Source organism: Furipterus horrens, unplaced genomic scaffold (assembly GCF_987537825.1).
Source record: "Furipterus horrens unplaced genomic scaffold, mFurHor1.1.pri manual_scaffold_2, whole genome shotgun sequence".
Classification (NCBI taxonomy): Eukaryota; Metazoa; Chordata; class Mammalia; order Chiroptera; family Furipteridae; genus Furipterus; species Furipterus horrens.
This window is the reverse complement of record NW_028327172.1, coordinates 83,892,604-84,022,077: the sequence shown is the minus strand read 5'-3', so window position 1 is coordinate 84,022,077 and position 129,474 is coordinate 83,892,604. Positions and strand designations below refer to the sequence as shown.

Sequence of the window (129,474 nt, the reverse complement as noted above, 5' to 3'; positions counted from 1 at the left end):
ACATTTCAATTTTCCTGACAGGAGATATCTAAGTAAATAATGTAATATAAGAGGCGCCCTTAAGGAGAGGAAATTCCACATTAATATGATTTCCTTTACAGCCTTTACCTAAGGCAATGCTCTTGCTAACATTCAGGACACTAATTTCATTAATAATTGAGATCCAAATAGCTGTTCTAAATATGCAGTAACATCTTCAGCATTTCACAATGGTTATTGGACTTGAATTACACAAAGCAATTGGAAACCTGGTATTGCCTAACAAAGAATAACTTCTAACAACACAGGGGTTAAAGTGCTTTTTGTTTTTCCTAAGCCCTTTAATGAAAAGAAACATTGATTTTTTATAAACAGGAGTGCTTTTTAGATTTTCATTGCCCACAATTCAAAAAGTAACTATGTAAGAGAGGATGCTTCACACTTATTGAGCATGAGAACTACTAATGTTTAACATTATTCAATAATTTTTTTCACTTTTTGATTGAGTACCAATTCACTCTTCATTCTTTAAAAAAAGATGCATAATTTTATATAACTCCATCTTCCATTGGTAGACTCCTAAGTGCTCTAGAAACAAAAACTACATTTCATACCATTTCCAATAGCTGCCTTCTTTTAACTATAAACAGGATTATAGAGGCACAAGTGTGAGATAAGTTTTCACAAAGCAAATTGAGAGCGGAAGTATAGATCTGATTCTTGTTCTCCTATTTATCCAGTCCCTTTGTTTAGAATCCATGAAGTTCTCTTCTTAATTTTTACCTACCAATAAAGTAGAGCCAGATTGGTTTCCTACTCTTGGTGAAGAGTTACAAATATGGAAAATGAGAAAATGAAGATGACCCCTGTGGTGTTGAGTTGGTTTGTGGGATATCAGTGTTAACTCAGTGCTTTCAATACATGTAGCTCAATATAGAAATAAATACAAATGTAAATGTGTGCGTACACCTTTGTACACAGCCATATCCCTAGCTTTGTCTATCAGAGGGTCTGGGAGCAGGGACACCCAAATAACAATGAGTATATTTAGTACCCAGATCTTAGTTTCTAAATACTACACCACTTAAAAGGAAGAAATGATGGATGCCAGGGTTGAGATGAGGATGGCATCAGAGCCTAGAACACCTTGTTGTATCATAAAGTAAAGAAAGAGTAAAAGAATGATGAGGACATGATAAAAGGACATAGGAGCCAGCTTGAATGTGCTCCCAACTGTCAAATATGGAACAATTCGAGCATCAAGATAAAAAATGATTGTGAAAAATTATAACCCACTAAATAAGTCATAATTCAAAAGTCCATACTGATATAAATAAATAAATGAATGGGAAGAAAGGAAGGCTTTTCCTTAAATTAGAATACCAACTAGTAAGGGTAAAAGGACTGATAGAATCTTCATAGTAATAATTCACTCAAGAAACATCAATGGATGATAAAAACTAGCCAGTGAAAGTTTGATAAGGAACAGAACATTTAAACAAGATAGTAATTTAATTACAAAGATTGAAAAAAAACTTTCAGTGTAGAAATCTGGCAGACAGTACCTTAATCAAGTGATAAAAAAATAACATCGGGGACTTCCGGCCAAGATGGAGGTTTAGATGGACACGCTCGGTCTCCCTCTACAACTAGAGAGGAATACAACTACTTCAAAAGAAAAGATAACTAGAAATTCCAGAAAATAAAACTACACGGAAGCCCAACGTATGAAGTTATAAACCAGCGGCGCCCTTTGGGCAGGTAGGAAGAGTGAAAGTGGGTGGTGCTGTTTGCGGTCGCACCAGGGACAGCGGCAGGGAGAGCAGCCTCAGCTGCAGTCTAACCCCGGCAGCTCGCGACCCCAGCGCTGGGAGAAGCAGCCACCACATCGCCCCAAACAGTGAAGCCCAGAGGGCGGGAGGTCGGATCCCAGTCTCCTAGCGGAATAACTGTGTGAATCCATCTTGGACCTCCGCCCCCACACAAAGTGCCACAGCGCAGTGAGAACGGTTGCTGGACCACCGCCGATCGCTGGGTTGTGACGACAAAGGGCCACAGCGCGGCAAAAAAGGTTGTGGATGGCCGCTGGTCACTAGGTTGTGACGAGTACACAGGCACTGCCCCCTATAGCTGGCCCAAGAAAACAAAACGCATCTGTCAAAATGAGGCAGACAACTATAGAAATCCCAGTGGCGCAGCTCACCAGGCAACAGATGAAGAATCTGACAGATGAACAAATAAGAAACCTGTCAGAGGCTCAGTTCAGGGCCATTGTTATCAGGTGGCTTACAGAATTAACAAAAGATCTGGAAAAAGATGAGAAAGAATCGAAAAACACTCATAATGAAAGGAACAAAACCACATACGAGACACATGGTGAGGAAATAAAATCCAGAGTTCAAATCAACAAACCAGAACACAGAAAAGGAACAAACAGTCAACCAGTGCAGAGAGAAAAAACGGGAAGCAAGGAAAATGATGAGAGGATCAGAAACCTCTGGGACAGCTATAAAAGGCCCAACATAAGAATCATTGGTTTGCCAGAGGGCGAAGAAGATGAACTAGAAATTGAAAAATTAAGTGAAAATATAATAAAGCAGAACTTCCCAAACTTGGGGAAGGAAATAGATGTACAGGTCCAGGAAGCACAGAGAGTTCCAAAAATACTGGACCCAGGGAGAACCACTCCAAGACACATTATAATCAAAATATCAAAAGTTAAAGATAAAGAGAGAATCTTAAAAGGAGCAAGAGAGAAGAAAAGAATCATGTACAAAGGGGTCCCAATTAGACTATCAGCTGACTTCTCAAGGGAGACCCTGCAGGCAAGAAGGGACTGGCAAGAAATATTCAAAGTAATGAAAAGCAAAAACCTACAACCACGAATACTCTATCCAGCGAAATTGTCATTCAGAATAGAAGGGCAGAGAAAGTGTTTCCAGGACAAAACAAAACTGAAAGAGTTCATTAGATCCAAACCACTGTTATATGAGATGTTAAAGGGACTGGTTTAGAAAAAGGAGGATCAAAACTATGAAATCTGAAATGAAAACTGCATCACAAGAAACAACAACAGAAGCTAGGGAATTGAAACAAAGGCAAACTAAACAGGCAACGAGAGTGGAAAAGGAACTATAGGTATGGGGAACATATTGGGGGGAGGTCAGCAGGGAGGGGGAAGGGGGAGAGGGAGGGAGATGATATAGGAATTGAGGGTCATGGTAGGAGGGAATGGAATAGACAGAGAGAGGTTGAGAAGAACTATATGCACAACTAATGGACATGGTCTAAAAGGGGGGGCGACAACTGGAGGGAGGGGACAACTGGAGGGAGGGGTCCACCGGGTGGAGGGGAGAAGAGGGAAGGGAAATTGGGACAAATGTAACATTATAATCAATAAAACACATTAAAAAAAAATAACATCACCAGTCATGGGAATTGTGTGCTACGAGATAAGAGAAGACAGAGCATTACTTCTGTTATCCTGCCAAAAATTCACAACTTGAATCTACCCAGGAGGAACCACAAGACAACTCCATATTGCGGGACATTCTACAAAATAGCAGGTATATAATCTGCTAAAAGTTACCAAAGTCAAGGAAAGACTAAGAAACTACATCAGCCCTGGCTGGTGTGGCTCAACTGGTTGGCGCTTCATCCCATGCTAAAAGGTTGTGGGCTTGAGTCCCAGTCAGGGTGCATGCCTGGGTTGCAGGTTCAGGGCCCTGCCAGTGCTTGTGGGAGGTAACTGATCAGTGCTTCTCTCTCGCATCAATGTTTCTCTCTCTCTCCCTTGCTTTCTCTCTAAAAAGCAACGAAAAAATGTCCTCAGGTGAGGAAAGAAGGAAAGAAAGAAGGAAGGAAGAGGGAAAAAGGAGGAAAAAAGGAAGGAAAGAAAGAAAGTGCATCAAATAAAAGATTAAATATACATGACAAGTCAATACAATGTGTGATTCTGAATTGGATCCTTTCATTATAAAGAACATTTTGGGGAGAACTTGTGAAACTCAGATGAAGTCTGTGAATGAGAGAGTAGTAATGTAGTAATGTTGGTATTTTGATTTTGATTATATTGAGATTGTATAAAAGAATATTCTTGTTTGTAAGAATAAAACACAGGTAAAAAGGCATTGTGTTGGCAACTTACTCTTAAATGGTTGGCAGGGGGTGGGAAGGGGAGTTCCACTATTATTCCAATTTTGCTGTGCATTTGAAAATACTTTCAAAGGATAAGAAATGAAATGTTACCTGATGGAGGAATTTTGATACAAAGTTATAGAAAGTCTACTGGAGAAATATTCTTCAGAGATATTTATCTGTAGATCATATTTATCTGGTGATCAGAAAAATGTGGCTGCATCGAGAGATAAGGTCACCACAGATTGCTCTGGTCATCAAAGTACCAGCACTTCCCATCAGTTCTCTGCATTCCCAACATCTCACCTGTGAGATGAATCTGGACAAGAGGAAGGCAAGCTGCAGGCAGCATATCTACATAGGTAGCACTTTTTTATGGGAAAGGAACACGGAAGCTTGCCTTTTATGCAAAGGTTTAATTGAGACGATGATGGACATTAGATCCTGGCCACACATTTTGCAATAGCAAGCTGGGACTCTAAGTCAGACCTTCTGGGGCACGCTGCCCCTCCCTTTCCTCTCATTTTCCGATATGCCCATCTGTCACTGGGAGGCCTCTGCTAATGATGTGTAATACAGGTACATTATGACCTTCATTAGCTAATTTAACCACAGTCTAGTGATCCTGCCCATTACAGCTCTTTATTGGCTGAGGAATTCTGCCAAGACGGGAAAGGTTTGGTGTGAGCGACTTGTCTTCAAAGCAATTTATATACAGATGCTTCTTGATTGTTCCTTGACTACACTGCCCTGCACACCCGGGTAGCTTAGATCTTTCTTTTTCCACCTTCACTGTTTTGTCTGCATTTAGTTTGTTTACTCAGTGCCTTTCAATTTGCTGTCTCTCTTATGCTCAACCTGTAATTAAAAAAAAAAAAAAGTTTGCTTCTTACTTCTTAAATGCAGCACTTTTTACTCACATTGTTTCCTCTAATCCATTAGTCAAGGATTTCACCCCACTTACATATCTCCTGAGGAAGGATGAATATTGGGGGTGAGGGCACTTCAAGAAGATTAGGGTTTAAATAAAGTATCAGAATTGTCAGGGGTGAAGGATTCAGTTTTTCTAAATATCACCTAGGAGAAAGAAAGACAGTAAACTGAGGTTTGAATCTGCCATTCTCTGACAGCAGTTCAGGAAAGGCCTATCATTAAGAAAGTATGTAGACGGCCAAGATGGAAGCATAGGCAGACACGTTGTGTCTCTCTCCACAACTAAGAAGGAATACAACTACCTCAAAACTAGAAAAACCAAAAGATCCAGAAAATCAAACTACACGGAAGTCCAGCAAACAAAGATATAAAGAAGAAATACTCATCCAGACAGATAGGAGGGGCAGAGCCAGGGTGGAGAGGATGGGGTGTGGTGGCAGCAGCAGCAGCGGCAGCAGCACGCCAGCAGAAAGCACAGTCACACATTTTAAAAAGTCAGAAGGGACACCTGGAGAGCATTCCCAGCTCCTCAAGGGACCTTGCAGCCCATGGTCTCAGCACCAGGGAAAATCAAGCCTCATTGCCTCTGACTGTGCAGACCAGTGGGGGTTGGAGTGGAAGCAGAAACTGCTGGTCTCAGCAGAGTCCACTTGTTTAAAGGGCCCCCACAGTCCTAGAATGTCTGCAGACCCACCCACTCTGGGAATGACAGCAAGGGCAGCAGCTAGAGGGGTGCCAGTCTGGTGTGGAAGTGGGAGAGGTGCCTGCAAAAGGGGCGAGTGCTGGGCAGGCAGCATTGTTCCCTCTCGGACCCCTCCACCACATACAGCACCACAATGTGGTGAAAGAGGTCACCCTGTACTGATGAATCCCTAAGGTTCCACCCCTTACAACATAACAGGAGTGACAGCTCTACCTGGGATGCAGAGGCAAATGAACACAGGAGCCTGTCAGAATGAGGAGACAGAGAAGTGTGGCCCAAAAGGGGGAGCAGATTAAGGTTCCAGTGGGAGAACTAAGTGATAAGGAGATAGCCAACCTCTCAAATGAGGAGACAGACAACCTAACAGACACAGAATTCAAAACACTGGTGATAAAGATGCTCACAGGCTTGACAGATATGCTTCAGTATGGCAAATGCATAAGAGAAGAAGTGAAGGCTATGCTAAGTGAAATGAAGGAAAATCCACACAAAACCAATGGTGAAGGGAAGAAAACCAGGGTTCAAATCAATGATTTGGAACATAAAGAAGAAAAAGAAAAGTCAACCAGTGCAGAATGAGGAAGCAAGAATTGAAAAAAATGAGAAAAACTTCCCAAATTTTGCGAAGGAGATGGACATATAGGTCCGGGAAGCACGGAGGGTCCCGGGCGAGCTTGACCCAGATGGGACCACACCAGGATGCATCATAACTGAGATGCCAAAGGTGAAAGCTAAAGAAAGAATCCTCAGGGCAGCAAGAGAGAGGCAGAGAGTTGTCTACAGGGGGGTGCCTATAGGACTATCAGCTGATTTCTCATAGGACACTTTGCAGGCAGGAAGGGACTGGCAAGCAGTATTCAATGTGATGAAAGGTAGCCAGCAACCAGGATTACTCTATCCAGCAAAGCTATCATTTGGAATGGAAGGGAAGATGAAGTGCTTCCCAGACAAGGTGAAGCTAAAGGAGTTCATCATCACCACACCATTATTATATGAAATGCCAAAGGAACTTACTTAAGAAAAAGAAGATCAAAACTATGAACACTAAAATGACAACAAACTCACAACTATCAACAACCGAATCTAAAAAATAAAAACAAGATCCAACTAAGCAAAGCAGAATAGGAACAGAATTATAGGTATGGGGGTCATTTGGAGGGTTATCAGCTGGGAGGGGGGAGGGGAAGAAATGGGGAAATGGTGCAGGGACTAAGAAGCATAATTGGTTGGTACAAAATAGACAGGGAAAAGTTAAGAATAATATAGGAAAGGGTGAAGCCAAAGAACTTATATGTACGACCCATGGACATGAACTAAGGGGGGTGGTATTGCTGGAGGGAATGGGGGTTGTGGGCAGAGGGGAGCAAAGAGGAAAAAAGTTGAAACTATTGTAATAATATAATCAATAAAATATACCTTAAAAAAAAGAGGGTATGTAGAAATATGCTTTTTTCTGGACTCTTCTCTCCACATTCCCTTGAACCTGTGCACTTGTGTCTCCATTATTTCCAAATAAGATATGGCACCTTTAGATGGACCAGTTACTTTTGGAGAAAGCGGGGGGAGAGGGTTTATTATGCAAATATAACAAAGAAGTGTTTATTATGCAAACAGCAACTGAGTTATGTGTCCTTTAAGACTACTAAATAGTTTTTAATTACTGCTATATCAGTAAATCCCATAAATATGCAAATGCAATTAGTTCAAAAATAGGCCTTTAAATATCTTTATTCCTCTCCAACAAAGTTCTTTGAAGTTAATCACCAACTCTCTTTGTTCATTCCCTTGGCAGTCCTGCTAAAAGTGACAGGAATTTTGACAGATGTACATATTCAGAGGGAACCAAATTTTCTGAGCACATCTGGCCAGGCTAGAGGAGAAAAACAGAAATGGACACTCTAGCCAAACTCAGATATTTAATGAGGCAAGTCCCATGCGAAATTTCTTTTACTTTATAGCATTGTCCTCTGAAATAAATATCAAGGTAACCTCTGGGACACCACTTAAATCCAAAGCCACACTCAATATTTGATTTTCTTCTGGCTCAGAATTTCATTAATAATAATAATAATGCACATTTTTCTAGTCCCTAAAAAATAAAAATAAACAAAGAAATAGAGTGCCCATGACTCTGGCCCTCATGGTGTACATGGTATATTTTCTATGGGAAGTCATAGGACACAGGAGCTAAAGTTACAGGCTTTATAGTCAGACACACCTTATTTTGCCTCCCAGCTCATTGTTAGATGCTCATGACCTTGGACAAATTGCTTACTGTTTCAAAGCCTTAGTTTTCAGGTCTATTTAATTTTCTATGACTGCATAACAAATTACCACACACTTAGCAGTTTGAAACAAAACTCAAGTATGAGCTGACAGTTCTCTAGGTCAGAAGCTTGGAACAGCATAGGTGGATTCTCTGCACAGGGCCTCCCAAGGCAGAAACCATGGGGATGATCTGGCTCTAGCTCTTACTTCTGTACCAGGGCCAATTGTGTGCATCCCTTCCTGACTGTGTGCAGTGACATCAGGTGAGTAACATGGAATCAGCCGTGACAGAAGTATGTGCCACATGGAAATCATAAAACACTACAAATCAGGGCCTCTCCACCAACTGGTCACTAAACACCTACCACCGCACCACAGCCCACTCCCCTTAAAGTACAGGGTCTCATGGATACCCCCATTATCGCACTTATTCAAGTGTATTGTGACTATTTACTTTCCCACCTCTTTCACAATTTTGTGAATTCCTTGAAGATAGAGCACTGTATCTTTTTATTTTTATCCTCACCTGAGGATATGTTTATCGATTTTAGAGAGAGGGGAAGGGAGGGAGAGAGGGAGGGAAAGAAACATCAATGTGACAGAGAACCATCTATCAGTTGCCTCACACACACATCCCAACTAGGCAGTGAGGTCACATGTGCCCTGACTGGGAATCAAACCAGCAATCCTTTGGTTTACGGGACAGTGCTCCAACCAACCAAGCCACACCAGCTGGGGTAGAGCACTTCACCTTATTCATCTTTGTATCTGCAGCGCAGAGCTTGGTACCTAGTGAGAGCTCATTGAGGGTTTGAGAAGAATAGAAGGAAAAGAGGAATGGAATAATTGAATGGGCAGAAAAGAACTTTGGTTTATGCATAAAAGATGACAGCAAGAAGAGCCTAGCTTTTTCATAACCACATCCAATATGCATTTCCTTTCACCACCGGTCTCACGAAGGCTGAGTGAGAATGCAGCCTGGGTTCAGAGCAAGGTTGCTTCTGTTTGGGATATTGCAGAACCAGCTAACAAACAATGCGAAGGATAAACATGGGACCCAGATACAGGCAGTTCACACTTCTCTTTCATTTTCTCAGGGGGTGCCTAAAATTCAGTGATCTCAACTATCACGAGTGAGGTGTTCCCCGTAAAAGGCAGAGGAACATAGAACCATGGGCTTGCTGCTTCTGTTTATGTCCCCAGTTCCATCAGTTCCACCAAAGTGCTTAGGCTGCAACCTAAGGCAGGTGGTCTTACACAGTAAACCATGCTGCCCAGGCCTTTTGGATAGTTTATGGGCCTTGAAGTCTTGCTGTGCAAGCACTAGGGAATCCTCCCTTATCTGTGGCTCATTTCGAGGCCCAGGAATTTTCCATTAGGGCCAGTTTGGAGTTTTCTGTGGAGAGGCCTGGATGCTGTCAATCACAGCAGCCAATAAGATATTCTGGTTCGGGTCTAAAGTTCTGGATATTTCTCTCTCTACGGCAGTCTCAAGATGGGGCAAGGATCTAAGGATCTAAGGATCTTTTTGAGCTTGTTTTATGTGTTTATTCATTCATCCACTCACTATGTGGGGAATTGTGGTAGATACTGGGAATATATAAAGATAAGAAAGCTCAAGGAGCTTAGGGCAGAGGTGACAGATAGAAAACACACAATTCAATGGGATATATGCCAGCAGGTGAGTGAACTGGGGACAATGAAGGTAAAAGAAAAGGAGCCGAGACTTGGCGTGGCGTGAGGAGAAATTTTCATAAATGGCATTTGTGCCTGGTAAAGACAGTAAACTAGATGAGGAGAAGGAGAATGGAGCTCCCAGCAGAAGGACGAGCATGTGAAAAGGCAGGAAGGTGAGATGTGAGAACATAGCACCTTCCAAGAGGCTGGCAAGCCTCACTTCGTAAAAGGGAGTAGGGGTAAAGCTGACTCCAGAATAACATGAGTTTAGTGGATTAACAAATTCATGTTACAAAGTGTTGAGGAAAGTAACCTGAAAAAGTGAAATATTGTATAAGTTTGCGTAAGTGCTGCGATTATAAAGCAGTCTCCAAATGGCCTGCAGCAATTATTCCAAAATGCACAACAGCTGTATTTGTCCTCTTTATGCCATTGCTAGCGGAGTAAAGCAGGGCTGCGTCCTCGCGCCTACGCTGTTCGGAATCTTCTTCTCCATGCTCCTCCAATACGCCTTTAAGGACTGCAGCGAGGGTGTCTTCATTCACACCAGATCCGATGGCAAGCTCTACAACCTGGCCCGTCTACGAGCCAAGACCAAAGTCAAAGAGGTGCTCATCCGTGAGATGCTCTTCGCCGACGACGCAGCTTTGACATCACACTCCGAAGAGGGACTCCAGCAGCTAGTCACTTGCCTTTCCCACGCATGCAAGGAGTTCGGACTAGCCATCAGCCTGACGAAGATGAACGTTATGGCTCAAGGCACGGGGACTCCCCCATGCATCACCATCGACGGATACACCCTGGAGGTTGTTAACGACTTCACTTACCTGGGGTCCACCATCTCGAGCTCTCTGTCAGTCGACTTGGAGGTCAACCGGAGAATCGCCAGGGCAGCCACAGTTATGGCCAGACTGAACCGGCGAGCGTGGAACAATTCCAGCCTCACTGAGAAAACCAGACTGCGCATCTACCAAGCCTGCGTACTCAGCACTCTCCTCTATGGCAGCGAGACGTGGACCACCTACGCAAGGCACGAAAGGAAACTCAACAGCTTCCACATGAGGTGCCTGCGACGCGTCCTGCATGTCGCCTGGCAGCATAAGGTCCCCAACACCGAGGTGCTGAAGCGAGCCAATATGAGCAGTTTGCATGCAGTTCTTAGCGAGAGACGCCTCAGGTGGCTCGGCCATGTCAAAAGAATGGATGCAGGCCGTATCCCCAAAGACCTCCTCTACGGCGAGCTAGCAGAAGGCAAGAGGATGACAGGGCGCCCAAAACTGCGGTTCAAAGACATCTGCAAAAAGGACATGACACAATGCTCCATCAATCTCAACACATGGGAAGTTCAAGCAGACGACCGCCTAGCCTGGAGGCTCGCGGTCAGGCAAGGTACGTCACGTGCAGAGGCTGCGCGCAACGAGGAGGCGGTCCAGAAAAGATCGAGGCGGAAGCAGTGTCAACAGCAGCAACAACAGCCATCTGCCTTCACCTGTAACAAGTGTGGCAGGGATTGTCACTCCCGAGTCGGACTGCACAGCCATTCTCGGCGGTGCAGATAGACTCTCGGGAAGCTACGCCATCGTCTCTCGAGACGGACGGCTGCCGACGACGACGACGGATGCCATTGCTGAGATTTACACTGTCATTGCTTCAGGAGGAAGGCGTGGCACTAATAACAGGTTGGCTGACTGGCTGGAGTGTGACAGACCTCTAGTTAGAGACCTTAAAAGACTGCAAGCGGAAGAGTGGGGAAATGGAAAGCTCATTGGAAACAAAAGTGAATGAAGTCAGAGCGCCGCCTTGTGACAGCTGTCACACCTGCAGCCCCAGAAAACAACCTATTTTTCATTTTATTATAGCTGCGATTTTCAGAATTTTTAAAACATGCAATACCTGATTATCTAGTCAGGGGCACTGACCTCTTTTCCCTTATATTGTCAAATAAAAAAATGACAACAGCCAAGACAACAATAGTTGTCTGATATGAATGAATCAAAATTATACCTATTTTTTTTTGTCAGATTGGCAAAAAATATATTTTTTGGTATGCCGCAGTATTTTAGTAAGTAGTTTATGTGTTCCATGAGATGGAAAAGATTGAAAATTGCTATATTATATGGTGCACTTCTATATAACTTGAAAGTCATGTCATGCCTCCATTCATGCCACCACTCTTTCCTTTGCTCTAAATATCTCTCCTCAGGTTCCTCAACTCACACCAACCAGCCTAATTTACTTCTACTCTGCTTGCAGCTGTCCATAAGTTCCTCCCTGCTTATTTCCTTATTCTCATTCTTCCAAACTTTTGGTCCCTAGGAGCTTCCAAGTTTCCCAGTGACTGAGCGACTTCTCAGGGGCTACCTTCTCTACTCTCTTCCTAAGAGCAAGAATAAATACAGCCTTAGTTGTCCACCTCTGAAAAGTTATAAACAATATTATTAAAAGCCATATAGAATTTTTATATTAGTCAAAAATAAAATTCCAGAAAGTTGACTGTCTTAGACTGGGTTTTTCTCAACTATACCTGAGATAAGAATTTGTGATGGATTCAAAAAGGTGGTTTTTATCCTAACCCTCATGGGAATGTGACAGTGATGTTTACTAAGAGTTTGTTCATTAGTAAGGGAGCCTGGCTGTCATACTCTCACTCATACCTTTCAGGGGGCAGGGAGTGAACTCCCAGGCATTTTCTGCTCTTTTTCTGGCAGGCAAACATTTAGTAGCTCAGGAAAACAATTGTAGGTGTGGGCCTTTGGAAGCAATAGCACACAGAAGCCTTGAGAGGGAGCACAGAAACAGTAAAAGGGAATCTGAGAATATCCGGGAAGACCGCTGAAGGTTTCCACTGCAGAGACAGTGAAGAGTTATGAGAGGCACCAAGTTTCTTATTTCTCCAGAAGACAGTTACTTTTGAAGGAACCTAATGACCAGCTTTTTCAGAACCTAATCATACAGAAATATGTATAGATATGGCTATTTTAAATTAATACTATTCCTCCTGAAGGAAGCTCTTCTCTCTTCAAAATACTCAATGATGATTTTGCCATAAATTTTTGCAAAGGCACACAATTCCTAACTTGATCACATTTTTAAAGAATAAGATACGAAATCATAAAATTTGAAATTTCAAATTATACTGATATGAGGTCTTAAGAAATAGTTTGCAGTCCTGGCAGAACATTAGGATCATCTGGAATGTTCAAAAACTTAAAAATTACCCCGGTGCTGTTTCCACAGATTCTGATATTATAGTATAAAGTGGGCACCAGGCACTGGCATATTTCTGAAACTACACGGGTGACTCTGATGTGTAGCCAGGTCTGAAAACCACAAGTTTAAATCCATGCAAATAGACTGTCTTATAGATGAATGGAATACATTTCCTTTCTTTCAATTATTATTAAATTCTACTTTGATGCTTACAAAAGGAAACTGTTAGAATATCTGCCCAATCTATATTTCCCATCTTAGAGAATTGTCTTTTCTCCAGCTCCAGTAGCCACATGTGCACTATTATCTGACCCTCTCTGACCACAACCAGTAGGACAAAGGATGAACACTCAGTTCAAGTTAACCACTAGACTCCCTCCTAGAACTTAAACCCAGGACAATAAGACACTAGCCACACAGATCTAGAACAAATATTTCAAAAATTTATGTGGAACGAAAAATGACCCCAAATAGCCTCAATAATCTTGAGAAAGAAGAACAAAGTAGGAGGAATCACAATACCTGATATCAAACTATATTGCAAGGCCACGATAATCAAAACAGTCTGGTACTGGTACAAGAACAGACACACAGATCAATGTAACAGAATAGAGAGCCCAGAAATAACCCACGTCTCTATGGTCAATCAATATTTGACAGAAGGGGCAGAAGCATAAAATGAAGTAAAAATACCCTCTTCAACAAACAGTGATGGGAGAACTAGACAGGGACATGCAAAAAATAAAAGCAGACCATCAATTTACACCCTACATCAGAATAAACTCAGAATGGATAAAAAACTTCAATATAAGCTGTGACACCATAAAAGTCCTAGAGGAAAACAGAGGCAGTAAAATTTCAGATGTCCCACGCAACAATATTTTTGCCCGATATATCCTCCAGGGCAAGGGAAATAAAAGAAAGAATAAACAAATGGGACTACATCAAATTAAAGAGTTTCTGCACAGCGAAAGGAAACCTCATCAAAATGAAAAGGGAACCAATCATATGGGAAGATATATTTGCCAATGATACCTCAGACGGGGTTTAATCTCCAAAATATATAAAGAACTCATAGGACTCCACACCAGGAAGACAACCAATTCAATTTAAAAATGGGCAAAGGACCTGAATAGACACTCCTCCAAGGAGAACATACAGAGGATCCATAGGCATATGAAAGAATGCTCAACATCACTAGCCATCAGAGAGATGCAAATTAAAACCACAATGAAATACCATCTCACACCTGTCAGAATGGCCATCATTAACAAATCAACAAACAACAAGTGCTGGCGAGAATGTCGAGAAAAAAGAACCCTATTGCATTGTTGGTGGGAATGCAGACTGGTGCAGCTACTGTGGAAAACAGTATATAATTTCCTCAAAAAACTAAAAGTAGAACTGCTTTTTGATCCAGTGATTCCACTGGTGGGATTATACCCTAAGAATCCTGAAACACCAATTCAAAAGAACCTATGCAACCTCATGTTCATAGTAGCGCTATTTACAATAGCCAAACATTGGAAACAGCCTAAGTGCCCATCAGTAAATAAGTGGATCAAAAAACCGTGGTACATTTACACAGTGGAATACTACGCAGAAGAAAGAAAGAAGGAGCTCCTACCATTTACGACAGTATGGATGGAACTGGAGAATATTATGTTAAGTGAAGTAAGCCAGTTGGTGAAAGACAAATACCATGTGATCTCACCTATAAGAGGAACCTAATGAACAAAACAAACAAGCAAAATAGAACCAGAGACATGGAAAAAATGGGCAGACTGACAGTGACCAGAGGGGAGGGAGGAAGAGGATAAGGGTGGAAAAAGTGAAAGGATATAGTCAAGAACTTAATATGAATGATCCATGGATGTGGACAACAGGGTGGGGATTGACGGTGGGAGTGGGGTAGGCAGGGCAGTAGAGAGCAACAAGGAAAAATTGGGACAACTAAAAAAAAAATAACAGTTTAAAAAAGGCAAAAAAAAAAAAAAAAGTCACTAGCCAATGGATAAGTGCTACTGGGGCTTGGGAAGTGTTGGGAACCCAAGGTTGGAGTGATGTCAATTTCTACCATGTCCCTAGAGAAGCACAGAATGCTGAACTACAGAAAATAAGAAGAAAACAAACCTGCAGAGAGATTTAAAAAAAAAAAGAACTCACAGGGGGCAGCAAAGAGAAGAGTAATTTTGATTACTGATGATTCTTCAAGAACTGGTCTCAGAGCATTTGTGACCCAGCTGCAGTACCAGAAGATTGCTCTGTGACCTCCAAAAAAAAGCACCCTCCTTCCACTTTTACTTAGAGTGGCTTTGTGCTGATTTCTCTTACTTGTAACTAAAAGCCTTTGTTAAAACAATGATACTTTGGCCAGGTACTAAGTTTGTGCCAAAAATATCTTTCTGTTAGGAAAAATACATAGAGGAATGTAAGCAATAGTGCATATACATTTCTGAGCCTATGCAGAAATCATTCCTCAGCACCATGTTTGTCTGCCTTGCTAGAGGTCACTTAATCATCCGGCCATAACCTAGCACAGTACAGTGGTATAGTGGATGTTCAATAAACAATTGTTACCTTGGCCAGTGTGGTTCAGTTGGTTGGAGCATTGTCCCATAACTGAAAAGTTTCAAGTTCGATTCCCGGTCAGTGCACAAACCTAGGTTGTGGGTTTGATCCCCAGTCTGGGCATGTACGATCCCTGGTCAATCTGGGCTCATAGAGGAGGCAGCCAATCAATGTTTCTCTCTCACATTGGTGTTTCTCTCTCTCACTTCTTCTTTCCCTCTCTCTCTACAAGCAATGAAAAAAATGTCTGTGGGTGAGGATTTTAAAAATAAAAATAAAATAATAATTGTTGAATTTAATTACTAGGCTTGTCAAATAGAATATGTATATATTAGTTTGCTAGGGCTTCCATAACAAAGTACCACACACTGGGTGGCTTAAACAACAGGATTTTTTTTTCTTTTTCTAAGTAAAGGATATATTTTTTAAATTTTTAAAAAGATTTTATTTCTTTATTTTTAGAGAGAGGGGAAGGGAGGGAGAAAGAGAGGAAGAGAAACATCAATGTGTGGTTGCTTCTTGCACACTCCCAACTAGGGACCTGGCTCGAAACCCAGGCATGTGCACTGACCGGGAATCGAACTGGCAACCTTTTGATTTGCAAGCCAGTGCTCAATCCACTGAGCCACACCAGCAAGGACAGAGATTTGTCTGCGGGTTGGTTTCTTCTGCGGCCTTACTCTTTGGCCTCCAAATGGCCATCTTCTTTCTGGGTCTTCATTCGATCACCCCTTGATCTATGTGTTTCTTGTAAAGACTCCAGTCATATTGAACTAAGGACCTCCCTTAATGACTCCATTTTAACTTAATTGCCTCTTTAAAGAATTTTTTTGTAAATACAGTTTTATTCTGAGGTACTGGGGATTAGGACTTCAACATAAGAATTTGCAGCAGACACCATTAAGCCCATAGAAATCCATATTCATTCATTCATTCATTCACTTATTCCACATGCTTTTATTTTCTTATCCTCACCTGAGGACATGTTCATTGATTTTAGAGAGAGAGGGAGGGAGGGAGGGAGAGAGGGAGAGAGATAAACATCGATGCGAGAGAGAAACGCTGATCAGTTGCTTCTCCTATGAGCCCTGACCAGGAATCAAACCCACAACCCAGGCATGTGGCCAGACCAGGGACTGAACCCATGACCTTTCAGTTTATAGGACAATGCTCCAACCAAGTGAGCCACACCAGCTAGGGTTAATCCACACACTTTTATTAATTGCAATGAAACAAGCCTAGCGTAATCCTCCAAACTAAAGACTATGGGGTGTTCCATCATTGCTAAATGTGCCAACTCCTTCATATTCTTATTTTATAACTTTCAAAGAATCTTATGGATTAATTTACTCCAAATTGCATGATTAACACTTGGAGGAAATCTAAGGCTACAAACTTCAGAAAAATAGGTAAGTTCCCAACACACATTTTATTATCAAAACAAGCTTAATTTTTATTTATTTTCATTTTTTAAAATTGACTTTATTTTTTAGAGCAGTTTTGGGTTCACAGCAAAATTAAGGGAGAATACAAAAATTTCTCATATATACCCTGCTCCTACACATACAGAGCCTCCCCTACTATCAACATCCCCCACCAGAGTGGTACATTTGTTACAATTGATAAGCCATTATTGGTAAGTCACAATTACTCAAATCAATAGTTTACATTACAGTTCACTCTATGGTTTTAGAAAAATGTATAATGACAAGTGTGTATCATGATGGTATCATAAAGAGTATTTTTCATTGTCCTAAAAATCTTCTGCTCTGTCTTCCCCTTATAATCCCTAACAACCACAAATCTATTTACTGTCTCCATAGTTTTAGTTTTTCAGAATGTTATAGAGTTAAAATGAAACATTTTAAATTGACTTTTTTTTCACTTATTAATATTAAGTTTCCTCTGTGTCTTTTCATGACTCTATATATCATTTCTTTTTAGTGCTCAATAATATTCCATTGTTTGGATTTACCACAGTTTATTTATCCATTCACCTATTGAAGTACATCTTGGTTATTTCCAAGTTTTGGCAATTATGAATAAAGCTACTATAAACATTTGTTTTCAAGTTTTAGCATGAATATAAGTTTTCACCCTCTTTGGGCAAATACCAAGGAACATGATTGGGGGATCACATAGTAAGAGGATGTTTAGTTTTGTAAGAAACTGACAAACTGTGTTCCAAAGTGCTATACTATTTTTCATTCCCACCAGCAATAAATGAGAATTCCTGTTATCCACATCCTCACCAGAGTTAGTGCGTCAGTAGTCCTGATTTTGGCCATTCTGGTAGGTGTATACTGGTACCTGATTATTGTTTTAATTTGCATTTCCCTGTTGACAAATGATGTGAAACATCTTTTCATATGCTTATTTGCCATCTGTTGATCTTTTGTGGTAAGGGGGTCTGTTGAGATCTTTGGCTCATTTTTAATCAAGTTGTTTGTTTTCTTATTGTTGAGTTTTAAGAATTCTTTTTATATTTTGGATAAAGTCCTTTATCAGATATGTCTTTTAAAATATATTCTTCAAATCTATGACTTGTCTTCTCATCCTTTTGACATTGTCTTTCACAGAACAGAAGCTTTACCTTTAATGAAATCTAACTTATAAATTATTTCTTTCATGGATTGTGACTTTGGTTTTGTATCTAAAAAAAAAAAAATCAACATATCCAAAGTCATCTGGAATTTTATACTGTTGTGTTTTACATTTACATCTGTATTACATTTTGAGTTGATTTGAATGAAAGGTGTAAGGTATGTGTTAGAATTAATTTTTTCTGCATGTGGATGTTCAATTGTTTCAGCACCATTTATTGAAAGGATTATCTCTGCTCCATTGTATTACCTTTGTTTGTTTATCAAAGATCAGCTGATTATATATGTGGGTCTACTTCTGCATTTTTCTATTTGTCTATTCTTTTGCCAGTGCCACACTGTGTTGATTCCTGTTATTTTATAAAAAGTCTAAAGTTGAGCAGTGTCAGTCCTCCCACTTGTTTTTCAATATTGTGTTGGCTCTTCTGGGTCTTTTAACTCTCATATAAATTTTGGAATCAGTTTGTTAATATCCACAAAGTAACTTGCTGATATTTTGGTTGGAATTGCATTGAACCCATAGATCAAGTTGAGAATAACTGACATCTTGACAATTTTGAGCTTCCTATCCACAAACATGAATATCTCTTCATTAATTTATTTACTTATTTTTAGAATTTGATTTTTCAATTATAGATTACATTGAATGTTTTTTATTTTAGTTTCCATTTATTTACTTCTTTGATTTCATTCATTACAGTTTTATAGTTTTCCCCATATAGATTTTGTACACATTTTGTTAGGATAATACCTAAGTATTTCATTGGGGGGATAATATAAGTAGTTTTTTGTTTATGGTTTTAAATTCATCCTGTTCATTCTGGTATATAGGAATGTGATTGACTTTTGTATATTAACCTTGTGTCTTACACCCTTGCTATAAATGCTTATTAGTTCCAGGTTGGTTTTTTTTTTTTTTTTTTTTTGGTCAATTCTTTTGGCTTTTCAACACAGATGGTCATGTCATCTGTGAATAAAGACAGTTTTATTTCTACCTTCTCAATCTATATGCCTTTCATTTTCTTTTCTTGTCTTAATACATTAAGTAGAACTCCCACTATTGTGTTGAAAAAAATGGTGAGAGGGAACATCCTCGCCTTCTACCTGATTTCCGTGGGAAAGCTTTGAGTTTCTCATTATTAAGTATATTGTTAACTGCAAGATTTTGCTGATATTCCTTATCAAGTTGAGGGAGTTCCCCTCTATTCTTAATTTACTGACAATTTTTGTGATGAATGATTATTGGTTTTTATAAAATGCCTTTTTGGCATCTATTGATATGATCATGTGATTTTTGGAAACAGTTTTTTGAAGGCTTTTACTCTAGCTTTCATCCTAAGTTTGGTCAGCTCACCTTTAAATCTTTTACTTTAAAAAATTCTTTTCTTGATTTTTGTATGTTGTTGTGTTACTGTTCAAAGGAGGTAATAATTTTAAATGCACAGATCTTAAATGTACAGTTTGATGAGTTTTGAAACATGTATAAATCCATCCTTATCAAGCTATGGGACATTTCCAAAAAGTTCCTTCATGTTCTTTGCCTGTTTTAGAATTTCCTATAATTAGAATCATAAACACTATGTAACTTTTGTGTCAGACTTCTTGCTCTCAATCTAAGGTTTTGGAAATCCACATATGTTGTTATGTATAACAATAATTCTTTGACTTTGATTGCTGAATGATATTTTGTCATATGGATATTACATAATTTGTTTATCTAATCTATTGATGGACATTTGGGTCATTTTGAATCTGGGACTATTATAAAGATACTATGAACACTCTGGAGCAAGTCTTTCCATGGGTGCACACTTTCATTTTTCCTGGGAAAAAACTACGAATGGATTGCTGAATATTAAATGTGTATGGTTAACATTTAATGAACTAAAAGTTTGTACCATTTTACCCTCCTACTAGCAATGTATGTGAGTTTAGATTGCTGCATATCCTTTCTAGCACTTTATAAAGTCTTTTATATTTTAATCATTCGAATTGGTGTGTAGTAATATCACATTATAGTTTTAATTTGCATTTCCCTGATGATTAATGATGTACTAGTCATTTGTATATTACTTTGTAAAGTATATATTAAGATATTTTGCCCATTTTTAAATTGAGCTGTCTTTTTCATAATGATTTTTAGGAGTTCTTTATACATATTGTTAAGAATAATTTTCTTAGAATATGTATTATATTTTCTCCCAGTTTGCGGATTACCTTTCCATTTTATTAAAAGTCTTTTGGAGAGCATCACTTTTTATTTTGATTAAGCCAATATATCAATTTCTTATTTATATTTAGTGTACTTTATGTCCTGTTAAACTAACCTTTGCCTTGTATATCTAGGTAGAGAAGATAATCTCATGTTGTCTTCTCTAAAAGATTTGAAACTCTAGTTTTACATTTATATAGATGGCCTATCTTGAATTAGTTGTTATATATGATATAAGATTGAAGTCAAGTTTCATTTTTTCCATGCCAGTATCTCATTGTTTGTCACTATTTATTGAAAAGAATGTTCTTTCCCCTCTGAGTAACTTCAGCATCTTTTCTGAAAATCAGTCGAATCTATGAATTTATTTGGAGACTCTTTATTCTGTTGCATTGATATATTTGTCTACCATAAGGTCTCTCAACTTTAACACTATTGACATCTTGGGACAAATAATTCTTTGTTGTGGGGAGCATTCCTGAGCATTATAGGATATTTAGCAGCATCCCTGACCTCTAATCATTAGATATTTGTAGTATTCATCCCCTAAATGTGACAACCAAAAATGTCTCCACACACTGCCAAATGTCTCCTAGGGGACAAAATTTTCTCTGAGGGGAGAACCACCAGCATATCCTTTTGCCAACACCACCTAACTTGCAATGAGTGGAAAAGGCAAAAGATATATCTTAGCTTTTCTAGTATGGTTAAATATTGAGAATGAGAGTAAATAAACACTTTTTTTTACAACCTCTTTTCAAGCAACCTCCCTCAAGCAATCTCTAGAATCTGCTCTGAATGTGTAGGCTTATTTGATAATGTCCACAAAGTGATGGAAAAGAGGTTCTTTATCTTATTCAGTTTGATTAATGCATGTTTAGTTTTTGTAAAAATCAAAACTTATTCAGGTGTCACTGCAAAATGTTCAAAACATTATCACCATGTTCTTCAGATAATCCTATAACCAGATCAGACACTGAAAGACCTGCTTACCTTGATCAAGTCATAGCATTGCTTTTGCCTTCACCCTATTCTTTTTGTCTTGCCAATGAAACAATGAGGTTAGCATAAAACAACAGTTGTTCAGATCACTGCTCAGCTTTTCATAAAAGAGGAAAGGAAAGTTGAGAATCCTCTGCTTCAAATTTATATAGATAGACCTGGCCAGTGCAGGGAGTGCCAGCAGGGCAGAGGAGGGGCTGAGGGAACGCTGCAGGGAGGGGCAGCATTGAGTTGCCCGAGTTACCAAGCTAGCATGGCCTGTGACCAACAGATTCCCCACTCTCACCACCAGGCTTGGGGAAGTCATTGTGCTGACTACACAAAATGCTACTGAGGTATTTGTCTAAGAGAAAAGCGCCCCTTCTCCCTTCTGTCCCTGGGTGAGGGTGAGATGAGAGGACACAGACACAGGTGACTATAAAAAGTCAACATGGTGTCAGGGGGAGGTGCTTGTCCTGTCAGTTTAGCCTGGGGAAAGCATGGGATTGGCTGGCAGGAGCAGGACGCTCCTGAGTGCTGGGAAGTTTGGGCAGGGAGATTTAAACTGAGGGAAGGGAGAAACATGTGCTCCTTCTTCTGGATCCTCTTCACAGATGTGCAGGCTGGGGCTTGAGTGAGTCTGGCCCTGGAAGCCACATGGCCAATGGCAGCTCTGAAAAGGAGGGAGCCTGAGGCACAACTCTGGTGGGGAGAGAAGCTGAGCTGCTTGGAGAGTGACTTGGTGGCTGCCTGCAATTCCTGATGAGTGGTATTTTGAATGGGTGGAGGAATTCTGGGTCTGGCAGAGGGTGGTGGGGTTTTCCCCTGGGTTTTCCGGAGGGGATGAGCTTTGAGGCAGGAGTCTGCCATCCTCCCAGATTGTGCAGCTTTTGACTAAAAGACATTTTTCCTTTTCTCACCAAACCTCTGCCTCCAGAACTTGCCTATGGGTGACGGTAGGCAGCCAACCCCTTTTTTGTTTGGTAACAAAATAACATGACTAACAGTTTTAAGTGGAATATTTTCCTGAAGCTTTTTCTCCTTGGTACTAGAGCTCTTGATTTGCATAGAGCAGCTCTATGATCCGCTGGCCCCAGGAATTCAGTACTTCACCTGTACTCTTTAAAGCAACAGACATCCACTCTGTAGGGTTACAGCCCTTCACAAAAATGACTAAGGAGTCCAGACAGTCTCTTCAGTATCCATTTCTTTAATTTTAAATTTCTTGCTATAGATAATTTGAAGTGTAAGAGACAACAAATAGTACAAAAAATAATGGTTTCACAATGTCAGAGTTCATACCCTTGCCATTCCAAATATGAAATTCTAAACTTTCTTCTCCAATGGGGACAGAATGCTCCATTCACTTCTGGCTTTAGTTTTTACCCTTCTGACAGAGACCATCAACTATTTTCCCTCCTAACACCACAGGGTCTCCATCTCTTCAAGGATTGCTCTGAGGCACCTGGGCCTTAAATGACAATACATGGAAGTTGGCATAAAAAATGGAAAAAGCTGCATTTCTTAAAGGCATGGGACTCAAGGCAGTAATCTCACCCATGTTCAGTGGGGTTCTTTCTATTACCTCTGTCTGCGTTTTTTAGAAACAGATTAACCAATTTTGTTAATAATGCCTGCTTATCAGATTTGGCTGGGGATCTATATTTTAGCTGTATCTGAAAGAATTTGGGAAATTAGAACCCTTGTTAAATTCAAGATGAACTGCTTTATTAGTAGAGTAGATAATTTATTACCCAAATGTGGAAGTTTGAGAAGGAAGGAGCTACTAATAATCATGCTGGAAAATACAGGGATAAACAGGAATTGTTCCAGGCACACTGGGACCTGTGATTATCTCCAATACAACTAGTTCTCTTACCGAGTGCCAAGATTTCCACTGTCTTCCTCTCAGCTTCCCCTGTCTTTCTCAACTCAGCTCAAGTAGCATCTCAGAATAGTCATTACGGGTTCCTTCTCTGATTATTCATCTTTTCCAGTGAGAGTTTCTCTAAACCAGTATCTTCTTATCTTTTACCTCAGACTACAGTTAGAGCTAGACTGCTTGGTTTAGAAACCTGGCTCTGCCTTTAATAGTAGAAAGATCTTGAGCAAATTATTTAACCTGTCTGTGGTCCTTTACTCATTTGTAAAGCAGATATTTGTAGTAATAGCACTTTTGTTGATTATAAAATGGAATTGATTAGGTATTGCATTACAAAAAATATATATTTGGGAACTAGAAAAGATTGCAATTCAGTGTCCAAAGCCTGGGTGAGCCACTGTGGAATAAGGAAGCAGGAGGTACTTGATACAGGAGAAGAGGAGATTAATGGGAGGGGCTGCCACGACCATAGAATTCTACTGTAAACATAGACTTCTCCCTGTAGGACTTTTCCAGACACAGGGCATAAGAGATTCTTTTACAGCCCCTCTAATTGATTATGTTCAGATTAAGGTCTCAGCCATAGATTTTTATCACTGCCTAGTTTATTGTGATGATAAAATTAGTTCATACATGAAAAACACCCAGAACACTACTTAGACTCTAAGTGCTCAGTAAAGATAGCTATTACAATCTCTAAGAATGTTCTTTTTCTTTTCTAGATTCAAATATCAGAATCTATAAAACCTCAGTAAAAACATTTGCATTTTTAAAGGCAAGTTTGTATTAGCTTTTTTCCCCCTTCATTATCCTTTCAAATTTTGAGGAGGAAGATTTTTTATTTCAATGGTGTCCTGGGTGAAAAAATTAAGTCACCCAGTGTCCCAATTTATGTCCCAATACTTGCAGCATTATACAAAGTTTCTGTTTGCTTTTTCTGGGTAGCTTTCTGGTTTTCATCCAAAGCCGTGTTTTTGGTTTCTGTAGGGAGCTTCTGTAGAAGTCTTTCCCTAAATGCTGGGAGGTAAAAGAGAAATATTTTGCAAAGCAGAGTTCAAAAGCTCTTGGGACATCACCTAAAATCTGAATTTTTTGTCACACTCTACATAAAATGGAATGGTAATATTTTTCATTTGCTTTACCTTGAAGACTAAAATTATAATTTCTATTTATTAGGAGAAAATGTTAAATCTTTACCTCATGCATCAGCTGGCATAAAAGAGTTATCTTCTGTAAACTGAAGAAACTTTATACTTCTCAGTATTTTTTTGTGGGTACGAAAATATTAGAGAGTAAAGATAGTATGTGTTAAATCTGTATTATTAGAATAGTGTCCTTTTTGATCTTTTGTTTTATTAAAGTAGTTATAAAATCTATGCAAAATGATGTAATGAACCCTCATATCTACCACCTGATTTATGAAAATAGGATTTTTAAAGTCTATTTTATTGATTATGCTATTACAGTTGTCCCAATTTCTTCTGCTTTGCCCTATCCCCGTGCCTGGTACCTCTCTTCTGTCCAGCTATCCCCCCCTTCCTTAGTTCATGTCCATGAGTCATGCATATAAGTTCTTCAGCTTCTCCATTTACTTTTCTGTTCTTAATGTCCTCTTGTCTATTTGTATCTACCAGTTATGCTTCTTGATCCCTACACATTTTCCCCCATTTTCTCCCTTCTCCCTCCCCACTAATAACCCTCCATATGATCTCCATGTCTATGGTTCTGTTCCTGTTACAGTTTTTTGTTTTTGTTTTTTAGATTCATTGGTTGATAGTTGTGAGTTTGTTGTCATTTTACTGTTCGTAGTTTTGATCTTCTTTTTCTTAAATGTGTCCCTTTAAAATTTCATATAATAAGGGCTTGGTGATGATGAACTCCTTTCTTTAGCTTTACCTTGTCTGGGAAGCACTTTATCTGCCCTTCCATTCTAAATGATAACTTTGCTGAAGAGTAATCTTGGTTGTAGGCCCTTGCTTTTCATCAGTTGGAGTACTTCTTGCCAGTCCCTTCTTGCTGGCAAGTTTTCTTTTGATAAATCAGCTGACAGTATTATGGGAACTCCTTTGCAGGTAACTCTTCTCTTGTTGCTTTTATGATTCTCTCTTTATCTTTAACCTTTAGCATTTTAATTATTATGTGTCTCTTCAGATCTAGCTTCTTTGGGACTCTCTGTGCTTCCTGGACTTGTATGTCTATTTCCTTCAAAAAATTAGGGAATTTTTCTTTCATTATTTTTTCAAATAACTTTTTGATTTTTTGCTCTTCTTCTTCTTCTTTTGATTTTTGCTCCTCTTCCTTCTTCTTCCTCTTCCTCTTCTTCTTCTTCTTCTTTCTTCTTCTACCCCTATGATTCAGATGTTGGCACATTTAAAGTTATCACAGAGAGGTTCCTAAGCCTCTCCTCATTTTTTTCAATTCTTGTTTATTCATACTGATTGACTGTTTATTTATTCCTTATGTTCCAAATTGTTGATTTGAACACTGGCTTCCTTCCCTTCACCACTGGTTTCATGTAGATTTCTCTTCATTTCACTTAGTATAGCCTCACTTCCTCCCTTATGTGTTTGCTGTACTCAATCATTTCTCTGTGTATAGTTATCACCAGTGTTTTGAACTCTGTATCTGTCAGGTTGGCTATCTCCTCCTCCTCGCTTAGTTCTACCTCTGGAGCCTTGATCTGCTCCCCATTTTGGGCCATACTTCTCTGTCTCCTCAACTTGACAGCCTCATGTATTTGTCTCTGTGTGCTAGATAAAGCTGCCACACCTGTTGTGTTGTAAGGGATGGAGCCTTAGATTTTCATCAGTGCTGGGTGACTCGTTCCACCACGTTGTGGCACTGTATGTGGGAGAGGGATCAGAGAAGGAACAATGCTGCTTGCTCAGCACTCGCCCCTTTTCCAGTCACTTCACCTGTTTCCCATATGCGACTGGTGCCCCTCTAGCTGTTTCTTGGTGATAGTTCCTAGACTGGGTGTGGGCCCTCTAAATGGACTCTCCTGAGAGACCAGCGGTTTCTTCTGCTGCTCCAGCTCTAACTGGTTTTCACAGCCCAAAGCAATGCAGCTTTATTGTTCTGGCACTGGAACTATGAGCTAAGCGGTTTGTCCTGGGGCTGGGATCACTCTCCAGGTTCCCTCTTGGCTTTTACAATGTGTGACTGCACTTTATGCATGCTGGCTGCAGCCACTGCCTCACCATTACCCCAGCCACGCCGCATCCTCTCGGCCCTGGCTCCACCCCTCCTACCTATCTGGATGAGTATTACTTCATATCTTCGTTTGTTGGGCTTCCATGCAGTTTGGTTTTCTGGTAGTTCTGGTTGTTTTTTGTTTTGAGGTAGATGCAGTCCTTCTTATGGTTGTGGAAGGAGGTAAAGCATATCTTACCTATGCCTCCATCTTGGCTGGAAGTCAAAAATAGGATATTCACCAATATCTGTGAATTCCTCTCTCTGCCCTTTCCCCATTCCTTCCCTCAGAATTTTGTGTTTATAATGCTCTTGCATTTATTTGTAGTTTAACCATATGTTTATCTCCCTAGATAATATATTACACAGGGGGACAATTTTTAACATAATTCTGGTTGAGTTCAATTTTTCAGCTGTTTTAGACTTAAATAGACATGTTGGTTTAAAAACTGCAGTTAGTTTTCTTCTATCACATCAAGATTTTCTGTACAGGTTATCTTAATGTGACCACTCTAGGCTGGATCAAGCCTGGATCAAGGGAAGCACTAGTGTCTCCTATTGGCTGAGAGCAAACCCCCCCTTGAGTGGGAAGGGGTGGGGGATGACCTTGGAGACCAGCGACAGATTCCTACTTGTCTAGGTTATTCACTTACACCTGAGACAGTGTGGTAAGAGGTTGTGTGCCACTCTATACAGTGAATCATATTCCGAAGTGTAGTCCGAGTTCTTGTCTGGATACAAGGGGTTAGCAGAATTTATTTTTTATTTACATACGTACTTATTTCCTTCCCTTTGGATTATGTCTGCCTCTGCTAGTTCTCATCATAAGTGTCTAAACAACCCTGATTTGTTTTGTTATATCTGTGGCAGTTTCACCATTCCCAGTCAAAGGACAAACATCATTTTTGTGAAGAATATGAGACTTTAAGAGAGTCATTGATCTGTTGGAATATCACAAGCACAAATGGATCATCAGTGTTGACCTTAAAATGATCAGCAACATGGATACACCAAGTATCCCTGTTTTCTGTGTATGTGAGACAGCAGAGCTCATGAGAAGCATTGGGTGGAGTCAAACTGGCCTCCAAGATCTGACCTCAAACCTGGCTATCCAAACATTCTACATAAGCCACTTGTTGAGAGAAAGAACATTATATTCCCACCTTTGTATGTAAAACTCGGTCTCATGAAGCAATTTGTTAAAGCTTTGCCAACTGAAGGAGACTGTTTCAAATATCTCATTTTGGCATTCCCTAGCCTGTCATTTGAAAAGATAAAATACCTTAATATGTATGTTTGGTAGCAAAACTTTATTACTTGCATACAATTTGACTTACAGTAACAATATATAGCCTTTATATGAATAAAATAACTCTAAATAAACAGTATATTCAGGTAATTTTTTCTTTATTTTCCTTTGTATGTTCATTTTGTATAATTTTTGGGACAAAGGGAGGGTATCCTGTACCTTAAAAAGTTGATGTGATAGAGAAAAACTGGGGTAATTTTTTGATTCAGATGCCAAAGTTAGTCAGAAACAAGTGTCAGATCTAACTCAACGAAAATTGTGTTTCCCAGTGTTATTTAAGTTTTTGAAATTTTTATAAATGGAATCATGTTGTATATTATCTCCTGTGATTTGTTTTTCTCCTCACAACACTATGCTCCTGAGAATCATCCATGATACTGCACAGCTGCAATTCATTCATTTTCATGGTTATATAATGTTTTATTAAATAACTGTACAAAAATTGATCAATTTTACTGTTGATAGATTTAGTTTATTTATCATTTTGCCTGCTATTAAAGTGTTATGAACATTTTTATACACACATCCTGGTAAAAAATTTTCTAGGATACCATTTAAATAGCAGAACTTTAAATTTTAGTAGTTGATGTTAATTGTTTTCCAAAGTGGTTATGCTAATTTATACTACCAAACAGCATATAAGTGTCCTCCACATTCTCACCAACATGTTATTATGAAGAATTTCCTTAGTTTTTTCTTGCCTGGGAAGCTCTTTATCAGTCCTTTGACTCTGAATGATAGCTTTGCTGGGTGATCTTGGTTGTAAGCCCTTGCTTCTCGTGACTTTGAATATTTCATGCCAATCCCTCTGGCCTGCACAGTTTCTGTTGAGAAATCAGCTGACAGTCTAATGGGAGTGTCCTTGTAGGTAACTAACTGCTTTTCTCTTGCTACTTTTAAGATTCTCTCTTTGTCCTTAACCTTTGTGAACCTTGAGGGAAAAAAGACACCCCCTAAGAAGGGTTCTTGGTGGTTAACTGGGCTCAAATTTTTAGAAAACAGGGCCTACTAGCCATTTCTGCACAGGGACATATCACACAAACTGCATTTCATGGAGAAGCTGGTGCCAGACTGCCTGCCTCTGCAGCCCACTTGCCGGCCTGTACTGTGTTTCTCCCATATGAGCCAGCCCTTATAAGGGAGTTCCTGGAATCCTATTTCAACCAATAGGACTGAGGCTTTCCATATTCAGTCAGAGCTCTGACCAATCAGAGTGACTCTATTCTAATCATCAGAACAGTGCCTTTTGGACCAATCAAACAGTGAAGATTTGGAGTTTTCATGAGGACCGACCAATCAGGGACTGCCTCCCTGTGTTTGTATCTATGTATTAGGGAGGACTGCTATGTCTTCTGGTCTTGGTAGAGGAGCTTTCTGTTTTAGGCATCCTGTAGGGCTCAGTGGTGCAGCCTTCCTGGTCCCCCAAGCTGGGCATCCTGAGTGGACCCACAGGCCCTGCATGTGGGCTGTGTACACCCTTCTATTGTAGTTGAACCTTGATTGCTGTTGACATGTCAATGGGTGGGATTAACCCCCAGGCCAATCGTTATTATTACTTTTTATCTGGAGGCCAAAACTATTTTACTTTTACTTTCCTATAAAAGAAAAATTGTATCTCAAGTGCTTTAAGTTTTTTATGAATTCTTCAGAACTCATTATTTTAAGAGCTATTTGTTTTACTGTTTCTATATTTTCTAGAGAAACAAAAGGAAGTGGAGATGAGTTTATTATTTTGAATACCAAGGCCAAATACTTCTAAAATGAAAGTGAACTCATTAACTTCATTGAAAGCTGTTTCAGTTCTCTACAAACCACATTTGTGTACTGTACAAATTTCAGAAAGGTTGGAAACCCATTTATATTTCTTCTTTTTAAAATTTATTTAGTTATTTGTTTGTTTGTTTATTTATTTATTTATTTATTTTTGGAGAGAGGGGAAAGGAGAAAGAGAGGGAGAGAAACATCACTGTGTGGTTGCCTTTCACTCACGCCCCCAACTGGGGACCTGATGTGCAACCTAGTCATGTGCTCTGACTGGGAATTGAACCAGAGACCCTTGGCTCGCAGACTGATGTTCAATCCACTGAGCCACAGCAGCCAGGGCCCCATTTATATTTCTTTTTGTGTTTATCTTACGCACGCGCAAGAGAGAGACATTGACTTGTTGGTCCCCTTATTTATGCATTCATTGGTTGTTTCTTGTATGTGAACTCGCCAGAGATTGAATGCACAACCTTTGCATATCAGGACAATGCTCTTAACCAACTGAGATACCTAGGCAGGGCCCCATTAATTTTTCAACTCACAAAAAAGAAAGACTTTCTGAAACATTTTCTCAACACCAATAGTTTAACCTTATATATCATCCAAATGTCTAGGGGTTAAAACAGAAATGCCCAAATTCTTTCCTCTATATTAAGAAAGGTCATTTTCCTAACTGCTGAGAAGCTGGCCCTTAAAAGATATTTCTGACTAGATCATTCCTGGAGGGGATCCTAGGCTCAAAGAACAGCCACACCTGTCAATCAGCCTCAGCCATCAGCTTTCAAATCCAGTTGCTCTGAAGCCAGTGGCAAAAACTATTTATAGAGTGAAGCCCAAATGAAATACAAGTATACATTTTTTTCTTTCCCCTTTTCTCTTTTTCTTAACATTTTCCCTTTCTTCACATTTGTCCCACACAAACTCCATACAAGTATTCAATAATATTGAAGTGGAATAATTTTATTAAAATACAAACTATATTTAGGGGTTGAGGTAAAACAATCAGAGATATAAATCTATTGATTCAGAAAATAACCAAGCATTGAGACAAAAATTTTCTAGAAAAGGAAAATAATTCAATTTCTTCTTTGAGAAAATACTCTGGAAACTATTTTCCTTTTTTTAAAAATAGGTCAACTATTTATTGTTCTGTATTATTATTTTTCCTGAATACTCTTGAAGTGATTATCAGTTGATAATGTAATTATTCTAGAGCCTTCATGTATGAGTTTTAAGGAGGATTGAGAAGGGATTTTCTGTGGTGACAGCATATCTTTCATGATACCCACTATTATTTGATCACCAAGAAGCTTGTCAACTGATGGCCAAGCACTGATGTAGTGTTCATTATATATGCTGGTTGGACAGGGTGTCTTTAGCTGTTTACCATGTCCAAAACCAGGCAGCAGTTAAACCATGGGGTTATAGCACTCAAATTGATTAGGCTGAATTTGTTAACCTGGAGTCCTGTTTAGAACCATGTAGCAGAAAGCCACTTAATCAAAACTTAGGGAATTATATTTCCCAAGCAGTCTGTACATACCTCTTTCAGAGACGTGGGTATAGACAGGCTCTGGTGGGTTTTTAAGGAAATTGTTATAAATAATGGTAATAGGTTTCCGCCCACTTATACACATTAAATAAGCATTTTCCTAAAATGAATGTGCAAAGATGAAACAAGAGTTGCCCCAGAGACATGGTAAAGACACACAGAACAGAGCTTTCTAGCAACATACATGTGTGCAATGCTACAAATAAACCAAGCTAAGAAATCAACTTCTTTTGCAATGATTCTCCAGGTTGAGGCCATGAGCAGGTTTTGAGTGCTCATGTGAAAAAAAAGGGCAAAGCCACAACAAAGAGTCCTACAACCATTAGACATAAATACAGTCAGCCTGTTGCATGTGGTCAATTCTGATCACTTCAAAAGTTTCATGCCAGAGAAAGGGGACCCCTATATGTCCAGGTGAAGGAAGTATCTATCCCCAGTCATGGTTCACACTCCTTAAGAGTAATCAGGTCTCCCATGGGAGCTGCACCTGCTCTGTGCCTGTGTCCTTATGCCAGAAGCTATGGTCACATGTAGACTAGAGAGACCTGAAGGTGAAATACAACAATGACCTGAAAAACAATGCCAGGAGCACAGGAAAGGCAACCACCCATATAAAATTCACACCAAAGGGGCTGCTGGGGGCTAGATCAGGGTAATGGTAAAAGCAGTAAGCCCTGAAAAAGATTGTCTCATACCCAGAGTCCACATAAATTTGGCACAGTCAAAAGTGTACCCAGTGGTTTGCCAATGTGATATAAACATGAAATTTCAATTTTCACCAAATTATTGAAAATATAACTCAATTGGGGGCACCTTAGCCTTAATATGCTATAAGTCTCTGGCTTAAACTTAACAAAATACTACAAAATTTTAGTTTGAACTCCAGAAAATATAAGATAGGACAACTTAACAATTTATTTTATTATTATTTAATTTATTGGGGTAACATTGGTTAATAACATGATATAAAATTTAGGTGTACAATCTCATAATACGACATCTGTACGCTCTATCATGCACTCACCACTTGAAGCCGAATCTCCTTCTGACACCACGTATTTGACCTCCTTTACCCTTTTTATCTTTCCCCCACGCCCTTCCCCTCTGATAACCACTATTCTTTTCTACCTAGGTTTTAAAAATTGTTTATTTATTTCTTGCTTTTTGTTTTATATCCCACGTAAGTGTAACCATGCAGTTCTTGTCCTTGTTTGTCTGATTTATTTCACTAAGTACTCTCAAGATATTCTGTGTTCATGGAATGAAAGAATTAACACTGTTAAAATTGCCATGTTACCTAAAGCAACATATACATTTAATGCAATCTCCACCAAAATCCCAATGGAATTTTTCATTTAATTAGAACAAATAATCCTAAAATTTATGTGGAACCACAAAAGATGCTGAATAGCCAAAGCAACCCTGAGAAAAAAGTACAAAGCTGGAGGTATTACGCTCCCTGACTTGAAACTGTACTACAAAACTCGTCGGCAGCCGTCCGTCTCGAGAGACGATGGTGTAGCTTCTCAAGAGTCTATCTGCACTGCCGAGAATGGCTGTGCAGTCCGACTCGGGAGTGACACGGTATCTGTCTCCTCCCGTGTTGAATCGACATCATGCGATGACGCTGAAGCTACAGAGCCTGGGCAGGGTGATATGGAGGGTCTGCTGTTGCCCATGCAGCAGACCCCCCCCTCTCTTCGCAGCTGAAGGGTCCAAGGGAAAGACGGAGTCGATACAGCTTGGGTTCAGGTGCGCCGCAGGAGTTGCCGGTGTTGACTACAACGTCAAACCGCCTTAGGGACTCCGGCTCCGGATTTTCTGTCGGGGTTTACTCCCTTAGCCTTTCCCCTGAAGAGGTATGCCGCAAGGCAGCGGAGGTTTTTTGGAGTCAGAGTTTTCCTTCTCTGATGTGCCCTGACTGGAAGATCGAACCAGCGACACTTAGCTCGCAGGCCGACGCTCAATCCACTGAGCTAAACCAGCCAGGGCCGCTACAAAACTACAATAGTCAAAACTGTATGGCATTGGCAGAAAAAGACAACAGACCAACGGAATATAATTGAGAGCCCAGAAATAAATTCACACATATGTGGGCAACTAATTTTTGACAAAGGAGCCAAAAGCATAGAATGGAGGAAGGGCAGTGTCTTTACTAAATGGTGCTGGGAAAACTGGAAAGCCACGTGGAGAACAATGCAACTAGACTGCTGACACCATATATAAAAGTTAACTCAAAATGTACTAAAGATTTTAATACAAGCCCTGAAACAATACAAGAAAAACAAAAAACATAGGCACTAAACTTATGGACCTTCGTCTCAGTGGGGTTTTTGAGAACTTGACCCTAAATGCCTTCTTGCTCCTGATAAATATTTTTGACAAGATCAATGGGAGGATCTGTGGGAGGAACTAGCGCTTATGGAAGAAGTTCTTGAACTCTTATCAAGTGAACCCTGCAGGCAGAAATCCATGCTTATAATAAAGCTCTATGTTTAAATGGCCCTCTCCTTAAATTCCTCCCCGCCCTCTATTAAAGTACCTCTCCATCTTGGCAGCAGTGTGTACACGTTCCTTGACGAGTCAGCATGCACTGAGTTGCAACCCTTTCTCCGCCACCCACCCCGCCCCGATCCTTTTTGGTGACAAAACACCTAGTGGATACTGTCTACACTCTCCATGCCCAGGCCGGTGTTAGGGTATCAGGATGGGCATCAGTGGACAGACCTTTAAGTTTAGAAAGACCACTCCGTTCAACCTCTGCTCTCCTTTATTAAAGATTAGTAATTTTTCGTGTCACTGGACTTTAAAATAGCTACATGGCCAGGTGGGCCACCCTCTATTTACGCTGTCCCTAGGCAGGGTCCCAAAATGGGAAGCAGCTTTAACTCGTCGGAGGGGAAGATTGAGCCAGTGGTGAGTCCTAGAAACGAGTAGACTTGGAAAGCAGAACAACGTTAAGGAGCCTCCGGGACACAGAGATCGGGGCCCCGCAAGCCACTTCCTGGGCGACGAGAACGTAACGCCGTGGGCGGCGACGCTGACCATTAGCTGCGAGCGGGGCTGAGGTCACGTGTCGGACGTCGGGTCAGAGAGCCCGGTGTGCGCGGGAGCACGCAAAGTGGCTCGCCTCTCGGCCGCGCGCATTGGGTGCGCGCGCAGGCCGAGGGCGGGGTATGTGGGCTGGACCTCTTGCGAGCGCCGGGCGGGGGCGGGGGCGGGGGCGGAGCGGAGTGGAGGGCGGAGGTGGACCTTCCTCCTCCGCCTCTGCCTCCTCCTCCTCCCACTGCGAGGCTGGGCTGGCTGTGGAAGGAGGCGGTGAACCGTAGAGGGGCGTCTCGGCCATGACTGCAGAGCTCCAGCAGGACGACGCGGCCGGAGCGGCAGATCGCCACGGCTCGGTGGGCTCTGCGGAGGCGATGGGAGCCGGGCGGGGTGGGGCGACCGGGCTCGGGAGAAAGAGAGGGTGCGGGACTAGAGCGGGAGCGGCGCGGGTCGCGGGCGGGCGGGCCCTGTGGGACTGGGCGCTAGCGGGGGCGTGGGGGGGGGGTGGCCTGCAGAGCGCGTCCGGCGGTGAGTCCACGAGGCTGAGGTCGGGGGCTGGGGAGGAGGCTGAAGTCTTTGCAAGGCTTGAGTTGCAGAGACTGAATTCGGGTCGCTGAAGTTCGAGGGGATTCGATGTTTTGGAAGAAAGAAACATAAGGGCTGGTCGTGGGGTTGACTGCATCAGGACTCTCTAAGGATAGCGCTCCTCGGCCGCGATCACGGGTGAGAAACTTCCAAAGGCTTAACTTTTGGTGGTTTTTGTTTTAAAATCCGTTTCATGGCAGTGCTGCTTTAAAGAGCCTCACGCAGAGAGAAGATATCTATCTTCAGGTGAGTATCAACACCTTGTGAAAAGACCAGGGTCCCTAGCTACGACTTCCTATCTTCCTCTACCTCCCACCCCCGCTCTTTTATTTGTAAACAGAGAGCAGCCTCCCCAGTAGTGATAGTAATAGTAGCACTCATCACTCTAGATTTTTTAAGAAGGGGGAAGGAACAGCTTGATTAATAGAAGCTATGCGGTTAATGTTTTTTATTATGTTATCTAGGAAGATCGAAATCAGTATGAGGATTTCAGAGCTCAGATGGTGAGAGTAAAAAAACACCGGTTTGGGAGAATATCCAAAGGCTAACGTTTGTGCGGATAAATTCGGGAAGTGGGCGATGGGAACGTGTCTTCTAATGTTACTTAGGAATGTTATAACCTAACTACCTCATCACCCCTCAAACTGCTTTTTCTCAACACAGAATGAGAAACTAGTGCCAAGTATTCAAATTTGAGTTTGGAAATGAGTGTTATAAAATATTTACAGTACAAAGCTGTCAGATACCTCCACGTGAGAAGCCTTTTATACCTCTTTGCTATTTTCATGCACTCAGGAGACCAGTAGTGCATAGAGTGAGCACACGTCCTTTTAAAACTCCTGTAGTAAAAGAAACCTCCAGGTCTGGGCCTCGAAATGAATGTGCTGATTACTAATGGAAATAGCATTGTTAGGTGTTCACCAGTGCCTCCTTAAATGTCAGCATTTTCTGTGGTTTCAGAGATGAATTCTATTAGCTTTTAAGACAATGACTAAAAACAAGTGGGAAAAATCTTAGTTTTGAGACAGCTGTATTGATTTAGAGAAGAGATTTTTTTAAGGGAGAGCAAGTCATTTAAATTTGTCAGGACTGTCAGATGAGACCATGTGCCTGTTAATCAGCTGCATCTTCATTTCCCTTTGCCACAGTTTGAGTAGTGACCCCTATCTCCTCTCTATCTGTTTGAGACTTTTGTATGTGAGGTGTTTGATGAGCACTGTATATAAGTCATAGCTATTTTTGGAAAGCTTGGAAGTCCAATGGCAGTGGTTGGCTGGAGTACCCTGATTCCTGGCTTCCTGCAGAGTGATGACATTAACTGTTCTTTCCAGTGATTTGCTCCATACAGACAGATGATAAGCTCGGTATGTTTGATAATGTTTGCCCTTTTTGTTTTTGCTGAAGTAAAATGCTTGAAGTTAGCAGGCTAGGTTGAAGGAATCTTGTATGGAGAAAGTAACTTTCACATCTCAGAAGGAAGAGTTTTATCAACTTCCTCATCTTGATAACTTTCATGTTAAAATGGACTCCGTTTTGAATTCTCTGTAGCATTCTATATTTCTCTCAGAGGATCTTCAATTGCTCTAGTTGAGGAGAGCTTTCCTCCCAGACACTGTGAAGCTATTTAAAACCTAGAATGCTTCCCTTCTCTTATTGGTAAGTTGTACATGGGACAAACAGAACTCTCTACAGCCTCTTGAAATAGGTTTTCAGTACCTACTCAAACCTAAAGGAGGATACTTTGTGATAATATTAAATTCCCCAGACTGCAGAATGATAATTGAGTATCTAAAGAGATTATTTACAGACAGGCTCTGTATTTCAATCAATTCTTGACTTGGATAAAAAACCAGGAGCAACATTACTGTTACTGTAGGATAAACAAGTTGAAGTCAGGTTGGTTCTTAGAAACCTGTCATCTTTGGCAGTGGTACCAGGGTTCATCACACATTCTTCCCGCTCACTGAAGCCTATGGAAATCTGCCAGCTTGAGTGAAAATTTCACATCCTTTTTGTTTTCCCTAGATTTATTGGTTTTTCATTCTCATTTACCTTGTCTCATGAATTGTGATTTTTGGAGCATCAGAAAATGAGTGCTTCGTTGCCTTTCACAGCTCTCATGCCTCCTCAGCTACACAGTATGATATTTATAAAACGTTGACAAATAATGCCTCAGCAGGCAAGATCTTTCCATGTGTTTTGTTTCAGCAAAGAAATTTAAAGCAATAGCCAACTGAAGCAGATATTTTTCAAGGAAAATAATGATGTTGATGATAAAAGTAGCTAACATTGAGCACCTACTGTGTACCAGAATGTTTGTTCATAACTTAACATATAAGAGTATTATCTCAGTACTTATGACTTCTCTATGAAGTTTTCTTATGAGAAGGCTTGTACTTGTTAAGTAATTTGCTCAGGGTCACCCAGCTAGTAAGAGGTACAGCCAGAATTGAATCCAGGCAATTCTGACTCCAAGAGCCAAAGATTTCCCTGATCCTACTTCTTAGTCGGTAGACCCACCCATTGTTTTGGGTTAGAACCTTCATATTACTCTCTAGAACTCTGGTTCTGTTGTGATTATTGGAGGAGGGTGCTGCTGGCATCTAGTGGGTGAAAGCCAGGGATGCTGCTAAACATCTTGCAATGTACAGGACAGCCCCCTAAAACAAAGAGTTGTCTGGCCCAAAATGGCAGTAATGCTGAGCTTGAGAAACCCTGATCTAGATGTCTTTCCTTACTCTCTTAAGTTCTCTCACACTTCCTTTGTCCTGGCCTAACGCAGATACCTTTACTATTGTCTTCTTTGAGGTTCACAATATGGTGCATGGACCAGCAGTATCTGCATCACCTAGGAGTTTGTTAGAAATACAGAAACATGGATATGCTGGAGCCAGCTTTTACTACCTCTTCAGCTGATTGTATACATCTCTTCCCAGCTCTGTTTAGTGATCTCATGTTGGTAGCTTGAAATTGCCACAGGAAATAAGCAAGCTCTACAGCTCTACACATCATCACACCACTGGGCTTCTGCTCTATACCCGTTGAATCAGAATCTGCCTTTTGACAAGATCCCTGGGTGATAAACTTTGAGACGCTCTGTCCTACTCCAGAGAATTCCTACTTTCCATTCAGCTACGGACACAGTCCTCTTCTGTCTTGTTCAGCTGTCGCCTTGTCCATCTCCTTTCTTTTGTTAAATTTTTGAACAGTTTCTAAATCTCCTTGTTTCTTTTTTAGTGTTTTTCCAATTACAGTATAATTCCAGTTCACTGTAGAAAACTTAGAAAACAAAGACCTAACAACATTAGATCTTGGCTTATGTGAGGGACAGCCCCAGTCTGAGGTTCCTAGATCCCACGACACCTTGAGGTAGCATAAACAGGTTCTGTAAACACTCAGTTAGGAGTTGGCTGTGGGGATCAGTCTAGACTCCAGCAAGAAGGCTGATTGCCCAGAGAGGCTGACCAGGCAGCAGAAGGTTAGACTGTAGGGCAATGAGTGGTTTTGTGTGATCAGCATTCTCCAGGCTGCCCAGCGAGAGCCTTGCCAATAAGAGGCTTTTAGTATTTATTGCCAGCAAATGTATCAGATCTCTTGGAAGTGACCAGTGACTGACCACCTTCTGATCAAATCAGTGATTTTTTTAGTATTAATTCTTTTTACTATTATCCCTTCGTAATTCAGCTACCCTGTAAGTCCCATTCTCATGCTTTTATTTGTCATGAAGAAACAACCTTATGCTGTTCAGTTATGAGGGGCTCAATTGCCCACTGCCTAAAAGCATAACTCCCAATACCAGAGTTTGGTGAAAAGGAAAATAATTGTTCATTTAAAGGTTATACAGATTTAGATTAATGGTGGGTTTCTGCTGATAAGTCCCACTCCCTTTAAAACACCCAAAAACACATAGTCCTGTTTCCCTCTGCCAAACCAGGCCAGTTTCAGAATGTGCCAGTCAGAGGTACCATATTCCAGAAAAGCGGTTCACAGCTTAGCTTTTCCAGTGCCTCCCACTCATCTGTGTCTAGTTGGAGAGGTTCCACCCAGGTCAAGGTATTCTTCAGCTCTTAATTTGGAACCATGTGGCATGTTCTTACACACCCAACCTCATGGCAGTCTGGTGGGATGCCTTTGCTCTTTTTCAAACTGTGTGGCCCTCATCCCCAAATGGCTACTGCCTTATTTTAAAACCCTGACCGTGGCCTGTGCTGCAGTCAGTGTGGTGACCAGTCTTGGCCGCATGCAGAATCTCGCGCAGGCACTGTAAGCTCTTTTGTCACCATTCTATGGTCAAAATCCCTCCCATCTTCTTGGCACGTGGCGTGGCCACAGTTATTTGCATAACTAAGAAAGTAGGTACCTCTCAGGAAAATGGCTGTGTTCCTATCCCCCAAATTCTGAGGCTTCTGTTCGTTGTCTTATAAATCCCCCCTTTTAGATTTTAGACCCTTTATAATCTTATAAAGGACAGCGGGTAAAAGTCTGGTGATCTTCTAGCTGCTTCGTGCTGTACATGTTCTCCGTCTTGCCTACCCTTGGGTCCAGGTATTCCTAATAGAGTGAGGGTGTGGAGGGGAGGGCGGCCTTCCCACGACGGGAAGGACCTTGCAGAGTCCAGGTCAGTTGACTGTCCGCAGACAGTGGCATGCTCAGTTTCCAAGGGCTGGCACTGCTGGACAAGCTGGCATCCTTGTTGTATTCTGGGGGCAACAGATTTGACAACAGGATTAAAAGACATAAACCATTAAGATAAAGGTAGGGACCAATTTTTCAATGTCACACATTAGGAAAGAAACTGGCTTTTCTGGATGAATGTGTCAAAGGCTTGTCACACCTGTCCAAAGCCCCTTTTGCCTACTACACTTAGCTTGGGCTGGGGGGACTATTTTAGGATTCCCCCCTTTCAGACTTCTGGGCCCTTTCTGTCCAAGCCATTAGGGCAGAAAAGGAAACCAGTTTTAAAGTGAAGCCCACAGACCGCCCCATACTTCCCTAGCCCAACCACTTAGTTCAGCCAAACCGTTGAGTCTCAGGAGGCCGTGATGTAAATGGGCTTCTTAAGTAAGGTCTATATGCAACCAGTCACTCAGGTAATGAGATCATAGGCTTATGTCCTGTGGAAACAGAAGGAAGAACACATGTTAATTCACACTACACAACCCGCAAACCAGTCTCTGAGTCTGTGAGACTATCTTTTTGGGAAGACATCCAATTGCAAGGCCTTTGGTGGCATGACATTTAACAGTGGTAATTTGTCAGATCCTTCTTGCCTGTAATTGAGCATTTCTGATGATGTTACAAACCCAGTTTCAACTTTCAGATAAAAACAAACTTTGAAGACAGACAGCTGCACCAACATATTGTCCATTACTGAGCATTGTGATTTTCACTGAATTACAATTTTTCTCCTTAAGATCACCCTCATTGTCATTAAAGGAACTGCATTAAGGCCAGTTTCAATTTAGCCTGTTCGTTTGCATAAATACAACAGGAGCAGCAGTTGACCACATATGATTTTTTAAGGCTACTTTGCTGGGACTTTATAAGGAACCTTCAGGTTGACTCCTTAGTCCACCATTCAGGGCGCAGAAGCCGAGCCACACACCTGCTTCTCTTAAGTCCTCGAGGTTTTCCATTGTGCCTTGAGGTTCCTTTTTAGCCATCTTTCAGGAAAGCAACCTTTGTTCCTTTCCTGGGAAGATTGCCATGAACCGCACAACCAATCAAGGTATCAGGCGTTTTTTTCTTCGTGGACTTTCATTAGCTTCGAAAGTCAAACCTAATTCCGCAGGGCTTTCTGGTAACAGCCAGAACCCAGGCATGCCTCCTTCAGACATGACATTCCAGTCACAGTCTTGATTGACAAAATCCCTATTAACAACTGGTCTTATTAGTTTCGTGCAAAGAAACCTTATGTCTTTACTTACTCCTTCAGAATGCCAAGTTCTGGAGGGATCAGGTAGGGAGAAAAATATACAGTGTGAAGGAAAATCCTTGTCCTTCTAATATTTGCTAAAATTGCATCTCCATACCTTATACTTTCTCTTGTTCACTTTCCTGCATAGTGAAGTTTTAACTTTCTCTGGCAAACCTCAATTTTCCTTTCAAAGCATAAACAGAGCAGTAATTCAAAACACAGACAAAGCCAGGCACTCTCACCAGAATGTACACTGGCCACTGGCCTCCTAGAGAGATGTGCCTTTTCAGACAGCTGGCATAGTCATCAGCATTCCATGGCCCCTCCCTTTAATGGCAGAGACACCCTCTTGCCCACTAGTGCACCCACTGGTCTCCTGGCAGAGGCGTGCCTATCACCAGTTTACAGATGACCTTTCCTAGACCTCACTAACCAAAAACAGATACAGAGAACTCTAGAACAGAGCAGAGCAAAATTCAGAACAGTAAAATTCAAAGCACATTACATTCCCATAAAATCAGAACACAAGTAGCTGAGGTTTCCTTTTCCCAAGTTTAAAAACTCTCACAACCTTTCCATATATTTACCCATTCATACTTAACCATAACACACTTTCCATCCTTGTTCTTTTCCACACTGTGGAGGACAATACTCAAACTCAGTATCAGGCAGCTAGAAGTCCCTAGATATACAAACACATGAATATAGCAAAAAAAAATTGTCACCCTCTGTTGGGGTTCACTGTCCTTTTCCAGAAGAGAAATTTCAGATCTTCTTCCAGAGCACAGGTTCAGCTTTCCCTTTCTGCTTCAACCGCAGCTGCAGGGTCCGTGTCCTCCACAGGTGGTGCCCTTTTAACCCACGTGTGGTGGATCCAGGGCTTGATTCCCATCAGCTTTAGGGAAGAATGTGTTGTCAACAGAATATCATAGGGACCAGTCAGTCCTTTGCTCAGCCAGCCGCTCTTCAGGGCCTTGAGTCTTCCAGGTCTTCAGTAAGACTGTCCCCTGGCCCAAACGGTGCAGGGCTCGTTGGGTGCATGTACAGACCTGCAATGAGCAAACTTGTGCAAAGTGGTTAGTGTTTGCCCTAAATGTTGTACATATTGCTTAATTCTTGCCTCATGTTCCAAATCCAGAGGGGATGTTCCTAAACCAGAAATCTGGAGGGGTCTCCCATAAACTATTTCAAAAAGGCTCAGTTTAAGCCCACTTCTGGGTGCCACCCTAATTCAGAGCAAAGCAATGGGGAGTGCTTGGTCCCATTGTAAATGTGTTTCCTGGCATATTTTTGCCAGGGTCTTCTATATTGTATGATTCATTTTTCTCAGTCTTTCCTGTATGTTGAGGTCTCCGTGATGCATGCAATTTGCATTGTATTTGTAATGCCTGTCCAACTTCCTGTGAGATCTTCAAAGTGAATGATGGTCCATTGTCACTTTGAATGCTGTGAGTAAGTCCAAACCTAGGAAGTATTTCTTTAAGTAACAGTTTTGCCAGCTTAGTTGCCTTCTCAATTTTAGTGGGATATGCCTCTTCCCATTCAGAAAAAGTATCCACAAAGACCAGTAGAAATTTGAAATTCCCCCTGGTTTTAGGCATTTGTGTGAAGTCCACCTGCCAGTCCTCAAATGGACACGTCCCTTTATGTTGCACTCCCTTTTCTGTTGGGATACGTTCTCTCTTAGGATTGTTCTTGGCACTTATTTGACAGGCTTGAGTGATCCTTTGAACAGTCCTTTTAAAATAAGGGCCTTTTAATATGGCCTAATGAAGTCCATTAAAGCATCCCTTCCATAATGGGTCCCTTCATGTAAGTCTTTGAGGATGGGATATGTATCGCTAGAGTCTCAGGGAGTAAAATTATACCGTGGGCTTTGACCTTGCACATAGAATTGGGGTCAGTGTTAGTGAACCCCTATTCATGGGCCCGTTCCTCATCCCGTTCTGTGTAATGAGGTTTAAACTCTTGACAAGTCCAGACAGGGAATCAAAGCTCCTAGGTGCGGTGGGCTCTCTGGCTGCCTGTCTTGCTACTTTAGCAGCAGCTTGGTTTCCCTGACTTGTTTGGGAATCATCTCTCTGGTGTCCTGGGCCATGCATTATGGTGACCTGGTCCAGTAGATTCACTGCCTCTAGCAACTGTAAAATCTCTTCTGCCTGTTTAATATCCTTGTTGCCCAAGGTTAAAAGTCTTCTTTCCCTCCATATTGCTCCATGGGCACAAACTTCCATGAAGGTATATCTGGAGTCTGTGTATTTGTTAACCTTGTTTCTTTGGAACAGCATTAAGGCTCTTCTTGTGAAGGCTATTAGTTCAGCCTTTTGTGCAGAGGTTCCCGGTGCAAGGACTTCGGCTTCTATTACCTTGTCTGTGGTGACTACCACATACCCAGCTCATCACTGGCCATTGTCCATGAAGTTGCTCCCATCTGTATACAGCTCCCAGTCTGGTGCTGCCAGCGGCTGGTCCAGCAGATCTGGTCTGCTAGAATAAACTTGGTTGATAACTTCTAAGCAATCATGCTGAAAGGCTTTGTCCCCCTCCATATCTGGGAGTAGGGTGGCTGGGTTCAGGGTTGTGGTAGTCTGCAAGGTGACATTCAGATTGTCCAGCAGAATGGCCTGGTATTTCTGCATGTGCCCTGCTCTTAGTATCCCCTTTTTTGTTCTAATAGAGTCAGGACCTGGTGTAGTACCAACACTGTAGTGGGCTGTCCCAAAGTAAACTCAGCTTCCTGTAGCATGTCACAAGTAGCAGCTACTGCTCGGAGGCATGGTGGCCATCCCTTTGTTGTATGATCCAACTTCTTTGAGAGATAAGCTATGAGTTGGGGTATACTTCCCAGAGTCTGGGTTAGTACCACTAGTCCAATTCCCTGCCTTTCATGAATATACAATATGAAAGGCTTCTGTAAATTGGGCAATCCTAGTGCAGGAGCCGAAACCAGCTTTCCTTCACGGTATCAAATGCTACCTGACAATCCCCTGTCCATTCTAGGGGTTCAGAGTCCAATCCCTCCAAGGAATTATACAGTGGTTTTGCGGTTGAGTCCAAAGTTTGGAACCCAAATTCGACAAAACCCTGTAATTCCTAAGAACCCACAAAGCTGCCTTTGGTTTTCTGGAACTTTTAACATAGCGATGGCTTGCTTTCTATCTGCCATTAGGCTCCTAGTACCCTGTTTCAGTTGAAATCCCAGGTATGCCACTTCCTGTCTGCAAATCTGGGCTTAGAGAGGTGACACCTTACATCCTTTTTTTTGCCAAATGATTTATGACTGTGATGGTGTTGTGCAGACAATCTTCTTAGCTGCTGCTGGCTGTTACTAGGTCATTTAAATACTGCAAAAGAACTTCTGATTTCGATTGAAATTCCCTTACGTCCTTTGCCAGCACTTCCCCGAATTGTCGGGAATTCTTAAATCCTTGTGGCAGCACAGTCCAGCAGTACTGGAGCGTGGCTTTAGTTTCTGGATTCTGCCATTCAAAGGCAAACAGTTGCTGAACCTATTCATTAGCCGTACTCATAACCAGCCATTTCTCATCTGCAGTTAGCAGAATATTTAGGAGAGCCTGTACACCTACCCAGTTTGGGTGATGAGTGGTAAAAAGAGATGACAGGTTCTGCCGTTTCCTGAGGGTCATCCCTATATGAGGGGTTAGAACTTTTCCAATTCAGCTGGCCTTCCTGATTTATTCCACCTGTAGGATGTTGCCTCAAAGGGAATTGGCTTGCTCCAAATTGGGAGGCCCCCTGACTGTATGGGGTTCCCTGGTGGATTCTGGGGTGTGGGGGAGACCCACTCCTCATCATGCAGGAGTGGAGCAGTCTGCTTTAGGTTGCCACTTCAGAGGCCTTTGCGAAAGTGGCGGTGGGAAGGCAGCCCCTCCTGCCTGCGAAGAGGGAGGTGCTGTGGAAGCTTCTCCCACCCGTGGAGGGGTCGGTGCCAAGGCTGCGCCTTCCGTCTTTGGCGGGGGAGGCGCTGCGGAGGCCACTCCTGCCTGCGAGTCTGTGTCCCCTGGATTCAGAGCGTTAATGAGGTTTATTTCCTCATTCTCCTGTTCTTCCTGTGTTTTACTACCTGGGAGAGATTTGGGGGCCACCCTCTTTCTCTGTACCATCACCCGATTCTCTGTCCCTGGCAAAGCCCTATTATACAACGCTATAAATGCATTAACATATTGGGTCTCTTCCCATTTTTCCAACTGCAGGCAGTACTGTTTCAATTGCCTAATTAATACAGTAAGTTCACAGGCCACCTTTCCTCACAATCCAAAACATACTTAGGCTAAACAGTGTTACAGTAATAAATCAATACATCCTTAACATAGGATAACAGCAGTACCTATTCTTATTCTCCCAAATTCTCCTCAGCGGGCTTCCCTTTGGGGCTTGCCCAAAACTGCTGTTATTGACTCAGACATACAGACCAATGACTATAATCAGAAAAATACCAAGGACCAGAAAACATATATACTAATCTGGCATCCGTGATTCCATTATTCCAGTGAGTACTCTTGATTGGACAAACAAATCTAGCATCCACGATTCTATTATTCGAAAAATGCTCAGAAATAAATTTTCAGCCAAACAATCTCCCTTCTCCAGTCCCTTCCCAGTTCCATTTCCTTTTTACCGTCCAGGTGTGTTTAGGCAGCCAGAGCCCTTAAGAGGTGTCTTCTGAGGATGTTGACTTGCCACAGGCAATTTATTAAGTCCCCATGGTTCCGGCACCAGACCGAAACAGAGTCTCGGGCTGTTCAGTTATAAGGGGCTCAATTGCCCACTGTGAAAAAGTGTAACTCCCAATACCAGAATTTGGTGAAAAGAAAAGGAATTGTTCAGTTAAAGGTTGTACAGATTTAGATTAATGGTGGGTTTCTGTAGGTAAGTCCCACTACCTTTAAAACATCCCCAAACCCATAGTCCTGTCTCCCTCTGCCAAACCAGGCCAGTTTCAGAATGTGCCAGTCAGAGGTACCATATTCCAGAAAAGCAGAAGTTCACAGCTTAGCTTTTCCAGCGGCTCCCTCTCATCCATACCTGGTTGGTGAGGTTCCCGCCTGGGTCGAGGTGTTCTTCAGCTCTTAATTCAGAACCACATGGCACCTTCTGACACACCCTATCTCACAGTGGGCTGGTGGGGTGCTCCTGCTCTCTGAAACTGCATGGCCCTCCTCCCCAGATGGCTGCCGCCTTATTTTAAAACCCTGACTGTGGCCTGCGCTGCAGTTAGTGTGGTGACCAGTCCTGGCCACATGCAGAATGTAAGCTCTTTTGTCACCAGTCTATGGCCAAAACCCCTCCCCTCTCCTTGGCGCCTGGAGTGGCCATAGTCATTTGCATAACTAAGAAACTAGGTACCTCTCAGGAAAACGGCTGTGCTCCACTGAGTCCCAGCCCCCAGATTCTGAGGCTTCTCTCCACACTCTCACAATGATAACTTCCTTGTTGCCACTTTTTTTGTTGATATTTATTTTGGCATTTGATTTTACTGCTATTTATTAGCAACTGTTCTGCTTTGTCTAAAAATTTTCTGTGCATATTTTTTTCATTTGTGGTAGTTTCATCACAGATGTACTGTGTTAGCTCTCATTTCTGAATTGCCTACCTAACTTTACAGTTTTCTTAGAAAAATTAGCCCTGCAAAAGATGTTTGAATTTATCTAATACAGCCTTTTTCATCTTGCTAATGCAATAGTGAGTTTAACAGTTGACTTACTGTGGTCACAGTTTAAGGCAGACCCTGGCCTCAGGCTTCAGTTCCATGTCCAATTAGTACCCTCAATGCTTCAGCTACCTTACTTCCTGAGCCCCCTCCTTTGGACCTTTGGGTTCTTTATTCTGGTTCTTCCATCCTTCCCTGATATGGGCCAACCTGTTTGCTTTCTTGGCTCTTACTGCCCTTTTATTAACCACTTCCCTGTCTGCACTGGTAATCTTCTGCCTCTCTATTTGCCAATGCTTATAGAAAATTTCTACTTGCATATCAGCCTTCTTGGCTGTAAGCATTTGCTGCTTAGCTACTTTTCCCACACTTACTATAATAGGCATGGATATGTACTTGTATTAATAGCATCAGCTGTATGCCAGTTATTGCCCTAAGCGTTATTCTGTACATTTCTAATATTTATAAAAACCGTGTAAGGTATGAATAATTATGTCCTATTACTGATGAGGAAACTCAGACTCAGATTTAATATAGCTCATAAGGGCCTAATATGAGATTTTAAACCAAAATTTGTTTGCCTCCCTGTTGCAGGTGAGAAATGTGGCTTACTCTTACTCCAGATTAAATGCTAAGTAGCAGAACTGGGACTTAAAGGCATCCAATTTTCCCTCACTGCCTTATATGCCTTTCTAAAACCAAGCTTTTTGACTACCACTTGACAATTTATGAAGCACTTTAATATATGTTGTCATTGAACCTATATAGCAACCCCATAAAGTAAAATTTCGTGTGAGTAGGAATAGAATTTGTAAAGTGGCAAAGCTAGTAATGATAAAACCAAAACTATAGCACAGGTAATGTTCTCCTAGGATATCAGTAATTTTTCTACAACCTCTTGGTGAGTTTCATTGGATGGGCAGGTCACAATATTTTACATTTATATAGCATTATGCATTATTTCATATATAGTAACACCAGTGCTGTCAAAGCTGATGCTATACTTTATTTTAAAGATGTGGAAATGGATGCTTAGAAAAGTTGAGAGTTGCTTAGAGGCTAGTGTGTGCTATTTCCACTACTTAGGCTTTTTAATTAAAAGGGGATGTCAAGATACTAGACATCAAAGCCATATTAAAGATCTGTATGAATAGGTGCTAGCAGCATGCTACATGATGTCTGATAGTCAGTTTAAACTTGAGATGTCCTAAATAAATATTTCCTTTTTTCAGTGTTACTGCTCAAGTTAGTACTTTCCTGGTCTTCTCTTTCTTTTTTGGTGTATGTGTGTGAGACTCAGTGACATTTAGTATATTCACAGTGTTGTGCAACCACCACCTCTATTTAGTTTCAAAGTATTTTCATTAACCCAAAAGAAAACCTGTAATCACTAAGCAGTCACTCCTCATCCCCCTAGCCCCTGGCAATGCTGATCTGTTTTCTGTTTCTTCATTTACCTGTTCTGGATATTTCACATAATTGGAATCATACACTATGTGACCTTTTGTGTCTGGCTGTTTTTACTTAGTATAATGTTTTGGAGATTCATCCAAGTTATAGCATGTATCAGTACTCCATTCCTTTTAATGACTGACTAATATTCCAGTCTGTGTATCTACTACATTTCATCCAGTTTTCCATTGGTGGACATGGAATCATTTTTAACCTTTTGGCTGTTGTGAACATTCATGTACAACTTTAAAAAAAATATTTTATTTACTTACTTTTAGAGATAGGGGAAGGGAGGGAGAAAGAAGGGAGAGAAACATCCATCTGTTGCTTTTCGCATGCATACTGACCCCACAACGTAGGCATGTGTCTTGACTGACCAAGAGTTGACTTTTTGCTTTGCTGGATGATGCCCAACCAACTGAGCCACACCAGTCAGGGCTCATGTACAATTATTGAGTACCTATTTCCAATTCTTTTGGGTATATATATAGAATTGCTGGGTCATATAGTAATTATGTTTAACTTTCTGCACCAGGAACTGCCAAACTATTTTCCACAGCAGCTGCACTACTTTATGTTCTCACCAGTAATGCACGAGGGTTCTAATTTCTCCACATCCTCACCCAACACTTACTTTCCATTTTTTAAAAATAATAGTCATCCTTGTGTGTGTGAAGTGGTATCTCATTGTAGTTTTGATTTGCATTTTCCTAATGGCTAATAATGTTATTCAACATGTTTTTATATGCTTATTGGCCATTTGTATATATTTTTTGGAAAAATACCTATTCAGGTCCTTTGCCCCTTTCTTTTTCTGGTACATATGAACTATTTAATTAGGATTAAAAACCGTTTCCAGTACTACCTGTCGCTTTCTGTGCCCACCACCATGCCCCACATCATTGTACTGTACATCAGGAGGAGGACCTGATGTTACCTCCCCTTCCAATACCACCACAGGCAGTCCCAAGTTTCTGAACAAATTTTATTACAGATAGAGGGGCTGGGACTCAGACCTGCTTGGCTGCTGCATTCCTCATAGCTGCAAGGACATTGTTTAGATCCTCTCTCTTCCTCTAGGCATTATTAGTATGTGTCTGCACCCTTTTCTTCTTCTTCTTCTTTTTTTAAAAAATTCCACCCAAGGATATGTTTTTATTGATTTTAGAGAGAGAGGAAGTGGGCGGGCGGGGGGGGGAGATATCAATTGGATGCCTCCCATGTGCTCCCTGACTGGGCTTGAATCCACAGCCTAGGTATGTGCGGTTACAGGGACTTAAACCTGCAACCTTTTGGTGGATGTGATGATGCTGCAACCAGCTGTGTCACCCAGCCAGGGCCATCCCCTTTCCCTGATGAACCCACTTGTTTCTCCACTGCACATTGTTCATAGTGGGCAAAGCCGCACACCCCTTGGATCATGTTCCTCATGGACTTGGTGTGCTTGGAGAGGCACCTGGGGTGGTGGCTATGGCTTAGCTTGCTCATGTTTTTGGTAACCTTATGGCCTTTGTTGAGGTCAACAGTCTTGGGATAGTGCAGGGACCTGGCTGCTGCTCCTCAGTGGCTGCTGAGGTAGAATGGCAGTCCTTTGCCCATTTTTGAATTGGGTTTGTTTGTCTTTGGTTGTTTGAATTATGAGAGTTTTGATATAATCTGGTTACTAGACCCTTATCAGCTTTATGAGTTGATAGTATTTTCATCCATCCTATAGGTTGTCATTTTCACTTTCTTAGTAATGCCCTTTGATGCACAATTTTTAATTTTGATGATAGCCTGCTTATTTAATTTTTTATTTTGTAGCTCGTATATTTGGTATCATATCTAAGACTTCATTGTCAAATCAAAGATCATGAAGATTTACCTCTGTGTTTTCTTCTAAGAGTTTTATACTATTAGCTCTTAGATATTTAGGTTGTTGATCCATTTTGATTAGTTTTTGTGTGAGGTGGGGGGTCCAATTTCATTCTTTTGCATGTGGATACATAGTTTTCCTAGCATCATTTTTTGAAAGGACTATTTTGCCCCATCAAATGGTCTTGGCACCCTTGCCAAAAATCAGTTAACCACAGGTGTTGGGTTTCTCTGACCTCTTAATTCTCATTCAGTAGTCTATATGTCTTTCCTTATGCCAGTACTACACTGTCATGATTCTTGTAGCTTTGTAGTAATATCTGAAGTCAAGAAGTGTGCGTTCTTCAACATGTTCTGTTGTCAACATTGTTTGACTATGCAGGGTCCATTGAAATTCCATATGAATTTGAGGATCAGCTTTGCCATTTCTGCAAAAGAAGGCTGTTGGAATTTTGATAAGGATCACATTGAACTTGTAGATCACTTTGGGGAGTAATGATATCTTAACAATGTTAAGTCTTTGTGATATTTAGTTTTATGTGTCAGCTTGACTGGGCTAGGAGGTGCCCAGGCACCTGGTCAAACATTATTCTGTGTGTGAGGTTCCTTCTGGATAAGATTACTGTTGGACTCGGTAGACTGAATAAAGCAGGTTGGCCTCCCTAATGTCTGCAGGCCTCATCCAATCAATTGAAGACTAAATAACAAAAAGTCTGACTGAGAGGAATCCTCACTTGACTGCTGAGCTAGAACATCAGTTTTCTTCTGCCCTCAGACTGAAACTTACACCATCAGTTTTCCTGGTTCTCAGGCTTTTACCTCAGACTGAAACTACACCACTGCCTCTCCTAGGTTTCCAGCTTGCTAACTGCAGATCTTGAGACTTCTAAGCCTCCATATCTGCAAAAGCCAATTCCTTATAATAAATTAATTTACACACAGGAAACTGGGAGTACAGTACAGGGTTCCTTTACACACACACCACATCCCCTATTGGTTCTGTTTCTCTGGGGAAACCTGACTAATCCAGTCTTCCAGTCCGCAAACTTGGATATCTTTCCATTTACTTAGGTTTCCTTTAACTTCTTTCTCAATGTTTTGTACTTTTCACTGTACAAGTCTTTCACCTCCCAAGTTAAATTTATTCCTAGGTATTTTATTCTTTTGGATACTGTTGTAAGTGGAATTGTTTTCTTAATTTTCTTTTCAGATTGTTCATTACTGCTTTATAGAAACACAACTGATTTTCATGTGTTGATTTTGTTTTCTGCAAAATTGATGAATTTGTTTATTAGCTTTAGTACTATTTTTTTGTGGCTTCTTTGGGGTTTTGTATATCATATCATCTGTGAATACAGATAGTTTTATGGTTTTCTTTCCAATTTATGCCTTTTATTTTTCTTGCCTAATTGCTCTGGCTAGAACTTCCAAGTACAGTGTTCAGTAGCATTGGTGGAAATGGGCGTCCTTGTCTTGTTCCTGATTTTAGTGGGAATACTTTCAGTCTTTCACCATTAAGTATGATGTCAGCTGTGAGGTTCTTTTTTTAACTAAAGGCCCTTTATCATGTTGATGAAATTCCCTTCTATTTATAGTTTTCTGATTGTTTTTGTCATGAAAAGATGTTGGGTTTTGTCAAATGCTTTTTCTGCATCAATCAAAATGATCATGTGTTTTCCTCCATCATTCTATTAGTGTGGTATTAAATTGATTGGTTTTCTTATATGTCATTGGCAATAGCATTCTCTTAGGCATCCATTTTCAAGTGTTTGATTAATATTTGAGATGTTCAGAATATATCCTGCCTTCCCATTTTTTCCTACTAGCATTCTACCAGCCTTACCGCACCTGGCATATTCAGTAGCCCTGTAACTCTAGTTAAGCTTTCTTTCCCTTGAGGTGCCTTTTCTGCCCCCTCATATTTCTTCCTGCTAAGGAACCTGGATTGGGTTTCTGTTGTTTGTCACGTCAGGTCTAAACTCATTCTGACATTTAGAACCCTTTCTAATCTAATTCCACATCAAAAATAGAAACTACACACTGAGCCTCACCTAATAATTTAAAATTTTACTGTTGTTAGATTTCTAAAACTATATAAGCATGTAAACTTGTTTTCTGAAATCTTCCCCCAGACTTGCCTAGTTTCTTGATAAAATTTAGCAATATGTATATTGCTAAAAATGGCATTTTCTTGGCCCTGGCATGGTAGCTCAGTTAGTTGAGTTGTCCTCCTGATGCGTCAGGGTTGTGGGTTTGATCTGCAATCAGGGCACATACAAGGAGCAACCAGTGAATGCATAAATAAGTGGAATAGTAGATTGGCACTGTTAAACAAAAAATTGTAACTTCCACTGCTAAAAGTCTTTATAAATGAACGAGTTTATCAGGCCATTGCTAGCGTGCGTGCATGCACACACACAAACAGGAAAAAAAAGGAGACTGCGATGACGATGATAGGTCTTAGGGCATGAAGTCTAAACCAACCACAGCAGCATGACTAGATAAGAAGGGCAACATGTTCATCATCCTGGGTCTTTGCAAGCCTTTTTATACATCAAGTCCGGGAGGGGAGAGAAAGATGTAAGCCTTTCTGAAAGGATTTACCTTAGCTATAGACCAAGGGAATGGGCTAAGATGAAACTGGGGCTAATTCTGGGAAAAGCGCAACAGTCTCTAAGGAAGAAGTGTCCTTCCGTGCCTGTGGATTAGCTGTAGGCAGTAGATTGGAATTTCATGGATAAATAAGAAGCCGAGGTTCCTGGGATTCTGTGGCTCCTGACTATTCTCTCTTTTGGAAATAGCCACCTGGAAATTAATCCTGAATTCCAACAGATATACTGGAATGTGAGCAGTCTTTTGTCAGAGCTGGTCCACAGCTATTAACAGGCTAAGTGTTTTGTCCATCTCTCACTCTCAGAATGTTTTTTCTTATCAATATGTTAGGTGTCTGCTTTATGAGTAAATTGGACTGATATAGAGTTGTTGCTGGAAAAAAAAACTGAAAAAGCACCAGGGCTCTTGTGGAGTGTTCTTGTCTTGTGGAATTTGGGAAGGGTAGCAGTCTCAGAGTGCATTAAGACCCTGTTGTCCAGACTGGATTTCTGGCGTGCTGCTATATATTTTCTTTGACTCATTTTGCCTTTCTTGGGTACTTAAGTTTTATTTTAAAATTGGAAAACCAGATCTTTAATTTTTGAGGAAATTTTATTAGGCACACCTTGGGAGTTCTTTGGAGTAAAGGGACATTTATCAATATTTACTTAGTTTTAAGTATCAAAATGTCTTTGTAAGAACAGACCACTGAGATCAGGAAATGTGTGCTTCAGAGTGATGAAAATAGCATCCCTCTTTGAAAGAATGAAACAATCTAGATAGCTCCTTGTCCCATACTAAATTAGGGATTTTAAAGATAAAACTTTTAATTAGTAATTCATAAATTTTCCTCATCTAATCAAAGAGAGTTTTAATTAGTTGCAGTAGTATTAGGCCATTTACTGTTTATTACAAAAACTTGATAGCTTAATGCTTTTATTGTCTGAACAATCCTGTTTACTGCTTATTATGAGATGAGTCTTTGCTGTAAACAAACCTCAATCCTGATAAGTGAACTGGATTACGCCAAAACCAGCAAGTAGCTGAGGCCAGAAAGCTTGAGTTCCTTCTTTCTAGAGCCTGCTTGTCTTTCTTCACTGCCTCTGGGCAAGAAGAGAGAGTACTTTTATTTACTGGAAACAGTGTGAATTCAGCTAAGGAAAAAGCAAGCCTGTTGGCTCTTGCCAGTTATTTGATGTGATTATGACTGGAGCACAGGCTTTGTCTTGTCTCATGCTGGGTGTGTAATACATGTATGTCAGTATTGTAGTGGTGAAGTTAATACTTAAATCAGCTTCCTGCGAAGTTCCAGAAGAAACTATGAATTAATAATACAGTGGGATCCTAGTTATCTTAGTTTGTTACTATAAAATAAACCCTTAATATACAGTATTTATTAGGATACTAATAAATTTATTAGGGTACTATTTGAGAACTTAGGTTTAGTTGAATATTAAGATTGAATCATGTAATAGCAGTTATTTGTGTCAACAGCATAGCTTAATCCTTTGTTATTCAAACTCTTAGTAGCTATCTTTGATTTACTTTTTAGCTCAAGACATTTGATGACAGAATAGGTTTTGTAAACCTTAGTTTCTAATTCCCACAATGAAAATGATTCTTACCTTTAAAGATTTTATAAGGATTATGTGTATGTGAAGCACCTAAGGTTGCTGACACAGAGAAGGTATTCAGTAATTTTAGTTACAATTGTTATGAGCATTGTCTGATGGAGAATTCAAATTAGGTAATATGTTGTATAATTCTTACCTTTATGGAGGCAAGAATTTCGTATATAACAATCAGAGAACCAAATGATGAGAAATACTCAATAAACACAGTCTCATTCATTCACAGGCTCATCTGTTCTCCCAACAGAAGTTAGAAAGGAGAGAAAATAGTGAATAGTAAGGACCAGAGTTCTTGGGAATAACTTTAAAAAGAGAGAGGTAAGATGAACATAACCCTTGACTGTAGGCTGGCATTCTGTGGTTAATCTACTAGAAATCATAGAAGTAACACTTCAAGGCATGAGAGGATAGGCAAGTTTGTGAAGTCAGGAATTGTGTAGGAGAAAAGGTTGAGCAAGGTAAGGGTAGAATCAAGTAATGGTCTTTGAATAATAGCAAGGTGAGGAATTTGGATTTGAATGAACATGTAGAAAATTATTCTTAGAGCTGTACAAAATGATTTTACAAAGTTGTCATCTCTGCCCAATAGCTTTAAAAAAGGGAAACAAAAAGTATTTTCCTTCCCTGAGTGTATTATTCTGGATGTGTTGGTGTCCACTGATACCTTTTACGAAGTAGAGAAAGGGGAATGGGGCTTTAATCCATGGCCAGATGTAATGATTAGCAAATCATTTAATATTTGCATACCATATTTCATTGATTTGCATTTGTTTGGCAATTTGAGATCCCTGAAATTGAGGCGACCCTTACATTTACTGTCATCCAGATGTAATATAGTCATCATTGTCTACAGATGTATGGGCTTAGTCATAGTTGTTCCTACTGTCACCATCACATCAGTTGAGGTATATGTACTGTGGGTACTACAGTTAATTTACTTGCCATTTAAAATGTCTTTAAAAAGATCACACTGTAATTCAACATTTAAATGGGAAAAAAAGTGTATGAAGAAAGGCATAGCGCCCTGATTGGGTAGCTCTGTTGGTTAGAGTGTTGTCCAGTACACCAAGGTTGCAGGTTCGATCCCTGGTCAGGTCACATACAGGAATCAACCAATGAATGCATAAACAAGTGGAACAACAAATTGATGTTTATCTCTCTCTCTCAAAAAAATAAAAATAAAAAAATTTTAAAAAGGCATAGAAACAGAACCACAGGATATAAATTTGATTTTGTGTTCAACAAAATGACTGCAGTTTCAGATTTTCTTGCAAAGCTACAATCAAGTGTTTTACGGGACCTAAGGAAGAACGATGCCATAGGTATATTAAGTTTTGTTCCTGAAAAACATGGAAAAGAATTGCCTAACACAGTCCAGGCTATGCACCTGAAAGCAGGGGAAATTGCTATATTTCTAAACATAAATAAAGAAATTTGAGAGCTATAAGAAGCTGGTGTGACCAGTTCATGTGTCTCCTAGGACTGTCATGGAGGCATTGTGTTATAGGTTAGGTGGCAACAGTTTTTCTCCTTAGTGGTGCATAAAATACTTTTTATAACTGATGGCATCTTAGATTCAGTCAAAGATGGTATTTACCTCAAATATAGTATTTTCCTCATGAATCTTGTTTAGAACTGACTGTACTATTATGTAATCAAAGTTGTGATTATTTAAAGGCTGACAAAAGAAACAGGAAACGTGTTAAGATGCAAAGGTCATAGTCAAAATACAAGAGTAAAATATTTGCGTTATTTTTACATCAAATAGGTATTGTTGCCTGTTCTTTTTCTCAGATACTGCATGACACAGAGGTTAGAGTTCAGACTCAGGCAACTTGGACATCAAATCTCAGCTGCAGCCCTTACTAACAATAACCTTGTGTAAGTTATTTCACCTCTCTGTGTCTCAGCTTTTCCTCAAATAGGCATCATATCTATCTCAGGTTTGTGATGAGGGTTAAATTACTTAATACATGTGAGGTGTTTAGAAGAACACCTGGCTAAAAGCAAACAGCGTGAGTCACTTACTATTTTTTACTGGGATTATTTTCTGTGAGTTGTAAGTATCTGTTCATCTACAGAGTAATTTGAGGTGAAGATGTGATCATCTATCCTATTGTTACCTTCTTGGCTGCAGTTTAGGTTTAATATACTACTCATTTCCCTCCCAATTATTTCACCTCTTTTGGGGGTATATTTATTTTGATTTCTTAGAAAATTATGTATGATTGAGATGTATAGATTCCCATACCCAGTAAAATCAAATGGAATTCGCATTAGTTTGGAGAAAACTTTTTAATATTTTCTTTTTCTAAAAGTCACATGCTTTGTGTTTTCAGCATTTGCCAAGGCTAAATTGGGACACCTGCTTGTCTGATAGTCACTCTCCCAGTCCACAGGCAATGACTTCCTTTGACAAGACTCATAGCCCCAAAGACTGCTGGTCTCAGCAGGGTTGGGTTCCATTTCTAGCCAATGACTATGGCCTGTGACTAGAACACAAAGACTGGCTACAGTGATGTTTCATTTAGTTATTTCTAGTTGTGTGATACTTAAATGTTGCACCAGACTGTCAGCTGTTGGACAACGTAGGATACTGTTTCTAGCACAGCTGGTAGTGAATGTGTACTGCCTCTTGAGGACATATTACTAACTGAAAGATAGATAGTTAATGGTGAACCGTTAAGTATTGAATCCAGGCTTAATTCTTAGATAAGCTTAGGAATGGTATAAATTAGAATTCTTCTCACTGAATTAAATTTGAACTATTTCATTTTTAAGTGTTCACCTAAATGGTTATTGTCTTCATTTGGACAGCCAATTGTTTAAATTGAGCTTACTTGTAAATAGTTGTTTTGTGATAACTTGTGTCTTTGTGCAAAACAGGATTAAATGTTCCAGTGGAGCCCTGGCTGGTGTGGCTCTGTGGATTGAGCTCCAGCCTGTGAACCGAAAGGTCGCCAGTTCTGTTCCTGGTCAGGGCACATGCCTGGGTTTCAGGCCAGGTCCCCATTTGGGGGTGTGTGAGAGGCAACCAATCACACATCGATGTTTCTCTCTCTCTTTTTCTCCCTTCCTTTCCCTCTCTCTATAAATCAATAAAATATTTTTTTAAATGTCTCAGTGGAGGTGTTATGGCTGAAAAGGGGTTATAAACTGATCTTGTGGTAGCCAGAAGTTACCACAATATAGGTTTTTCCATGATTCAGATCAATGAAGAGAAAACATTTCATTGTTTATTTCCTTTGGAATTTTTATTTGTAATTCAGAGGATTATAGCTTTATCTATACTTCATTTTAAGCAATTAAACCAAAAGTTTTAAATATAATGTTGATGATATCATTTGTTAATTACGATTGGAAACTTATTGTCAGTGAAAAATGACACATACAAACAGCTTGTGTAGTAAAGCTTAAAATAGCACATCTTTACATCCATGCAAATTCTCTGGGCTTCGTAGAGGACCTACTTATTTATGTACTACTCACAGAAAGAAAAACCCGAGGCACTTTAAGCATCCCTTAAGGCTAGAACTACATTTAAATGTCTTATATACTTAAAGTTTTACTGTTTACTCATATTTCTTCCACAAGTTCCAAAGCATTTGCGAGTAATAGATTGGCATTTCATAATGTGTTTTGACATTGTTGGGGCTGGGGACACTGTCCCCTCACTTCTTTAGTTCTTCTGGCTGATTGAATAATTCAAACGACGTATAGCAAGTCAAATTTTAATACATGTGCACAGAGAATTCACATAAGCATGAAAATTCCAAAGACTGAGACAATATGAGGTAGACCTGTCAGTATGGACAAGAAAGGAGAAGAGTCTGGGCTTCCCAAGGGGAAATAGGCAATTTACAGGTAGAGGATGAAGTGGCAAGCAACTTCTTGAGAGGTGACTCTGAAACAATGGGACACACTTCATTCACATGTGCGAAAGTGAATGCTGTATGCTAAGGTGATTATGCTAAGGTCCCTTCCTGAAGCAGGTTTTTCTATCTGAATCTCTTTCAGTGGGAAAGCAGGAGGTAACTTTTCCTACTTTGTTAAGCTTTAATTGTTTTCAGCTCAAGATAATCTTCATAGCAGGTGACACATTCTAGGAGCTCTGACCCCCACAACAGTAAAAAGCGCAAGTCTCGGGCCTGTTTATTCAAAATACTTGTACTTTTTAAATGTGTTCAAGTTTACGTTCTGACTGACATATGTCTGTGTTTTTTGTTTGTTTGTGCCTCAAATATAGAGCTGCCAAATGCTGTTGAATCAGCTGAGAGAAATCACAGGCATTCAGGACCCTTCCTTCCTTCATGAAGCTCTGAAGGTTAGTGTCAAGGCTTCTGTAGTCAACAGGCTTTAAAACAGTTGTCCATATCATAGTTATGTCAATTCAAGCTATTTTAATGCCAAAATGAAAGTGTATATAGGGACAGAAGTTCTATAGGTCAAATAACCCAGTATCTTCAATATGTAAATTATAAGGGTTTTGGATGGGGGAGACTGACACCGAGAGGGGAGCTATTGGGTAAAAGAGATTTATGAAACGTATCAACCAATTGCATTGTATAGACTTTATATGGATCCTGACTTCCACAAACTAAAAAATAATTGAGTCAGGGAAGTTTGAAATGGTTATTTGTTATTTAAAAGCTTGCTACTTATGCTTAAGGTGTGGTGATAGCATTGTGGGTTGTATTTTTTAAAAGATGTATTCTGAAATGTTGAATGATGAATTGCTAAGATGCTTAGGATTTGTTTCAAAATATCTGGGAGAGGGTAGGCACAATAGATAAAACAAGATTGACCACCTTGATAATTGTTGAAACCAAGTGATGGGTACGTGGAGTTCAATTATACATTCCCTCCACTATTGTAAATGTTAAAAAGTTTTCCTAAGAAAAATTTAAAAACAAATACAAGTGTGGTCACCATTACAGAAAATGGTAACTGCTTGGCATTTTTAGTGTAGAGGCTGACTTCATTTAGAACCTCTGTGTTAATTGCCAACCCCCTTTTTAATACATCATGCTTTAGCTATTCTGGGAAATCAGGAGTAGTATTGTAGCATTCAAAGCGGTGAGAACCAATATCCAGCAAGATTTCATTCCTTTTTGCATGTTGTGGTAAATCAGAGCATAGCAACTCCTTTCCTATAACTAGGAACTTGGTACATGTTTTAAGCACAGTGTCTTACTGTTCACCACTGTACTCTTTCTATTTTCAACCCTAGACTTGTGCCTAGACTTACTCAGGATGTCACCAAGGTAGTAAGGAGTTATAAACAAAAATCTAACTCACTACTTATTTTAAATGCTGTGATGCTTTAATTTTTTTTTAGAGATTTTATTTACTCATTCTTAGAGGGGGAGGGAGGGAGAGAGGGGGAAGGGAGGGAGAAAGAGAGGGAGAGAAACATCCATCCATTGCCTCTTGCATGCCCCAGACTAGGGACCGACTGGCAGACCAGGCCTGTGCCCTGATTAGGAATTGAACCGGTGACCTTTTGTGTTGTGGGATGATGCCCAACCCAAATGAGCTACACAGGTCAGGGCTGATGCTTTACTTTTGAAGTTTTTATTTTTTTTCCTTTCCTTAGGCCAGTAACGGTGACATCACTCTGGCAGTCAATCTTCTCACTGATGAAAGAGTTAAGGAGCCCAGTCAAGACACCATTGCTACAGAATCACCTGAAGTACAGGGGAGTACTGCCCACAAAGAAGTATTAACCAGTAAGTATACCCTGTCTTAGTCCTGCTCTGAACTAGCAAAAAATAAGAGATGAGTGTGTGTATTTCCTATTAATCACATCAACCCTTTGGAAATAATGGTGATGATAACTAACCCATTACTATGGTCCAGGCACAATTCTAAGCACATGCATGGATTCATCCTTCAGCACTTATTTAATAAGCACCGACTATGTGCCACGCACTCTTAGGCACTGGAGATGAACAAAATAAACAGGAATCCCTGCATTCATGTCACTTATTTTTTTGAGGGGAGATGAACAAATTATATAGCATATTAGAACATGATAAGTACCATAGAGAAAAAGTAAAGGACGGAATGAAAATAGGAGTTCCAAGGATTAGACTTGCAATAAGATGGACCTTTTGAGAAGGGGTGAGTGAATGACTCATGTGAGGCCTTAAGATGGGAATATACATTGGTTTGCTTGAGGAGCAGCAAGGAGGCAGAGCTGAGGGCAGTACGAGGCCACAGAAGGAACAGGAGGCAGGCCATGCAGAGCCTTCATAAGCACTTGGCTTTTTATTCCAAGGGCTAGCCATTGGAGAATTTGGAGCAGAGAAATGATGTAAACTGTTCCCATTTTCTAAGATTGTTCTGAGAGCTATGTTCAAAACAGAATGTGGAGGAGTGGCTAGTGAGCATGGATCAAAGCAGGGAGCCAAGGCCCAGTCAGGAGGTTATTGCAGGTGAAGTTGGGTGGGCCAAGGTGTAGAGGTGGAAGGGTGAGAAGCGCATGCTATGTAGGATTTGTTTATAGAGGAGGTAAGGGTTGTGAAAGAGAGGAGTTAAACATGACTCCTGGTTTTGGTTTTGGTTTTTTCCTAAGCAGCTGAAAGAACAGAGTTGCGCTTAACTGACATGTGAATGACTGTGGATGGAGCAAATTTGGGGTGGAAGATGAAGTGATCGGTTTTGGCAATATTAAATTTGGGATGGCTGTTAGATATTCAGGTGGGGCATTAGAAAGGCAGCGGAGATTCAAGTGTGTAGTTCATGGGAGAGGTCTGGCTGGAGATAGATAAAACTTGGGATCATAAACCTGTAAATGGTATGTAAAGTTGTGAGACTGGTGAACTCTCCAATGGAGTATGTATAGAAAACAGAAAAGGTTCAGTGACTAAGCATTGGGCACTCCCAGTGGAGGGAGGCCTGGGAGGTAGGGAGTATCCAGGGCGGTCAGAGGAAGACTGAGAGCACCGAGAAGGTGGTACTTTGGAAGCCGAGGAGGCATCAGCTGGGTTAGATGGTGTTAAGGGATATTTGGTCTGTTTGCAATTTTGAGCTATTCTGAATAATGCTGGTATAAATATTCTTATATATATCTATGGTGCATGTAGTAACTTTTTTCAATCTGTATTTTGGGAGACTCATCCATGTGGAAGGTTACAACTATAGTTCATTTATTTTCATTGATGTGTAGTATTTCATGGTCTGTATATACCGTAGTTTATGTATTTATTGACTTTGGGGATGTTTCACATTTTTTTGCTATTATAATAAGGCTGCTGCGAGCTATTTTGATTTATGTTAATTTGCATGGCTAATGATGTTGAACATCTTTTCATGTACTTATTGGCCACTTGTATATCGTTTTTGCAAAAATATCTGTCCCAGTTCTTTGCCCATTTTAAAAATTGGGCTATTTGTTTTTTCATTATTTAGTTGCAGGAATTCTTTAGATGGTCTATATATAGGTCCCTTACTGGATTTGCAAAAATTTTCTCCCGTTCTGTGGGTTGTCTTTTCACTTTCTGATGGTGAAGCCCAAAGGTTTTTTTTTTTTTTAATTTTGATGTCAGATTTATCTATTTTTTTTTCTTTGGTTATTTGTGCTTTGGATGTTGTCACCAAGATGCCATTGCTTAATACAAGGTCACAAAGGTCTACAGTGCTTTCTTCTAAGAGTTTTATAATTTTAGCTGTTAACATGAGGGCACAATCCACTCTTAAGTTCATTTGTACATAGTGTGAGGTCGGGGTATAAAGTCATTCTTTAGCATGTGAATATCCAGTTGTCCCAGCAGCATTTGTTGAAAAGATATTTTCTCTTTTGAATGGCCTTGGTACCTGTGATGAAAATCAGTTGATCATAATGAGGGTTTGTTTCTGTTCCATTGATCTGTTATGTTTGCCCTTATACCAGTAGCCCACAGTCTTGACTACTACAGTTTTGTGGCTCTCTTTCTTTTTAAATTAAATGTTCTTCATTGCCGATGAAAATGAACTTTTGTACATTGATCTTTTATCTAACTACATTTTATTAATTATAACTGTTTTCCGTAGATTATTTTGGGCTTCCCTAGTAGGTGATTATTATCTGTTTCTTATTTTCTAATTCTTATGTATTTTTCTTTTTAAAAATTATTTTATTTTATTGTTGTTCAGCTACAGTTGTCCAAAATTTTCCACCATTGCTCTCCCCTGTCCCACCCCTACCCTCTGCTTCCATAGTCAATCCCCGCCCTGTTGTTCCTGTCACTGGGTCCTTTATACTTGTTCCTTGATTAGACCCTTCCCCTTCTTTCCCCCATTATCTCCCTCCTCCTCCCCCCCTCTGGTCGCTGTCAGTTTGTTTCTTATTTTAATGTCACTGATTCTGTTTTGCTCTTGTGCTTGTTTTTGTTCATTAGGTTCGGCTTATATGTGAGATCACATGGTATTTGTCTTTCACTGCCTGGCTTATTTCACTTAGCATAATACTCTCCCAGTTCCATCCATGCTGTCATGAAGGGTAGGAATTCCTTCTTTCTTTCTGCTGAGTGGTATTCCATTGTGTAAATGTAGCACAGCTTTTTGATCCACTCATTTACTGATGGGCACTTAGGCTGTTTCCAGCACTTGGCTCTTGTAAATAACGCTGCTATGAACATTGGGGTGCATGGATTCTTTTGATTGGTGTTTCAGGATTCTTAGGGTATAATCCCACCAGTGGGATTCCTGGATCAAAAGGCAGTTCCATTTTTCGTTTTTTGAGGAAATTCCATACCGTTTTCTATAGTGGCCAGTCTGTATTTTCACCAACAGTGAACTAGGGTTCCCTTTTCTCCACCTCTTCACCAGCACTTGTTTGTTGATGTGTTAATGATTGCCATTCTGACAGGTGTGAGATGATATCTCACTGTGGTTTTAATTTGCGTCTCTCTAATGGCTAGTGATGTTGAGCATCCTTTCATATGCCTATGGGCCCTCTGTATGTCCTCCCTGGAGAAGTGTCTGTTCAGGTCCTTTGCTCATTTTTAATTGGATTGTTTATCTTCCTGATGTAGAGTCCTAAGAGTTCTTTATATAGTGTGGAGGTCAAACCCTTGTCTAAAGTATCACTGACAAATATGTTTTCCCATATGGTTGGTTCCCTTTTTATTTTGCTGATGTTTTCTTTAGCTGTGCAGAAGATTTTTAATTTGACATAGTCCAATTTGTTTTATTCTTTATATCCCTTGTCTTAGGAGCTATATTGGCAAAAATATTGCTGCATGGGATATCTGAAATTTTACTGGATATGTTTTCCTCTAGGACCCTGAAATAGCCTCAGCAATTTTGAAAAAGAACAACAAAGTAGGAGGAATCACAATACCTGATATCAAACTATATTACAAGGCCACTATAATCAAAGCAGTCTGGTACTGGCATAAAAACAGATAGAAAACCCAGAAATAAACTCAAGTCTCTATGGTCAACTAATATTTAACAAAGGGGGCAGGACCATAAAATGAAGTGAAAATAGCCTTCTCAATAAATGGTGTTGGGAGATCTGGACAGGTACATGCAAAAAAAAAAAAAAAAAAAAAAAAAAAAAAGAAAGTAGACCACCAACTTACACCATACACCATACACCAGAATATACTCGAGATGGATAAAATACTTAAATATAAGTTGTGACGCAATTCATATATTTTAAAAGTTTTTATTTTTAATTTTATTTTCTTATTACCTGACCAGAACTTTAGGAACTATAGTGAATGAAAACCTTTATAGCAGACTTCTTTATCTTAGTCTTGGTTTTAAAGGAAATGTGTTTGACATTTCACCATTAAGTATAAAGTTTGCTGTGGACTTTTCATGGATTTTCTTTCTCAGCCTAAGAATATTCTCTTCTTCTAGTTAGCTTGGAGTTTTTATTCTTGAACAGAGGTTGAATGTTATCAACTACTTTTTATCTGTTGAGATTATAATTTTTTCCTTTAACTGTTAAGGCAGTAAATTTTACTGGTCTATTACCTAATATTAACTCAGTGTTTCCTACAGTGAACTCAACTTGGTCTTAATAAATCCTTTTTTGTACATTAGCAGGATTCTGTTTTCTGATGTTTTATTTAGGTTTTTTGTATTTGTGTGAATTTGAGTATATCTAGTTTTATGAATGGTTTTACTTTTTTTCCTGCAATATAGACAGAAGGACAGTGTTTTCTGCATGTGGACTAATTAAATTTTAATGTATCTTACAGAAGTAATAGACCTTACTCATGAGAACAAAGATGATCTTCAGGCTGCCATTGCTTTGAGTCTACTAGAGTCCCCCAAAGTTCAAGCTGATGGAAGAGATCTTAACAGGTAATTGATTTAATTTATAATCTTTGCTCCCCACATTAGTGTGTAGGTCAGAGGCAATAGCTCTGAGTGTCATTCAGTACAATTCTGCCAGCCTCTTTTAGTTGCAGCTGAACTGAAATTTTTTAGGAGAAAATTTAAATTTCACATTAGCTTACTTCCTCTGGTTCAGTTTTTAAAAAGCCAAATATGATACATGTCTTATTGTAGCCTGCGGTCTTTGAGTAGAAGCTACAGTTTTTGTAGTTCATAATTGCTAGTTGATGGGGGGAAAAACCATCCAAGTACAAGTATCCAATAAATATGTATGTCCTTTGTAAACTTTGAGCCTTTGTAAACTTTGAGGGTTATACTGACTATTTGAAAGTGAAATTAGGACTCAACTACCTTGTCTCAGAAGTGAACAGGGAATATATTATTTGAATTGGTACTAATTTGGTGATTGTTTGGAGTTGTCCACAAATATCCAGTTCCATGGTGGCCTGTCTGTTTCCAGATGTGTTTATTTCTTCATAGTGTTGAGTTGTTTCTTTCAGGGAAACACAGGGTCAGGGTTAGTGTACTAGACAGTTTGCAGGCTCTTATTTTTAGCAAGGTGCCTGTCTTGCCTCTTTCAATGACAATGATCTGAGATAAGGCACTGTTACTGAAATCTAAAGCTTTTAATATGATAGCCATGAATAGTTTTGAGTCTTAACTCAGTTCCATCAAGGACCTTATTAGTAGTAATCTCTGTTATGGAAGGATTAACATCTCTGTTTAAACCTTACTTTTCACTTTTTTTTATAAACTTGTAATTACTATATAGCCAGTGATTACCCAGTAAATAATTTATTTGGCATTTTTGAACTGCCTATGAAAGGTTATCAACATCCTCCATGTAGGATACTGTTCTTTAACTCTTTCCTTTTTTGCTGTGTGGTATGTTGGCACAATATAGGATGCACGAGGCAACCTCTGCAGAAACTAAACGCTCCAAGAGAAAACGCTGTGAAATCTGGGGAGAAAATCCCAATCCCAATGACTGGAGGCGAGTTGATGGTTGGCCAGTTGGGCTGAAAAATGTTGGCAATACATGTTGGTTTAGTGCTGTTATTCAGGTACGATTTTTTTAAAAGAGACAACTGTGTCTTCTGGAAACGATATTGTAATTTATTAAACTGAAATGTGAGAATATAGCTTTTAAAATATGGAAACACATATATAAAATGGGGAGTTTTCCCCATGGCATTATTGTGTTTGGCTGTTTTCTTATGTTTTGGGATTCATATGCTTTGTTGTCTAATTTGGGCAATACTAAAAACAAAATCTTCTGTGGTTGTAAATATGTTGAATAGGTGTTTTTGATCAGCAGTTAGTGAATATTGTGTTATAGCAGAGCAAGAGTTAATGAGGAGAAATTGGTTTTGGGGAAGCTGGTTGGAATGAGAAGTGGCAAGTGGCATAAACTATGGAGGAGGATAAGTAAAAGCATCCAAGAGGCATTTAGGAGATCAGATCTACAGGATTTGTGAAGTGATTAGATTCAGGATCTATGCCGGAGGTTGCTGAGAAAACCTAACTAGGTTTCTAGCTTGAATAACCAGGTGGCTGATAATGCCATCTGACACTTCAGGAGGGCTAATTTAGGTGTGTGTTAAGAATAGTATTTCAGTTTAGTCCTTTTTTTTTTTTCTTCCCTCTAATAATATGTATTAGGTGGCAGAGCCAAGATATGTGAGAAAAATAAGATAGGTAGTCACTTAAAGAATTATGGACTATGGATGAGAGAGGAACGTTTAAGGTACTCCAGTCCAGAGTCTTCATTTTAATTTTTCATCTTCTCTGAATCCAAGTATAATGCTTTTTTTCATTAAATATACTTCTAAATACTAAAAAAAAAAAAAAAAAAAAAAAAAATTAATAATTTAAAAAAATCACATTTTAGATGGTTGGTTCCATGGAGCAGAGCCAGTATGTAATTCACCTCTCAGGGGCTCTTGAACAGACGAATGAATGAGTGAATGAGCAAACTGAGTGGGTAAAAGAAGATGTGCCACATACTGTGTGATACAGAGGGGTTAAGAGACCAAAGCCTGGCTGTTGAAGAAGACGTGGGAAGTCAGGTGACACTCCAGGGCTGGTTTTACTTGTGGCCCCATCATGGCCTTGGAGTCCTTCCTATGAGAAGTGGGGTAGACTTGGCCCCAACTTGGCCCCATCTTCCTCTTACTGCAGTGGTATGAACATACATCACCTGGGCTGCTGTCTGTGCAGGTGGATGGCCTTGCCTGCTCCTGTTTTCACTGAGCTTCCCAGCTAGACAGCTGAGTTTTTCTCTTGATGATGTGACTGGGTTTCCTGAGTCTACCACTGAAACCTCATAAAAGATAGGGACTTCTCTGCCCCCTTCATACTTCTGTTTGACAATCTAGGCGTACTTTGCCAAGTGACTTTTAGGGTTAACTTATCAGTGGGCTTCCATTTTTAACTAAACCCAGCAAGATGCCACAGAGCAGCCCCCTAGGACCTTCTAGCTCCATTTGAAAAGCTAGCCAATAAGCATTCCCCAAACAGCTGCTGCTGTGTGCTCAGATGTGCCCATCACCCTAGTGTGTGCTACCATCACAATCCTGGAACCACCTGCTTTCCAACAGAATGGAGCCATGAGGGTTTGCAAGGTGGTCATGGCCTCTAGTCCAAAACCCAGTCACATGGCCCACCTCCTGGCAATCCAGCAACTCAAAACATGGATTCTTGTGAGGCAGGCCTCAGGGATTAGTTCAGTTGTATACATGCTTAGTTTGAGGTGCCACATGGAGGTATCTTGTAGTGAGTGAAATATATATATAAATAATCCATAGTTAAGTAAAAAGATCTGGGCTGCAGATACAGTTCTAGGAATTGGTAGCATGGGTGGTGATAAAGCCAAGGGGATAGATGAAGGTCCCCTAGAGAAAGAGTTGCCTCTAGAATTATCTCGAGGCATCTTACACCTAACATGGCCAGGAGGCAGTGCTTGATCCTACCCCTGGAGTCTTCTCCATCATTGTACTTGACTCAGCCAAAAATGGTATCCTCTCTTTCCATGCATAAAATCCATGTGTTCATGTGCCTGGCATTGTTTTAGCACTGGGGAAATAGCAGTGAACTAAACTCATGGAGTTTACTTTGAAAAGAGTGGGAAAGACAGTAAATAAAATACTTATCAGTTGGTGATAAGTCCCATAAAAACAAATGAATAAGGTAAGAGGGGCCCAGAAAGAGTTCAGCTATAGAGGGAAGGGCTGCTATTTATATAGGGTAGTTAAGAAAGGTGAAGGTCTACTTAAGGTTGTTGACCTTGAATGTATGGTGATATCAATATGTCTTGTTTTTATTGGGACTTCTTTTTAGCAGCACTCTGAAACTCTTGAGTGGAAAATTAAATTCATTTAGGTTGGAGGACTTGCTGGGTACAATGAAAGGCAAAGGGCAGTTTGAGAATTTAATGAATTTATAGATCATGGAATCAATGCTAGAGAGAGGAAAAAATGAAGACAGGAAGGAACTAATAGATAGAGAAAGGAATGAGGTCAGTTTGCTTGGGTCCCTGATGAAATCAAGGGACATATGTCCTGTGGGTTGTTGAACAAATGAGCCAGAAGACAGGTTATGGTTCAAAAGTGGGATTTTCTGAATTTGTGATCTGAGAATTGGCAGCTATCCAGGTATTGACATATCCTTGGTGTGGCCTTGGGTGTGGGTTTAGAGACAGAATGGAGGAATATGTCACAAGAGAGAGGATGCTCAGGAAGACAGTGTCCCTGGGCTGAAGGGATGAACATGTGTTCTCGCAACAAATACTAGTGGAACAACTACTGTGTCTTTAGAACTGTTCTAGGTCCCTGAGATCCAGGAGTGAACAAAACCATGATAGAACCTTGCCTTTATGGAATTAAAATTTAAATAAATTTATATAATATATTAGGCTGTGATCAGTGTGATAGAAAAAAAGAGCAGGATAAGGGAGATTTCACTTGCTGCAGGAGAGACAGGAGCAGGTTGCAATGTAAACCATGACATTAGGCTGAGGAGATGAGGCGGGAACAAATGCCAGCTATGCAGGAGGCCAGGGAGTGAGCCAGGCATCTATGAAGGAAGAATATTCCAAGTAGGGGAAACCACGGAGCAGCACCTTAAAATGGGAGTGCATTCATGGGGTTGGTGCGTGCATAGGATGTCCTGGAGTCCCAAGTGGCAGGAATGCTAGGAGCAGAGGGAAGAGTCATTGGAGATGAAATTGGAAAGGTAACGTCTTTTATTCTGAATAAGATGGGGAGTCACTGAGGGTTCTGAGCAGAGGAGTGATGAACTCTGACCAGAGTTTTAAAAGGCTCACTCTGGCTACTCTGGGCAAAGGTACAAGTGGAGAGACCTATTATGGAGGGTACTGCAGTCTCATCCACATGGGAGGTGATGGTGGCCTGGATCCGGCTGGTAGCCATGGAAGCAGAGAAGAGGCTGGATTCTTGATTTATTCTGGAGGAAGGCTGACAGGATGCCCCATGATTGAATGTTGACTGAAGTCACCTAGAAGGATGGCAGGACTGGGGATAGTAAGAACTGTTATCAGGTAATGGTCTTCACTGAGTCAGGATCTTTTATTTGGTCATTTTAGAAAGATAGAAGAACCTGCATAGCAAATAAATGGTATGGGGGGAGGGGGGTCCTGGAAGCAGGGTGACCATGTGCAGTGATCTAGTAAGCAGTGATGGGAGTTTGATTAGAGTAGTTGATAGGGAGGAGGTGGTTATATATAGCACCCCAGATGCTGAGTTCAAGGGCTTTCTTCCTTATTAGATGGGGATGGTTAAGAAAGGAAAATGATTCAAAGATAACTGAATTTCTAAACTTTGATTAACTGGAAAGGAGGATGTAATTAAGTGACACAGAGAATATAGAAGAAGCAGATGTTGGAGGATCATATAGATACTGGATTGGGAAATGGGGGTACCCTTTGGTGGTTTTTAAGAACAATAGTATTTTTTGGGAAAGCTTGATTTTGGTGAAGGTGAAAAGGTAGAGTGACGTGACTGAAAATGTGAAGCCATTTTTCTCATGGTAGAACTGAAGTCCTAGAAAATATTACAGGGTGCTAAGCAGAGTAGGAGTAAAACTGGGAGGGATGGAGATCTGTTAGGTAGACAGTGGAGGTGGAAGAAGACAGTGAGCTGATATTCCCAGTCTAGTCATACACTCACCCGAGTGATTGAATGCCACTAGGCCTTGTGATTGAGTGAGGGAAGTCAGAGGTCTGTTGTTTACCCAGGATGCTGCTTAGGCAGCCAAGGAGCAGTGAACACAGCAGCTACAACGGGAGTGGAAGCTGTGCATCTGTGGGAGCGAATGGAAAGGGAGGGATGTCTAGCATGTCCAGCATGAGTGGTGGATGGGCAATGTAACTGATCCTTAACATTGACTCTTGGTCAACATTATTTTTAAAAAAACCTAAAACCCACAAAACTTAAGTTTTGCAAAACCAGCTTGTGACTTATGCTTTAAGTGGAAATCAGGATTGTTTTAAAGACTTAATGTTCAGTATTTTTGAACACAAATATTCATCTAAGATGTAATAACTAAATTGAGTAAACTAAAAGCTGTTAAACAATTTTTAGCTTTTCTCAAGTTCTGTTGTACTATGTACTTAAGCAGTAAGTCTTTTTAGGTCAAAGCGATTGAATTATGTTAACTTGCTCATTTACCACATTCCATTGAACACTGTTTGGAAGCATGTTGAAAGACATGCTTTGTTTTTTTTTGTAAAACTCAGTATATAGGATCTGTGTCTACATTTAGAAGTGAAACATTTGGCAAAAAAAAAGAAAAAGAAAGAAAGGGTTCCAGTATGCATGCTGCAGGGACTTTCATTTTGTGGTGAGGAGTTATAGTCATATGAGGAATTTGAAAAACATATCTTTCAAAAGATATTCATAGTAGAAAAATGTATGATTTACAAAACAATTAAAAGAATGCTTCTCTCTACATTCACTACCCAGCTTCAGAAATAAATGTTATAAATCTCTGTACTATTGAATCCTTGTTCCCATCCCCAGTCATATTTGCCCTTTCCCTCAGATATAACCATATATGTATGAATCCTAAACAACATATAATATGGTTTTATATATAATTATACTTAATATAAACAGTATACTCTATTTTTCTGTAACTTTTTTCAAACAAAGAAGAATATATATCAGATTTATCCATGTTGATTCATGTTTCTCTTGATCATTCATTTTCAGCAGTCTATTTTATGAAAACATTTTTTCTACAAAATTATTTTAATGACTACATAGGAGTCTATTGTATAAATGTGCTATAGGTTATTTAATCTATTCCTCTTAGCCATCAGTCATTAGGTGGTTTTTAGGTTGTTCCTAAAGGGATTAATATTCTTTCAGCTCAATTTTTATGCATAACCATTATTATTTTCTTTGACATAATAGACGTGGAAATTACTATGTTGACAGTTATATGTACTTTTAAGGTAAAAGAAGTATTTTTTTTTTTTTGCTGCAGTTATTTTGAAGAAAGGCTATGAATTCATTTCTTTCTTTATTTCAGTCTCTCTTTCAACTGCCTGAATTTCGAAGACTTGTTCTTAGCTATAGTCTGCCACAGAATGTACTTGAAAATTGTCCAAGTCACACAGTAAGTTGCTGTTGAGGAATCTTCATTGTTGTTTAGACCCTTTCATCCCAAAAGCTTTTAATTTTTTGGCTAAAACTGATAACTGTGATGCTTTTTGGCCTGTGTTAATGTTGTTTTCACTTCCAAATATTTTTTTTTTCCTTCTTTGTGACAATAAATAAGGATTTGCACAAATGTAAAGTTAAGTAGGAATAAAATTAGAAAAATAGCTCCAACAAAGTAATGGGTCACCCTGCCACCCTCAGCATTTGGGAGATGCAGAAATCCTTGTTCTGCCTTTGGCCCTCATCAGTGATTCATAACCACTCAAACTTAGTGATGCAGAAGGGGTGACCTGATGCTGGACGTCAGAACCTTCTTAGCAGAGGCTTTAGTAGTTTCTTGCCAAAGGATGAAGCCTCTTGCCAGTGATCTAACCCTTCCCAGGATTTCACCTGGGTGACAGATTTTCCTAACAGGAGGGAGGATAGCAGCTTCAGAAAACAAACATGTTTGCTTTTCTGACACTGTCATCTCTCTTGTTTCTACATAGACAGTTTTTTCAGTTTAGGGTAATCCCCAACAGAGACCTTACCCAGAGTACCTATGATATGTAAATATAAATTACGGAATGATCACCGACAGCTTTTCTCTTTATATGTGCTAATTTTCCAAGTAAAAGATTGTAAGAGTATACATTGCTGTGTTTTCTACAGGAAAAGAGAAATATCATGTTTATGCAAGAGCTTCAGTATTTGTTTGCTCTGATGATGGGATCAAATCGCAAATATGTAGACCCTTCAGCAGCCCTGGATCTCTTAAAGGGAGCATTCCGATCACCTGAGGAACAGCAGGTACAAAAGCCTGTTTTTTGCGTGTTTTCCCTCAAATTTTGTGGCATTTGAAATCATATGGTAATGTTGCTTTATTTTAACTGTGTAATAAACTGTGAACATGACTAAGCAGGCCTATGGCTGCCTGCCTTTTCCCTTTATAGTGTCTGAGAAAGAGGTGGGGAAGGGGAAAGAATGAGTGTGTGTGTGTGGTGTGGGGGAGGCTGGTAGTTCTAAAAAAATAGTAGTAGAAGGAATAGGATTATACAGAGGCTGTTGAAGTAGGAGTCTGGAAAACATCTCAGTGAATCCTAGCAAAGGGTCACTGAGAAAAGTAAAGTCCTTTATCTGCACCTTTGTCTGGGGATGGCGCAGATAGAAATCTTACCTATCCAACTATCTACACCTGAGTTCGGCAGCTTTTCTTAGCACTCTTCTAAATGTTAATACTTCCTTTACCCTGCCTCCTATTAAAAAACAAAGCTCTCACTATTAGAGCAGCTTCTTTCTCATAAAATTAAAATTTTTTCTCTGTAAAGGTCACAAGTTTCCTGTCTATTCAGATCTCAGGTAAATTCTAGAGGACTGCAGTGTGTTCTTTGGACCTTTTTTGTTTTTGTTTTTTTTTAAGGCCTAACTAGAAGATTTTCTTAGTTTGTTACAAGAATTTGTGGCTGGAAGTGGCAGAATTCTAATGTCCTACTAGCCACAATTTATAGGCTGCCTAACATGCTTTCTGTTTTATCTGTAGTAGTTGGGTTCCAGTATTCCTTGTATCTGCATGGTTATCTGGCCTTAAAATAGAAATCCTTTCATGGTAAAAGAATCTTAGTCATTCGTGGGATAAGAGCAAATGTTTGTTTCCTTAAATATAGTGTTGAGTCTTAACTCTTATGCAATTTATTACCTCTCTTATAGCAAGACGTGAGTGAATTCACACACAAGCTCCTGGACTGGCTAGAGGATGCATTCCAGCTAGCTGTTAATGCTAAGTGAGTGTCAAGGATTTGTTTGTACATCCTTCCTATGCGCAGTGGTCCAATGAGAATTATGATAAGGGGGAGGATTCTCATCTTAAGTAGAAATTGCTGGTTTTTATCAAACTTCATGGGGTAACCACTCAGCTATTTGTCATTGTGTAGCCCCATTGCCTTTGGTTTTTCTCTTTGAGGATATCAGTAATTGTGTTACCCGCATTGATTTTTACTAAAAGGGCCATAACTATTAACTTTGTTAAAGCCATAGCTTGTGCTATGGATGTGAACATAGTGGTCTAATATGGATACATTAAGTTTAATGTAAGACAACTTTTGAAATCTATGTAGACTGTTAGCGAATAGCTTTTAGTCATATCAGTCATTGAAAGAATTGAAATTCAGGGCAAAGATACAAGTATCCCTCACCCAATACAGCTGCTGATAAATTCATTTTCTAAATTGCTATAACTCTGTATAGAAGAAATGTATATGGTGAAACAGCTTTGCGAATAGTTAATAATTATTTAAGGTGGGCTTATAGATACAAACTACAGTTGACCCTAGAACAACACGGATTTGAACTGTGCAGGTACATATATACATAAATTTTTTTCAATGAATATACTAGAAAAGTTTTTGGAGATTTGAGACAGTTTGAAAAAACTTGCAGATGAAACACATAGCCTAGGTATATTAAGGAAAACTTGGATATGTCATGAATGTGGAAAATATATGTATGTATTTTCTTTTATGATTTTCTTAATATTTTATCTAGCTTACTTTATTGTAAGAATACAGTATATAATACATAACATGCAAAATATGTGCTAATCAAATGTTTTATGTTATTGTTAAGGCTTCAGGTCAGCATAGGTTATTAGTAGTTAAGTTTTGGGGGAGTCAAAAGTTATACATGATTTCTTTAAAGATTTATTTATTTATTTTTAGAGAGGGGGAGGGAGGGAGAAAGGAGAGAAACATTAATGTGCAAGAGAAATATTAATTTCACACTTCCCCAGCCAGAGACCTGGCCCAGGCATATGCTCTAACCGGATGTCGAACCAGTGACCTTGTGGTTTATGAGACGATGCCCAACCCACTGAGCCACACCAGACAGGGCAATATACATAGATTTTCAACTTTGCCTCTAACCTCATTATTCAAGGGTCAGCTGTATTTTCATTCCACTATTAATGCCAGTGGGAAAACTTTTTTCTATGTGTTTGCTGAACTACACAGAGGGTTCATTCTTATTTATGTACTACTATACCTTGTATACTTTGGAGAGAGAGAGATATAGAGAATGTATACAAATACATATATTAGACTTCCAGCTCCTTAAGGCCAGGAATCATGTCTTATTGTCTTTTGTGTTTTTAGATTTTAGCATATACTTCTTAGTGAATATTTGAACTGAAATAATCCATTACTTATTTTAGACCATACCTGACTCTTTGGAGTTTAATGAACGTGTACTGTTTTTGCTGTTGAATGATGGTTGGCTTTAATGTAGTGCTTATCTGATTCAAATGATACGAGTTGTCTTCTTTTTTTTAAAGCAGCAATCCCAGGAACAAATCTGAAAATCCAATGGTGCGGCTATTCTATGGTACTTTCCTCACTGAAGGGGTTCGTGAAGGTAAATTCTCTGCTCTAAATGTTAATGCTAGTCCTGTGACCAAATCTGTATTACTGTGTCCATTTGGGAAAGCAGTGTAATGAAAAGGCTTGAGAATCTGACAAATACAGGTCTGAATGTTGGTTCTGCTTCTTAGTATCTGTGTAATCGTAGACAAATTATATAAGCTTTTGGATCCTTGAGCTCTTCACCTATAAGATGGATCTGATTATTATCTCAGTTGTTGTATTAAATTGTATGGCATTTGCATTACCCACATCTAGAATTAATTTAAGACACACAGTGATATAACTCAATTTTTCTTTTTTTTTTCCCCCAATTTAGAATCTAATCTCAAAAGGTTTTATTGTGTTAAACTGCCAAAATGTTTGTCTGCTAACAAAGCTGCATCTTGGACACATGAGGTTGTTATTTTTTCCAACTGGAAAATTTTGAGCATATACAAATAGACTAGTATAAAAACCTCCATTAACTCAGCAACCATTAGCCCATGGCCAATCATTCCCCATGTAACCCCTGTCTACTCTTATCCCTCTGACATTCTTTTTCAAGTAATCACTATCATTCCAAAGAAAATAGCATTTAAAAAAAAATTATTTATTCTTAGAGAGAGAGGAAGGGAGGAAGGCAGAGAGGGAGAGAAACATTGATGTGCAGAGAAACATTTCTCAGTTGCCTCTTGTACGCCCCCGATCAGGGACCTGGCGCATAACCCAGGCATGTGCCCTGACTGGGAGTCCAACTGGCAACCTTTTGATTCATAAGCCATACCAGCCAGTGAGAAAATAGCATTTCTTATATCAAACATCTAGTCAGTGTTCAAATTGTTAATTTGTTATATAATTATATATGGAGGAAGACTGTGAGTACTCTCTCTCTCTCTCTCTCTCTCTCTCTCTTCTTTCTTTCTTTCTTTCTTTCTTTCTTTCTTTCTTTCTTTCTTCCTTCCTTCCTTCCTTCCTTCCTTCCTTCCTTCCTTCCTTCCTTCCTTCCTTCTTTCTTTCTTTCTTTCTCCTCGCCTGAGGACATTTTTTTTATTGCTTTTAGAGAAAGGGAGGGAGAGAGACAGAGAGAGAAAGAGAGAAACACTGATGTGAGAGAGAAACATTGACCAGTTGCCTTCCGTATGTGTGTGCCTTGACCGGGAATTGAACCTGCAACCTTTTGGTGTACGGAACAACGCTCCAACCAATTGAGCCACAACGGCCAGGGTACATTGTCTTTTTATTAGGATTCAAATGTGGATCGTTTATGATTGGTTGATATGTTTTTTAAGCATCTTTTCAAAATCTGTACTCTCCCTCCTTAATCCTTTTTCCTTGAATTATTTTAAAAGAGACACTGGGTTGTTTGTTCTGTAGTATTTGTATTCCCCACATTCTGAAATTTTGCTGCTTGCATACCTGTGATGCGGTTTAACATGTTCATCTGTCCTCCTCTTTTTATAAATTAGTGGTTAGATCTAGAATTTGACTGGGTTCAGGTAAGGCTTTTTTAGGCATGACAGATTCACAGGTAGTGGGATAGTATTAATCAGGAGGCATTTAATGACTGGTTGCCTTTCTTTTTGCAATGTTAACAGGTATTAATGATCAGTGCCTAGATTCACTGGTTGGGAGAGGTTGCCATACAGGCTTAAGTGCACTTCACATCAATTCTCAGAATGTTGCTGAGTTAAGAAAATAGTGTCTCTGTGGTACCAGAAAAAAGGCTTTAGATAGTGCTATCATAGTGATGTCTTTTAAAAAGCAATCTTTCTTTGTCTAGGGAAGCCCTTTTGTAACAATGAGACCTTCGGCCAATATCCGCTTCAGGTAAATGGTTATCACAACTTAGACGAATGTTTGGAAGGGGCCATGGTGGAGGGTGACATTGAGCTGCTTCCTTCCGATCATTCAGTGAAGTATGGACAAGAGGTGAGTTGGACATTTTTATTTGGTATGCCAATGGCAAAGCCAGTTATGTAGGACTGAGGTTTTTGGCCAGCCGTTTTCCCATCATATATCAAATAACTTTACAGTTAACAGAACCTAAACTAGTCTAAAGTCTCTCATGAGCTGATATAATTAGTAAGTCTTACTATTTGACAAATAAATTCTTTACTAGAAGTATGAATTTGGAATTTGAGTTAATCATATAAAGGTTGTATGCTGCTTCTTATGTTTCAAGTATGATCAAGTTTCTTTCTTTCTGTTGAAGCCTACCTGTACCTGAGTAGGGAGAGCCCACTGCCTCCATATTTTCGGAGGGTAAAAGTACAGTGATTAACTCCTATGGTATGCCATTTAGAATATTTTCCCTATTATAGTATTTACTGTTTTCAATTGTAACTTCTGCCTGTGCTTAAAATATATTTTTTTAATTTTGTATTCATTTACTGATTTTTGTGGGTTGGAAAGAAAGGGGGACATTAAAGGAAGAGCAAGAAAAATTAATCTCTCAAAATTCCAGCTGGGTTAAGAATTAGTGAGTTGCTTTTGCAGCATTATTGTCAATACCATGCTTATTGGATTACTCTCTTTCCATCATACATTCCGAGACAAAATTGCAGCTTATATGATGAGTCCAACTCAATAATTACTATAGGAGAAAGAAAAGCATTCTTGAATTAAAATAAGGAGCCTAATGTGTACTAATTTCTGATTGGCAGGAGCTGTGAGGAACTGATGAATGTACTTATAAAACGGGGGGGAGGAGGAATATTTTAGCTACTGAGCCCTCTGGAGACCTTTATTCAGGATGGGAACTCTTAAAAAAAAAAAAAAAAAAAAATATATATATATATATATATATATATAGTCATCATGCTTGTTTAGATTTAGCCCTGAGATAGGCCATCTGGGTTCACCTTGTGCCGACAAACAGCAATATAGCTGTTTGTACCTTTGGTAAAGGGGACATTTTAAAGCTGTTCATAAAGACCTCTGGCATACAGGTGAATTGAACAGAAATGCCTTTCCTGATTTCACTTCTCCTCATCTATGATCAGTGACAATTGAAATCTTTTTATAGTCAGGGCTTTCTTTTCTTGAAACTCAAGGTAACACTGAAGGTTCATTTGTCAGGGTCCCTTAGAAGTAAGTCTGTAAGTTGTTGAAATTGAGAGATTTTCTCAGAAACTTGAGAACTCATATAATCATGAGTCTATTTCAAATTTATTAGACATAAAGAGAATTCAAATTATGGTTAATAGACTATAAATAAATTGTATATAATATCTGTACACATATTAGTCTTTTCAGCTGATTCATGGAAATAGTTGTCTCCTTATATGCTACTTAGATCATAATTTCTAATTCTTTGGTTAGACTGGCCATTTTCTTCAGGCTTTGAATCTCTTATGAGTACTAATGGCTTAATGAATGAGTTATAGGTGCTTGGTGCAGTTCACATATTTAAGGGTGGTTATTTTTGAGGGTGATAGTTAAGTTTGAGTATTGAGGAATGTTTAACCATATTTGCAGTGAGGGCATGATTCTAAGTGGTCATTTCCTTTAGAGTTTGAGGTTAAACAAAAACTCTAGTATGAGTTTGCCTTGAATATAAATTCTATACCAAAAGAGCAAATTTGATGAGTGGTATTTTAAATCTCACTATTGGTATTTCCTAAAAATAACTTCTTCCACATTTCTATTCCTGACATAGTGTTGGTTTACAAAACTACCTCCAGTGTTGACCTTTGAGTTGTCAAGATTTGAGTTCAATCAATCCCTTGGTCAGCCAGAGAAAATTCACAATAAGCTGGAATTTCCTCAGATCATTTATATGGACAGGTGAGTGCTACGGTTGATTGTCTTCTCAATACATTGCAGCAGAAGTGAGCCCTTACTAAGTATATTGTACATACAAATCACCTGCAAATTTGGATATAGTGGATCTAGGTTGGGACCCAAGAGTTTGCATTTCTTTTTTTTTTTTTAATCCTCATTTGAGGATAAGTTGTTGTTGTTTTTATTTTAATTGGTTTTAGAGAGAGAGGCAGAGAGAAAGAGAGACATCCATGTGAGAGAGAAATATTGGTCAGTTGCCTCCCATACACACTCCAACAGGGGATCGAACCCACAAGATAAATAAGTGCCCTGACTGGGAATCGAACCCGAGACCTTTTAGATGTATGGGATGATGCTCCAGCCAACTGAGCCACTAGGCAAGAGTTTGCATTTCTAAGAAGCTCTCAAAACAATGTTAATGATGCTTCTGATCTCTGGACCATAACTTGAGCTAGGCTTTAGGTGAAGCCCTGCTAATTTGAGGGTAAAGCACAGTATGTGGAGTAACCACAGTGTATTTATTTTTAGTCCGGTTTGTTGATCTATAGTTTCCATATGAAAAAAGTTACCATTTTTAGGTGTACAGCCAATGAGTTTTGACAAAGTAGGTAGCCAAGTGACCACCATCACGGTCAAGATACAGAACATTTCCATCACTCAGAAGGTTACCTGTGCCCCTTTGCAGCCAATCTCTTTCCTCTGCCACTTGTTTTCTGGCCTTTTTTATTCATTTCTAGAACGTTATAATTAAGAACATTAATATTTAGTATGTACCCTGTTGTGACTATCTTCTTCACTTATGATTATGATTTTGAGATTCATCCATGTTGTTGCATGTAACAGTGATTTTTTTCCTTAGTATTACTGAGTAGTATTCCATTGTATGAATGTTGCACAGTATTTTTTCCATTCAGCAGTTGGTGGACATTTCAGATATATCCACTTTTAGGCTATTAGTAAAGTTGCTGTAAACATTCATAAAAGTCTTGGTGTGGGTTTTAGTGCTTCTGGGTAAAATGCCCAGGAGTGAGATTGCTGGGTTGTATGAAAAGTGTATGTTTATAAGAAATTTCCAGACTTTTCTAAAGTGGCCATACAATTTTGCATTTCCACCAGCAGTGTATGAGAGCTTCATTTGCTCCAAATCCTCACCAATATGTGGAATTATCAGTCTTTTTAATGATAGCCATTATAGTGGGTTTGTAGGACTATCTTATTTTTTTATTTATAATCCTTGATAACTAATGGTGTTGAGCATCTTTTTGTGTACTGAATGAATGGTCATTTTCTTTGATGAAGTGTCTGTTCAAACCATTTGTCCACTTTTTTAACTGGGTGGTTGTGTTCATACTGAGATTTAAGAGTATTTTTTAAAATATGTTCTATTGATTATGCTGTTACAGTTGTCCCAATTTCTTTTTCCTTGGCTCCCCTCTGCCCAGTACCCACCTTCCCTCCAGCAACCCCACCCCCCTTAGTTCATGTCCATGGGTCGTGCATATAAGTTCTTTGGCTTCACCCTTTCCTGTATTATTCTTAACTTCCCTCTGTCTATTTTGTACCAACCAATTATGCTTCTTAGTCCTGCAACATTTCCCCATTTCTCTCTCTTCCCCCTCCTAGCTGATAACCTTCCAAATGATCCCCACACCTATGATTCTGTTCCTATTCTGGTTTGCTTAGTTGGATTTTATTTTTACTTTTTAGTTTCAGTTGTTGATAGTTGTGTATTTGTTGTCATTTTAATGTTCATAATTTTATTCTTCTTTTTCCTTTAACATTTCATATAATAATGACCTGGTGATGATGAACTTCTTTAGCTTTACCTTGTCTGGGAAGCACTTCATCTGCCTTTCCATTCTAAATGATAGCTTTACTGGATAGAGTAGTCTTGGTTGTAGGTACTTGCTTTTCACCACTTTGAATACTTGTCAGTCCCTTCTTGCCTGCAAAGTTTCTTTTTAGAAATCATCTGAGAGTCTTTATAGGCACCCCCTTTGTTAGTAACTCTTCTTTTCTCTTGCTGCTTTTAAGATTCTCTCTTTATCTTGAACCTTTGGCATTTTAATTATGATGTGTCTTGGTGTGGTCCTTTTTGGGTTAGCTTGTTTGGGACTCTCTGTGCTTCCTGGACTTGTCTGTCTCTTTCCTTCGCCAAATTAGGGAAGTTTTTCTTCATAATTTTTTCACATAAGTTTTCAATTTCTTGCTCTTCCTCTTCTCCTTCTGACCACCTATGATTTGGATGTTGGCATGTTTAAAGTTGTCCCAGAAGTTCCTAATCCTCTCCCCATTTTTTTGAATTCTTGTTTCTTCTTTCTGTTTTGGTTGAATGTTTATTTCTTCCTTTTGTTCCAAATCGTTAATTTGAATCCCAGCTTCCTTCCCTTCATTGTTGGTTCCCTGTGAATTTTCTATATTTCATTTACTGTAACCTTCATTTCTCCTTTATGTTGTTGCTGTACTCAATGAGTTCTCTTAAGTATCCTGATCACCAGTGTTTTGAATTTTGCATTTGATAGGTTGGCTATCTATTTCATTTAGTTCTTTTTCTGGGGTTTTGTTCCGTTCTTTCATTTGGGCCATATTTCTTTGTCTCCTCATTTGGGCAGCCTACCTGTGTTTGTTTCTGTGTATTGGGTAGAGCTGCTTTTACTCCCTGTCTAGTGTGACCTATGTAGGAAAGGCATCTGTAAATTGTGTGGGGCGGAGCCTTAGGAAATTGCCAGAGCGGGGCAACCTGCTTCACTGCTTTGTGTCTCTATATGGAGAGAGGGCTTGGAAAGGGGACAATCCCACTGCCTGGCTTCAGGAGGTTTGCCCTTCATTTGCTCCATTTCCAGTCACTTCACCTACTTCCCATATGTGACTGGCGCCCTTCTTGCTGCTGCCCTGGTGGTGAAACCCAGAGTGGGTGGGTTTGTGTATGTTCTAAGTCTATTTGGGTGCTTTAAGCAGCAAAAATCTGGCAGTTTCTTCGACTGCCCCTATCTCCACTGGTTTTTACAGTGAGCTGTAATGGGGGTTTATCCTTCTGGTGCTGGAACCCTGGGCTGTGCAGTCTGGCCTGGGGCTGGGATTGCTCGCTCCGAAGGTGTCCCTCCTGATTTTTCTCCACCACAGGTGAGTGTGGGACTGATGTTCCGTTGCTGCTGCCACCACTGCCTCTCTGCAGCACGCTACCTTCCGCCCATCTCCGCGACTCTGTCCCACCCACCCGTATGGAAGAATTCGGCTTCTTTAAATCCTTGGTTGTTGGACTTCCATACAGCTTGATTTTTTAAAATATATTTTAAAAATATATTCTGTCTACTTGTGTCTTCTATTTTTATCCCAATGTTTTTTAGAAGAGAAGGAATTTTAATTTTGATGAAGTATATTGTATCAGTTTTTCTTTTATAGTTTGTGCTTTTTATGTTTTAATTAAGAAATCTTTGCCAAAGCAAGGTCACAAAGATTTTCTTCTATTTTTTCCCCTAAAAATTGTATAATTTTAATTCTTAGAATCATGTCTGTGACCCTTTCAGAGTTTATATATAGTGTGAGATAAAGGAGTTTTTCTTACAGGCAGTGGAAAGACAGCACATGGCTCTCCAGTTATTCTAGCACCATTCGTTGAAAAGACTCTCCTTTCTCCCGTTGAATTACCTTAGAACTTCCTGTCAAAATTAATTCATCTTATATTTGTGGGTCTATTTCTGGAGTCTATTCTCTATTTTCTAATCTTATGTCAGTGCTACATTGTCTTGATTGCAGTGGTTTTATTATAACTCTTGGCCTCAGTGTGGTAAGTTCTCCAACTTTGTTTTCCTTTTTTCAAAATTGCTTTGGCTATCCTGGTCCTTTGAATTTCTCTATAAAAGTTAGAATCAGCTTGTCAGTTTCTACCTAATAGCAATTGGGATTTTGATTGGATTGGATTGAATTGGTAGATCAATTTGGAGAAATTGATATAACAATTTTTGGTTCTTCAATCCATGAATATAGTAGGATACCTCCATTTTTAAAATTCTTTGTGAATTTCTCTCAACACTTGTAATTTTTAGTGTACAGATCTTGCATGTATATAATTATGTGTCCCTAATTTCACGTTTAATTTTATTGTAATTGATTTTGTTTACCTCTTTGTCTCTAGGCTATGCCTCCAGTGGGAAGCTTTCAGTCCTCACCATGAAGTATGATGTTAACTGTGTTTTCTTAGATGCCCTTTGTCTAATTGAGGAAGCCTCCTTGTATCATAGTTGCTGAGACTTAGTGTCATTAATGTTTTTAAGTAGAAATTGTGTTTTTGGCTCATTTCCTTAGGTACATGTACAGAAACAAAGAGCTTGTTCGAAGTAAGAGAGAGTGTATTTGGAAGTTGAAGAAAGAAGTGAAAGTCCTACAGCAAAAACTGGAAAGGTGAGTTTTGGACAGCTGTGCTTAGAGGTATAGGAGTAGAACATTAAATTCAGATAATTTGCTTATAAAACTAATTCAGAGTTTAAGTATTAACTAGTGTATTTTATAAAGTAAGAAAAATTTTTTTCTAAGTTGGAGCAGTCTTCAAGTATGAGCCCCAGGGACTTAAGTGACCCTGAACCAGGCAGTTAATTATTGGCAGTGTATTGGCGAGAACACAAGTTCTGATTTTAGAGCCCTTTCCTTTCTCTACTCCCTTGTCGTGTTTTTTGCAAGCATGAGGGAGGTAATTGTCACAGTACTCTTCTCCCTTTGTTTTGGGAAAACAGTTTCTGAAGTGTCTAGGAAAGGTGAAAAACAACAACAAAAATAAACAGTGTTGTTCTACCTAGAGCAGTGCTAACTGATTAAAAGCACTAATATTTTTGACACGTATGAAGTCCTTTGTCTTAAAGAGGAATCGGTCTCTTTTGTTTGTTTGTTCGTTTGCTATACTATTTCTGTGGAATCACCCCTATGACTTCCTAAGGGAGGAGTCAAAGTAATAATTTCTAGTAGAGGTAGAGCCCATTGATTTAGCATTTAAAAAGGAATTCCATACAATGTCAGCAGCTTTTTTCCCCTTTAGCTCCTTAACACTTTTGCTGCTGCCACTACCCCACCTCTGCCCACTCCAATGCTAGGTCATTAATTTCTCTGGAAGGCAGCACTGTGCATACAGTCCATGGTAGCCCTGTCGTTCCCTCCTCTCCCAGCTTCCTCTCTCCCACTTAGGAAGAACTTTCGCCAGAACATATTGTCTTAATATTTAGTCAAAACATACTTGTCTTAATACTTAAGCTGAGAATTGATGCCTCAAATACTGTCCTGGAAGTGATGTACAGGACTCTACTTGCAATAATATTTCACTTCTAAGGTTTTAGCGATACTTTGTAAGACCGGAAAATTTTAATTGTTTTTATAGAACTAAATACTCCTAGTGTAATAGTGTTCAAAATACTCAATTTACCAGTAACCAAGAAGGCATTCTGGCTTATTTAGATTTTGAAATAGTGTAGGAGAGCATTTTCTGTAGTATGATGTTGCTCTTTTTTGAATAAAATAACTTTTTAAATTTGACATAATTTAACTTGGGCAATTTTTTTTTTTTTAAGTGCTTTTCTATGTGTGACATACTCCTGAGAAAATATTCAAGAAACTGTTAATGAATACCATTAGGTAGTGGACCTGAGAGGAGGGTGGGTGACTTTTATGGTTTGTCTTAACACTATTTTGTATTTGAATTTTCTTACCAGGTGGTTGTATTACTTTTATCATTAAAAAAAAAAAAAGTCCACCATTTCTTCTCTAAGGTACCTTGATATAATATTAAAAGTAAAATTTTTTTGTACAGTGTAGATATCTTTTTTGAAACTATTTTTGCTCTGACTTTACTAAATTAATACAAGTGCTGCATTGTATGAAGTAGTTGGTCTAAAGGAGTTCAGTAGAAGAACAGGAAAATAATTATTCATAAAATTGAAGATAAGTTTCTTAGAGAAAAATTTTCCCAAAATTTTGTATGAGTATTATACAAAACCTGCAAAGAGTTACAGATGTAAAGTGATGGCTTAAAATCCTATAAAGATTATTAATGTCACATTACTAGTAAGAAAATGTTTCCCTTGGTCCAGGCCAATCATGTACTAATTAATTCAGCAAGCACTGGGGCCTTAAGAAGATACACTTTGGGATAGATGAGAAGTTTAGTTCATGTACTGTAGGAATTCTGGGAGAAATGATATTCTTTCTAGTGTTGGGAGGAAGACATATTGAGGAAGATTTCATGGAGAAAGTAGATCTTGAAAGAAAGAGTTTAGATAAACTGATAGTAGCTGAAATTAAGGCAAGGAAGTACATCTAAGGAATAGAACAGTTCTTTAAAGCTCCTCTAGCTTTACATATTCAGCATCTTTTTCAATGAAAGTTGTGACTCTGCAGCATCCAGATCCACAAGAGAAGGTACTCTATTTCTCTTTAAATTAGTGAAAAATGAAGTGTATTTGCTACATACCCTCTACCATGTGGTTGACTTTGAGTTGGCTCTGTACTTATTTTCCACTAGTATTTTCATTTCATAGTGTCCTTTTTGATAAACAGGCAATTTAATTTTCCTTCTTCCTACTTCTATACCTGTTTCTTTTTTTCACTTTATTCTGAGAAGAAAAAAGTGAAGTGACTCTATATAAATAGAATCTCAGAATTACAGTTTCCTTCTACCAGTCAGTCAACTTAATTACTGAACCATTTAAATTCTTCTACTGCCGTGAACTGTAGAATTCATTAAAGTAAATTTCTTTACTGAGTCTAATTTGTCCTAATAATGACAGAATATTGGATATTATTGCAATTTGTTAGTTATTTTCGTTACATATTTTATATATTTATTATTTACTAATCCCAAAGAAATCTTTAATAATTCATGCCTGGTCTGTGCTGTCGTCGAGTATATGAATAATAGGGAACTCAGGACTCCGCAAAAGAAAGCTTTGCCAGTTTTCTTAAACTCTGACCTTCAATACCCACTTCCTATTTCCAGTTTTCTTTCATTTTTTCCTAATAATTGCAAGGTGGTTAATGTAAAGGGCAGCAAAGAAAACACCAGCGTTATTTTCAGATTCGAGTACTGGTAATATTTCTATTTTTCATTAAGAAACAGCATTTACTTTTAGGACCAGAACCTAAATGTGATACGATAGCAAGAGAAAGAATAACTGGCATGACTTTGATTAGGAGCCCATTTGAAATGTTTTCTGCCAGGTGTAAAAATTTAGATTGTAAAGAATTTTTACTTCTGTAGTTAGAATTTTTATGCCCTATAAATTGTTTGAGTAACATATGAAATATTGTATAGTCTTCAGCAATAGCCTTTCCATTGATTCTTCACACAATAACACATCTTTTGTCAGCAAGGCTCAAAATATAAGACAGACACAGCCAGTGGAGTACTGTTGTCTTTGCCTCTTAGGTATGTGAAGTATGGCTCGGGCCCAACTCGGTTCCCGCTCCCAGACATGTTGAAATATGTTATTGAATTTGCTAGTACAAAACCTGCCTCAGAAAGCTCTACGTCTCAAAGTGATGCAAGCTCGACATTACCGCTTTCTTCCGTGCACTGCCCAGTCTCTGAGCTGACATCGAAGGAAAGGTAATGAATAATTTTAATATATATATAGTTGTTGGTTTTTGTTTTAAATTCCCACCAGGGCACTCATCTTGCCCATGGGATGGTTGGGTTTGTTTCAGAAGCTTCCTGAGCTGTCTGCAGTAGTGTTCCTGCTGTCTCAGGGCTGCTTTGTTTTGAGCTAGCTAAAAGCTACCTGCCACCAAAGGTCTTTCTAAGAGGAAACCTCAGTTCTGCTCTTCCAAACATCTTATTCTCCCCACTGAAAGTATGCATGACTTAAGTACTGTAAACATTAAGGAAAGGGACTTATTCACAAATAAAAAATTAAAGCATGAAAAGAACTGGCTAACAATTGAAGAGAACAGCCTAGAGGGGCTTGTGCAGTGAAGAAACAGGGGAGCCAAGTTGCATGAGCCCTCTGATTCTGTTCTGGCTCGGGCACAGGCAGCAGCCTCTGTGGTCTGCAGGAACCACTAGGTTCCGCTCCTATTAAATTTGATGTGTGCATTGTAAATAAAAAAAAAAATCAAACAAACAAAAAACACTAGAACCTATGTAAAAGGTTAGATTTTCCTTTTTTTTTAAAGAAGAGCATCTTGCCCCGGTCAGGTGACTCGGTTGGAATGTCATCCCATATACCAAAAAGTCACAGGTTTAATTCTCAGTCAGGTTTAGGGTTGAGGGTTTGATCCCTGGTTGAGGTGCTTACAAGAGGCAGCTGATCAGTGTTTTTCTCTCACATTGATGTTTCTCTTTCTTTCCTTCTCTCTCTCCCTTCATCTCTGTCTAAAATAAATAAACATATTTTCAAGTGGGGAGTAAAAAGGAAAACAAAGAAAGAAAGATCAAGCCTTTACTGCAAACTCATTAAAATGTCATACAGTAGCAGTCCTTCAGTACATTACAAAGCATGTCTCAGGTCCAGGGCCCCACACTACAAAGAGTTTCTTGCATTTCATTCGAGGTGAGGGGTCAGCTCATTTGGAAGCATCAGCAGCTTTTGGTGGTGGAGAGAGGGTCAACTCTAGCTACTAATCTCTGGGAGGGAAGGAATGGGTGGACTGAAGTGCACACCTCCAGGGCCTCACTCCTGCCACCTCCTAGGGCACCTTCTGGAATATAAAATATACTCACAGACCCAAGGAAACAGGGCCAGGCTTAGGCCATGCTGCCCATGCCAGGCTGGGCTCCTGCCCACTCATTGATCTGGGGTAATTTGGGTTCTGATCAGGCTGTGTTTGGGTGGAGCATTAATGCCACTATGAGGGAGGGGGGTGAGATGGGAATGATGAGTTATCCTTGATTTTCTTTCTTTCATTCTACACATCAAATCTGTCAGCATATCCTGTTGGCATATCCAGAATCTTCTACTCTCACCACCTCCCCAACCTAACGGGTTCACTCCACTGACATTACTGGCCTCAGTTATGGCAATATATAACCCCCTGTAGTCCTTCAACATATGAGCCACAATGACTCCCCAATTTAAAATATGTCAGATCATGTCCCTTTGCCTGAAACCCTGCAGTTGCTGCTATTTCCCTCAAAGCAAAATTCAATGTCCTTTCTGTGGCCCATAGGCCTTCCATCACTGTGACCTCATCTCTAACTGCCTCCTCTCCACTCCTGTCTTCTAGCTACTCTGGTCTCTGCTATTTTCTGGATGTGTCAAGTATGTTCCTATAGCAGGGTTTGGCCTTTGGTCTTCCTGCTGAACCACAGACTTTGCCTTATGCTTTCCTTTCTCCTCAAATGTCACTTGATTGTGGGGCTCCCTTGGCCGTCTTCTCTAAAACAGTATGCCCCCCACGTTAGCACTTCCCAATTTATTGTTCTCCATAGCAATTATGATCACCTGCCCATAACCATATGTTTACTTGTTAATTTTCTTATTTCCTCTTTCTCCCACTAGAATATAAATCCAGTGAAGATAGGGACTTGGCTTTGCTTTCTGCTGTGTCCTTAGCACCTAGAACAGTACCTGGCCCATCGCAGGTGCTCAGTAAATACTGGCTGAGTGAGTGACTGAGTGAGTGAGTATGTGACGTACCACCTACTGCTCAACGTTCTGTGCTCCCCGGGGCTCTGTCACCAACTAGGAAATCCAAAGGACACATAATTCTCTCTCTCCCAGCCTGGACCAGCCTGAACCCAGGCACAAAGCACACCTTCTCCACCATGGCTGCAGCCATCAGGTGGGCTGACAGAAAAACTCACACTACCCAAGCAGGGCCCAGGAACCTGGCCAGAATTCTCTGCTGGCTCACCATAAACAGAAAATGAGAGAAAGAGACTGGCTCTAGGGCACACTTTTTTTGTTTGTTTAAAAGAGGAATCCCATGTATGAGAATTACAGAAAATGCTTGTGATGGTTATTTACCCATTCCGGATTTCACAGGGCGGCGGGGAGAGGTCAAGCTGGCCTCATTGGAAATGGCATGTGGAGGACACTAAACAGGAAGCTGGCAAACAACCCATCTGAGACAGAGGCCGTAGGAAGGAGCGCTGGAGACTCCTGGGCCTTCAGGAAGCAGGGTTTGCTCTGGGATACAGAGAGATTCAAGAGTCCTGTATAACAAGATTTATAGGGTAGTTTCAGGGAAAATATTTTCCATTTCAATATGTGAATTAGTATTTTTGTACTCTGTAGGCAATTTTGGGCATTGCTTTATTAAGATTATTTGAGAAAATGTAGTAATTTTCCTGCAGTGCTTTCTTGAATTATTCAGCAAGGGTACTCCTTACTAAATTCTGTGACGAGGTCTTTTCTTGTGAGAAGACATTGCCGAACTGGTCATGGACAAGAGGACCTCGGAATGCTTTCTGCAAGGCAGCACCCCAGCAGTGAGGCTGCCTGGACCTCTGCAGTCACCTGCCCATCTGCCTGCAGTGCACCGCCCTGAAGTTCTTATGCTCCTGGACCACAGTTGCCTTGTTCTTCTTGCTTCCTGGAGAAGACACACAAGATTTGTCTAAGGCCACTATGGAGGCACCCCCGGCTGGTTTGGCTCAGTGGATTGAGCGTCGGCCTGCGAGCTAAGTGTCGCTGGTTCGATCTTCGAGTCAGGGCACATCAGAGAAGGAAAACTCTGACTCCAAAAAACCTCCGCTGCCTTGCGGCATACCTCTTCAGGGGAAAGGCTAAGGGAGTAAACCCCGACAGAAAATCCGGAGCCGGAGTCCCTAAGGCGGTTTGACGTTGTAGTCAACACCGGCAACTCCTGCGGTGCACCTGAAGCCAAGCTGTATTGACTCCGTCTTTCCCTTGGACCCTTCAGCTGCGAAGAGAGGGGGGGTCTGCTGCATGGGCAACAGCAGACCCTCCATATCACCCTGCCCAGGCTCTGTAGCTTCAGCTTCACTGGAGAGGACACTCCAGCGTCAACACAAGATGTCGATTCAACAAGGGAGGAGACAGATACCGTGTCACTCCCGAGTCGGACTGCACAACCATTCTCGGCGGTGCAGATAGACTCTTAAGAAGCTACACCATCGTCTCTCGAGACGGATGGCTGCCGACGACTATGGAGGCACTTTTTCTTGGTCCTTGAGGAAAATGCCTGAGGAGACCAGGCCTCGACTCTGGAGTCCCTCTGGAAGAAGCTATGGAGTGATCTGAAGGACTCTTTGGGGCTTGGTTCTTGGGAAGCCCAGTGGAATTCATCTTCTGAAATCTAGCTCTTGGTTTTTGGACTGGTGGGTTAGGAAACCACAAGGCTCAGTCCAGCTCCGTCATCCACTGAAGGCTTCTGCTGGCCACTCCCTCGGCCGACTGCTCTCACAGGACTAGAATGCTGGTCTGAAGTGCTCCCCAAAGTGATATCTTGGACAGTGCCCAGATGCTGGCAAGCCCATAGTGCCAGGTGCCTGGGAAAATGGCTCCTGCATGTAGCTCAGAGGCTGCTGGGCAGGGAGGGGCTCTGCCGGCGTATCGAAGTGCAGGTACATGCTGGTGTGGAGGCAGAGGCCATGGAGGGAAAGGGATGCCTGCGATGTGGGGATCTTCATTTCTTGGCTCAGTCCGTTGGTTGGCACAGAGTTTACCTGGGCTCCACTAAACTCCGACAACACTTCCTGCAGAGATGGGTCTGAAGCATGGGCACTTGCTCTCCCCAGGTCTGAGTTGTACGACGTGGGCTTCTCCGAATGACCTGGACTCTTGGAGCCATTCTCTGGGAGTAGGCAGCTCTCAGAGTTCAGTCTGCAGGACAGCTGGGATGCACTGGCTGTGTCCAGGCTGAGGGAGGAGGCAGTGAGCTACCTGTTCCATCAGATCTTATGGCCTGAGTACTGGACTTTGATGTCCTCTGAGCCTGAGGAACAGGCAACAGAGTCCAGATACTCTGTCCACTGTAGTTCTGTACCAGAGGTAGTGACAGAGTTGAGCTTAGAGAGTGGGCATTGCCCAGAGAGGACCAGTGGGATGAGCACCTGCGTGTTTAAGAGGGCAGACTTACAGGGGAGGTCGCAGGATAAGGATGCTAGTCCCTGCAGGAAACTGAGGAGCTCACTCTCCTTGGCCTCTGAAGCAGGGAGGTAGGCTGACAGCACTCACACAGGTGGACCTGCTCCTGCAGCAGCAGCTTCCGGTAGCACTTTATCAGGCTATTGTTCCTGCTGGCAAGGACCAGATGCTCCAGTGCCGAGATGATGTGTTGGTGGGTGACATCTTTCAAGAGGGGCCAGAAGATAGGCTGAGGCACAGGCTTCTGGTGGGCACTCCTCCTACCCCCTTCTCCTGGCCTCTGCTTGGATGTGCTTGGCGTTCAGGCCCTGGATAAACACGGCCTCCAGGGTGCTGCATACGGTGTGGCGTCTCCGTCTTCCCTAGTGACCACTGTGTTCGAGGACATGTACTGCTCCCACAGTGCTTTCATGGACCCTGCTAGCTGCTTCCTGATGACTGACGAGGGTGGCAGCCTGGGAATCCATTCCATTCTTCACCCCGAGAGCATTTCCACTCGTACAGCACCTCCTAGGAGAGCCACGTGACACCTGCAAAGGGAGCAGGGAGCAGTACAGGGGACACTCCAGCCCACAGCAGCCCCAGAAGTTTCAACCTGACTCTGGCCTCCTGGTTACTGACTAAAAAAGGGGTTAGGTTTTCATGTTTAAATACCCACCATTTCCCCATATTAATAATTACTCATCCATATGTGCATAGAAGTTACATCTGGATAGAACATACCCAACATATCTCTTGGGGGTGGCTTGAGTCAAGGGATGGAGGAGTCTTTTTTTTTTTTTTTTTTTTTAAATATACTCTACTTGTGTGTTTGGGTTTTTTAATAGAATGGTTTCATGTCCTTAGTGAAATATAAGTTGTTTTAATTTTTAAAAAGTGGTTGGCAGTCTGTTTAATCACATAAAATAATACTGCCTACTCCCTGATATTATTAAATTTTAAAGTTACTGTGTGTATTCTCTTCTGAGATTGAGATATCTGCTCTTCTGCTTATATTGGGCTTATTTTTTTTTTTTTCGTATATATATGAGACCCTTGGGGAAAAGGTTTTCTTCATCACTTTGTGTGTGAAGAGTAGGGAGGAAGGCTTTCTTTTAAAGTCAAAGCTAAAGAAAGTTTATGTTCTTCAGTTTTGAGGTGAAGCAGAAACCTAAGTACAATTAAAAACTTAGTTTCTCTTCCTGCTGGTTTATCTATATGTAGTTTGTTTGACAATAGTAGTAGATAAACTTTTACTTACATACTTTGTTCTCATTTAGGGTGCAATACAGCAGTTAACATTTAGATTTAGAGCTGAGTATTAGAATATTTACCTAAGGCTACTAACATTTCCTTGGGTATTTAGCTAAAGAGTGGTAGATATGGGATTGTTTGCCTTTAAGTCCAGCCCTCTGTTCTCCCAAGGTGCCACCTAGTTTGTATTCCTGTAAATTGGATGTTGAGCTGATATTTCATTTTTTGGCTCTGTATATTTTGTTCCTGTATTCACCTGTCCATCCCACTTTAGTCGGTTGCATCTTGGAAGCTCTGTAGTTGATGCCTCAATTCTTCTCTATGTTCTCTCTTTTCTTCACAAGAAGTCCTTAGAACAAGTGGTTAGAGAGCATGAGCCATAGACTCCGATAGATCTGGGTTTAATGCCTTTTCATCATTTACTAGCTGGCTAAACTTGTTAAGTTTCTTAATTTTTCTAAATGTTAGGTTTGTAATTGGTTAATAGAGATAGTATCTCTATAGTAATAGCATCTGTCATATAAGGAAATTGTAGTAAATGAGATGATGCATATAAAGGAAAGATTTGCCTCAGTACATGTACAGAGTAAATACCAACTTACAGTTGTACTTTCAAAGCACATTGATTCAGGCCAAGGTATATTTTGGAAATTATCGTATGAAAATGATTTTTCTTCCTTCAGTACAAGTAAAGAAAGCTCTTCTCAGGATGTTGAAAGTACCTTTTCGGAAGATTGTCTACACAAGTCTACGGCAGTGAACAAGCCCCTTCCATCCTCCCGGTCTTCTAAGGAAATGCCCGCACACCCAGCTCCTCGAGCAGTCACAGATGAGGAGATAAACTTTGTTAAGACCTGTCTTCAGAGGTGGAGGAGTGAGATTGAACAAGATATACAAGGTTGGCTCTTTTAAAACTTGTCAGACAGCTACTCTGCTTCCTCTGTTTGTTTGACTGGGAGTTAGGGGCCTTGGGTACACTTACTGTGCTGCCATATATACTGTAGAATTTTGGCGTGGGGAGTATGACTTTTCTTTAGTTCCCTATAAGTTCCCTATTAGGTCATGTACTCTTGTTATACAACTATGGAAAGATCCCTCCTACATTCCCTCCTCAACATTTCTGGGGATTCCTGGGTGGCTTAGATACTCATGATCACCTTTGGCTAGGATTTTTCTGTATGGTTATGGTCATGTTGCTCAGATATTTTTTTTTTTTCCTCCCCTTGCCTTCTCCTTTTATCTGGGAAGCAAAAAGATAAAATAATTCAGATTTTTGCCAGGTTCTTATTCACGGAAATTTAACCCTGCCTTACTCTGCCACCTTTCAGATCTTGCCTCTGAGACATTTATTTTACACCCAAGTGACCCATTGAGGTCTTATTCTAAGTAGATTGTTTTTTTCTTTAAGAAATTTTGGTGCCAATTATAAGAGATAATTTTTAAAAATCTTAATGTAATCGTATTACATAAAAAGCCTTCCTAAATTACAGCCCTAGCTACTTTAAAACTGTATACTCCTTCATGGTTCATAGAGTGAAGTTAAGATCATCAGAACCCCAGGTACAGATAAACACTACCCTTTGTTTAGTTGAAGCATCCTGTGTGACATGGAATGAAGCCATTTTAACTAAGTATTCTTTTTTAACAGATTTAAAGAATTGTATTGCAAGCACTACTCAGACTATTGAGCAGATGTACTGTGATCCTCTCCTTTGTCAGGTAGAATGAAATTAATGGGAAAGTAGTCAAGGGATGTTCTAATGGTGCTAATGGTAGATACAAAAAGAAAATTGGATGATTTTCTTTGAAACTAATGGGAACCTCCCTGAGGTGTAAGATATAAACTTAGGAAAAAATTGATAATGTTCTGTTTATTTTATTTTAAGCTAATAAAAAAAAGCAACATATCTTCTCCCATCAGTAGAAGCCAAAATATATTTGTTTTGATTCCACCATGTGTTATTTTTTGATATATTAGAAAGGTTTATTCTCAAATATAAATAAAAAATTCCCATACAGTGGTAATTTAAGTAGTACAGTGTGGAAGTGTGAACTAGAAACCACTTCCCTGTCCTTTCCAAAGTACCATGATCCTTTGTTTATCATCATGCTTTCACGGTCTATTTATCTAATGACTCTAAAAGGGAGGTAGGGTAGGGCATAAACTAATTATCCACGTAAAGTTTTGTTTAGAGGAACACTCTGGGCATGGAGGGGAAAAGAGGTTCCAATCAGGGGCATTCCTCTTAGTGGCACTGTGTGCATGGCTGGAGGAGAAAAGCTCTGTTTCCAGGGTTGCGTGGCAGGAATACATCATGTAAATCTTAGTTTTTCCCCATTTTCTCTTTCAATTATATCAAAACCTTCTCCATTAGTAAAAACATGTCAAAGTACTGATTAAATGTGAGTTTAACTTGAGTCTATGGCTGGCTGTCCTTTTTTCCACCAGTAGTTACCTGGCACTTAAGCATTGTTTTATTTTCTGCATATTGTGACAAGAAATGCTTTTCAAATTTTGAAACAAACAAGTACATAGTTAAAAGGGTCTTTATGCCAGATAAGTAGACAATTACAAGAGGAAATATAGGAACCATGTGACTGACTCATAATGAAATATGCTAATGCAAATTTTGGTACTAAATAAAATAGACACAGAACAAGATAGTCACTGAACTTGTAGTTCCCAATGTGATAAGCATTTTCTCAATGTAAGTGGTCAGGGTGATTCTCCTTTTAGATAAACTGAGTTTGGAATTGGGGGGATAAATAAGTCTAGTTTATCTTTCGTTTTAGATCTATAATCATAAGAGTTTAGAGTTGAACGAGGTCTCAGAGGAGGTTACCTAGTTCAACTGTCTGGTTTTAAAGATTGGGGAGCTGATACATAATTGGTAGATTCCAAAGCTGTGTTTTTGTTAGCTCATCTTGAATCACCAAGACGTTTTGATGTTAACCCTGTAACAAATACATGTATACTTAGTTTTCTTATGTCTGATGGTTGGGAATAATCTTTGATTTTAGTAAACTAAGCTTCATCAGATTACTTTGCTAACCTAACTCAGAAACATGCTTTCTGATTTGCAGGTGCCTTATCGCCTGCATGCAGTTCTTGTTCATGAAGGACAAGCAAATGCTGGACACTACTGGGCCTATATCTATAATCAACCCCGACAGGTCTGGCTCAAGTACAATGACATCTCTGTTACCGAATCTTCTTGGGAAGAACTTGAAAGAGATTCCTATGGAGGCCTGAGAAATGTTAGTGCTTACTGTCTGATGTACATTAATGACAAGCTACCTCGCTTTCATGCAGGTAAAAATATCTTAGCAGACACCAAAGCTAGAGGGGAATCTGTACTGATCAGGAAAGGGGAAACAGTTTTAATAGTTTAAAAAATTTTTTAACCTAGAATTTATTATAAAGTAATAATGCATTTTAAAAAATACAAACACTACAAAAGAGAATAAAGAGGAAAAATAAATAAGTTTTGCTCTCCAGCTTCCATCCTTGAAACCAAGAATTATCCATTGTTAGGTTTCTTATGTAGTGTTCAAAATACGTTCTATGCAGATGCTACATTTATTTATTAACGTCTCTCCCCCTTCCATGTGTTTTCCCAAATGGGATATTTTTTCATTATATTCTGCATCCTTTTCATTGTGTGTCTTAGTGACTTCCATATTTTCATAAGTAAAATCAACTTCTTCTTTTTAACAACTCCATAATAATTCCATTGCATGGAAACTATATATAAACTGTTAAACCAACCTTCCACTGATAAACTTTTAAGTTGTCTCTAGTTTTTTTACTATTTAGTGACATTTTTGTGTACTTCTTTTACCCTTTGGAAAATAGCTAAATTTTACAAATGGACTTGCCTGAATAATTTTATACTTCTCATAATACTATTACTAATGCTAAGAGCAGTCATACCTATTTATATTGGTATTTTACTGCTTATTGCATGTTTTCAATTTTTATTTATTTAATAACTTATAACTCTAAAAGGGAGGTAAGCAGGGTAGAAATTCTTATTATCCACATTTTCCAGGTGAGATTCTCTAGCTGTCCAGTAAATAAATGGCAGGCAAATGACTCAGATCCAGTTCTGACTCCAAGTTCTGTACTGTTTTCCATTTTTATTATTCTCTCTTCTTTTCACATCTGTGAAAGGTCTTATGGCCAACACTTCACATCTAAGATCATAGAAAGCTTTTTCTTTCAGTGTTCAAACTTTACTGTGTTGCATAGGTAAGAAAACATGTAAGGCATTTTGTCCAGGCAGCACGTGTCTTCTGATTTGCTAATGAGAGTGGGGCGTGGGGAGAATGATCACCTAACAGTAATTGATCTTCATAATTGCATATTTGCAGTGCAAAAGCAGGGACAGCTGCTTGTAGGAGTTATTGTACAAATGATGGTACTGGCTGTTGGTAGTATATGGGAGCCTTGATTGATATTACACATAGGGCTCATTTTAATTTATTTTTTATTTTTTAATCACCATACTGTTGTTTGTCTATGAGTTTATTTTTTGTTTTGTGGGTTCTTTTTTTTTTTTTTTCTTAATTCCTTCACCTTTTTTACTCAGCCCTGTAATCAGGCTCCCCTCTGACAGCTGTCCATCTGTTTTTTATCCATGAGTCTGTTTTTTATTTTGTTTGTTTGTTTATTTTGTTTATTAGATTCCACATATAAGTGAAATCATATGTTACTTGTCCTTCTTTGACTGGCTTATTTCATTTAGCATAATGCTGTCCAGGTCCATCTATGCTATTTCAAAGGGTAAAATTTCCTTCTTTTTTTATGGCTGAGTAGTATTCCATTATGTAAATGTATACAGCTTTTTATCCATTCAACTACTGGTGGGCACTTGAGATGTTTCCAAATTTTAGCTATTATAAATAAGACTGCAGTGAACATAGGAGTGTTTGAATTCATATTTGGAGTCTCTTCATATGTATTCCCAGATGTGGAATCACTGGATCATAAGGCAGTTCCATTTTTAATTTTTTGAGATAGCTCCATACTGTTCTACACAGTGGCTATACCAATCTGCCTTCCCACCAACAGTACATGAGGGTTCCCTTTCCTCCACATCTTCGCCAGCACTTGTTGTTTGTTTATTTATTGGTAATTGCCATTCTAACAAGTGTGAGGTTTTAATTTGCATTTTTCTGATAATTAGTGATGTTGAGCATCATTTCATATGTCTTTTGGCCATCTACGTGTATGTCCTCTTTGGAGAAGTGTCTATTCAGGTTCTTTAATTGGATTGTTTGGGGGTTTGTTTGTTTTTGGTGTAGTTTTGTAAGTTCTTTATAAATTTTGGATATTAACCCCTTATCAGATATGTCATTGGCAAGTATGTTCTCCCATTTAATGGGTTTCTTTTCATTTTGTTGGTGATTTCCTTTGCTGTGCAAAAACTTTTTAGTTTGATGTAGTCCATTTGTTTTTCTTTTTGTTTTCCTTGCCCAAGGAGATATATCTGAAAAAAAAATTGCTACCAGAAATGTCTGAGATTTTGCTGCATATATTTTCTCCTATGACTCATGGTTTTGAGTCTAACAGTTAAGCCTTTAATTCATTTTGAATTTATTCTTGTTTATGATGTAAGAATGTGGCCTAGTTTCACTTTTTTTCATGTATCCAATTTTCTCAACACCATTTATTAAATAGACTATCTTTACCCCATTGTATGTTTTTGCATCCTTTGTCAAATATTAATTGACTGTAAAGGTGTGGATTTATTTCTGGGCTCTCCTGTGTCCATTGATCTATATGTCTGTTCTTATGCCAGTACCATGCTGTTTTGATTACTATGGCCTTATAGTATAGTTTGATATGAGGTAGCTAGATTCATCTAACTTTGTTTTTTTTTCTCAAGATTGCTGTGACTATTCGGGTCTTTTGTGGTTCCATATATAGTTTTAGAATATTTGTTCTACTTCTGTGAAATACGCCGTTGGTATCTTGATAGGAATTGTGTTGAATCTGTGGGTTGCTTTGGATAGTATGGACATTTTAATGATTTTAATTCTTCCTATTCATGTACACAGTATGTGCTTCCACTTATTTGTACCTTTTTCAATTTCTTTAGTGTCTTACAATTTTCCGAGTACAAGTCTTTTGCATCCTAGTTTAAATTTATTCGTGTTTTTTTTGTTGTTGTTGTCTTTTTTTTTGAAGCAATTATGAATGGGATTTTGACTATTTTTATCCTGCTAGTTTTACTGAATTCATTTATCAGTTCTAATAGTTTTTAGGTGGCATATTTAGGGTTCTCAGTCTACAGTTTCATGTCATCTGCAGATAATGGCAATTTTACTCCTTATTTTTCTATTTGGATGCCTTTTATTTTTTTCATATCTGATTGCTGTGGCTATGACTTCCAGTACTATGTTGCATAAGCGTGGTGAGAGTGGACATTCCTGTCTTGCTCCTGATCTTAACGGAAACACTTGTAGTTTTTGCCCATTGAGTATAATGTTGACTGTGGATTTTTCATATGTGACCTTTATTCCATTGTGATGTGGTCTCTATATTCCAACTTTGCTGGATTTCATCAAATGCTTTTTAGCCTTTATTTTGTTCATGTGGTATATAATGTGAATTGATTTGCAGATATTGTACCAACCTGGCATCCCCAGAATAAATCCCACTTGAATATGGTATATGATCTTTTTAATGTACTGCTGGATCTGGCCTGCTAACATTTTGTTGAGGATTTTACCATTTATGTTCATCAGGAATATTGGCCTATAATTTTCTTTTCTTTGTAGTGTCTTTACCTGGTTTTGGAATTGATGCTGGCTCATAAAATGAGCTATGGAGTCTTCCCGTCTCTTGAATTTATTTTGGACTAATTTGAGAAGGACAGATTTTAGTTCTTTGAGTCATTTTTATGTTATAGAAACATAGAATTGGGAACTGTCATTTGCTTAGTGAAAAGACTAGTTAATGGCAACCAGTAAATGGATGTGTTGTTCTGCTCTAGGTTTTTTGTTTGTTTGTTTTGTTTTGGTCAAAACACAAAAGGGTTGGAAATGAAAGTTAATATGTGCTTGATATCCTGCTGTTTTTCATCATAGCCTTTAATGAACCAGGTATTATAGACCATCTAACTGTTGTATCAAATTGCTTTCTGATAGCACTTAATTTTGTGAAACTTGAAATAATATGAGTGTCTTGGAATTCATCTCTAACCATCTTGAGGTAGATGTTCTTATCAATAATAGAAGCAGTGGGTACATTGACAAAACTATTTTCACTTCAAATTTCCATTGGACATAATGATTTTTCTGAATTTCCAGGAAATGTTTGGTCTGTTGTTATTTTGCCAGTGATGGCATCTATTCCAAATTTTTATATTCAGTTATTCATTTAACAGATATACAGTGTGTGCCTACTTACTAATATGCTAGGCATTGTTATTGATGTACTCTGTTGGCCTTATGTTAACAATACTTCCGATGGATTATGTAGGTATGTATGTATATATTTTTCATTAGGAAGGACCTTTTGATTTCTCCATATTTGTTCTTTCTCAGAGGCAGCCCCAAGTGAATCAGACCAGATGTTAGGAGAATTGGAATCCTTATCTGTTGAACTTAAGCATTACATTCAAGAAGATAACTGGAGATTCGAACAGGAAGTAGATGAGTGGGAAGAAGAGCAGTCTTGTAAAATTCCTCAAATGGAATCCTCCCCCAACTCAACATCACAGGATTTCTCAACATCGCAAGGTATTCGAGAAGGGCAGTATGCCAGTGAAGTAGCAGTAGCTACGCTGCGCTCCCTCAGCCAGCACTGTGCGCTTCAGCTGAGGAGTGCTGCCACAGTCTGCAGCTGCAGTGGAGTTCAAAGGCAGCTGGTATTGCACAACCTGATGGAATAGCTTGTGGCTTCAGAATGTGATTTCTGATGTGTAGAAGTAATAGCAGAAAGACTAGCTACCTGTACTTTTACTCTGTTTAGTTTTTGCTTATTTCCCAGGTTGTAAGAGGAATTATGATAGGATTAATAGACTTTAAGAAAATGATTCTCCAAAGGTGACCTTCCACCAGGTCAAATACACGGTAATGGAAAGAAACTAGACTTTGGGTGGGGAGCATGCAATAGAAGATACAGATATCAAATTATAATCTTGTATACCTGAAAATTTAATGATGTTATTAACCAATGTTACCCTGATAAGTTTAATTTAAAAAGAATTTATAACAGCATTAATTATACTGCTACATGTAAATGTAAATGTGTCAAAGCTCAAGAACTTTAAAATATATATATGAAAAAAAATTTTCTTTTAAACTGTTATCTTCCTGACAGGTGGTTGTTTATAGGAAGCCTTCTTGGCATAAAGGAATATGACAAAGTTGGGAGTACATTACATTTTACAGGATCATCAATGGGGTTTTGCTGAAGTAGACATTTATTCAAGTTACAGTTTCTAAGGGAAACTTACATAGATTTTTGTTAAGGTTTGTTAAAATGGTTATATATGAAACTTTGTATCCATCCTGCTTGCCTTTTACAGAGTGTTCTAGACTTTGCTTATCATCAGATGCTAATTCCTGTGTACAATTCTTTTTCAGAGCTTTCAGTAGCCTCTTCTCACGGGGTTCGCTGCCTGTCGTCTGAGCATGCTGTGATTGCCAAGGAGCAGACTGCACAGGCCATCGCAAACACAGCACGTGCCTATGAGAGGAACGGGGTGGAAGCAGCCTTGCGTGAGGTGAGGATGCCGGAGGAGCCTGGGTTCAAGAGCGGCAGCTTTCAGCAGTAATTTCCACAGTTTTGGCACATTTCTGTTATTCTGTGTCTCTGCTGCATTTAATCAATCCCTCTTTTATTTCTCCTGTTTTTTTCTTACTCATTCTCTCCATTCTGCTGCCACAGCTTAAGGAACCTGAACCCAAGAAGCCCATCCCCCTGGAAACAAACTTTGCAGAGCAGTCAGAACAGCCCCAAAAGGCTAATGATGCAGAGTCTGCTGCCCAGCCTAATTCTGAGGTCTCTGAAGTCGAGATTCCCAGTGTGGGAAGGATTCTGGTTAGATCTGGTGCAGATGGATATGATGAGGAGGTACAGAGATGAGTGCAGGGTTTGGTGTTTGTTGTCAGTCTTACATCCCCTTCCCATGTCACTGAATATGCTGTTAAGGTGTTTGGCAATCGTTAATATTATCTTCCTGAAACGAATAATGGACAAGAGGGCCTATCTGGTTTGACTTTAGTTACTGTTTTTAAAAAGATAACCTTGTTCCCACTATATACTGCTTCCAGTATATGTCCAGGTATATATTCATGGGGGCCACTGGGGAGTTTAGATGACTCAGAAAGATGGAATTGGGTTCCTTTTCTGGTATTAGGAACAAAAATAATTGCCTTTTAAGTTAGGAGTCTTTTATCTTTGGTAGTGTTAGGTAGTTTTTTTTCCTGAAAGTGTAAAGTCTTCAGATGTCTAGTGAGTAAAACCAATGTAAATTGGTGTTGTTTTTCATTCTAAAACTTAGGAAGAAGCTGTAGAACCCCAAGTTGTTGTGTATTCTCTTTACACTTGTCACTGCCCACAAACAGTTATGAATCCTGTCCCTCAGATGTCTACCTTTCCCTGTGAGATCTATTTTTAAATCATGGAAAGGCTTTCATTTTATAAAGTTATATTTGTGCATTCGCTAGTTCCAGACTATTTTAAATGTACTGTTTTGTCTTAGTAAAAGTCTAAAATAATAGTGTTTTTAAGATAAACCCCCAAACTACAGTACTAAATTGGAGTTCTCACCTCACTTTCCCACTGAGAGCTCTCATTTACTTGATTCTTTAGCAGTGCCATAATAGATATTTTTAGGCATACATAATTATTCATTTGCTGAATTACAGAGACTATATAGAAATAGCTTGTCTTGGGCATTATGTGGAGGGCAGGGCTGCAAGTGTATCTAGGAGTGGGTGCATGTGGGAGTGGGTGCGTGTAGGAGTGGGTGCATGTAGGTGTGGTGTGTGTGTAAGAGTGGGTGCATGTAGGAGTGGGTGCGTGTAGGAGTGGGTACATGGGAGTGGGTGCGTGTAGGAGTGGTGTGTGTGTGGGAGTGTGTGCGTGTGGGAGTGGGTGCGTGTAGGAGTGGGTGCGTGTAGGAGTGGTGTGTGTGTGGGAGTGGGTGCATGTAGGAGTGGGTGCGTGTAGGAGTGGCGTGTGTGTGGGTATGGCGTGTATGTAGGAGTAGGGTGTGTGTGGGAGTGGGTGCGTGTAGGAGTGGGTGCGTATAGGAGTGGGTGCGTGTGGGAGTGGGTGCATGTGGGGGTGGGTGCGTGTGGGAGTGGTGCGTGTGTGGAAGTGGGTGCGTGTGGGAGTGGGTGCGTGTGGGAGTGGGTGCGTGTGGGAGTGGTGTGTGTGTGGGAGTGGGTGCGTGTGGGAGTGGGTGCATGTGGGAGTGGGAGCGTGTGGGAGCGTGTGGGAGTGGGTGCGTGTGGGAGTGGGTACGTGTGGGAGTGGTGCGTGTGTGGGAGTGGTGCGTGTGTGGGAGTGGGGGCGTGTGGGAGTGGGTGCGTGTGGGAGTGGTGCGTGTGTGGGAGTGGGTGCGTGTGGGAGTGGTGCGTGTGGGAGTGGTGTGTGTGGGAGTGGTGCGTGTGGGAGTGGTGCGTGTGTGGGAGTGGTGCGTGTGGGAGTGGCGTGTGAACCTGACTTGCGGTGCTGCCGTGCTGCCCTTCAGCAGTCTGCTCACTCATCTGTCATGCACTCTTCTTTTGATCCTTTCTTCTCTCCTTTTCTCTGTGTTTTGTGCCTCCTTGTGGTAGGTGATGCTGAGCCCTGCCATGCAGGGGGTCATCCTGGCCATAGCTAAAGCCCGTCAGACCTTTGACCGGGATGGGTCTGAAGCAGGGCTTATTAAGGTATCTCTGTTTTTTAATTTCTCATCCTTATACCACAGGTATCATAATTCTATTAGATGGTAAACAATAGAATTTAAAATATCTTTCATTGAAGTAAAGCCTAAAACACCCTTTCCTGTTCAGCTGGTGAATGACCTATCCCATCACAGTGACCACAACTCCCTTCTTGGCAGTAATGCAGCCTGATGAACAGTGCCATCCTGTGTTGCCCCCAGACTGGGGGCTTGTTGTTGTTCTTAGGAAATGTCCATTAATAAAGTTGTGATTGAGATAATTGCCTTTGTAACTTGAGGCCATAATATAAGAAAGAAGGCCATGCTTTTTGAGATACTAGAGTAAAATTTAAGGTACATGAATAAATTGCATTTATGTGGATTTTTAAAATTTGGGTCCTTGGGACTCGAGGATTGCCTGAAATAATTAAAACTCAATATTTATTTTTTTCTGAGAACTTTATGGAGAAATGCTTCTTGTGAATATATTATGTCTTTCAGCCAGAATGCTAGAGGAGTTTTATCCTCATGAAGTACAAACATCTTACAGATTCCATAGTTGCCTCTAATTTCTCGATAAGAATTTCTTAGAAGTCTTCTTAGAATTATGAAAACCTCTGTAGACCTTAGGGATGAATTTCTGTGCACAGAATCCCACAGGGCACCCTCTTCTAACCATCAGTTGTTTCTAATAGGCATTCCATGAGGAATACTCCAGGCTCTATCAGCTTGCCAAAGAGACCCCCACCTCGCACAGTGATCCTCGACTGCAACATGTGCTGGTCTACTTTTTTCAAAATGAAGCGCCCAAACGGGTAGTGGAGCGGACCCTTTTGGAACAGTTCGCAGATAAAAATCTCAGCTATGATGAAAGGTGAGAAGGAAATACCCAGATGAATCCCCACTCCTTCTGGGTCAGGCTTGACTGACTTCCCTGGTGGGGAACTGTGCACTGTGTCCTTTCATTGCTTTCTGAACTTTATCACACAGATCAATCAGTATTATGAAGGTGGCCCAAGCTAAACTGAAGGAGATTGGTCCAGATGACATGAATATGGAGGAGTACAAGGTGAAGTCTTTCCTTTAAATCTACAAAGTCATAAATATTAATTCCTGAGGCAAAACAATTCTGTGACTCATTCCCCACTCCCATCCCTCAAAAAACTGGGTAAGAATGGATAAACGATCTTTTCTTACCCTCAGAATAGCAGGTTTCTTTATTCCATTCTTCTATTAGAGTGAAATAACATTGCATTTTCTTAAATATGTACTTTAGCCTGATTGTAGGCAATAAAATTCTTGAATTCATGGTTTGGGTTTGTTTTAAATAATATAGTTTTCTAATTTTCTGTATTGGAAATTAAATTTCCGTGCATTAAAATGCATATATAACTACAGTTTTTTTAGAAAAGCATTGTGTTGTACATAAAGCAGTGTTACATACCACCTAAGGTGTGCCCACCACACTTCCTGAGCTTGCGTGTGGTCCTGTGTGATTGGGACAGCCTTGTCCTTTCATCTTCCCCACATCTGGATGGTTTCATCAGAATTTGACAGGTCATTCATTTAGACCAGAGCTGAATGACTTTGACATAGAAATATAGATGATAAATTCTAAAGTTCACATGAAATACATATGAGGAGGGACCCCGAAAAAATCGGAATTATCTTCTGGAAGGCGAGCCTCTTGTATCTTGTAGTACAGGCTTTCTCCACTAGGTGAGTGTTCTAGGAACCCATCTGTATCACTGTACCAGCTGGCATTGTTGTGAGAGGCTGCATTATGATTCAGGGAATTTTTGTTTGAAGTCTCTTTCAATGAGTTTTGCCCTTTTCATGATGGATGATTTATGAGCATACCTGCCCACACCACGCTGAGTGTTCAGCAGTTTTGGACCACAGATGGCATGACCCCTGTGCCCCACTGTCCCTATTTACCCAATCTTACCCCGAGTGACTTTTTTTGTTTCCCTGGATAAAAAATGTCCTCAAAGGGAAACACTTTGCCAGTGTGGAAGAGGTGAAACAAAAAAAACAGCAGAAGCACTAAAGCATCAAAATAGACGAGTTCAAAAATGGTTTTGAGCAATGAAAAAAAATGTCTCGATAGGTGTATTACATCAGATAGGGAGTACTTTGAAGGTGACTGAAGTTTAAACATGTAAGAAAAAATACACATTTTTTATAAGTAAGTTCTGTTTTGGGGGGAGGTCTCCCTTCATACTTCTGTTCCTCAGTGGAAGGAATAAGACATTAAAAGTTAAGATCAGTAGTAAACTTGCTCTCAATGTTTAATATGCTTTATCTGAAACTTTTTGTGTTTGTTGCTTTTGTGCCTGGCCATATGTGCTCAATACACATTTGAATAGTTTAAAACTTACTGTGGTAGAAAGTATAGAAATAGTTTATTGTGGTCATAATCACTAATAGCAGTCATTCCTTTTCAGAAGTGGCATGAAGATTATAGTTTGTTTCGAAAGGTGTCTGTGTATCTCCTGACAGGTCTGGAACTCTATCAGAAAGGAAAGTATGTTCGCCTTTTATGTCAGTAAGATTATTGGTCGGGACAGTTATTTATTGACGCCCACGCAGGAATACGAAGAACCATAGGCATGCATCACCTCCCTTATTACATGTGTTAGTGTTTCTCTGCTTTTCCCAGTGTTGCACTTAGTTTTGCTCTGAACATCACACTTGTTTTTTCATCCTTTACATAAGGATAGATTTATTAGTGAAGAGAGATAATGGCCAGATTTTTTTTTCTGATAAATGAAGATGAACTCAGAGAATGAATTTTAGAGTTAGTGAGCATGTAGTCCACTTCTTTGTTCTAGAGTTAGGAAAAACTGAAGCCCAGGGAGGTTTCATGATTTGTCTTGGGTTTTGAACCAATTTGTAGAAGAGCTGAGACTGGCTGCAGTCTTTGGCTCCCAGGCTTTTCCCAGTTCCTAATGCTGCTTCCATCTTTTAAGATGTTCCCATTAACTGCAGCTCCATGAATTCTTGTCTGAGGGAACAGTGAGGTCTGAGCCTGGACTCTGGAGAAGGAGCACTCAGCTGTCATTTATCTGCCATTTTCTAAGGTACCAAGAGGCCCTTTCTTACCTGGTGTATGCCTACCAGAGCAACGTTACTCTGCTGACAAAGGGGCCCCGCCGGGGGGTGAAGGAATCCGTGATTGCTTTGTATCGGAGAAAATGCCTTCTGGTTTGTACTGTTTGTAAAGCCTTACTGTCTTTACCTCTGCTCCTTGAAACCATGAAGAAATATAACTTGAAAAAACAAAATAATTTTATCTCCAATAAGTTTTAGATTTTTCCCAACTCTCAAGAGGAGATTAACATTGAAACAGATTATTTTAAATTACCTAAGTGAATATCATTCTTCTTCACTCCCTGGTAGAAGTTGAGATGAGAGTGAATTACCCCTTTTTCTGTGCCCTTTATGTATACTTGCATTTTGCTTTCCTACTAGATGACGAATTCCTTGAGCGCAGATTTTCTTAGTTGTTTTCTCTGTGTCTGGAGCGCAGTAAACATGTAATAAATGTGTGTTGAAGGAATGCATTTTTTCTGTGCTCTTGCTAGTAGATGAGAGTTCTAGTGACTTCTAAAAAGATTCCATTTTTTTTAAAGGTATGAACCATAAGAATTGGTCCTACCACTCTGTTATTATTGTTGTCACACACCACTGGAGGTCTTCTGGACTGTTTTGCGTTTGGCAGCCATGTGGAAAGGCAGACCCATATCCCCGCTGCTGACCCAAGGGTTTAAAGAGGTGCTTGTCGTTCTGAAAACTGTGAAGAGGGGGCTTGTCCTCAGAGTGTGCTTGTGTTCTTTCTCAATACCAGCAGAAGTGCCCCTCACAGGGACAGTAAACCAGCATTTCCACCATTGCCTTATTGTTAATACCAAATGGAGGAGGTTGTCATGCCGTATTATTGACCTCATGAGTTTCATTTTCTGATTTATACTTTGATTTCTGTATTAGTTATAGGTGTGGCAGGGCATTTTAAAGCTGAAGAAAAGGGGTTTATAGATTTGATGGATCCAAATTTTATTAGAGTCATACTTTTGTTTTTTAAATCACCAAATTAAGATTACATGTGGAATGTCCTGCACAGCTTCCACAGGTAGGCAGCAGTAGTGATTTAGATTATTTCCATTGCTGCCTCTCTACCCTCAGTGTGCATCAGGATCACCCAGGGAACTTCCACACGATCATGATGCACAGGCCCTTCCCAGGCAGCGAAACTGGGGTCTGAGCATCTGCATGTCTTCTGCAGGGGATTCTGACACTCAGTGGAGATTGAGAACCATTGAATAGGCCTTTTAGTGAAAGCAGGTGTTAGGCATGATCTTTACTTGTAAGTTTAGGTCAGTGGGTCAGAGGCTTAGCTGCATGAGAATCACCTTTGGAACTTTAAAAAAAATCCTAGTACCCAGGTCACCTGCATACCAGTTACATCAGCTTATGGGGAGGGGTCAGGGGACAAAGTGGTTTTTAGAGATTCCCCAGGCAACTCCAGTGTGCAGTAAAGTTTGTCAACCACTTGTTAGGGTCTTTTAAAACAGGTATTTATCTTTTTCAGACATATTTTTTTCACTTTTCCTTTTATCTGTAGGAGCTGAATGCCAAAGCAGCTTCTCTCTTTGAAACAAATGAAGACCATTCTGTAACAGAGGGCATTAATGTGATGAATGAGTTGATCATTCCCTGTATTCACCTTATCATCAATAATGACATCTCCAAGGATGACCTGGATGCCATTGAGATCATGAGGAAGCATTGGTGCTCTTACCTTGGCCAAGATATTGCAGGTATATTGTTTTTAGCACTCCCAATAATTTCTAAGACTCCTGAGAATTATAGCACTTTATAGCACCAGTTGCCAAACTTTTTAAAGGGATTATTGGAACCCCCTAGGATATAAATGAGTTAAAAGTGAATCTGCTCTATTAAAATAAGGGATGTGAGCCTGGGCCTCTGTTCCTTTTCACTTCCTCGCCCCCCCATCCCCACCTCTTTGGTGGCTGCTGAAGCGTCTTCACAGAAGACCAGAAGGCTTGGTTTGAAAACATCACTGCTCTCCAAGAATGTCAGACTTCTGTTACTTTTTCATTTGCCAAAATCTGAAATCTAATTTTATAGTTTAAAAATCAAAATCTAGCCTTGGCCTGTATGGCTCAGTTGGTTGAAGTGTTGTCCCGTAAACTGAAAGGTCATGGGTTCGATTCCCAGTCAGGGCACATGCCTATGTTGAGGGTTCATTTCTGGTAAGCGCATGTATGGGAGGCAATCGATTGGTCTTTCTCTCAATTTCTCCCCCCACCCCTTCTTCCCTCTCTAAAAATCAATAAGCATGTCCTCAAGTGAGAATAAAAAAAAAAAAAAAAAAAAACCCAAAAATCACAATCTGTTTATGTAGCTTGATTATGGTTCTGTTACTAAATTTTCCTCTGGCATGAAGTAGCAAGACATAATCATATCAGCCATGGTGACTTTAAGAGTAATAAATTAGGAAATCGAGTATTTTTGCTTGCCCAGTATATTTTTAGGGAGGGAGCCTAAAACTAGTTATTTTTAGGTGAGTTTGATAAACTTAGTAAGTTGGTGTATATTCTTTTTTTTTTAAATTTGTTTGTTTATTTGTTTATTTTTAGAGAGAGGGGAAAGGAGAAAGAGAGGGAGAGAAACATCACTGTGTGGTTGCCTCTCACTCACGCCCTCAACTGGGGACCTGACATGCAACCTATTCATGTGCCCTGACTGGGAATCGAACCAGTGACACTTGGTTTGCAGGCCGATGCTCAATCCACTGAGCCACAGCAGCCAGGGCTTGTATATTCTAATATCAGTCTTTTTTGTTAGTTTCTCACCGATGTAAAGATACTCCATTGACTTGTTAAAGTACTCGAGTTTACAATATTTTTAAAATATTATAATTAGGTATGGATTTCCTTTTAATGTCTCCCGTTTTTGTTTAGCTCATGTATGATATATAGCTTTACTTAATGCTCTGTGTACACACTGTATGTTTTAATCATTTGAAAGAAAATAGCATCATTATATTTATGATACAGGGTGTTATATCTACTTTCTCAAAGTTTAAAGGGATGATTGATTGGAAGACCTGTCCGTAATGAAGTCAGTTTATAGTGTTATTCTGCCATTTGTCAGATGGCTTAAAGCAGGGATCTAAAACTTTGGTATATTTGGCAAGTAGGTCTTTGCTCCTGGTTTGACCTGAAGGAATCGTCGTTTGTTCTTAACTGGCCAGAGTAATGCTTTGAGGTTGGGTAATAAGCTATACAAAAGGCTTTCCCATACAGTTACAGACTTAGTTTTTACTCAGATTTATTGAGCTGTATATGTTACCATCCATTTTCTCTCTACAGAAAATCTGCAGCTGTGCTTAGGGGAATTTCTACCCAGGCTTCTAGATCCTTCTGCAGAAATCATTGTCTTGAAGGAGCCTCCAACTATTCGACCCAACTCTCCCTATGACCTTTGCAGCCGATTTGCCGCTGTCATGGAGTCAATTCAAGGGGTTTCAACTGTGACAGTAAAATAAGCCATCCCATGTTGAAGGCCTGTCCTGGTCTTTGGTTGCCTCCCTGTTGAACGGAAGTCTGTTATCATGGTGTTTACCTTGGGAAAGGAATTAGGTGAAAAAGTAAGATTCAGATCTAGACCCCAACCATGCTGTGTGTGTAACAAAGGATTGAAAATAAAATTGCAACTTATTAGGAACAGAATCACTAAAGTAATTTTACTTCAAGTGTTGAATTATGCAGAAGACCTGAATGGCCTCCTGGATCTACGAGAATGCGTGGGCTTTCCTGTGCCTTTTACCACTTTTTAAATTATCCTCAGGCATAAATATTTTTGACAGCAGAATAGAAGGGTGAGTCATCAGAACCTGAACCACATGAACAACTACTAGTTAATACAGATGACATTTGAAAATTCTTAACTGCAAGAGATGAGAAACACAAACCTTGCCTGGCACTTGACAGGAGATGACAAATTGGGTTGCTGATAGACCACTGCCTTTCTGCATTGGGTAGACTGTAAGGTCATGTGGCAGTAAGATGCTGAAAAGTCAAATGGAAGCTGCCTCCTTTCTTTCTTCTCTCTCTTTTATTTTATATTTTAAAATAAACCAGAAAACCTCATGCTCAGTCCTGCATGAAAGAAAGGAAAGCTTAAGGACTTTAGACAGAGTAACATTGTGAAACTTGACTAAAGGTAACAGGTTTGTTGTTTGTTTTTTAAATGAGAAAGTGTGTGTAAACTCTCTGGTGTCCCATACTAGTACAGTTGAGCGTTTTTTTTTGTTTGTTTGTTTGGTGTTTTTTTTTTTTTGTGGGGAAGCCTTTATTTTTATTTTTTTAATTTAAGTTTAGTTGTTATACAATATTATATCAGTTTCAGGTTTACAGTATAGTGATTGGACATTTACATACCTTATGAGGTGATCGCCATACTAAGTCTAATAATTCCCTGTCACTGTGCAAATTTAGCCGAATATTATTGTCTGTGCATGTTTCCCTTTTCCTTTTCACTTGTCCTTCCCACTACCCCCAACAAAACAAAGCAAAAACAGACTCATAGTAACAGAGCTCAAACTTATGGTTAAAGATAGAGCCTTTTGATAGTTGTTAATCATTTATGTAAGTTTTTCTAGGGTCTGAAAATTGTCAGAAACATTTCTAAGGCTCCTGCTGGTCCAAAAGAACATTTTGTTGCCCTTTCTCTTTTGGCTTCGAAAAAAATAAGGGATATGGGTTTGTAAAAAGAAAAAAACCCTCTATATATGTATATGTAGACAGAGAAACATCCCCTGTTGACCATTTACAAAGGTTCTAGCTTGGGTATTTTTATTTTAACCAAATTTTAAGATGAATGAGGGAATTGTGGGAGGGAAGAACGCTTGATACAACTATGCAGATTTTATAATTGTGCAATAAAAGAATTTGTTTTACCTTTGGTGTGCAGTATGGCCTTTACATATATGTTTTCTATTTTGGAAATGAATGAACTCGGTAAGCATTTGTCATATTTTTCTTTTTTAAGAGAAAACTTAAAAGGGTTGAGAAGCTTACTGGGGAGGGATGAAAAACGATCAGGCATCAGGTGGCTCTTGAGTAGCACCTAGTGGTGATACCTTTTTATTTCACTTGCTAGTTGTATCGCATGTAACCACTTTGTAATTTGTCAGATTTAGAACGCAAAAAGTTATGTTTGGGTTGAATTAATGGTTTGGTCATCTTTTCCAGATAGTCAGAGGTATATTTTGTATTTCAAAGTTCACTGCAGAGATTAGTTTCATGGGAAATTGACCAGTTTTCTTCCCATTGATTACCTTTTACTCTTTAAAATTATAGACCATTTGCCTATCTCTTTTAAATCCCTGTCATTATTAAATACTGTGCACAGGTATATTATTTCACTTAATGCAACAACTCTGGGATGTTAGGGGCTATGGTTTGTCCAAGGTCATAGATATCATTAAGTAGTGGAGCCAGGACACTAACCATTGGTGGTCTCACTTCATAGCCTGTGCTTTTAACAACTGCTCAGCTGTACTTGGTAGTCTTGTAAAATCTTTTGTACCTTTCCACATTAGTTATTTCCTGGATACCTGGAGATCTGCAGTTGGCCAAGAAGGGAACAGATGGACATCTAGTGTGCGGTGTTGGGTAGTTTATAAAGACTGAGATTCACTGAAACCACCAGGGGAAGTGCTGAGAAGTAATTTCTTTTTCCTCGCTTTAGCTGGCTGCCTGGTGCAGTCTGGTTTCTTAGAAAGTTCACAGACTGCCTCAGGCTAAGAATGGTTTTTCCTTGTTTAAGGGTTGTGTAAAAAGAATGAGAGCAGGAGGAGGAGGAGGAGGAAGAAACCCATGTGACCATTAGCTAAAATGATTCAAGAGTTTGGGCAGGGTGACCTTGGCATAAATTCTCTTGAGACTGGGTTTAGACTTGCTATGGTTAACTGGAATTGCAATCCTCTCCTGTTTGGATTTTTGTTGCCTACTTCAAGAAAGAGGTGTGAAGTGGGTCCATAGAACAGAACAATTTAAATAATGAATAAACTAGAGGCTGGTATTGAGTGAAGCGCTGGGATGTAGCAGGAATAAGGCAGAAGGGGGAATTAACTGTAGCTGCAGTTTATTCATTTTCACTTCTCAGTTTATTGTATTTTATTGTATGAGTAATCTTAGAATTTATTCACTAATTGTTAATTTGAGTTGTTTCCAGTTTTGGCTGCTACCCATACTGTTACCAGGAACATTTATGCATATGTCTTTCAATGCACACACGAATGCATTTCTCTTGGTATGTAACTATGAGTGAGATTACTAGGTCATGGGAATAGATAGATATATCTGTATTAGGTTCTGCCAAACACTTTTCCAAAGCACTTAGACTAATTTAAACTCCCACCAACAGTTATAAGAGTTCCAGTTAGTTGCCCATATCCTTGTCAAGATTTGGTTTTGTCAATATTTTTAAATTTACCTTTCTGGTAAATGTGGGATGGTATTGTTTTGATGTTGAGCATCTCTTTATATGCTAAGTGGCCTTTGGCTATTGTCTGAGTCTTCTGCCCACTTTTTTTGTTGGGTTTACTGTCTTCTACTTATTGATTTATAGGAGTAAAAAATATATTCCAGCTGTGGAAACTTTTGGTTATATGCATCGCATATATCTTCTTCCATGCTGGTTTTTTACTTTCGATATCTCTCAATGAAAACAAGTTTTTAATGTTAAGGTAGTCCGATTTATCAGTAGTTTCCTTCCTAGTTAGTGCCTACTAGGCCCCATTGAGGAAATTATTACCAAGGTCATGAAGATATCTGTGTTGTCTTCCGGAAGTTTCATTATTTTACATTTCACAATTAGCTATTTGACCTGCACCATTTATTGAAAATATTGTCCATTTCCCAGTGCTGTCCCTTTGTCATAAATCATGCGTCTACAGAGGGGTCTGTTTCTGGGCTGTTATGTCTGTTCCATTGGCCTATTTGCTTGTACCAGTATCACAGTGTCTTAACTAGTGTAGCTTTTTAAGTCTTGATTTCCAGTACAATAAATTACCCAGTTTTAAACGTCTTCCAGATTGTCTTGGCTAGTCTTGATCTTTTATATTTCCATGTAAATTTTAGAATCAGTTTGTCAATTTCATACATATACACACAAATCTCCAGAGATTCTGATTAAGTTTATAGTGACTATAGATAATTAACATTCTCTGATCTATGCACATGGTATATTCTATTTATTTAGGTTTTCTTTAACTTCTGTGTAAAAGTCTTCTATACCTTCCATAAAATTTATTTCTGGATGTTTTGAAGCTACTGTAAATGTTGTCATTTTTTAAATTCCATTTTATTTTTTTCTTGCTGGAATCTAAAAACAAATTGATGTTTTTATATCAACTCAGTATCCAGTGACAGTGATAAATTCATTTACTAATTTTAATAGTTTATCAGTAGGGTTTTTTTAGATTTTCTGTGTACACAATTATGTTATCTGTGAATTACTTTTATTTCTTTATTTCAGTTTTTTATAACGTTCATTTTTTTTTTTTGCCTGGTCACACTTACTAGGACCTCTGATAAAATGCTGAATAGAAGTGGTGGTAGTGGGCTTCCTTGTTCCCTGATATCAGGGTAAAAGTTTAAGTATGTTACAGACTTTTTGTAAATTCCTTTTATTAGTTAAAGACTAATTCCTTCTATTCCTAGTTTGCAAGGATTTTAAAATTATGAATGGATGTTGAAGTTTATCAATTTTTTTCTATCTTGAAGTTACATGGGCCTTTTCTTTCTGTTTTTGTGTGAATTACATTTATTAATTTTAAATTTTAAACCATGTATTGCCAGAGTAAAATGAATTTGATCATGATATAATTTATATGTATATGGGATTTGTTTTTCATGTGTTTATAATTTTTACATGTATATTCATGAAAGATTGGCCTTTAATTTTTTTTTCTTATATTTTCCTTGTCAAGATTGGCAACAAGATTATTCTGGCCTTATTGAATGACTTGGGGACTGTTCTTCCATTTTCTATTCTCTGAAAGAGTTTAGATAAGATAGAACTATTTCTTCCTTAATGTCTGGAAGAATTCAGCACTGAAGCCATTGGAGCCTAGAATTGTTTGTGTGTTCTGGAGGAATCCTTTTAATTGGCATTTCCAAAGAACTTATGTTTGTTATTCTCTTTTCCAAGTTTTTTTTATTTATGTATTGTTTTTCAATTACAGTTGTCCCATTTTCCCCCCATAGCTCCCCCCCACCCCGCCCATCCCTTCTCCCATAGTCAATCCCCACCCCATTGTCCATGTCCATGAGTCATTTATACTAGTTCCTTGACTAGACCCTTCCCCTTCTTACCCCCCTTTTCCCCTTCCCCCCTCCCTCCTGGTCATTGTTAGTCTGCTCCTTGTGTACATCCCTCTGGTTCAATTTTGCTCGTTTGTTTCTGTTGTTCATTAGTTTCCTGTATTAGGTGATATCATATGGTATTTGTCTTTTGTTGCCTGGCTTATTTCAAAAGCTAAGCATAGTTCCATCCATGTTGTCACAAATGGTAGGAATTCTTTCTTTCTGCTGCATAGTATTCCATTGTGTAAGTGTACCAGAGATTTTTGATTCACTCATTTACTGATGGGCACTTAGGCTGTTTCCAGCACTTGGCTATTGTAAATAGCACTGCTATGAACATAGGGGTGTATAGATTCTTTTGAATTGGTATTTCAGGATTCTTCGGGTATAATCCCAGCAGTGGAATCACAGAATCAAAAGGCAGTTCCATTTTTTGTTTTTTGAGGAAATTCCATACTGTTTTCCACAGTGACTGCACCAGTCTGCATTCCTGCCAACAGTGCAGTAGGGTTTCCTTTTCTCCACATCCTCACCAGCACTTATTGTTTGTTGATTTGTTGATGATGGCCATTCTGACTGGTGTGAAGTGGTATCTCATTGTGGTTTTTATTTGCATCTCTCTGATGGCTAGTGAAGTTGAGCATTATTTCATATGCCTTTGGACCCTCTGTATGTCCTCTTTGGAGAAGTGTACATTCAGGTATTTTGCCCATTTTTTAATTGGATTGTCTGTCTTGGTGTTGAGATGTATAAGTTCTTCATATATTTTGGAGATCAATCCCTTGTCTGAGATATCCCAATTTTTGTTTTTGTTTTTTTCTTTCTTTCTGGTTTTAACTCAAAGCACTTCAGTGGTTCTTAACCTGGGGCACCAATCCAGAATCAGCTGTATCACTTAAAAACAGCTGCCAAACCCTCGTTAGGTTTGGGCTGGGCCCCTAGTGCTTTCATACTTAGGAAGCATCATAGGTGATTCTGATACAGTCATGACTGAGAATTACTTCATAGAACTCTTATACCTACTAAGAAAGTGGCTTTTACAATGTAATCAACACATTGAATTCTATGGTTTTATTAAAAGATTGTAGAACCTTCTTTAATAATAGTTAATAGGTTTCCATTAAAATTGGCTTTGATAAAGCATAGAAAAATATTTTTTATATAATTAACCTTTCCTTTAATTTCCATAAAGACATTAGTTTCCTAAAGTTTGGTCATCTCAGCTTGTCAGCTCTTCAGTCACTAACATTACTTTCCCCTGAACCATCAACAAAATGCAAAGACAACCTAATTGGGAGAAGATATTTGCCAATGATACATTCAATAAAGGGTTAATATACAAAATTTATTTTAAAAAACTCATACAACTCAACACCAAAAGAACAAACAATATTAAAAAATAGGCAGAATACCTGAATAGACACTTCTCCAAAGAGGACATACCAGATGGCAAATGGACATGAAAAGATGCTCAACGTCACTAATAAGGATAGTTTGGGGACCTCTGGGACAACATTAAATATAACATTCACACCAGAAGAAAGAATAAGAGATTGAGAACCTATTTGAAGAAAACTTCCCAACCTGGCAAAGGAAATAGACATACAATAAAAGTCCAGGAAGCACAAAGAGTCCTACACAAAGACACTATGATTAAAAGGGCGAAGGTTAAAGGGAGAATCTTAAGAGCAAGAGAAAAACATTTACCTACAAGGGAACTCCCATAAGAATCTTTGTTAATTTCTCAACAGAAACTTTTGCAGGCCTGAAGGGATTGACACAAAATATTCAAAATAATGAAAAACAAGGATCTACAGCCAAGATTACCCAGTAAAGTGATCATTTAGAATCAAAGGATAAACCATTTCCCAGACAAGAAGAAGATATGGGAGTTTATCACCACTAAAGCAGTATTATAACAAATGTTAAAGGGACTTCTTAAGGAAAAAAGAAGAAATGTGAATAATAAAATGGCAGTAACTATGTGCCTATCAGTCACTTTAAATGTAAATGCATTAAATGCTCCAATCAAAAGACAGGGTAGCTGAATGGATAAGAAAATGACCCATACATATGCTGACTATAAGAGACTCACTTCAGATAGGAAGACACAGACTGAAAGTAAAGGGATGTAATACCACATAGTAGAAAGAAAGAAGGAATTCCCACCCTTGCGACAGCATGGATGAAACTGGAGAATATGCTAAGTGAAATAAGCCAGGCGGTGAAAGACAAGTACTGTATGATCTCCTCTATAAGTGGAACCTAAGGAACAAAACAAATGAGCAAAATAGGACCAGAGACATGGTAATAAGGAACAAAATGATGGCAACTAGAGGGGAAGGCGGGGAAGAGGATAATGGGGGAAAGGTGGGGAAGGGTCTAGCCAAGGAACAAGTATAAAGGACACATGGACAACAGGGTGGAGATTGACTGTGGGAAGTGTTAGGTTCCCCGGCGAGTCCTCGCCAGTCCCTGTTCGGTGTGCCACTTGAGAGGTTCCCTGTCCTGCAGATCCCTTGGCACGGATGAAAGAACTGACTCAGAAACGTATTGTCTGAGGAGAGAGAAGGGTGAGTTTTTCTCATAGGAGAACACTGATCACCCCTTTCTCAGGGTTTTTATTAAGTTTGCTACTTGCAGAAAGGCTCGGGGTATGTATACAGACCTCCACCAAATGGTTGGGAGTAAGAATAAAGGGAAGCATAAATCAACATAGGGAAATAGGTAGCAAGACTGTGAGGCGCCGAGGCATATTGTAGAACTCCAGAAGCCTCTTTTTACTTAAACATTTTGTTTTCACATCCTACTGATAAGAATTTGGGCCTATACAGAGCGAGCAGGCTTCATCCGCTTTGAAGAGTGCATTGCATTCCCATTCTGCTTCTAAAATCCCCCAGAGTGTGGGGCTGGCAGCATGGTATGTGGGGCACAGTGGCTACATACTGGTCTCCCACAGCGGGGGTCAGGGCAGGGGAGAGCAATGGAGGAAATTTTGGGACAACCGTAATTGAACAACTATAAAAAAATTTTTTTTAAAGGGATGCAAAAAGATATTTCATGCATATATTCTGAATTGGAGTTTTGGGTTTCTTCAGATATATTCCCAGAAGTAGGATCATTGGGTCAAACAGAAGCCAGTCAGAGGAAGACAAACACTATTTGATCTCGCTTTTAATCTGGAATCTAATGAATAAAATAAACTGACAAAAACAGAGGCATGGATTCATGGAACAAACAGCTATCAGAGGGGAGGAGGGTTAAGGGGTTGGATGAAAGAAGGTGAAGAGATTAAACACACACAAGACACACACACACACACACATATATATATACCACAAAGATACACAAAACGTGATAGCCAGAGAGAAAGGGTGTAGGGGGACGTGGAGGTGGGCAAAGGCAGAATAAATGGGGTATGGAGAGCCTTTGCTTTGAGCGATGGGTGCACAATGCAGTGTGTAGATGTTTTGTTGAGTTGTACACCTGAAACCTGTATGGTGTGAATGTCACCACAGTAAATTCAATTAAAAATATTTCATGCAATTGGAAACAAAAAATACTGTGGTAACAATACATATATCAGAAACAAAAAATACTGTGGTAACAATACATATATCAGACAAAACAGACTTTAAAACAAAGGCTATAATAGACAAAAACACTGCATATTGATAAAGGGATCAATCCAACAAGAGGATATAAGCCTTGTAACCATTCATGCACCCAACATAGGAGCACCTAAATATATAAAGCAAATATTGATGGACATAAAGGGAGAGATCGACAGTAAGGCAGTCATACTTTGGGACTTTAATACCCCATTGGTATCAATGGATAGATCTTCCAGGAAAGGGCCTTAAATCAGGGGTCCCAAACCACCGGGCTGTGGACTGCTACTGATCCGTGGCCTGTTAGGAACCGGGCCCCGAGTTAAACTCGCCTGAGCTCTGCCTCCTGTATCTCCCCCCAACCTTCCATAGCAGGGTGAGGGAGCCCCACCTGAGCTCCACCCTGCCTCCTGTATCCCTGCTCCCCCATCTTCCACAAAACCAGTCTCTGGTGCCAAGAAGTTTGGGGACTGGTGCCTTAATGACACTTTAGACCAGATAGATTTAACTGATGCTTTTAGAGCAGTTCATCCCAAAGCAGCACAATATACATTATTTTTTATATTTCTTTTTTTAAAAAAATATGTTTAGAAAGAGGGGAAGGTAGGGAGAAAAATGGAAGAAAACTCAAAGTGCAAGAGATATGCCTCTCGCATGCCCCCAGGTGGGGACCTGGCCAGCAACCCAGGCATGTGTCCTGACTCAGAATCAAACCAGTTGCCTTTCAGTTGGCAGGCCGGCACCCAATCCACTGAGCCACACCAACCAGGGCAATATACATTCTTTACAACTGCATGTGGAACATTTTCCAGGACAGACTACATGTGAGGCCATAAAATAAGTCTCAATAAATTTAAGATTAAAATAATATTAAGCATCTTCTCTTACCACAATGCCATAAAACTAGAAATCAAGTATAAGAAGAAAACTGAGAAACAGACAAACACATGAAGGCTAAATAACAAACTACTAAACAATAAATGAGATAATGAGATCAAGGAATAAATAAAAAAAAATACCTTGAGACAAATGAAAATGAAAACACAACCACCCAAAAATCAATGGGACAGAGCACAAGTAGTCCTAAGAGGGAAATTCATAGCAATACAGGCATACCTCAGAAACAAGAAATCTCAATATATAACCTTACACCTAATGGATCTAGAAAAAGAAGAAACAAAGTCCAAAGTGAATAGGAGGAAGGAAATAATAAAAATCAGAGTGGGCATGGCCTGAATCAACCTGACTTGACCTACTCAAATACAATATCTTCATTGGAATTATTTTTTTCTGAGCAAGAAAATTTTGCATGTGCAAAGATGAACAAAGTGACACTGTATGAACAATAAATCAACCTAGAAGTTGAACTAAAGTACGTCACATTGTCAGAACTGCTGGTCCAAGGAAAAGCAGGTGCTGAATGAAGATCTCGACAACACAAGTCACTGCTGAGCTTGACTTGGTCAGAGCCACAGGAGGGGTGACTGCACAAGAAATGGAGAGCAGAGAGGTTTTTGTATCACTTTTTTCTGGATCTAGAACACTGTATAAGTCTTAGAGTTGCCAATTCGTATATTATAATAGTATGATATCCTCATTGTCAGCCTGTAGAACAGCTGAATTAGTTGAGGCATCTTTGGCTCCAGATAATTGGCTAGGGACCCTGGAAGCCTAGCGTTTATGTGAATATGATTTAAATGACAGAAGGTTCTGGGAAGGGCTCCCAGGCTTCTGCTTAAACCATCTTACAGCAAAGTCACCAACACTGACATCAGTGCTCACAGTGCATGTGAGTCTGACTGTTGTTCTGTAGGTGCAGAGAGGAAGGGTGGCTGAGTCAGCACAGACTGAAAGAGGAAACCGGCCAACACAGACACTTGTCAGAGATGGAGCAGGAAGCAGGTAAAGTTTCTTAGGAAACTAAGCATGTAAGGAATAAAACTGAGAATTAAGACCTTGTCCCTGAGGCCTGTCCCTACGTGTGCATGAGAGAGAAGCACACGGTGGAGCAGAGTCCAGACCAGGGGCACAGAGCTCCTGAGCCCCACAGTGGGGCGGGGCTGCCCCAGGCCTCCTTTTTTTCTCCACCCTTTGCCAGAGGGAGGGGCTGTCCATGCAAATATGTGTCTCTCCAGTGACTGCCAGCACCTCCCTGACTCCCGGTGCTGGAGCTCTGCTCACACCCCACACTGAATAGGATGGAGGTTAGCTTTACCCCATGGAAGAGTTGTGGGAGGAAGAACCTTCTGAGGGCACTCTGCTAGGCTAGAGAAGACACATCTACTGAGGGTCGTTTGTGAGCACTTGACCCAGCCTCCAGGCCCAGGCTCGGCTGCTTTGAACAAAAAATCCTCAGCAGGTGTGTAGGAACCCAAGGCTAGTCTCACAGTGCCCCCTAGTGGTCACAGGGCACACACTCCGCAGGCTCTAAGCCCAGGGAATCCCGCTGTTTTCTGCTGCTCACCAGGCCAGTGTCTGGATTCACGCACGCATGGTCTGACTCCGTGATACACTGATTCTCGTACATTTTATTTTTTGGTTATTCTGTTTGGTTTCTGCAACAGCCTCAACATCTTTAATTTGTTTTTGTTTTAAAATATATCTCAATATATATTTTTACTTCCTTTTTGTTCATATGCAAAATATATTTGCAACCAGTATTCATAGACTTAAAATTTTTAATTTAAATGCTAGAAAAAAATGTCACATTTCCCAAAAAACTGACTGGTGTTTGGTAAAATAAATCTTTAATATTGACAAGTAAGAAAATTTTCAGATCTTTTTAGATATTAATCAATCTTCTGCATCGACACTTCTATTTCTGCATTTATTAGGATCTGTCTTTTCCCCTTTGCAGAGGTTCTTATTCTGTCCTAAAATGTCCACTTGCATCCTTTGTCGTGTGGTTGGCAGGAGTCAATGTGGGCGGTCAGGGTTAATGAAGATGCACTGGAGTGGGTGGTAGAGTACAGTCAGGCTCTATCCAAGTCCTGGTTCCCAGGGAAGCAGCCTTGTTGAGGCATCAGAAGATATAGGCTGGGGCTGGTATTGTATAAATTGGTGACTGAGGTAAAGACATGCTCAAGAAGAAACTCTAGAATTATCCTGGAAAATTATGTGTGAGCTTTGAGGCTGCAGTCCCTGTCACAGGCCAAATCCACAGGATGTTCCTGTCTTACGGTCCTCACATGATCAGGTTGGCTTCATGCTGTCCATTTCATTGTTTCTGAGAGGAGCGCTGTTCCGGAACAAGGATTTGGTGCTGTTTTGAGGTGAGCAGGCTGAGTGTGTTATTTCAGCAATAGCTAAGTCTACAGTTTCTTAAAGTCAGTGGTGACAGTGCCTAGAGCCATAGCTGTTTACAACTTAAGAAAAGCAATACAGCAATGAAAAGATGTTCAACATCATTGGCCTTTAGGGACATGCAACTCAAAATTGCGATGAGATATAGCTTCACTTAGACTAGAAGGGATATGATAAAAATGAGATAGAATAACATTTGTTTGTGAAGATGAGAAGTTGGAATCCTTGTATATTGTTGAAGAAATGTAAACCAGTGCAGCCATACTGGAAAACATCTGACAGTTCCTCAAATAACACACTATAAAGTTTCCATATGACTCAGCATTTGCCTTCCTATATGTCTCCCCTAAATTAAAACATGAATCTACAAAAGACAAAACAAAGATGTTTCTACAAATGCTCCTAGCAGAGTTATGCATAATACACACAAGATGAAAACTAACCCAAATGTCCATTGTGGGATGAATGGGTGAACAGAATCTGGTATGTCTGTACAATGGAATGTGACTTAACTAATAAAAAAAAATGAATTACTGATCCATGTCACAGCACGGATGCACCTCAAAAACAACTAAGAACACAGTGAAACAGTGAAATAATAACAAAGGACCATGTATTTTCTGGTTGCATTTATATGAAAAGAGCATCTATATTGAGGGGTGCTACAACTATCCTAAAATAGATTTGGTGACAGCTGCAGAGCCCTGTAAATACACTAAATAACATTGAGTTGTACAAGGAGAGACTGCCTTCCAAAATGGATTTTTTTTTAAATTGTGTATTTATTCTTACATGTTTAAACTTCGGTCACCTTCAGAGTATTCTCCACTTAATGCAGTACACCCATCAAGACTTTTCCACTGCTCAAAACAGTTTTTGAACTCATCAATTTTGATGCGTTAGTGCTTCTGCTCCTTTTGTTTCACCTCTTCCACGTCAGCAAAATGTTTCCCTTTGAGGACTTCTTTTTTTATCAGGGGTAATAAAAAAGTCACTCAGGGCAAGATCCGGTGAATAGGGAGGGTGGGACACAGGGATCCTGCCATTTTTGATCAAAAACTGCTGAGCACTCACCATGGTGTGGGCAGATATGCTTGTAAATCAACAATCATGAAATGGGCACATGTTGAAAGAGTCTTCAAAAAAAAATTCACTGAAGCTAAATGCAGCCTCTCATAACACCACCAGCTGGTACACTGATACAGATTGGTTCCTAGAATACTTACCTAGTGAAGGAAGCCTGTACTACCAGGGACCCACTGTCCAGAAGATAATTATGGTTTTTTGGGGTTCCCCCTCATATAGGACAAATATAAAGAGATACATAATATGCAATATCATTATATACAATTCCATCACACTTTAAGAAAAAGTTCTTTTATATGAAAATGTGAATTCTTCATATCTAAATGGAGTGGAGGATACAAAAAACAATTGTAGAAATTGATATAGTTAAATAACTTCATAACAAGTTATTTGCATAAATAATTTTTGAAGTAAAATATTGAAATTATTGAATAAAAAGTTCTCAATTTCTAAAAATTTTCTTGATCCCTGATGATATACAAATCTTTCGTAACTCTGCTGTGCTTCTACAATCTCTCCTTAAAAAACACACATAAATCAGTGTAACATGAAATTCTAACTAGAGAATACTGTATCATCATTATAGGAATGTTGAGGCAGTTCAAATCTGAGTAAAGCAAGGGTTCAAGATTATACACAATCATTTGTTGTTTATGCTAGACATGTTGACAAAATAATTGAGATGGCTTTTAGTGAAGAAGCAAACTAAGTTGAGCACCTAAAAGAATTTAAAACATAGAACAAAAGATCCCAACGAGCAAGTTCAAACACTTTGTTCCATGCATAACATTTGTTAAATTTTTATTGCAAACTTGTGAAACATTTATTCCGTTACTCTGCTTTCAATCAAACAGCACTAATATTCTAAAAGCAAACTATACATGGTGTTAATAAATCACAAACGAGATATTTCTGTGCAAGTCACTCTCCAAACATATTCACTTTTCCCCCAGTAAAATGGCATAATCAAAATACCTATTTGATTTTCTTACAGAGGGCAATTTGTTCTCACAAGTATAAATGTACTTAGCAACAGAATAGTTCACATAGCAATCTCAAACTCTAAATAGAAAGTTTAGGTTAGACATTCCAGAATTCTTTTAGATTTGTTAATATAAGATATTCTAAGGAAAGCTACAGGTACTCTGTATCAGTTAAAAACTAACATTTTCTGAAAAAATACTCTATGTCATTTATATGCAATTCTCATAATATCATTTCAGATATTTCTTATACTATTACATAGAAGAAAATTTTTAATTTTCAGAAATATTTATAACTTCTCCAAGACCACAAAATTATGTTTTTAAGGAATGAAGTTTAAATCTAAATATTTTAGAGCACAGCTAATCAGTTATATCTATTTATATCTTTAAAGTATTCCATTTTTGAAATAATAGGTTAGAAACTTTAAACTAGACTGCTACAGAATAGATAAATATCTACTATTTTTAAGATCATTTTATGAATTCTAAATTCAATATCAAGAACATGAAAGGACACATATTTATATGAGTCCACTTTTCAGAAAAATAACCTATTTGCTATTATAACATGACATGCATCCAAAGGCATATTTGTGTCATAAAAATAATTGTATAAAAAAGAAATTATTTCATAAACGTTTAAAGTTTGATGTTCTTGATATATCTAGAAATTATTGAGTCCACATAGAAAAAGAACTAAATGTATCAAAAATATATAATGATACGGATAGCCTGGCTGGACCGCTGGGAGCGGGTTGAGTGCAGAGAAAAGGAGGTGCCAGTGAAGGAGATCGTGAACGGCCGGAGGCAGCAGCCAAGGCCAGAGTGTCCGGGTAACCAAGTGAATGCTCCATCCCCTGGGAACATCCTGTTCCTGGCGGCAGTAGGATGAAGTATTGCACTGAGCAAATGCAGGGCTAGCATGATAACTGGATGGAAGAAAGCCCACCTCCCCCATTCTGGACCTGATTGGGAGTGGGACCAGGAGAAGGCAGGCACATTCACCATAGAGGTCAGAATGGTGCCAAGATAAGGAAGTGACATGCTCTGACCCACCCGACAAATGTACTGACCATTTTACCCTGGAAGCCACATGATCAAAGGTGGCGCAGCCCCACACGCAAGTTCCAGGATGGAGTCTGAAGCCGGACAGTGACTAGGACCAAGCTGAGCTGCCTGGACGGCCACTCAGCGGCTGCCTGTGGTTCCCAAGTGTTGGAACTTTAGATGGGAGAAGAAACTCTGGCTGCCGCCTTTGATTTTGGCCTGGCTGAGGACAGCTGGGCTTTCCTCTGGGTTTCCTGAATGGGATGATGGGCTTTGAGACAAGAGTCTGCCATTCACAGGTTGTGCAGCATTTGAATAAAAACCTCTTTCCTTACTCAGCAGGCTCTGCCTCTTGAATTTGCCTATTGGTGATAGTGGGCAGCTAAACCACCACTTTTTTTTGGTAACAGTCACACAGATGTCTTATTGTCTTTTTAGAAATATTGAACACATTTCAATTGCATTTTCTAAAAAAAAAAATCACAACTACATGTAAATTCAAAAATGGCATTTAAAATTATTGACATTGATTTTATAAATAATTATCATACTAATTGGGCTAACAAAAATAAATTTAATTATTCAAGAAACTTATATAATTATTTTCTATATAATCTTCTTCACTAAATGCAGATTTAAAAACATTAATCTTGGAAAATAGAAGTTTTGTACACATACATACACCAACCATAAGGACCTTACAAAATCAGTGGCAAAGTCTAAACATAAAATATTGTTATATTGAAACTATATCAAATTCAACATATTATATTGTTTCTTTAAAAATTGCTTTTTTGAGGTATATGAAAATCATGAAGCAATTTTAGAATCCTGCTATATATATGACACACTGCATGATGGATAGAAGGACTAAAAAATGCATAGACTGTAATCTTGCAACAGAAGCTACCAACATATTTGTGGTAATTTTATTTATTTCTTTTTTCTTTTTTTTTATTTTTGGTTTTTCAATCACAGTTGTCCCCTTTTCCCCCAATTTCTCTCTCCCACCCAACCCACCCCTTTTCCCGCAATCATATCGCTCCCCGTTGTCCATGTCCATGAGTCATTTATACAGGTTCTTTGACTAAACCCTTCCCTTACTTATCCCCCTTCTCTCCCTCTCCCCTCCCCCCTATTGACTGCTATTCTGCTCTTTGTTCTATTCAGTTCCTTTGTTTGTGTTGTTCTTTAGTTTCCTGTATTAGGTGATATCATATGGTATTTTTCTTTCTTTGCCTGGCTTATTTCACTAAGCATAATTCTCTCTACTTCCATCCATGTTGTTGCAAATGGCAGGAGTTCCTTCTTTCTTTCTGCTACATAGTATTCCATTGTGTAGATGTACCACAGTTTTTTGATCCAATCATCTACAGATGGGCACTTAGGTTGTTTCCAGCACTTAGCTATTGTAAACAGTGCTGCAATGAACATAGGGGTGCATAAGTTCTTTTGAACTGATGTTTCAAGATTCTTCAGGTATAATCCTAGTAGTGGAGCCACTGGTTCAAAAGGCAGTTCCATTTTTAATCTTTTGAGGTAATTCCATACTGTTTTCCATAGTGGCTGCACCAGTCTGCGTTCCCACCAACAGTGCAGTAGGGTTCCTGTTTCTCCACATCCTCGCCAGCATTTGTTGTTTGTTGATTTGTTGATGATGGCCATTCTGACAGGTGTAAGGTGGTATCTCATTGTGGTTTTTATTTGCATCTCCCTGACGGCTAATGATGTTGAGCATTTTTTCATGTGTCTATGGACCTTCTGTGTGTCCTCTTCAGAGAAGTGTTTGTTCAGGTCCATTGCCCATTTTTTAATTGGGTTGTTTGTTTTCTTGATGTTGAGTCATATCAGCTCTTTATATATTTTGGAAATCAGTCCCCTGTCTGTGATGTCATTGGCAAATATGTTTTCCCATATGGTTGGTTTCCTTTTCATCTTGCTGATGTTTTCTTTTGCTGAGAAGAAACTCTTTAGTTTGATGTAATCCCATTTATTTATTTTTTTCTTTATTTCTCTTGCTTTAGGAGATGTATCCGTGAAGAAATTGTTACGTGAGATATCTGATATTTTCTTGCCTATGTTTTCCTCTAGGACTTTTATGGTGTCACGGCTTACATTTAAGTCTCTGATCTACCTTGAGTTTATTCTCGTGTGTGGTGTAAGTTGGTAGTCTAGTTTCATTTTTTTGCAAGTCCCTATCCAGTTCTCCCAGCACCATTTGTTAAAGAGGCTCCTCTCACTCCATTTTATGTTCCTTCCTCCTTTATCAAATATTAGTTGACCATAGAGGCCTGGGTTTATTTCTGGACTCTCTATTCTGTTCCACTGATCTATATGTCTGTTCTTATGCCAGTACCAGACTGTTTTGATTACAGTGGCTTTGTAGTATTGTTTGATATCTGGTGTTGTGATTCCTCCTGCTGTGTTCTTCCATCTCAAGATTGCTTTTGCTATTTGGGGTCTTTTTTGGTTCCATATGAATTTCTGGAGTATTTGTTCTAGGTCTGTGAAATATGTCATTGGTATTTTAATAGGGATTGCATTGAATCTGTAAATTGCTTTGGGTAGTATGGCCATTTTGATGATGTTGATTCTTCCCATCCAAGAACATGGTATTTGCTTTCATTTATTTGTATCTTCCTTAATTTCTTTCTTCAATGTTATGTAATTTTCAGAGTACAGGTCTTTTATCTCTTTGGTTAAGTTTACTCCTAGGTAGTTTATTTTTCTTGTTGCTATAGTAAATGGTATTTTCTTTTTTGTCTCTGTCTCTGATATTTTATTGTTGGTGTACAGAAATGCCTTCGATTTCTGTATATTTATTTTGTACCCTGCTATTTTGCCAAATTCACTTATTACATCGAGTAGTCTTTTAGTGGAGTTTATAGGATTTTCTAGGTATACTATCATGTCATCTGCATGTAATGAAAGTTTTACTTCCTCTTTCCCAATTTGGATGCCTTTTATTTCTTTTTCTTGTCTGATTGCTGTGGCTAGGACTTCCAACACTATGTTGAATAGGAGTGGAGAGAGTGGACAACCTTGTCTAGTTCCTGAATTCAGGGGGAATGCTTTTAGTTTTTGTCCATTGAGTATGATGTTGGCCTCGAGCTTCTCATATATAGCCTTAATTATGTTAAGGTATGCTCCCTCTATTCCCTTTTTGCTGAGTGTTTTCATCATAAATGGGTGTTGTACTTTATCAAATGCTTTTTCTGCATCTATTGATATGATCATGTGATTTTTTGTCTTTCATTTTGTTTAGGTGATGTATTATATTTATTGATTTGCAAATATTAAACCATCCTTGCATCCCTGGAATGAAGCCCACTTGATCATGATGTATGATCTTTTTGATGTATTGCTGGATCCTGTTTGCCAATATTTTATTGAGGATTTTAGCATCTATGTTCATCAGTGATATTGGCCTGTAATTTTCTTTCTTTGTTGTGTCTTGACCTGGTTTGGGGATTAAAATAATACTGGCTTCATAGAGAGAGTTTGGGATTTTCCCCTCTTCTTGGATTTTTCAGAACAGTTTGAGGAGGGTAGGAGTTAGTTCTTCCCTGAATGTTTTGTAGAATTTGCCTGTGAAGCCATCCAGTCCAGCGCTTTTGTGTGCAGGGAGATTTTGGATTACTGTTTAATTTCCTTCTTGTTATTGGTCTGTTGAGACTTTCCACTTGTTCTTGATTCAGTTTTGGAAGGTTGTATGTTTCTAGAAATCTGTCCATTTGTTCTAGGTTGTCAAATTTCTTGCCATACAGTTGTCTGTAGTAATTTCTAACTATCATTTGTATTTCTGTGGCATCAGTCATGATTTCTCCTCTTTCATTTCTGATTTTGTTTATTTGGGTCTTCTCTCTCTTTTTATTGATGAGCCTGTCTAGAGGCTTGTCGATTTTGTTTATTTTTTCGAAGAAACAGCTCCTAGTTTTGTTGATCTTTTGGATTGTTTGTTTAGTCTCTATGTCATTTAGTTCTGCCCTGATCTTGATGATTTTGTTCCTTCTTCTTGCCCTAGGCTTTGTTTGTTGTTGTTGTTCTAGTTCTTGTAGCTTTATGGTTAGGTTTTTTATTTGCGATTCTTCTATCCTTTTCAGATATGCCTGTATTGCTATGAACTTCCCTCTCAGGACTGCTTTTGCTGTGTCCCACAGGTTTTGGGCTGTTGTGTGCTCATTATCATTAGTTTCTGGAAATTTCTTGATTTCTTTTTTGATGTCATTGTTAATCAATTCATTATTTAATAACATGTTATTCGATCTCCATGAGTTTGGGTGTCTTTGATTTTTTTCTCTGAGGTTGATTTCTAGTTGCAAGGCATTGTGATCTGAAAAGATGCTTGATATGATTTCAATTTTCTTGAATTTGTTGAGGCTTGTTTTGTGTCCTATCATGTGGTCTATCTTTGAAAATGTCCCATGTGCATTTGAAGAGAATGTATATTTTGCTTCTTTGGGGTGGAAAGTTCTATATATATCAATTGGGTCCATGTGGTTTAGTGTGTTGTTCAATGCCTGTATATCCTTGGTGTTTCTTTGCTTTGATGATCTGTCTGTTGTTGATGATGGAGTGTTGAAGTCCCCTACTATGAGTGTGTTGTTGTTGATATCCTTTTTGTGGTCTTCTAGTATTTTCTTTATGTATTTGGGTGCTCCTATGTTGGGTGCATATATGTTTATCAATGTCATATCTTCTTGATGGATTGTTCCTTTAAGTATTATGAAATGTCCTTCTTTGTCTCTTTTTATTGCCCTTGCTTTGAAATCTGTTTTGTCTGATATGAGGACTGCTACCCCGGCTTTTTTTTCCGGTCCGTTTGCTTGGAATATTTTTTATATACCTTTACTCTCAGTCTGTGTAAATCTTTTGTTTTGAGGTGTGTTTCTTGTAGACAGCAAATATGTGGGTCCTGTTTTCTTATCCATACCATTACCCTGTGTCTTTTAATTGGAGCATTTAATCCATTTACATTTAAGGTTATTATTGATGTGTATTTATTCATTGCCCTTTGTACCTCTGTTCCTCTCCTCTCTTGTTCTTTTCTTCTTTTTTCTTAGAACACTCCCTTTAGCATCTCTTGCAATGCTGGTTTGGTGGAGATGTATTCTTTCAGTCTTCCTTTGTCTGAGAAATTCCTTATTTCACCTTCTATTTTGAATGAGAGCCTTGCTGGGTAGAGTATTCTTGGTTGTAGGACTTTGTTTTTCATTGCTTGAAATATTTTTGACCATTCCCTTCTGGCTTGTAATATTTCTGTTGAGAAATCAGTTGATAGCCTTATCGGAGCTCCCTTGTATGTTATTTGCTGTTTTTCTCTTGCTGCTTTTAGGATTCTCTCTTTGTCTTGAAATGTTGCCATTTTAATTATGATGTGCCTTGGAGGGGGTTTTGGGGGGTTCCTCTTCATTGGAACTCTCTGTGATTCCTGAACTTGTATAACTTTTTCTCTCATCAGGTTGGGAAAATTTCCTATCACTATTTCTCCTATCAGTTTTTCAATTCCATGGTCCTTTTCTTCTCCCTCTCTAATTCCGATGATCTTGATATTATTTCTTTTCATGCTCTCCTGTAATTCCCTTACATCTTGTTCATATTTTTTCAATCTTTTTTCATTTTGCTGTATTGTCTGGGAGTTTTTCTCTACATTATCTTCTAACTCACTAATCCAATCCTCTGCTTCGTTTAGTCTGCTTTTGACTGATTCTACTGTGTTTTTCAGTTCAGAGATTGAATTCTTCAATTCTTCCTGGTTCTTGTTAAGAGTTTCTATGTCTTTTTTTATGCTGGTGTAGTTCTCTGCAAGTTCCCTGTAATTTTCTTGGAGCTGCTGGTAACTTCCTTGGAGGTTTTCATAGTTTTTTTTAAGGATGTCGAGTATATCGAGCTTCTTTACCACCACTGTTTTGAATTCCATGTCTGACATTTGGGCTATGTCTATTTCATCTATCTCTCTTTCTGAGGATTCCTCTTTTCTTTTCATTGAGGGG

At 39.5% G+C, this 129,474-nt stretch overlaps 1 protein-coding gene and 1 pseudogene across 4 annotated transcripts; one reads left to right on the top strand and one right to left on the bottom strand.

The window, feature by feature from the left end:
• The first annotated feature begins 34,205 nt into the window (after nt 1-34,205).
• USP28 (ubiquitin specific peptidase 28) lies at nt 34,206-108,811 on the top strand. Of its 4 annotated transcripts, XM_090265958.1 has the most exons (27): nt 34,345-34,374; nt 55,515-55,601; nt 57,967-58,044; nt 59,317-59,449; nt 63,917-64,022; nt 64,960-65,119; nt 70,608-70,694; nt 71,390-71,527; nt 72,425-72,498; nt 74,046-74,122; nt 75,890-76,038; nt 77,768-77,895; nt 82,198-82,293; nt 85,301-85,480; nt 91,841-92,055; nt 92,806-92,876; nt 94,242-94,470; nt 98,712-98,906; nt 99,756-99,895; nt 100,060-100,245; nt 101,958-102,053; nt 102,742-102,920; nt 103,037-103,115; nt 104,494-104,573; nt 105,130-105,253; nt 106,671-106,866; nt 108,445-108,811. In XM_090265958.1, exons 3-27 carry the CDS (start codon nt 57,976-57,978, stop codon nt 108,618-108,620), a joined length of 3,363 nt encoding a protein of 1,120 aa, XP_090122084.1. In that variant the 5' UTR covers nt 34,345-34,374; nt 55,515-55,601; nt 57,967-57,975; the 3' UTR covers nt 108,621-108,811. The 4 variants fall into 4 exon arrangements, with proteins under 4 accessions (XP_090122083.1, XP_090122086.1, XP_090122084.1 ...); XM_090265957.1 differs by lacking the exon at nt 55,515-55,601 and having other exon boundaries at nt 34,206-34,374; XM_090265960.1 differs by lacking the exons at nt 55,515-55,601; nt 100,060-100,245; nt 101,958-102,053 and having other exon boundaries at nt 34,207-34,374.
• Nucleotides 88,328-90,396, bottom strand: LOC150018953 (pleckstrin homology domain-containing family M member 1 pseudogene; annotated as a pseudogene).
• Nucleotides 108,812-129,474: the final 20,663 nt, after the last annotated feature.

Excerpts from the sequence above, each read along its gene's own strand:
- USP28 (XM_090265957.1), top strand. The coding sequence starts at position 34,318 with ATGACTGCAGAGCTCCAGCAGGACGACGCGGCCGGAGCGGCAGATCGC. Across the intron at positions 34,375-57,966 it reads CGGCAGATCGCCACGGCTCG|AGCTGCCAAATGCTGTTGAA; the intron begins GTGGGCTCTGCG and ends CCTCAAATATAG. Across the intron at positions 92,056-92,805 it reads GATTGAACAAGATATACAAG|ATTTAAAGAATTGTATTGCA; the intron begins GTTGGCTCTTTT and ends CTTTTTTAACAG.